Raw genomic sequence first — 139,816 nt, 5'->3', positions numbered from 1 at the left:
GATGGGACAACAGCAGCCTCTTTTATTCCTCTTGTGCAATTCCTTAATCCCAGGACAGAGCACCGCCGCTGATCTCAGGTGTTAGCTCTGCCCCGCTGGCACACCGGTGGGAGAGGAGGTGCTGGTCCCCCGCAGAATAAGCCCATCTAAGTCCTGCTCACACCTTTCACCGCCGCGTTCCCAGCTGGCTCTGCCGCCTGCTCACCCAGGGCAGAAAGCAGAGGGGCAAGCCCAGCAGCGGGGAGCCCGCAGCCAGCTCCCAGCCATCTCCATCAGCCCCCAGCCATCTCCCCACAGGGCTCCTCTCCCCGCATGCTCCTCTTAGGGCTTTTGCACTCACGATATCCAGCATCCCGAACGCAATCCGCAGCGCCTTATCCCAGCCAGGCAAGGCTGGAGCTACCGGCAAGCCCTGGCCATGCTCCCCACATCCAGCCCGGGAGCAGGAGAGGGGCTCATCACCCCAACTGTCCTACCTGTGTCATGCAATGCATTCAGGGGACTTCCTGGCTGTGTTTCTGCCTCCCCTTGCCCCTTCCTACAGGAATTGTGTGGATTGTCTCTCCCAGGTGGAAGGGACGGCCAGACCTCACCTGGGACACTTGGGAAAAATCGGGTTCCTGGTTTCCCTAAGGGCTCTCAGCAGATCAAGGCAGGAGGGCAAACAAAGAGCTGCTGTTCACTATCAGTGACCTTGAGGAAAGAGGTTTGGGTGTTTTGCTCTTGCCCTGACAAGGCGAGGGTGCGGAGGGCTCTCGGGAATGGGAAACCTGGAAAGAAGCAGCCCAGAAAGTCTTGGAAAGGCTCTAGGTGTAACGCTGGGAGCTTGGGACACGCACAGGCTCAAGCAAAGCAGGATGAGGGAGGACACTGCAACCAAACACAACCCAAACTGGAGATGTCCCTACCTAGATGTCCTGGCCCAGCGATCAGACCAGCCCGTCCCCTCTGCCTGGCTCCCCCCACAATGACAAACGCCCCAAGATGCCACCTCAAAGCAAACACACGGTAAAAATGCCCTCGGCCAGCCCAGACCCCAAGGTGTCCCCATCTCTGCCCGTCCTTCCAGAGGGCCAGAGCTGCCCCGAGGCCACCTCCAGCCCCCGTCCATGCTGTGCCCCGTCCTGGGCGGCCATCTGGAGGGACCACATCTGATTCACATCGTCTCGCAGCTGAAAATCACGTGTCAGGCGCTTCAAAGGACACGGCCTGATAGCCGAGGGGCTCCCCTTGAACTCGATGGCAAGCCGCCCCGCCGCAGGGTCCGGTGACGACCAGGGGCGGCTGTTTTATCTCCTGAATGTTTTTCCCTTTCCCATAAACAGAAGGAACGGATGGGAACACGTCTGAGACCGACGGGGAAATGACAGGGGGAGGGAGCAGGGTGTTAAATCTTCAAAAGCACCCAAGTGCCAGATCCTGGAAGAGATGCTGAGGGCAGGGAACGTCGCTGGTGGGGGAACAAGCTGAGCACCAGGGAGAGCACTCGGCGAGCACTTCTAACGTTTTTCTTTTACGCAGAGTTGCCAAAAAAAGAAAAAGATTTTTCAATGACCTAAAAGATGAGCGGACCGACCCTCCCAGCCCTGCAGCAGCAGCACGTGGGGCCGCGCTGCCCCGAGGGTGGACCTGCCCCGGGGCACAGCGTGGTGCACGGTGCAGAGTCCGGCCCCGACTGCTCCCCAGCACCCGCAGCCAAACCCCGCGCTATCTCAGCTGTCCACATGGCCTGGGAATAAGCACATCTGGAACCGACGCCTCCCAAATTGTCCTTCAAGCCCTCTGCAGCCAAGCCAATCCCAGCCCTTCAACGACGCCGTTAATTAATCCAGAGTACAAAAATAGCCCTGCAGGATTTCCTGCCTCCCCTTCCTCCCCTCCAACGGCACCACAAGGTAAGAGGAAGGAGGAGAAGCTCGGAAAGCAGAATTAAGGGAAGATGCTCCACAGAGCCCATGGTAGGTCCCTGAATTATCGCTCTCATTTCATTTGGGGTGACCCCCCGTCCTTCCCCTGCCCATGCACACCCAGAGCACAGCTCAGCCTTCCCGTCCCACGCCTGCAACACGCGGGCGTAAGCCCTCCAAGACACACCGGGCTTTGTTAAATTCACATCATTGAATTCCCGGGAAGCGCCCGGGCAATGAGGGTGCAGGCAGGGTGGCAGGGACCTCACCGCCTGCCCGGCTGCTCTGGAGCGGGTCCGGACACAGAGTGAGATGAAATCTGGTGTGTAATAACTCCACCTAGAGGGAAATGGGACGGATGGCCAAAACGAGCCACGGGCAACCGTGGCACGGCCGAGCACATTCCCAGTTGCTTGCCGGCTGGGACCGAGGAGGGATCGCTGCCTGGACACGGAGATGGCCCTGCTGCAGGTGGCCCCGGGACACCAGAGCGGGCACGGCTCGCTGTGGCAGTGTCACGATGCTCGGTGCCATGGCTGTATCAGCCACCGACAGCGCTCAGTGAGCCTGCAGCCTGCTCAGATCCGAAAGCCCAGCTGTCCCTTTCCACCCACAGGACCGATTGCCACTCACTGGTTTCACACACAAGATTCGTTGCCACCCCACGGGCGATTGTGCGAGTCCTTCACCCAGGGCGTTTCCCTCTGTTGTTATTTCCTTGCTGACACCTGGAGTTTCACTCCTGCCCAGCACTTCCCAGGGCACGGATATCTCTGTGGTCGGGCCACTCAAGTTCAAAACTGGTGGGGAAATCAGAGCAAACACACATCTTGTCACGGTCCCCCTCCTAGTGCTCTGATACACCCAGTGCTAAAATACACCCCAAATCTGAGCGTTTGTTCTCCGCACCCACATGCTCTGGCTTTCTTTCTCTTTTTTTCAATAGCAGATCCATCTGCAGTTTGGTCAGAGATAATAAGAGCTGGGAAGTGTCTCCTGTCTCATCCAGACCTTCTGCCCATCTCCAGCCAGGACCGACTCCACCAGAGCTGGGGGTGGGTTGGCCACAGCCTCCCCACCCTGTGCAATGGGATGGGGGTTCCTTCGGAGGGAAATCTGGGATTGCTCTCCCCGCTCCTGGCTGCATCTGGCTGAACCTCAGCACGAAGGGGTCAGGGATGGAGGACACGAATACACCCGTGCATGGATGGATGGATGGAAGGATGAAGTATGGATGGATGAAGCCACTGTCACAAGCTGCGGTACCTTTCCCCATCACTCACCGGCTGCCACCAGGTCTGGTTGGTGTCCGGCCAGCCCAGAGCCCAGAAGGACCTGGAGGACCATCATCCCGGGCAGGGGAGGTGGGAGCACTGCGCAGGAGCAGCCCCCCTCGCCGCAGCCCGTGCAGAGACCTTAGCAAACTATTGAAGTTTTCACGGCCTGGCTGATCCTCTCCAGGCGTGAGCAGGCAGCCAGCAGTCACCACCGTGCAATTCTGAGAACCCCCCCATGTTTTCTCCTCCCGCCCTTCCCAGGCCCCCACCTTTGCTGACCGGCGGCTCAGTCTCTTTCAGGCCGCGCTCGCTTCAGCCCCGCTGCCCTTCCCACGGGAGTTCTGCCCGCACCGTGCCCGCTCTGGGCATGGGAATCAGCCACCGTTTTCTTTTCTTCTCTGTAACCTTGGAAATCAGAGACCAAGGGAACATCAGCTTCAGCTTCTGTTTAACAACCGCCTCTTATCACTGCTCACACAGTGCAGCCCAGGCGGAAGATAAAGCATTTCCACCGTTATGGATAAACAGAGATCAAGTCTGCCAAGCGGCTTCCCTGGAAATATCGTCCTCTGCCTGCTCAGCTGCCCGGATTCGGGTTATGGCTTCTTCCCAAGCCCCACGTTCAGTTCGCTGGCGCAGTGCAGCGGCTTGCTCCCGGCTCAGCTGATTGTTAATCACTTACTTCCAAACTGCTGCACGCTTTGTCCCGGCAGCCGGCTGCCGAGGGACATGCCAAGGCTTTTCTGCTGGGGCCGCTGCCGAGCCTTCAGCCGGGGCGGCCATGAGCAGAGCTGCCGTGCCGGGACTCACGTACAACCGGGGTGCGAGAGCTCCCTCCTGTACGGCTCCTTCCAAAGCCCTTCCCGCTGCTCGTCTCGCCGGGGCGAAGATTTTGTCTTCAGGTTTCAGATGACCCGACGGTGCGGGCTGGACACTCACCCCTGCCCAAACCCCGGCTGCCCCATGGCTGCAGAGAGGCCAGTTTTGTTCCTTAAATGTATCCCGCAGCATCCATGGAAGGGGAGGACAAGAGATCAGGGCTGAGTTTCCTTTGAGGAAGCTTCGATCCTGAATTTAATCGAGCTCGTAGAAATACAACCTTTGGGAAATACAGGAAGGTCCTTCTTAACCAGCCCACTGATGGGACATGGGGTGAGACAATGTGTTTGCAGAGACAGTCGCTAGATAAATGCCATCTTGGTGCCACCAGCTTGTATTTGGTGGAAGGAAAAAAGGTAAAAGCTCTTATTTACTCACTAACCCATCAGAGAAAATGGCTTATCGAATCCACGGTGCACTCATTTTTTACAGGAAGGCTGGGGAGATCTGTCATCCAGGGTGCTCTGCCTGCGGCTGATGAGAAAATGTCCTTTTACCTGCAGGGACCGTAAATCTCTGGAGTTACCTGCAACGCGCGCACCCTCCTACCCGCTGCACGCGGGCTCAGGACACCCTGGGATCAGAAGTACATTTAGGCTGTGTTCCCCATTTCTCAGCTCGAGGCCGGATCCGTGCTTGATCTGATCCCAGCTCCAATTTTTTGGGATGAGCTGATGCTATTTTACTTCTCATAAAATAGCCACATCCAAAGGAGGGCGATGGCAATAAATAGGTTTCTTGCTGGAGCTGCTTTTGCATGGTTTTTAAGCCGACTTGGACTCTGAGCCAGGTTATTTGAGTATTAAAGAGGCGCGATGCTGTTAACCTCAGGTGGGGATTTTCTCCATTAAAAAAAAAGGGTTTCTGGGCCACGGGCAGGAGAGACAAGAAAACCTGAAGACACGAACACACACTTCTTCCAGCCTCCGCAGACAGCGGGCTGGGGCTGCCTCTGCAAGGGGCAGCCTCTTCTTCCCTCTGAAAGCGACGGCTGGGGCAGGGGGCTGCGACACACCTGCGGTTCCTAACACTTCCCCTTCCCCTGCAGTTAAATCACATTTGGCTTCTTGGCTAAAGATAGGATAATTATTTCCAGCGAGGTAGACACGTTCCAGATGCACTTCTCCTTTTCAGAACTGCACTAAGGCTATCATAAACCCCAAAGAAATACCGTTTCCCAGGTCCCAGGTGGCCACCTGGATGGCGGCAGAGCTTTGCCAGGCTTCCCCCATGACTTTATTTTCAAGCAGGTATTTAGTTTCTTGCTATTCGTGGGCAATATTTGGGGAGACACGGCAGCACCTTTCTTTCCTCTGGCAGACAAACGGGGATTAAGTGGGCGCTGGGTCCTCTGCCAAATCCAGGTGCCCGGAGCTGGTTTATGCAGCTCTTCTGCAGGCATTTGCTCAGGATTTATCGGTGGCTGGATATAGCCCGATCTACGAGAGGTTAAAAAGAATCAAAGAGACTGGTCCCTAGGTATACCGAGCTCCAAGCATCTTGTTTCCAAAACAGAATGTAAACAATTTTATTGTGGCAAGGATTTATTCGTTCTTACTGCCCTGTGTCATACGGCCAAAGGAAAGGAGAGCGCTTCTTCTCTCCTCATAAAGCAGGGTGTGTTTCAGACTCAGACATCTACATCAAACAAGTGCGTGGCTCCTTTCCCATCCTTCTGACTGTCCCGCCGTCACGAATTCGCAATTTCCCTGCCTTGTGACCGCCTTGTTCCAGCGCTGGCAAATACGGAGCAGCCAGAGGATATCACTTTGCTGGTTTTTTTTTTTTTCCCTCTGCAACAAAATACGCCGCAGTGGAACCGGCAGAGAGGAGATGAACGCATCCGTGACACAAGTGGAAATGTGTTATTTCAATTTTCCTCTTGCTCTCTAGCAATCAAATCCTGGCCTTGGAGGTACCGGGGAGATTTATCTGTTGGCTGCTGTGAATCCTCGCTGGCCCTAATCACTCGACCTTTAAAAAGCCACCGGGTGGGACTTGGAGATGTCCCAAGGAGATGTGAGAGCTCATCAGCGGCCACGTGCCTTTCGCCAAACTTTTGGTAAGAAGCGAAGCCTGTTTCATGCGTGGACTCTCAGGAGCCTTCGCAAAGTGGCTGAGCCCTGATCCAGTTTCCCCTTGCTGGGTACAACTAACCCAGTCCTTCCCTGCTGGCCACCTCTTCTTTAAAAGCCCCTAAAAGCACCACCACCTCTTTCCAACATGGTTAAAATTAGAGAAAAAGCTTAAAACCTACTGCACGGGGACGGGGGTGGCTGAAAACCAGCTGGCCCCATTCTGCCCTGCCTGTGCGGTTGGCTCAGGTTTTGCTGGAGGGTTTTGGAGGGGCTCTGGGAGGGTGTAAAGAGCAAATCTTTGTGAGAGGGTAATCCCCTCGCGACAGCGGCCCTTCTCCAAAACGTCTCTGGGTTCCTGAAATGGAAGAGGGTTTCGGAGACGCTGACAGCGGCACTGTTCAGTTTAAGCCCCTCCGTCGGGGCAGGTTTCTTTGCTCTCAGCTTGCAAACCCCGTCAAAGAGGGTCTGTTCCCACCTCCGCCCGCAGCCTGGCAAATTCACCTTCCCTTGGGAAGGTTTTTTCCATCCAGATCATCTCCCTGCTCTGGTTTAAACTCACGCTGCTACAGAAAGGTTTCTGTCCTCAAGCCAAGCTGAAGTCAGTACCTGTGGTGGTAAATAGGACAGGACTGATCTCCAGGACAAACAAAATTGGCCCTGCTGGGACAGGGCAAGAGGTTTAACCAAACCAAAGGATTTTTTTCCTCATTCTGCAATGTTACGCTGCAGCACAGTGGGAGCTCTGGAGGTCAGAAGCTGAGATTCACGCACGGAGGATAGCGCCGTTCAGCTATTCAGTACCACGGGCCAGATGTACGTTCTGGGTCAGGATGTCCCTACACGGCCGATTGCCTGAAACTGGGAGGAAGAATCTGGATAAGGCTTGTCCAAAACGCGCCGTATTCTCCAGAGCCTCACTGGGGAGAACTGGGCTGACCCCATGTGGTCACGGCCTTGTTATGGCATGATTTTGTTTTTAAGAAGTCATGACTTTTCATGGTTACTTAGATAAAATGCAAAATCTACCCCACATCTGTAAAATCTTTCCATCAAGAAAAAGGCACCGTGGAAGGAGTTAAGCTAAATCCTGGTCTGTCATTTTTCACACAGTGGAAACGTGTCCACGCTCCCAGTTTCCCCATTTAACCAGCCAAAGCAGTGCTTCCCTGCTTCTTTTCGTGCACGGAAGCGGGACATGGTGTTCATTTTTTAGCATGGATGGGATCTTCCCACTCCTCTTAATCCCTCAAAACAAAGGAAATAGAGAAGGGACAGGAGGGGAAAGCTCACACCCAGTTGGTGCCTTTTCCTCGCAATAAAAGGTTAATAGTTGCGGTGATTCACCCCCACAGCCCCCAGCCCTGGCTCTGCCGGACAAGCTTGAGGCGAACATCGCCCCCAGACTTTGGGTGTGCCTGAGCCCAGGGAGGTTGGTGTGTGTCATCTGGTCACTTAGTAAAAACTAAGTAATATGTTGATTGTTTCCACGGTAACAGTGAGTGATTCATTCTGAGGGTAAAGGGGGAAGAAACATGGAAAATGAAAATCATGTTTCAGAAGCACGTTGTGTAATTACCTCGTTCAGCAGGCCTCCTGCTCCATGCGTGCCTTGACCTCAGCTATTTATAAAACAGTCTCTCAAGATGATGTCTAAGTTGTTTGTTTTTTTTTTTTATTGAAAAGGAAGAAAAACCCTCACTCATGCCCCCTGCCAGCCTTGGAGGTTGAACACGACCCATCCCAGCACAGGACAGCCAGTCTTGTCCGAGGGGAGCGATGGAACCTCCAAAAACAATCCCCGAGATGAAAATTATCAAAGCAACCGACATTTTCATGACGGAAGCTGTTGCCACCTGCAATTCCTCACGAGAAAGAGGAACCTTTGTATAGCCCTTTCATCTGAGCCATCCCTCCACAGGTACCGGCGAGCCCCTCCTGAGCTGCGGCCAGCTCCAGATTAAAGACAGCAGCCCTCCAAAGCCACCAAGCAGCTTCCCGGGGGTAACTCCAGAGGCCAAACCCCAGTGAAAACACAGGGAAACATATGCAGAGCAGCCAGTAATTACACCCTGCAAGCTGCCTAGTGACCTGTTGCTTCTGAAAAGCGTCATACTGATCTTCACTGACCTCACGTGGTCTGGGCCTCAGTTTTAGCCTTCCCCCAGAAGAAAGTCCTGCAGTCAGTTAAAACAAATACCAAAATCTTTACGGGAAAGGCAGCCGGCTGAAAAAACACCCGCCAAGCTGTAAAGAGAAAGCAGGCACGGATGAGAGGAAGGTGTGATCCAGCAAAGACCCCCCGCACCGCGCTGTGAGGAGCGGGACCCCCACACCCCACTGAAGGAGAAATCACTCCCTGTGCTGAGGGACACTGCCCGCTCCCCCGCCACCCGCCTGGCTCCTGAGGGGGACGCTAGCTCAGGGAGGCGGAGGGATTTTCCTTCAGGCGCCAAAAGCCTGTCAGGGAACCACAAACGCCTCAGCCTTCGCGCCCCTGGGGCGGCAGGGCCTGAGGCCCGGCCGGCCTCGCTGCCCTCACCCTTCCTCCCGCCGAGCCCACCGGGGCCGCCGACCTGGTGGCCGGGGGGTGGCGGGGGGCTCTGCGGGAGGGACGAGGCCGGACAGGGGCAGCCGGGCCGCACGCAGCCAGCGACCCCTGAGGGGCGTCCGCCACCTTTCCCCAGCTCCGCGGTCTAGAGCGCTGACGTGCAGGAAGGGGAGGGCCTCTATCAGAGAGGGGGCGTGGTCACACCGCCCACCGCCCAATCCGCGCGCGGGGGCGGGGCTGTTCCCGAAGGTCGCGAGGCCGGCGCGGGGGCGGCCCGAAGTTCCGGGCGCGCGGAGCCGTGGTGGGACCGACGGGCGGCGATTGGCTGCGCGCTGGCGTGCGTGCGTGCCGGGCCCCGCCCCCCTGCCACGTCCGTTCAGCGCCTGCGGCGGAGCCGGTGCGGGCGGCAGTTGGCGCCGCGGCCTCGTGCGCGGGTGAGTGCGGGCGGGGCGGGCGCCGCCTGAGGGGGGCTGCGAGGGGCGCCCCCCGTTCCTCAGCGCCCCCCCTCAGGGGCTGTGTGAGGGGCGGGCCTGCGGGCACCCCTCCGAGGGGCTGGGTGTGAGGTGAGGGGACCCCCCCGAGGGGTGGGGGTGGGGGGTGACGGGACACACCCCCCCCCCCCCGAGGGGCTGGATGTGTGTGGGGTGAGGGGACATCCCCTCCCCCCCCACGAGGGGCTGGGTGTGGGGGTGAGGGGACCCCCCTCCCCCCGAGGGGCTGTGAGTGGGGTGAGGGGACCTCCTCGAGGGATTGTGTGTGGGGTACCGACCCCGAGGGGCTGCTTCAGCTGAGGGGAGCTGTGGGGACCCCCTGAGGGGCCGCGCGTGGGGGTTGTGTGGACCCCCCCCCAACCCCAGGGGGCTTCTTCAGGTGGGGACTCCGCTGAGGGGCCATGCGGGGCTGTCTCTTGCCCCTCGGGGCAGGGTTCTCGCCCCGAGCCCCGCAGCTGGGGAGCCGGCAGAGGTCTGGCCACGCACCCACCAGCCCCCCTTGAGCAGGCAGCTCATCTCGGGGGGACCCCAGGCATACTGTGCTTGCTCCCCGGAACGCAACGGAACAGAGGGAGGTGGGATGGGCGAGAGGGGCCGAACATGTCCCGTGGGCGCTGGCACGGCCCCGTCTTGCTCCCGACACGGATGGAGAGCCCGGGATGCTCCAGGGGAGACTTAAGGTGTGCTCTAGGGGCAGCACCTGGTCTCGGAGTAAGCTCAGTAGGCCTGGAGGGGAAACTGGCAACCCATCAAAACAGGCCAGAACTCTTCTTCCTTGCGATACATTGATCCTTTTTTCAATCGGCAAATGCATTTCTATTGAGTAAGTAGTATTCCCGACTCCAGAAAATGCGGTAAGCTTCAAACTTCTTCCTGCTCCAGCTGTGCTGGATGTAGTTTGAAAAATAACTCTTAGTTTATCACTGATTGCTTGAAGAGCATCAAAAATTTTATTTCCTTCATGTGCTTTTCTGCTGCTGTGTGTGCTTGATATTCAGTAACCCTGAGCTGAAATTAATTAGATTTATTTTATTCTGTACAAGATACTATTTGAATGTTGATATGAAGAGTCATGAATTCTAGGAAGGCTTTGTAATGGGACAGGGTAACAGCAACATGAGAATAATCGAGATCTAGGAACAGAGATGCCAAATATATTGCTGGGACCAGAGGAACTTCAGTTTTGCTTAGCAGTGACATAATTAATACGCTGGCGATGGGCTTGCAGTCCTCCGCACGGATCAGTGTGATCTGATCACCAAAGCTTGGGACTAGGACTCAGAAGACCGGGATTCTCACTTCTGACTCTCCCGTCTATGGAAATGTTTTTCTTTGCACTTCATTTTTCCCGCTGTTTCATTTTGAAAATTCATGTGGGATGAGAATTTGTATTGCTGTTTAATTGCTATAACAGCAATTTTTTTTTACTTTTATATGCAAGTTTGAGATGAGAATGGGGATTTAAAAGCCAGCGTATACCAGCAGGTGGCATAAAAAAAAGATTTTGTGGTGGGTTTGTTTTTTTCTTTTTAAAGAAGCTTTTTCAGTTGGGTTTCCAGAGCCACCTTCAGTTTTGAGGCTCGCATGCTGCAGTTACGCTGAGATGCTTCATAGCTAACATCCTCTATACTTTCTCTGGGCAGCATAACAGGGCTGTAAGATGTCTTATTTTGAAAAGTATTCATCCGAAATACATTTTTCTTTCTGATGTTTATTTGGCCTGTCCAACAGTGTGTGACTACCATATCTTTTATGGTGCAGCTAAGTTAATTTGAAGATGTATAAAGAACTTGGTCTCAGGAGAGATTCCCATGTTCTCAGATTCTCTGTTCATACCAGAAACCTGACCAGGTATTCCACAGGTGACAGAATAAGAATTATTTTCCTATATCTATATATTAGGAAAATATATCCCTTTGCTTCCTTTTATCTCTAATTCCAAATAACACACAATTCCCAAATCTCTCTTTAATCATTAACAGGTGTCTCACCGTCATCTTGGCAGTCTGCGTTTTACCTGTTAACGGACAATGAGGCGCTGCGCTTTACAGCTGAGATGGCATTAGATTTTGTAAATACACCGAGCAAACATGACTGCATGAGAAACGCAGTACAGGCTGTAAGCGTGCGTGCAGGCTGTTGTATCATCTGTGTTTTCATACGTGTGATGTAGTGCCTCTGGGCTGAGATACTGAATATTTATGTGATGGGACTGGTTGAAAAAAGTGTACTGTTCCTACTGCCAGTTTTAAATGGAACACTAATGCAAATGATCTCCTCTGTACTCGATAAACAGTATGTTAGGGAGGTTTCTTGAGTGCGATGTGCTTTTCTTTTCAGAGGGCTATAGAGGTTAAATATTCTACTCAATGTCTTACCTGTTTTAGTTTTTTTTTTTTCCGCAAGAGAAGAAACTTCCCAGATGAACACAAAAGTGCCACGTGTTGACTTTAGATAATGTGCGCGGTGTCAGTGTGCACGCTCTTTGTTTAACCCAGCGGCCTAGTCCGGTGAAGGTTGAGTAGCTTCAATTGGAGATAAAGTGAACAGCAGTTCTGGTTTCATTCACCTTTCTTTGTGTCCCTGAGGAACATCACATGGCATGATATAACCAGGGGGAAACAGCATATTTAGAGATTAAAACAAGAGCAACCCAAAATGTTCCTTTGTATGCATTCTGTTCCAGAAGACCTGTTGCAGCCATGATGCCTGTTGCAACTGTGATGCCTGACGACACACCGATGTTTGACCCAAATATTCTGCATGAGCTGGACTGGAGCGAGAACACGACGACGTTTTCTCCTGCTATTTCTCCTTTGGATCCAGGAGATGGCCTAGTTTTGAGACCACTTTGCACAGCTGATTTAAATCGAGGTAGAATCCTGCTTAATGATCATCACCAATGAAAGCTGGGTGCTGAACTAGATAATATGTATTTCTGCATGATCTCTCAATAGATTAGGATTGCTCGTTTTATCTGATTTGGGTTATTTTTATCAGTAAGGAATTTGAGCATTTGGCACCATGGATTGGTGCTGTGTTGGGTGACCCTCAAAATTGGTTTTACTGTTTCAATAACCTCAAAAACAGTCTTAAAATTCAAGTCAAATCTTCCAAATAATCCACAGCTTCCTATTCACCACAGCTTTAGAGAGGGGAGTACAGTTGTTCATATTGTTCCCTTGAATATAAAAGTAATGTGAACCAGCATATTATTCTTAGTGCATGGATACTTCTTCAATTCTGTAACTTGAATAAAAAGGTTGTTCTGAACATACAGCTTAATATCACGTAATTTCAGGCTTATATTTTTCTTTTTTGAATGTACGCATCTTTGGCACTCAAGCTGCAGTTTGCTGCTGATGCATTAGCTGATCCTTCAGCATTGCTCAAGGCGGGAGTTTGATTTTGAGATGACAGTCTAGTTCTGTAATATGCAGAGCGCAGGCTTTTACATACAACTGAATTGAATGGTGCCGTGGGGGTGTTAACTCTCAAAACAGCCGTGTCGGGTTGTTCTGTGTTATTAATTGTGCGTCTCTGTCCCTCACTGAGGGTTGTTTTTTGGTTTATTTTTCCCCCCTTCTTTTATAACAGGCTTTTTTAAGGTTCTGGGTCAGCTGACTGAAACTGGAGTTGCAAGCCCAGAGCAGTTTATCAGTGAGTACATCATTATTTCTTGGCATTTCCATAGAGGTTGCTGGGAACCAGAGGATACTGATGCTGACAGCAAAGCTGCTTGGGCGTGAGGCTCCCGACTGCCTGATGCCAGAGGGATTTATTAGCTCAGGTCCCCTGAGGCAGCCTTTGGCACTCAGCTTTGGATCCGGCTGCAGCTATCCCAAAGGGCTTCTTGGCTGGGACAGGCCTAAATTGTACACCTGCTTTTGAGACTGAGCTTTAGATACCTGGCAGGAGGGACTACTGGGTGATGGCTTGTTTCGGCTGAATTATTGCAGCACCGGTAGCGAGGCAGAGGCTTGCCTTTGATCATAGCTCAACAGCGTCCTGAGCTTGCTTCACGGGTTGAACTGAGATGTAAGAAGACTTAGAAGTACCGCCACCTTCATCGTAGTGCCCATCTGCAGAGACGCTGGGGAAGGAGGGTTCTCCTGGCAGCTAAGGAAGAGGCACTTGTTTAATTTCTGCTTTTTCCTGGTTCTGTCTCTGGGTTAGTCTGGCTCCAGGGCTTTCAGGTTCTGGGGTCTTGGGCGCATCTTCGTTGTGATCCTGAACCCTGCATTCAGAATCTGTTGCAAGTGTTAGACTTAACCACAGTTTAATCTGGAATTAACAGTGACTCTTCTGCTGTCTGTCTGCTCCCACAGAAACCTTTGAGCACATGAAGAGATCTGGAGATTACTACGTTACTGTCGTGGAAGACACAAATCTTGGACAGATTGTTGCTACGGCAACGCTGGTTATAGAACATAAGTTCACTCACTCCTGTGCAAAGGTATATTCTCTCGCTGCAGCTGTAAACTGAGGAAAAAGATCCCATCCCCAGACTCCGAGCATTTTATTTTTACGGTGTTACTGTGTGATGAAGTACCTTCTGCTGAGTCAGTGCAGAGGCACTTTAAAAGGCAGTTTACAAAGACACTTCAAAAATATCTCACAGCCTTGGGTGCTCAGCTAAATAATAAAAGGGAGCTTTGGCTTTTCTTAAGGAACAAGCAATTTGATGTCTGTCCCGTTCCCCCTCCCAGTGAGCTTTTGAACTAGTCAGGCTTGGTTCTGACGGAGCAGATGGCTGAGGATCTCGCTGCTGTGGAGTCCCAGCTAGACGTGTGAAAATGGGGAGCTAGAGGAACAAATCCCTCGGCGGGGAAAGGCTGTGGTGGGACCGCAGCTCCTGCTGGGTGCTGGAAGGGGCGTTACGAGCAATTCAACCACCGGAGGAGTTGTATCTGAATAGACAGCAGAAAATCCAAGCATGAAATGTAGTGCAGTAAGGAAACTAACGCAACGGTGTTCTGTTCGACTAACGCTTGCCTGTACTTTCACAGAGAGGAAGGATAGAAGATGTAGTAGTAAGCGGGGAGTGCAGAGGAAAGCAGCTTGGCAAACTGTAAGTATTTCACCACCTTTGCCGTTCAACAGCAGGCAGGGCAGCAAGCCCTCACCCAGTTGGTTTCTGTCCCCCCCCACCTTACCACGCTGACGGGCGCCAGCAAACGAACTGGCAAAGATCGCTCGCCAGCCCTCCGAGAGCAGGATTTTAACTCTGCAGGTTAGCTGCAGGGCAGCTTTGGGTTAGGAAATAAGTGCTTAGAACTAATTTTTACTACCATTCGGTCTCCCAGCCAGACACGTGAAAGGAGTTTAGCCGGAAGGTATCACTAGCTGGCAGAGTGCAAGCTGAGGTTCTTGTAACAGTAACATAAAATTGTCTGCAAGATGCTGGTGCTTTGTTCTTTTTTTTCTTGGGATAGCAACTATCCTGTGTAGTGAGGGAAAATACAGAGCACTGTAAAACTTCAGTATTGTAGGTCTGGTAACTTTAGCGAATTAAATGTTAATTGGTCCAGCATTCGGGGCTGTTTCATTTAACTGTTGGTTTTCTGTCTTTTTCAGATTAACGTCCACCCTGACATTGCTAAGTAAGAGACTGAACTGTTACAAAATTACGCTTGAGTGTCTGCCTAAAAATGTGGATTTCTATAAAAAGTTTGGCTATTCGGTATCTGAAGAAAACTACATGTTTCAACGGTTCTTTAATTAAGAACTTCTAGTCTTTTTTTTTTTTTTTTTTTTGTAAAGACTGTTGGTGGAGGAGCTTGTGCTACAAACATTCTCTTCGTGGAAAATTTATATAGTTTACTGCTGCAAATATAATGATTCCTATAAATAATGAACATCAAATGTGTAAATCCTGCAAAAAAAAATTACTGACGTTTTAGAAGGGTCCTTTGGGTTAGGAAATAAGCGCTTAGAACTAATTTTTACTACTGTTCAGTCTAAGTGAAGCTTTTTTGTTCTAGCTGAGTTACAAAGGACTCTCGTTAAAGGGATGGTTTTTAACCAAAGGTATATATTTTTATCTCAAATTTTTTCTTGCATTGTATTTTTCTAAAGGTTTGTGCTTCTTTTCTTGGTAGCCAAAGTACAGCTCGCAGGATTGTTCTCCTGTCTGTACTTCACGGAAGGATGACGTAGCTCGGGGAGGGATGAGGCTTCTCTCATGCGGAATTAGTGATACAGAATGGGCGTTTGTTCTGTTCTTTCCATGAAACCTCACTGAAGAGCTGTTGGTGTTAGCGTACCTGAAGTTTTATAAGCACTATTTTCCAAAACTGAATTTGTTACTATTGATGCGGGTAGGGGAGAATCCTTATGGGCTGGGCTACAGCTGATGTTCCGAGTCTAAAAATGGATGTGTACTTCTCACTGCAGGGGTCCTGCACTTTAGCTGATAACTTTGTTTTCAGGATAATTACTTGTTTTCTGACACAAAAATGTAACCCGATGGTTTGCAACAGGGCAAAGGCAAACGGGAATGTCTGACAGACAGAACACACCCCATCTTTAGCGGGGCTCCGGCTAGTACTCGATGGGAACGTGATTTGGGATTGGCAGTTGATGCCTGTATCTGTAAGGCGGCAGTAATGCAGCTTCACCGAGCGCGCCCGGCCGGCTCGCTGTGCTTGAGCTCCTGAGGGCCAGGTGGGCTGTGGGTTTGCTGGTAACGGCAGAGAAACCCCCGATCCTGGTCCCGAGGGATTGTTGCTGCTTTGGAGCATCCCTCTTGCTGTAAGAACGGATAAATGATTTTTAGCACTTTTGCCAGTGATGGCAAGCAAATAATGTACAAAGCCCTGGTTCCAACAGTAGTGTTTTGTGCGGAGAAAGTGACAAATCCTACATCTATGAATAGGGCATTATGATACAGAACAGCCAGTCTTGTTTGTGAACAGTTAGGCCTTACAAAATGTTCTTTCATTGTGGTGTGGAGAGCTACTTTAAGCTGTGGTGGGGGTTCTATTTAATGTTCCTGATGGTACTCCACTCAATATAGTGTTTCCTTGGTGATGTCCGTTTAATTTATTGATTATTTTTTAAAAAAATCTTTGTTTAAGCTGAATAAATGAAGACTGCCAAATGTATCTGGTCTGTTTTTCATATTGCTGTGTTGTGCCTAGCGGTAGGTATCCAGAGTAAGTGTGTACCTGTTGTCTTTAATAACAGTACCGCCTGCTGCCAATACGTTTGTTTTCCTAGGCTGAAAAGAACAGTTTTTGAGACTCCATGTTGATTTTAAGCATGTGTCTGATGCACATTTGCGTCTTTGCAAGCATGACTTCCATGAAGCGAGTCTTCAAAGGAAATTCTCAGCTTGTTCTGGCGCTGGAGCCTTTGCCTGCAGGCACAAACCCTGCGACCAGAGGTGTGCATCCAGACAACGCGATTGCTTACAGATGTGGACGCCATGCCAGGACCGCTGAGAAAGCAAGAGCAGGGCGCACAGAGCGAGACCTGCATGTCTCGGAGCCAGGATGAAGGTTCTAACCCACTTAGTTAGGCCTAGGCACCCCATTTTCTTAGGGGTGTTCTCCCCTGAGGGAGAACTGGGCTCCTCCCACGTGTGCTCTGCTGACAGAAGGTCTAAGTGGCATGAGCCCCAACTCTGAACTTTCTACTGAGTTGTATAAAATCAGCTACTGATTTATGCTGGGCCCAAATGACTGAGGTGGATTTTCTTGCCTGTCACAGTTTAAATTAGTGGAAATTCAGAATTAATTAAAAGTGGATTGTTTGAATTCTGTGGTATCTACACCATCTAAATAGCTTCAGGCCCTCATTAAGAGTTAATGAAAAGATTAGTGCAAGTGAGGAGCAGGTGATTGTGTACCCAGCTTAGATCATTGTAAAACAAACAAATTAGGTCAAAAGCTTGGTTTTGTGGCTGCATGACAATGCCTCTGCTGGGAGGAGTGCAGCTCATCAGCATCCCTTCAGCTTTGAAGTACCAGAGGTGACATTCCCAGCCTTGGCAGGCTACCACCCCTCTGGTCAACAGCTCCCTGGTTGAGAGGTACCGTCACCTGCTGCCGGTGAACAGCTAGGCTAGGCTGTTGGGAGCCCCTCTGAGGGACGACTGGGCTCGGTGTACTGTCTTTTACACAAGCAAAGGGTTGTGGGTGTGAGCTGCAGGGCAGAAACCACCCTGTTACCAGCAGAGGCCCTGGAAGCGTCAGCCAGCAAATGCACTGAACACCCTGCCCGCCCTGGTGAACGGGAACCTCTGTGCGAAGGGGGGGGACACTACCCAGGCTGGGGACTTACAAGGGCTACCGTGGTTTCAGGCACGGCCCAGCCAGCTGGAACACCTAGGACGCAGGTATATGTATTTTAAACTGTCACAGTTCACAGGAACATGCCACAAACAACAGCATTTAACAGCAACAGGTGCTATTAAAATACATTATGCATCTCCTAAACTGAAGAAGCCCTGTTAATTTATCTACAGTACAATTGGCTCAACAGGAAAGAGCAAGACCTCCCCCTCCCAGGGAACAAAGGAACCATGGATGTTGTTGGAAATCAGCATAACTTAACTACCAGCTTCTCCAGAGGTTCAGTGTCACCTCCTCCTCAGGATTTCATTTTTTGGGTAACAGCTCTCCCACCATGAGGAAGAGATCTCCAGCTCCTTCACTCTGCTTCCCCTAAACTGGCAAAGGGAACTTCAGCTCAACATAGAGCTGTGGATCCCCAGAGATCTGGATACTGCCGCTTTGTGTCTGAACCTGGGGAAGGGGGAAAGAAAAAAAAATTCAACCTCTGCTGATACTCAAAGGCCACAGTGAGGGACCCCTGCTGCCAGTTACCACCTGTGGTTTAACCCCAGTAATTGAAATACCTACTGGCAGTAAGCTCAATGAGACAGATGTCAAGAAGTTTTAAATAAAAGGCTTAATAATAGATATGAGGAAAACTAATCTCAGAATCCCTTAGGATCTGAGGCTGTTATCTGCAAGGCAGCAGACAGACAGAGCAGAATGACTGTAGAAGCAACAGTAGGGGGTAATGGCATGAAAAAAAATTAGGCTGGTGGAAAATCCTTAGTCATGAAGCTCGTTAGTTTGTGAAACAGTCTCCCCAGGGAAGCACCAGGACCCCAGCGAGATAACAGAACCAGACTACACACGAACACGCCTCTCTGGCAGGGGATAGTTGGATGAATCAAGAGTGTTCTTCCATCTGTGTTTCATCTCTACCCCTTCCTAAGGGACCCCAAGGGAGCTGAAATAGAAAGCAATTTTACAGACAAGTTCTGGTTCCCAACCTTGTTTCACCAGAAGCTCGTAGCTGGCAGCATTTGGTGAGCTATGCAAGAGACAGACGTCCACAAACCCCACTGCAGCCATGTGGTGGCCTCGTGGAGTAAGCGGTGAAACATCTGAGAAGGCATTTCCCAACAGCCCTAGAAGCATTCTTTTAAAGAGAGTCAGTTAACAGCACATAATAAACCCTACAACTGCAAAACCAGCACTGCACGCTTAGCCGGTCAGCTTAACACTGACAAGTTGTAGTTCTTAAGGAGATAACAGTAACACTTTCTTTTTTCAAGCTGAAAATTTCCTATCATCTAAAGCATCATACATTTCTTAAAGATTGTTTTCTGAAGGATTTGCACTGCTCCATCACCGAGGTAGGCGGCAGAGGACAGAGAGCAGTAAAGTGCTGCTGCACGCTGGTTCAGCTCCACTGAAGCTGTGAACCCTCCCCATGTGCAGCACTCCATCCCTTCACGTTCCTCAGGAGAAGAGGTTATTGGGCTACCAAGCCTCACCCAGCTGTCCTGGCTCAGCTGAAAGCCCTGACTTCCTGCAGGAGGATTTCCTCCTCAGGTGTCACCAACATCTGTTCTAGCAGCATGCTTTAACCCAGGCAGTAGTTTTCAAACTAACTGCTTGTAAGAGCCTTGACACAAGAGCTCAGACTTGCTCTGGAGGCACTGCCCCTCAGGGAGCCTTCCGAGGAGCTGCAAGAGAAGGCAGAGGATCAGTGACTAAAAGATCAGCAAGTCACAGGCGTGGTCAACTTGCCTTGAATACACAAAGTGAGGCAGGACTCCTACAAAGTAAACGGGCTCCTCCAAAGTAAACAAACCGCTGGACAATCCTCCAGCAAAAGGCAGCATCAGAAGAGATCCTCACAGTACAAAAGGGCTTCACTGTTTAGATTCATGCCTTCAAATTCGAAGATATCTGCCCTCAGAGAGTCCCCCTCAGTGTGGGTCGCTCATTCCGAGGCTGACACAGCCACATCAGGGTACGGGGAGATACCTGGGTGCTCAGAGCCCCAACTGTCTTTTACATCAATTCAACTCTCTTGAGCTCACCTATTCCCTGTTAAAATATAGTCTAATTACAAGCTCAGATTTCCCAAACACACAAGTTCTTCTAATAGCTTTGTAATTCGCTCAGTCACCACAGTGCTCTACAGGAGCCATCGTTTCATTCAACTCTTTTATGCAACAGGCCGACTGGCAAATAAAGCAGACGCAGAACTGAGACTGTACTTGCACAACCAGTGGTTATCACAGTGCTTCTGAGAAGGGAAAAGAGTTAAAACTTCACGAACCGCCTTGGCAATTCCCAATTTGAAAACTTTAAAGCTCTGGTAAGCCCGTGGCCTTAATTGACTCTAATGCATTAGAAGAGCTGAGGTGAATCCTTTAGGTCTTGATACTATTCTGGCCAGCGCTTTGGGCCTCAGTTTTCAAACACCAACCCAATTTTTACCTCTATTGTCTTACAAAGGGAACTACTCCTTCAATACCAGCTTGAAGATGCGCTATTCTAGTAGACAGATGGACCATACTTGTTCAACTTAAATCAACCTATAACTAATTTAACGAGCAGCTTTTTAATGCTAGCTAAAAGAATCATTCTTGATGTGTGTAAAATTGGTAGCTGTCCCCTATATTAATTCAGCACATGACTATTTTATTAAGTAATTAATCAGTACTCTGTTAAACTTGAATCTGCATAAAACAAGGTGAGATTTTTAGAACAGTATTTTGTCTTAAATTGGTCTCAGAGTGTCAGTCTCAAAATAATTCAGTATATAATGAGGTTTTAGAACAAGGTAAGGAGTTAAATACTGATTAGATCACCACTGTTGCTCAATTGCCAGTAGTAGGGCAGAGTGCGGTTCATAAAGCACATTTCTACAAGCATGACCATAATATATACTGAGAACAAGGTGAGTTTTAGCAAACTTTTTCTTTACTAAAGTCTCTTGTTATAAATTACACAAATAACTTTATAAACAAATCCCCCCAGCTTGCATTTTGTTTAAAGTAATAACTTTATATCATACAAATAAAGAAATTTCAAGTATGAAAAGTGCATTATTGCAATAATACCTCTTTGCAAGTCCAAAAATCTTGGTTTAGAATAAAACTGTAAAGTGTAAAAAAGGAGTAAAACAATCAGTGCCATCTATTCATTCAAGAAGTCCAACATCTTAAAAATGATGCTTAGTGTGTTGCAGAGGCAGATTTACATCTGAAAGCAACATGTAATTGAAAAGAAGCTATGTGTGTGTTCATCATTTTGCATTATTAATTCTTTTTCCCTAGCTTTCTTCACTTTTCTTGGCAGGAATTCACAATACAAACAGTGCTTGTCCTCAGATATCATCCGTTCTGTGCTGCTGCTACTTGCATGGTTCCAAGTTCTTCATCCTCTTCATGCATTCGCTTTAAACTTCCTGCAAAAGGCAAGAGGATACATCTGAAAAGATCAGCTCTAACAATACACAGCTGTGAGCAGGACTACAGGGCAGTTGTTACTGTCTTCTTGCAAGGACTCTACCCTTTGAAGACATTCAGCTTTTGGACAGCCAGTTGCTGACAGCACTCTTCTTCCCTTGCACTTCTTCACATGGAAGAGAAATTTCCTAGAATCCACCATTTTTTGCACTGCCTTTACAAGTCCCTCCAAACTCCATTTTCACTGACCTTTAGCAGGGCTTGCTACTGGCACACCTCTATATGATTAAAGTAACATTTTTACATGCCTTAATCCCCTGTTACCTGTTTAAAGGCACAGCAAAAGTTTTTTTCAGAGCAACGGCCTTAATTTTAGGGGCAGCAATTATGTCATGAACACTGGCTGCTTTCAACCTGTCACTCTTGATTCCTCCGGGGAACTCGGGGTTTTTGAAGGACCGGGAGAGGCAGGGCCCTTCTCCAGTACGGTATGGAAGTGCGGACAACACCACAGGAAAGTTTAACCATAAGAGAACAGAATATTTAAGCACTGCATACTGAAGTTTGAACGTGGCTTGCACACCAACTGCAGCCATCCCCTTGCCAAAAGTTTGAGATTCTGGAGGTTTACTTAGGGAGTGCAAAAGTCACCTCACAACACCAGGTAAGACAGGCAGCATCACACACAGCAGGAGAGGCTTCTGACCTGTAGTACAAGGTGGAACTGAGAGGGATCTCTCCAACTGCAGTGGTGACATCATCTGGATGGTTAATTTTGCTAGATAGATGGCTTCATATTCCTGAAAAAGTTTAATAATACATATTGCTATTAATTTGGCATAATGCTTTGTAAGGATGAGAAGGACTAATTCAGAGAGTTCATTAGGATGGACTGGAGATCATCTTATAGTAAGGCAGAGATTTTAGAGGAGGAGAATTCTTTGTTGCTTTGACGTGAACCACAAAAACTGTCAGGAAGATAGAGCAAAAGAAAACTTAAAGGATGACAAGAAATGGCTTTAAGGAAGAAAGTCAACCTTCATTAAAAAAATTCTCTGAGAACGTTCAGAGAACTCATTGTTGCTCCCAGAAGGCAATTCAGACAGTAGAAACAAACCAAACTTAGAATACAGTAGCTTCAGAGATTTGTTACAAGGACAAACCATACATGGCCTTGAAGTTGCATTCTAGTGACCTGCCACACTTTCAGTGCTACACAACAACTCCTCACCGGAGTTACTTTAAAAAAAAACAAACCAAAAAAAACCAAACTCCAAACTCAGGAGATATTCATCTCCTAATGAATCACCTTGCTGCCAGCCCCCTAAGTAATAGCAGAGACACTGCAAATCTGTTTCAACACACTGTCCTGATGTTTTTGCCCACTATTCACCCTATAGACTCCTGGAATATGATAAAGCAATTTCATGATACTGCTGTTTGTCATTTCAGACTCAGGAATTTCATCACCTATGAATGCAAGTGTGAAGAGTCATCACTAATGTGTGCCACAATACTCACTTTGCAGTTTACTTAGCCACCAATTAACCTGGAGCGTCTTAATCACTGCACAAACCATGATTTTTATTTCTCCTCCATTCCTGGATTTGCTTTGTCTAAAGCTTAAGTCTAATGAACGAGGGTACCCACCCATCTTCCTCCCAAACTCTACTGTAGCTTCTGACATTTACTTGAAGCATATTTTTACAGTAAATGTTAAGCTTAAGTAGAAATGGCTGTTTTGCAGGAAGATGATTCATCAAATGGCTTTTGAGTTATGACCAGAAAAAAACAAAAAGTCACCTGAAGTTGATGGACAAATCCAGCATTAGGATTAATACAGAATCTTCTTTCTTGAACATAAGTAAATGCGTCCCTTAAAAAGAGAAGGGGAGAGCAAATACTTCAGTGGAAAACAGACTGTGACAAAAGTCTCTGTGGTTTCAGGAGTCTTCCTTCCGATTATCAGTTCTTAGGAAATACACAGCCTCCAAGCGCTCCTCAGAACTGGTCTGTATAACTGAAATTGTTTGGGCAAAATAGGAAGCAGTAGTTGTAAAACACTATTTGCCCACCCCCACCTCCTCTCTTCAGCTTGCTGGCCTGTTTTCAACACACTACTTAGAACAGCCTCTGGGGGCCTCTCCTATAGATTGATGCCTTGCTGTACAACTATGCAGGCTGGTATCCTGTTTCCATTAGCAGCAGGTACCTACTTCTTCTTGAGGAAAGGAGGTAAACAAACCTGCAGTGAAGTGAAATGGAACAATCTGCCCCGTGTAAAGTCTTCACTCAATCTCAGTAGGTAACAACTGGCTTACAGGTCAGTACACAACTGTTTACGTTCCCTCCAAAATTATTATTCACTTACACCACTTGAATTAAAAAAATGAATACCTATAGACGTATCAGACTTATCTGTACCAAAGCACTCTCTCACTTCAGCCTTTTCAGACAAATGGTTAACTACATGACCACGCTCTGTTCTTACCTGTACTTCACCCCAAATGTTTCCATTATGTATGCGATAACTAAGGCAGCACTGAAAAGAAACAAACAAAAAAAATCAGTAAAATATATTTCCATTGTTTAAAAAAATTAATAAGCAGGATGGATAGTTTCCTACCTTCTAGAAATCCCTGCATTTCCATGGACAAGAACTTTTCCTGAGAAGGAGAGAAAAAACCAACCATACTTGTATAAACTGAAGAAAATTCTTTGAAATGTAGTTTTAACTTGTTATGGAGAACTACACAGTAGCAAGGTACATCCTAAGAATAATAGGTGTGTCTTGCTTCACTCTAGATTACTAACTACATTCTGTCCATTACTGCCCTGGGGTACAGAAGCATGGATTCCTGCTCCTCTGAGGATTTTGAGTAACAGAATCTGCATTCCAGGACCACAATGCAGATTTAAGGCCCTACGTTAGAGAGGGGACAAAAAAAACCCTCATGCACAGAACACAGTTGTGTTTAAAGTAAAAAAAAAAACCAAAAAAAAACCAAACCACACAGATATACAAAGAGGTTTGTTTTCCAGTCAGAGGCAAAAGGAAAGAACACTTTGCTCTAAACTTGTATAATATAGTTCAAGTCAAGCACAATAAACCCCGAAATTTAAGAAAACCTCATACTTAAGATCCTCTAATACATACCACTAAGTTAGTTTTAAAGTTTTAACAACAATGTATTAGTAAATGAAGGAAAAAAGTTGATAAGATTTTACCTCCACTTTGTAAACTTCCATCAATAAATTCTTTAGTCTAAAAAGAAAAAAAATTACAAGTCTCAAAGTTTCTGATTATTCTAGATGTTACTGCTATTTGCATTTAAATTTGGTAGAATTTTTGTATCAGTCTTTATATACCATGACAATAACGCACTCTGTTTATACAGACTTAGACATCACTTCAACTGGACATTTATATTTCTTTTGTACTTTTAACTATCCATAAAACTGTCAGCGAAAAACCAGTGTGAAGCCAGAAACAAAAACGCATAAAAATCCAGTATGTGCACCTTTTACAATCTCTATGTCACATGTTATGCCACTAAAATAAAAAGTAACTTCCAAACATCTTTGCTTAACAGTGGGGGGGTGAGGGGGAACAAACACACACACATCAACACCAATATGGTCTGGACCACACTACTGACACCTGTGTCTTCCTAGAAGTTCTCCAATGATCTTCTCAATTATAAAAGTACATCTAATCAATCTAAAAGGTGCGATGTGATGTAGTGAGGTCTGTGGAATACTGCCAGGTTGAAACAGATGATTAGATGAAAAGCAAAAGCTAAATAATTTATTGTGGGGAAAACTCAGACTAGACTCTTCAAAATATACCAACACAGAGCTACTAAGATGTCAGTAACTGCGAGATCTGCAAAGGATGTTGTTCGCTCAAATGGCATTATACTTCAGAAAAGCTGCAAGCCATCAACTGATTTGCCTTCTTGTTCTGCAAAAACATGACCACCTCTGCCATATACAGGGAAGCCAGAAGAGCTTTTTGGTGGGGGAAGGAACAAAATGTTTTTCCTCTGTTGCAAACTAACCTAAACTAAGGATACAAAACCATGGCTCAACACTCAGGGTTTATTCTATTGCCAAATGCCAGTTTGCAGCGGATACTGCTTAACTTAAAGTTACTTTTTAATTCCTCTACAGTAAACATGTTTCAAGATGCTGTAAAACTTAGTTACACCAACTAGTTTCTATTTTCTGTTGAATTTGTTTTAGTATTTGATACAGGAGATGTACATACTCTTGGGCTCAAAAAATAAGTTTCCTACAGGCCAAGGGTTTCCAAAATAACTAGCATCCTCCCATGACCTGTTTTCTTTTTGTTTTGAGACCAGTCTTTTTTCTTTTTTTTGAAACCATAATAAGATACATCTCTTACAACTCTGCCTCAGTTTCTATACTTGTAAAAAGGAGTTAATCACACTTACTAAAGTGGCAATAACAACTCACTTAAGAGTTCTCAGCCCTTCCAGGTGCCTCAGGCTGGGTATCCCAAATTTGAAACTTGGTGTCTGTTAGTTCAGAAAACTCTTACTGGGCAATTCCATTCCCAATCCATTCACATTAACACACAAATACTTACCATAGGGAAAAATCGTATTATATTCTCAACTGGATTATCTGCAATATCCAAGACTAAATACCTACAATGAAAACAGTTGCTATGAGTACACAATAACACTGAGTTGCCGCCACCTGTACACGCACAGCTGGTTCAACCCTGCTACAATACTCAGACCTGCAGAAGGAAGCCAGCACTACCCTCCCGGCTTTACTTTCTGGTCTGAGATCCAGAACATCCACAAACAAGCAACCTCTGGAGATGTCTTTACAAGGAAGTAAGTGAGGAACCTCCTCCAACATCCCCTGAAAAAAGTCACCTCTCGGAGTGGAAGAAATTCACAAGTGCTATGTTACAGGTGACTCAACTTTGTTTGAAAGCAGTGTACGCTCCCCATTGGTTTGTAAACATGGGCCAGTGTTCTTTTCTGGGGCTCTTTTTCAGAGGTAAACACATTCTGATTAAGTTACCTCAAATGTTCTATTAGCAGGACAAACTGTACTCAGAACTAACAACTTTAAAACTGAAGACAGTCACTGTAAACTAATGGATACTTCTCATTTGCAGTGCTGTCTATGTCTAGAGTTGAATGGATGAATAAACTTCATGGTTTGGATTTAAGAGTCTTCCTACACCTTAGCACGTTTTTCAAATACTTTTGACAATGTGAAAATATTTGGAAAGAATACTAACATAAAAAAAATCTCCTCAACACAGAATAAGATGTTTAAAAGTAAGATCTTTCATTGTTTGCAGTTCTGCATGTTATGATCATTTCTCACCTAAATAACTGTTGGAAGTTTGGTTTAATAAAGTTTGCTTCAATGTTTTGCCGTATGCATATTACATGGGTTATGCCATGTTTCTGAAGTATAGGTAGCTGTGGAAAAAGAAAAAAAACAGATTTTTTCTATTGCACAGTAATAAAAAGAAAAGCTGTACTTAAATACACAATAGGGCTATAACATGTCCTCAAAGAAAATCGGAGCTAGTTTTCTAATATTCAAAGCACACTGTGAAAAAGTTTGTCTTTCAAAAAGACAAAACACAACCATTAGGAGCTGCAAGAAAAAGCATTCCTAAAAATGATAAAAAGAACAGGCAGTAAAGGCGGCATTCAATGAGCTTGTTTGTCTCTGCCCACCTTTCACTTTGCCTGAAACTGCATGTCCCTACACGATGTAGTAATTTTCAGCTAGCATTGGATTCTTGCTGGAATCAGACCACTGAAAGTACGATCACTTAAAGCACAAGGTAAGCTTAGCAGTGCTTGACTTTATTGTAGATGCAATTTACCTTATTTTACTGCATATATGCAAGTTCCTAGTTCTGATTTGTATTGCAACACTTTAGCAAAGGAAATAGATTGCCTGATCAGTAATGTGCAAGTCTCAAATGTTTTACCTTTTTCTAAGAAAAGTTATATTCAAGCTTAACTATAAGACTCAATTTTAATACAAAAAGCTCACACATGAATGCTCGCTGCAACTAGTGTGCAAGTCACTTCAAACTTGCATTTTTCTGTGGTTTAGGTAAAGGAGTAGGTAAAGCTGACTAGCTGAATTGAGAGAGCATGCACAATTTCAAGCCACATGAAAATCAATCAGGGCTCTCTTTCATTTTTTTCCTCAAGCAACCCTTTAGCTCACAAGATTGTTAAGGAAAATGCAGCCTTGTAAGTGTCAACTGCCCCAGCATGTGCCAGTAGTAGTGGTAGTTCAGGTTCACTCTGGAAAGGGGAGGCATCGACACCGGCCCCAGTCAGATAATCCTGCAGGCTAAATGCACCAGCCCATAAATGCACCAGCCCATAAATGCACCAGCCCATAAATGCACCAGCCCATAAATGCACCAGCCCATAAATGCACCAGCCCATAAATGCACCAGCCCATAAATGCACCAGCCCATAAATGCACCATGTATTACTTCTACTCTGGCATCTTTCATGTTCCAGTTCAAGATTGCAACCAAATTTACACCTATGTAGAGAACACTTGAACATAGCGCCACAGTAACAAATCACCACAGCAAAGTTTCCTTATGAGACACTATTCTGAAAATCATACCTTGCTTTTCATAGCTGAAGAATATGGGCCTAAAAATAACCCAGGTAAAATTTCCTAGGGAGGCAGAAAAACAGACATTTAATACCAACTCAAAATTACTTGAAATAATACATTGCACGCAACTCAGACTACGGCCATGGAAACAAGTAATTTACATATCAGTGAGAGATGTGCTATCAAGTGTCATTTATAACAGGACAAGGGGAAAAAAAAAAAACGGTTTGGCAAAATAAAAGAAACATGATCTTTGTGCAGGAGATCTTGTTTTGGAACAGGAATCAAGTCCTTTATTTGGACTAAGTTCCAGTTTGATTACTACATCTTACCCAGCCCCAGATCAAATGAAGGGAACTCTAACTTTGTTTATAATCCTGTCTTGCAATTAATTCCAAATCGCTCTCACGGAAAAAGACACACACATGGTAAGTTTTCTAGCTTTCTCCTAGTAGTAGGAAAATATCAATTTTTAACCATTTATCTCCCCACCAATAAAGACATGGAGGTCTGTAGATCTTATCTTGTGCAAAGATTTGGCTGCCATTATGGTAGAAAAATTGTCCAGAGCTCCTACTTGAGACCACTTACTTCCAACCAAACTTCAGTTAAAAAGCAAGGCTCCAATACATTTTTAGCAACCATCTCCTAAAAACATTCATCAAAGCAAAAATATAGTATTTTGGGGATTCTGAAGAAAAGGATAATATTACCTTTTTTTTTTTTAGTTCTTGCACAACTAAGATCCAAGCACACCTGCACTCTAAGCTGGTAATCCTCGCACATATCTCCCATGGTGCTGCCTTCACTCCTGCAGACTGATTTTGATACCAGCTCTTTTGTAGGGCACTTTCTTTTTCTTACTGAACGCACCGTGTGTTTTGACTCAAACAGTAAATGAAAGTATGTCATACCTGCATCTCCCTCCTCATGGGATAGGTCCAATCCTTAAAATAAAACAAAAAATAATTATATAGGCACATAAAGGGAAAACCAAATTCAGACCGAGATCTTATGTAAAATAATCAGAATCATATTTTCTGCAGATTGTACAAGCTACCTGCTACGCAACAGGCACATTGCTTACGCTTACTGCTAACTCTCCACATGGATACCAGTAACACTCAAGTGCAAGGAACACTACTTTGAAAGCTAATGTGAAGAAACTTCAAGTACTCTACATCATCAGTGATGAAGCCTGCAGAACAGCCAGTGTGTTGTACATCCACACCTCAGCTTTCTGCTTAGAAGCTTCCCTCTAGAGTGGGGAGAAAAAAAAATAAAAAAGAAAAAAGCTTTAGAACATTCTGTACTAGCCACAGAAGCAAAAACATTTCTTTGACTGGTACATTCCTACAGCCACTTAAAAAAACAGTTAGAAGATAACAAGTATAGCAGGTAACTCCCTTAAAATCTACACTGCCTCACCTAATACATTCAAACTAACTTTATTTTGAATATTCAGGATTTAGCTTTAACAATTCTAGAAACTTATGTTCTCCGTGAACACAGCAAGGCATTCAAGTGAACTTCCACTTTTCTGCACCCTAGACAGTCACCCTGGGAAGAATCCTTGCACAGTAAACACATACACTTGCGTTCAGCCACAAGGACACAATACTCCTTGGCAGTTAATTTACAGCTAGCACTTCGTACCCTTCCACAGAATCTCAGACCCTCAAGTTTGTGAGGGTTCACCACTCGGGACGCACCCCTTCCCAGCTGGCTATTTCCTATCACCCAACTCAATCTATCAGAACTGCCCAGAGCAAACGCCAGGATCAACATTTTCATCCTTTGCTCCATTTCACAGAACTGCCAAAGCCGAACAGAAAAATGCTCAGGCAGACTCTATTCCTGTCTTTCCTTCTTTACAACTCCCACCGTCCTCTATTAACAGGCTCTTACTCATTCTTTGACCCTCACACACGAAGGAGTTGTATCTGAGATCACAGTTACCAGCTGGAGGAAAAAAAAAGGAAATAGTCAAACATATCAAATCAAATAGACTGCATACATTTATTTACATAACTTTGTTGTTTGCTCCACACACACCGGCAGCTAAGAAAAAACTTTGCCATATGTCGTTCTTGTTATGTTCCAATCTCCTCAAAACTATCAGCAAGTTAAACTCTAAATATTCCACCTCTGAAGTGAGGTCAGGATTACACCAAGAAAGATCCAGGCCCTTAAACTGCAGCACTGTCCACCTTAGCACCTGTAGTTGTACCGGTAGCATCAATTTCACATCAACCCCCTTTTAACAAAGACACACAAGAAAAATCCAGTGCTTCCCCCAGACACACAGTTGCATACTGAGGTTTTGCTAGCTCTTGGTAGTGGAATTAGAAAGGATTTTAGTATCAGTAAAGTTATTCTGGAAACCACTTGAACTGAATCTGGGACAGCATTTCTGAGAAAGCAAACAAACATTAAGCCACTCAAAACAATTCTTTGAATACTACCTAAAATGGTAGTACAAACAGGGAAATATAATGCACTGAAATGGTCTTCGCTAAAGATGCAGAGAGGAAGCTAAATTATTTCTGCATGTTCCAGCTGTAATAATAAAAGCTCCTGGTAGTAGAAAGTAGAAATCCTGTGACAAAAGGATGATATTTATAGAACTGTATCCTTTGAAAGTTGACCCAAGAGTGTTTTACCATAACCCTGTTGTCTCACTGCATATACAAAAGCATAATTCACTCATGAAAAAGCAAGAAAACCCCAGTTTTGTCCAAGTATAAAAACAATAGTAAGAGTAATAAAGTCTGAAAAGCTTAAGCTATACTCCAGGAGCACACAAGCGCTTAAGTGGGTTTATTACTCTATTTGTAGAATTTAAAAGTCTTAATCTGGAGCACAATGAAAACAAATTCATCACTGCGTTGGTCAAGGGGACTTAACAATACATTACAAATATTCCTTTCAAATGCCTTAGAAGCAGGAAATTGTGTTAGTCCCAACAGCTGTAAGCTGTGCAAAATAAGTAGGCAAGAATTTAGCAATATACAGTCCAAAGGAAACCAAAACCCAAAAGACAACAGATGCCACAGATGTTCTGAACAAGAAAAAAATGTCAGTATTGGCTCCAGACATTAGTCTTCAATGTTCTTCAAGAAGCCAAAAAGGTACAGTTTCCAATGAGATTTAGTCTGCAAAATAAATATCTGAAAGATAATGTATAAAGAAAACAATTAATCTGAGACAAGTACACAAGCTACTGAAAGAGTGATTCTGGGGATTTCCTGACAGCCCTTCAAGGCTTTTAAAACTAACAATGCAAGATTATTCAAACGTTATGCAAAATTATGTAAAAAAAAAAATCTATTAATGTAGACTGAACCCAAGCAGAGGTCTCATTTTAAGAAACTCATTCATCAACCGTGTTTTCCACACTGTCTGAAGCACCCAGCAGACAAATAACAACTGAAAGTTTCTCTTTTTGTCAGACCAAATACAAGAATTTTGCTAAGAAAACAACTGGTGATGCCACAGCTGGATAGAGTAACAACACTCCTTGCTGCTAAGTATTTGGTAGGTTCTACAGAGTAAGTGACAACTCACTGGAAGACATGATCTTCAGTACTCTCAAGACACAAAAGTAAAGAGAAGGAATGCAAAAAATAACCCCCACAACTCCAAAGTTTTCAAGAGGAGCCACTCACCTCTGACAGATCTTCCCAAACTAGACCGTGATTCACCGACAGACAAGTTTAAAAGATACCTCAGCTGTTTCGCCGAGGGTGTTCACAGCACCTATCTGCTGTATTTTGTATTCGCACAAATGAAATGCCAAGGGACTATCTAAAGCACTTCAACTACTGTCCCAGAATGGAGCAACTAGCAAGAGAAAAGGGAATAAAGCGTGTTTCAAAGCTCTCCCTTCCCCATCTACAGCCAATCTCTAGCCAAAATAAATTGAAGATATGAATGAATATCTTGTCTACATTACAAAGAGCTTCTTGGTAACCAATATCCAAACCGCATCAAGAGTTACTCTGCCAACAGTTATGGTATTTTGTCAATATTTTGCCATAGCTATACCTGTTCTTCTTTAGAAGAACAGTTTAATGGCAAAAAACCTAACACCTTACACTGACACATGCAAATGTACCTACATGTGGACTTTTTCCTGAAAGACTGACCTTGGCTAGGGCTTAATATAAAATTCATATCATAGATTTTTTAATTAGTTTAACAGCCCTGACATCGAGACTTGTCTATGCTCAAGATCTGCACAAAAACAAAGACTGTGGTTTTTAAACACAGCACCACAACGTACCTTATGCAACCTGCATATGCCTCACCAGAAGGAATGTAGTGAGATGGACAGACATCACTTAACTGGTCCCTAACCAACAGTTTAAGTCTGAAGACCCATCTAATTTTCACAGATAAGAGGTATATCCTAGTCGGTCTTTGCCGAAGCTCAGCTTTGGTTGAAAGGCAATCCGCAGTACTGCACTTTCATTATTATGGTTAAACTCCTACTGCCTTATAATTAGTAGAACCTGCAAACCACGGACTGCCCTAGATGAAGGAAGAAGCTCTCAAAGGTGCTGAAAAAAACACCAGTAAAATAAATCAAATCAGTAAAGAAAGAGAATCCAACATCAAGAAGTATCTTTTCTAGGTTTTAGCTGCTGCCCCTTACCTGCTCAGCGTTACTGGGCATCAGCCACCAGCTGCAATGACTGTCCCTGCTTTCAAGACCATTACTCAAGTCCTTTTGAAAAGCTGCATGCAACTCCCAGTAAAACCTTCCTGACCACTCCAGGTTTCTGACCCTTTTCCAACACTCAGACGGTTCTTTTGTTGTTGATTAATAGCATCACTTACCTCTCTGTACAGATTTCTCTTCCTGTCGCAATTCATCACAGCAAGAATTCTGCATGATTGATCGTTCCTGGTGTACCTCAAAAATCTAGGGCTGTCAGAATCCTCTTGCCTAAAGTTGTTTCCCTGTCTAGTGGAATATTCATATAAGCTATAACACTCAAAAGTCTCTCCTCCAAACCTGGTACAACATTCTTCCGCAAGTTGTGAAATCAAAGCTGAAGACAACTGTTACGGCAACGACAGCCACACATTCTGCTGACCTGCTTCAATTCCTTCACCTGCTCTGGCCAACTGATCTCTTGGCTATAACTTTGTACCACTCTGTACAGCAAATTAAAATTACAGCTGAACAGTGTTATATCAGAACAGTCAGAAGGCATGATTATATTAACTGCCAACACTACTATCACCCCCCCTTAGCAGGCTACAGCTTGGGTTGTGGATGGGTCCTGATCCCTTAATGATTACCTTGACACAAAAGCTTTATGCTTAATTCTGAGGCAGTTTTAAGTCTAATTTACACAATGAAATGAGATCACATCTTGGTTTTGAAAGTATTTTAGACAATACTTTGAAAAAAAAAAACCTCCCAGCTGATGTAGTCCAACAAAAGGACAGGAGGGGGGGATGTTATCATCAGAGACCTGCACAGAAATAAGCTAGTTACACCAATGGCCTCTGTAAAATAGAACAAACAACTGTCAAAAGAAATCATGAAATACTGAAGTAGTAATAGCACATACTCATTTGCCATCTTCTAACACGAAAACAGACAAATTAAATGAAGTACTGAAAATGTATTAAAGGAAAATATTTTAATACTATTGAAACCTGTCATGTCTATCACTGTGAAGCATGCTCCTTTAAGGGACTCAAAATTAGCTACAAACAAGAATGAAATGAAAGGCTGTGTCTTCAGTTTCAGTCATGCTCCATGTTCTTGGACAGTTATTCCAGTTAGAAGTATTTTTTAATACATATATGTATTTTTTTATGTGTATAGAATTATTTCAGTTGGAAGGGACCTACAACGATCATTTAGTCCAATTGCCTGACCACTTCAGGAGTAAATATTTTTTTTTTCTTTAGGTAGAAGTCCTAACGCAAGTGTATAAAATATAAAAAATTAAATCTAGTCTTTTTGTTCACTCAAGTGTGGGCATGCCACTAACAAGAACAGAGCTATGCGAACAAGGTTAAGGAAGGCTTTAACAGTACTGCTAACCCAAAGCAGCGGCTGGTTAAAGGATGAGGTTACATTCCCACCCTTGCACAACCGTTTAATCCTATGGTCACCACGCTCAGCAAACTATAATGGCCCAAAACTAACAGCTTTTTTAGCAAAGCTGGCTGTCTATCAAGCAAGCTCTCTGCTCCAGGTCACCACAGGTCAGACAAGCATCAGGACAAATCCGGTGACAACACCGGACGGTTGGCAGGACGGGTAAAGCCACTTTTTAGCAAAGCCAGCTATTAGATGGGCTTTGCTGTAATGGCAAGTCCCCCCTCGGTCACAGATCCCACTTCAGTCGGTCTCAACAACGGTAAACATGGGCTGGGCAGCAGTGTTTAACAGTGTTTTCTGTGTATTTGTAAAGAGTACTCGAACAATGGGAAGTCCTCATCATACAGACATTTTTGCTTTTGAAAATACAAAGGAATAAAAAAAGCAGGAAAGTGGAGAGAAAAAACAATAGCAGGTGGGAATGACAGAGCACACAGAGGAAGGAAGAAGTGTACAACAGGAAAATAAAGGTTTTTTTGGCAAAGAGAAACACAAGCCAGGGAAAAGGCTAAATCGTAGACTAAGGCAACTAAATGGAAAGTTGAAACATAATACTGGTAAGAAACAAATGTTTCTTATTTGTCCCATTCTGTAACACTGGTCCAAAGATACCCCTACTAGCTTGTTCAATACCAAGCAGCACACGGGGATCATCAGCGCTGGCTTTTATTAAAGCACAATAAAGGAGTAAAGGCAGAATTCTTCAGCTTATATGAAACACGCAGCCGAATGGCAGGACTGCCACACTTTTTGTATTATTTTCTTTTTAAATAGACTTGCACAGAAGCTGAGACTCATCTGAATTTTTTCTAGAAGTATTTTTCCTGCATTCACCCCACGGCAATTCTACCCACTACAATGAATCTTGATGATTCACTTTTTACGAAGAAACTGTAGAATGTGCACTAATGAACACGTTTTACCAGTAACTAGTAAAGGAAAAATTCTATTCAGATTGTTATTACAATTGTTTAGAATGGTGTAAGTATGTCCTTTTTCATGCCTTGTTTTTCTTTTTTTCCTCTTTTTTATTTTAACTACAGCCTATTGAGTTGGGCTATACTGAGACAGCCAAGGACCATACAGGTCCCTCTACAATCCTCATTTAGATAAAACCCCCATGCTCTAAGTCCCCAGTTGTACAAACTGCTCCAGTTGTGAGCCACCTTCACGTCTGCGTGGATGCCCACGCCCTTCAACAGGCTTCCCACGACTGGCAAGACTGCTCAACTTCAGCTGCCACAGTGCACTTCTTTTGATATATGCAAAGTAGTCGGGTAGTATCCCACAGAGTTAGGATCAAAATCTGTCACCTGATTTACATTTCCCAGCATGACATAGCATTCGTTTTAAATTTCTTTTGCTCTACTGTGTGGGCAGGTTAAATAAATATTGTAATACAGGCTTCCTACTTATTTTAAAGAGTCTGGAGAGGAGGGGGGGAATCATTTTATGTTTGTTAAGGGGGTTATTTGTGTTTCCTATCAAAAGAAAGAATAAAAAAACTTAAGAAATTTGTTCCACCTTTAGATGGACTGCACTACTGCGTAGTTTAAAAAGCAGTCAAAAATACATTAGCATTTCAGACTAAATATAGCTGTCAAGAAATGTAAATTTCTTCAAAAATCATGTGCTAAAGAGAGCTCAGTTTTTACAGGCATAATAAAAAGGCAATATGACTGCTTAGTCAATAAGCTGATAATTCTATTACAAGAACCATGGAGAGTCCTAAAAAAACTCTAAATACATCATGAATACTAGTTTACTCAGCCTGCTTGCAAGAAAATATGCTAATGTTTTAACAAAGAAGAGAACTGGTAGTTATTGCTGTGTTCTCATTACATATATCCTACTGCTTTTTTTTTTGTTGTTTAAAGTTTAATGGGAAAATAGTTTCCATTAAATTGCTTGAATTATTCCAGTCCTTATTTACCATCTTTCCAAAAGCGCCAAGATGTCTCAGTACTGATATGCCAGCATGCACTAACTGTTATTAACCTGACCCGCTTTTAATGGGTCTTTAGGCATACATGTTTATACTGGGGGAAAAAGAAACAGCGGCACTTTTCAAATTTAAGGAAGTTTGAGACCTCATCTTCAAAAATGTGCCAATTTTAGAAAAAGACATATAAATCTAAGCTTAGAAACGGTTTCCATGCCATGTACAATCACTATTACTCATAAGACTTTGACATATTCACTATCGCCAATCTGTAAAAGAACACGTACAGTTTACAGACATGCATGGCACATACCAGAAAAGCTTTGCAAGAATGGCAAGTTACACGTTGAATACCCAAAAATTAAAAGCAGAAAACACTCAGATGGCATAAGGACCTGTAAAAAGGAGTTCAGCTTTTAACTGCCATAGACTCACCAGTGAAAGATGGAAGCTGGTTTATCTCAGACTTCATTAGCCCATCTTGCAGGACTGGACAAGTCACCCATACGGCAGCCAGCACACGAGAGCGGACTAGAGGAAGCACCACGAGCCAGCACTGACACGCGCTTGTACCAAAGCGTGGCAGACGCTTGCGAATACCTGTCTGTGCTTGACCTATAACAAATGTGGTTTCACCACCTGAATGAACTTTTAAGTACACACAAACTGCAGGAAAAAAAGTGACATGTCACTAAGAGTACTCAGAAGAATAAAATTCTGGTCTGTCAGTTCCTGAGATGGTATCAGATTAGGAATGCAAAGAAGGCATAACTCTCTCCAGCAGGTAAATATCACCAGCATTTCTTAATGTGGCATTTCACAAGCTCCAAAAATTACCATTAGCCAAGGTCAGTAGTTTAAAAATCCAGCAACTTAATACTACGTATGGATTAGTGACATCGCAAACAATCTACAGGCCAGAAAAGTGACCTATTTATCTAGAGTACATTTCTGCAGTCTGCCTAAGTCAATCCAACTGCAGGCTGCCGTCACCCCCTCATCAGATAGCCTTGCCTGCTCCCTGATGTTTCCTTGTGCCAGCACTGGGGAGTGTGAAGTTCTGCAGTCAACCAGATCAGCTCACTGATTTGGCTTTTTTTTTAATTATTATTATTTAAGTTGTCACATGGTTACTAGTGTCAGCCAGGAGAAGGGAGCTGGGGGGCGGCAGTTAGATTGCTTTAAAATGACCACAAAGTTGCACTTACTCTTGAGCAGCCTACATCAGGAAGTAAACCAGGCATTCCCCAAGTTCTCTCCCCCACCCTCCAATATCTTGAAATCAAGTCTACCAAGACAGCATTAAACCATACATAGCCAACTTCCTGAAATAATATTAGAGAGTACTCCTCGTTAAAGAGCCTCCTCACAACAATACACAAGAGGTGATCTTCAGCTTTCCATGAATAACTACATTTTGTGGACAGAATGATTTTAGTTTCCTTCGTTTGCTTTTCCAATGCATCTTCTTAAGGATCGGGCTGAAGGCCTAAGGTTGAAGTCTCTTACGCTTTGCTTAACAGCTTAGGTCCACAAGAACATTCTCACACTGGCTTTAACTTTCCTGTTTCCCCCAAATACTTCAACTATAGTGTATTTAGATCAAGTCAGACACAAATGTAAGGTGTTGGAAAAAAAATTAACTTACAGTTTTTAAAAATAGTCCTTGAAATTCTCCACTATGGTCTTGCAGCATGTGAAGTTCTAACATTCTATGCACTATACTATTGAGAGATAGAGCATGAAAAAAGCAAAAAATAAAATCCACTCTGAAGGACACTGTATTATAATTTCAGTTTTTATCAGCTAAGAGTTGTTAGACTGGCAGTGATCTCTGTTTTTAAAACTGTTTTAACCACACACTCCTTTTTAGCCATTCTAGTTATAAACAGGTTCAAAAAGCCATCCAGGCTAATTTAGTTAACCATTTTCAGAAGTGACTGTAGATAATATGATTGGTTTCTCCAGAAAGAAAAGATATTTAAAAACAAACAAACAAACTGTAAACCTCACAAAGTGGTATATAATTTGTGTTCAGATACAAACCAATTACAACTTTCTGAAAACAACCAAGATCACTTCAGAACTATGGAGATGTTTACAAGTTAAGAGTAGTAACTTCCCTATTTCAGGTAACTTACCACAATAACAGCATTCAACAATAACTCCATTAAAACAGAAATAAAAGCTGATGTTTATGAAATATGCAACAATCTATAGACCTCTGAAGAGCTCAGACACTATCAACTTCCTGCATGAACACTGTGACATTTTGCATTAATCTGACACTTTCAAAGCGGGACGCTCGGGGCTGTTTGTCACACATGAAAACACACCACCAGTATCCAGAGTCAGAACTGAGAGGCTAAGCCAAGTTCAGAAACCAGACACCACACCGACCCGACTCCTCTGACACCACGCAGGGTGCAGTGTAGCCTTAGCAGATATTGCCACCTGTCTTAGTTTGTAGAGAAGTCTTGGCTCTTGAACACCGTAAGAATGCCTCCTCAGTAGACTCACCAAATTGTTGCGTGGGTATCTAAGAGTTAGTAGACACGAACTGTTTGGAAGGGGACACGCAAGTACTCGCTGCTAGCAGCTCGTTGCTTTTCTGCATGTACAAAAAGGGGCAAGCAGGCAGCCGGCAGCAGATGGAGGACAGGACTGGTGACCATACAAAGGGAGAGGGAACACGCAGAGCGGAAAGCACAAGGGCGGCTAACAGGCAGGCCGTGACACACTGAAGCACAGAAGAGGGGGCACCGGAGACAGCAAGCTGAGCGGGGGCCACCATCAGAGGGCAAAAGCCAAGGGAGCGGCGGTCAGGCGAGATGAACCTGGGGGGGCTTCCGTGACAGCAGGCAGGGCTCGCCAACAGCCCCGAAGGCCGGAGGCACCCGAAAAGGGAGGTGCAGGAGGGAAGGGGGGTCTGTGAGGGCATCGGAGACGGCAGGGAGCAGAGGACAACAGGCAGGACCGGAGGATGTGGTCGGTGGTCCCGGGGAGGGGTGGCACAGCGCCGGGCAGCGGGGCCTGCGGATGTCACCAGTACAGGGGGGAGAGGACGGACGCGCGGGGGCGGCCAGGGGGGCCTGGGCGCCGGGGAAGCGGGAGAAAGGAGACGGGAGACACCCCACGGAGGGGAGGCTGTCAGCCGGGACCCGCCGCGGGGGGACAGGGCCCCGCAGCCCGGGCCGGAGGCGGGGGGGGGAGACCGGGACCGGCCGCACCACGCGGGGCCGGGCGCGCACGAGGCCGGCGCGGCAGCTGCCCCCGCGGCGGGCGGCTCTCCCCAGGCGGGGCCGGAGCGGCGGGGCCGAGCGGCGGCCCCCGGTAGCTCCCTCCGCCGCTCACCTCAGAGTCCTCTTTGGCCTGCGGCAGCGCGGGGAAGGCCGGCTTGGCGAGCTCCATGGCCGGGCGCTCTCCGGGCGGGGCAGGACCGGGCAGGGCGGCTATTTGGGCAGCGGGCCCGCGGGCTCCGGCTCGGGAGCAGCGGCAGGAGGAGGCGGAGGAGGCGGCGGCGCGCTCAGCCGCTCGCGCCCGGCCGCCATGCTGCTGCTGCTGCTGCTGCTGCTGCCTCTTCCCTCCTCCTCCTCCTGCCGCCGCCGCCGCCGCTCCCCCTCCCTTCCGCCCGCCCCCGGGCTCCGCTCCAGCGGCGGCGCCGCCTCCGCCCCAACCGCCCCGCCCCCCAACGGCGGCCGCGCGCGGGGGCGGCACCGCCAACGGCCCGAGGGGCGGGGCCCGGCGCGCGGCGGCCGCGCTCCCGCCGCCGCGAGGCGTCAAGCGGCGCGCGTGGTCTCTCCTCACGGGCCGTCCCCAGGCTGCGCCGGGGAAGCGCCGTTAGCTCCCCGAATTCGTTAATTAACTCCTCGCAACCCCAATTAGAACTTCTCCAACAGGCCCTTTTCCCGCTACAGGTTCACGGCGATCAAGGTTCAGCTTCTCTGGTCAACGCGCAGGCCTGAAGCGCCTCACACCTCGGCCACCGCAGCGCCTTGGGCGCGCTCCCCGCCATGTGGCGGCCATTAACGCTTCCAAAGACGTTCTTCTCTTCGCCTTCCCCTTGCCCTGCCATTGCTTGTGGCCTCTTTCTCCTCACACGCAGATCAAACTTCTTTCGTTTTGGCAGGCAGGCACTTGTTTTATCCGCCATCAGAAAGACGCTGCCTGCCTCAAATTTTAGCTGACGCCACAAACGGGGTCATTTTCAAACGGGTCCTCTTTGTGCATGGGAGACGCCCTCTCACACACCAGTCTTGGGGCAGGAACCTATTTTTCCGCTTTTTGAGGTTCCCTGGTCCCATGCTCTGCTGGACTCTTAAGATACAGCCCCAATCTATTTAAACGTTTTGCTCATTTACTCATTTCCCCCTTGAGAAACCTTTGACAATCACGTTTCAGCAACCGTTCCTTCAGCGCTGCAATTTCCTTTCAGTGAAAGATGAAAAATGAAATGGCAAGGGAGAAAGCAACAGTAAAACTGCAGCTCCCACCTCCAGCTGGCGTCTGGAATAGCAACAGGGACCAGTGTCGGTAGCCTTAGCTTGCGGCCCAAACTCCAAAAATGAATTCTACCCACTCCCAGGGCTCCAGGAAACAGTTTGCAATCTGTTACCCTTCTCCAAGGTAATGCTAGAAGCTCAGCTCACTGTTTACATCACTGTAGTGCTCAGAAACTGACTTTTATTTAATTTTCTAATTGCTCCAAGCACACTGGCTGTAGCACCCAGGCCTACCAGCTCTGTGCAAGCTGCACTCAAAAGGGTTACAGTAAACGAAAACTGAGATTTGCATCTTTACACTCCTGACACAATCACAATAGGAAGTTTTCACACTAGCCAGAAAAAAGGTCCATAACAACTGTTAGCCATATAAACATGTGAATATTGTTGCCCATCGGGTTGTAATTGTTTTATACCTTACACTACCTGTTTTGTCTCATAGGGATAGGGAAAAAAATACAACGATGGCTATTAAAACTGCCAGGGAGATGCTGTTAAGCGGTGTGTTTCCTGGCAAATCTAGAGTTAATCTAATGTACTTGTCTGTCAGCTGAGCATGCCCAGAGTAATCCAGTTAGGACAATTAGAAGTAGCCAGAAGTACAGTCTAGTACAGCACTGTTCCAGTCCAACATTTAGGTAAGCTGTACAGTGCAGTCGGTCGAGCCGCACGCACGCCCCTCGGGGTGGAACTGATCACAAAACAAAAATAAGGCATGGTGACAGATGCCCTGAAGAACACCCACACCTTAGCCTCTACATTTTTGTGTTTCCGTGATTACTCACACAGCTGCAGCAGTCAACTCCCAGGGAGCACAAAGGCCTACGGCCAAATTGCAACCTCCTAAGGTGCACGGCCAAGCCCTATTCAGAGCTCCAGAAGTATCAGGTACGCCACTTCGCATGTCTAAAGCGGCAGAGGTCCAAAGCATATTGCACAGTTCCTGTCTACATAGGGCAACTGAAAGGGGAACCTGGAAAGGAAATCCATCTCCCCCACCACCCCAAAAGCTGTAATCAAAACTTTTATATATCAAACTGCTATCAAACTGCTATATCTCCACCTCCACTTTGATGCTTTTGTCTATAAATTGGCGTTCAGCACAGGAGTTATCCCAGCATAAGGGAAGACGGCAAACATTTTAAAAGACTTGTTTGCTTCCTGCATTCTGAGCAATAATTAAATGCTAGTTCAGCTAAATCCTCTCCCCGGACGTCAGCAGCAAAGGAGTAAATGCTACTTGTCCCTCCTCTGTCTGAGGGAAGGGTTGCCTCCGTTCGGTACGTAAGGCATAGGACTCCAATACAATCCCTACGCCAGAGAAAGCTTGCTCTTCAAATACTGAAGACACATAATACAACTCTTCAAGAGTTACAGAGAAGGTACACAGAGATAAGCAGATTTAAACAAGTTTTATTCATAAACTGTTTGGGGAAAGGAAGTTTACCGATATAAAAAAAGTCAAGAAACGAACTGACTTTCTTAAAGTCCGCTAACCCATTCAGGCACATTTATAAATTCACACCATAATTGCTAAGAGAACACATCTCCACACTTAACCTGGGCTGTAATGAATATTGTATTTCAGAATTGTACAGAAAACACACTTCTGTAGCCAACTTGCAACCAGTCTTATCAAATTGCTAGCTACACGTTACACAAACACCTTACAATAATAATCAAGAGGTACATTATTTCTCTCTTTTTATACATTAACCCAGTATGACATGTGCAGTCAATCACAAATTATATGGTTAATTTAAACAGGTTTGTAGTCAAGCTTGGACTCCAGCTTCTTAGAATCAGCCACTTTTCTAACAGCTTTCATGAAGTCTTCCTGAACTACAAAGTCATGATCGGCACGGATCGCAAACATACCTGTAAAGAATAATTTAACAGCAAGAATAAGTTGGTGCTTTTTGCAGCAACAGTACAGAGAAGACAGGACATGAAGATTCGCTCAAATTAAAGTGAAAACGGATCCAAGTTACACTGTCTGCATGTAGACTTTTACATACAGCTCTTGGATGTCAGGAAGGAGTAAACTTCAATGAGGTCACCTTTCTGAACTCGGTGATCTCTAAGAAGAAATGTGTAACTTGTTTTAAACTACAAGTGTGTAGTTACTGTGTTACTCAGCCTTCCCATGTAGGCAAAACCCTAAGCGAACAATGAATTTATAATGTGGAAAAAGCCTAAAATAGTATTAACTCTCCAGTCACCCAGGTACTGAGAGACTCGGATGCTCTGCAAAAAGGAGAAAAATGAGTTCCGTCGCTGTTTCTGGAATGTATCTAGTTCTTATGAGATAGTATGACATATGTCACGATACTCCGCCAACAAGTGATTAGAGGCCAGCTCCAGTTCAGAAATGGTATGGCTGGTGTTTTCCTCCCATCGGGCTGAACCTGAACTAGAGATCTTTTATACCACGCACGTCACAGGATAGTGCCCAAATCCACATAACACTGTGCGGATCCAGCTTGTGTTCGGCAGGGGTTATCAGCAGGCGCAATGTCACATGAACGCAGTGCTACTGCTCCTAAATGGCAGCAGATCTGCACATATCAGCTGGACTGTTTGTGCGCCTAGCTGGTTCATCCACAGACCCGGTAAGAGACTGGCCTGTAACGTTAGAGGGAGGATGTCAAGAATCAAGTTCTGCGTGACTGTATAGGTCATAAGGGAACTCGGAAGAAAGAAAAGAGATTTTGTTCAAGTTGTTCCATTGAAGCTTCAGGGCATATCACCATGTTGCTGCTTACGCTTAACAGTCTAGACACGCGTGACATGCTGTGAAATATGCAACTGTTTTGGCATTTTGCTGCTGTCCAGGTGCCAACATTTACGTTGAGTAAAAGCTATCTAGCCCTTAAGAAAGGAATACAAAAAGTAAGCACCAGTGAACATGCGCTGTGTTCCAGCAGAACATTTTTGACCTCCTGATTTTAATCCATTGACAGAAGTATTGGAGAAACAGCTCAAAAGTTTAGCATTAACCAAGACTTAGCACATCAAAATTAAGAGTTAAGAAAATACCTGCTTCAGTACAGACATTTCTCAAGTCTGCTCCATTAAAGCCATCTGAAAGCTTCACAATTGCTTCATAATCTATTCATAAAACATGAATGTCAATTAGAAATAAATTCACACTTCCCGTTATGGATGCCAACGAAATACATATCCAGCTAACAAAGAAACAGTTTACCTTGATTTCAGTGCAAATACATAGCTGTCCACTAGACTGATAAATTAAATTAACCGAAATAATCAGCTATATTACCCCTTTCATTAAAACAGAAATGTATTGCAGACAAAAGCTCATATTATATAATTAAATCCCAAAGTTACTAACTTGTGGTTACAAGCATCAACATGAAATGCAAGAAAAGCTACATCAAGGCAATGTTCTTATCATCATTTAAATGATGTAAAAAACCGGAAAACTTATCTCCAAGTGATCATAACTCAATCCCTTTCCGCTTATAACAACTGCTTCTACTGAAGGCATTTAATGTCTTGATATATTAATCCTGATATTTTATGCACATATATTTACTAAAAAAATGGCTATGGTTATAGTTTCTAGAATCAATTTCTAAAGCACTGTGTCTGTGGAGCCTCCAGCAAGTTCTGATTTTTGCAAGGCTGCTTATTAAAAAAAAATGATCAACTTTCTGCAAAACTTTTCACAACTGTTTACCTTCTGTATGAAATTCAAAACATTGGAACTGAAAGTTTTTATCTTAAGAATCTGAAAAACCCTAGAGATTAGAAATTCTTCAACTTTATTTTAATTCCATGTAGCACAATGTGCTATAAACAAGTCTCCCCATAACTGGAAAGTTAAAAAAATTAAGCAAAGGGACTAAGCAATGTCAAACACGGCAAGCTTTGGTAAGTTTAGAGTCTTCAGTAGACTCCAGTACTAGAGTAAGAGAATCTCATGCTGGAACCTGGAACAATTCAACCCCACCTTGCTGGTAAGTTCTGGACCTTCTTTCAGGATCTCAAAGCTGAGCATCACAGTCTTCCCACATCACGTTCAGAAATTTAGCTAGTACCCATCTGGCAGCCCACCTGGCTAAATGGGGTAAAGGAATGATCCTACCCTGCTTCCACTCCAGTGCCCAAAGGTACGATAAAAAGGACGAAGTACTTTACCTCAGGTTCATGATTTGCTTTGGAGCTTCTTCTCTATCTTAGACTATAGTCGCACGCATGTTTAAGCCAACACTGCTGCTAAGAAAGGCAATCCTCATCCCTCTCACCCTCCCCCAGCTCATTCCTCCTCCCGAGCCACCCCCTCTATTGAGCTGCAGCTGTTTAGGCAGCCAGATGGTGAACGAGATCAGTTCCACTGCCCAGATCATGCTGCCTGGCTGCATGAATAGCTCCTGTCAGCAAAGAGGCGGGAGCGGGTCGCACGGGGCTGGGAACAGGCAGGCAGGGTCTGTGGCGCCTTACTGAAATAAAAGGCAGCCACCATTGTTTTAAAGGCAAATCACAATTAGTTTCCTTGAGGAAAGCTCTGAAGTGTCACTGTGAAACTAAGACTCTGGTCAGCTTAGTAACACAGTCACTAAATAAACCTTCCCCATTTTATCTGACAGATACTTCTCCTTACGCTCTGGAGAGCTCTCTACACCACTAACCAAAGACAAGCTTTGTTTCAGACAAGGTTTTCATTATGCCATCTCTGAACTCCAGAGTAAGTTTCTCCATGACTTTTAAAGATTCTTGATTGTTTTCAGACTTCTGCAGTAACAATTTTTCTTTCTTTGGGGGGGGCAATGAAAATGCTGTTTACTTGCATTAAGCTATTCCTTTAGAAACAGGAAACTACCTGATGAGAATCATGTTAATTTTCCAGTTTACAACTGTGCTCCAAGGGTTTATATTCAGTTCTCCTTTGCAAAGAAGACTTAGCAACAATTCAATCAGGATGCATTAAAAAAAAAAAAAAGTAGAATTCCAAGAGAGGGGAAGTTGAGTGGCCAGTGTAAGGGAAGGAATTACAAGGGCAGAGTCATCCTAACAACTCACCCTCTTCACGTTTTTACAAACAGAAGTAGGAAGGATATCCAGGTAGCTTCCTACTTACCTATTTCACCATGTTTAGTGATAGGACCTGCATGAATCTTCAAAATGTCTAATCTGGCTTGTTCATTTGGTAGATCAATATCTAGAAAGAATTACAGCTTTAATAAAAGCAGAAAACCACAATTCGTATGGATAATATCCTCCTTCCAGCCACTCTGAAGTAGTAACTCACGGATTTTTCTATCCAGTCTGCCAGGCCGCAGAAGTGCAGGATCCAGCGTGTCTGGTCTGTTAGTAGCCATGATCATTTTAACTCTGTGCAGAGTATCGAATCCATCCATCTGATTCAATAACTAATAGAAAACAGAAGTTTGTTTTTAAACAAGGCAAAACCCTCCTAGCATGATCTATTGTACTTATTTTCTGCATAAGTATTTTCACCAAGATACAAAAGCGTTACAGATGAATCAGAAAAAAACCGCTGCAAGCCTTCTAATGGAAGGCCACAGCTCCCTGCATGTTCTATAAGCAATAAAGGAGAACTTAAGAGAGACACTGCAAATGCTTCGCCCAGAGAAAAAGATATTGAGCAAAGCAGAGCTCAAACGTGAAAGACTTGGCTAAAACAATAAGGCAATGAAAACGGTGCAAGTACTAAAGGAGCCAATGGTTGGCTGACACATTTTGATTGTATTGCACTAGGTCCAGGACATTCAAATTAGACTTGGAGAACAGCCTCTAGAATACTAATACACACATACGAAGACATTTCATTGTGAAGATTCAAAGTACTTGCTCTTTGATCACACTGATTTAATTCTTTATGCAAGTCAGACACATTCTTTTGAACCAGGCAAACTGTTTCCAAACATAGGCCAATGAAGTTTCCCATTAGCTTCAGAATTCTTAATTGTCACCAGTGGTTTTAAAATTCTCTTCACACAACCCAGTTTACCAGAGCAATTAGTACAGAAACAAAGAAATACAACTACTTCTCCTAGTTTTGAAAATCAAACTGTAATAGTTCTAAAATGTTAAAGAGTAAGTGTCTTTGGGACTAAAAGCGACAAGCTCCGCTTTCCCCTCTTTAAGGAGGAGGAAGCCCTCCAAACCTTCAAAGAAGATGCAGTAAGCAGCAGCAAAGTCAAGTCACAGTAAGAAGAGAAAATATCCCAAATAATTCTAGCAATTTTAAGGATTCTTTCATTTAGTCTCTAAGTTGAATACATAGCTGAGTTATCCAGATGTGCAGCTGTCTTTTGTAAAAGCAGCATCTAGTTCACTTTTAGCTTAAGATTATTAACTCAGAAAAAGTTCTAACACGCCGGATCACAGTGTAACAATTCACATCTGTATTATTATTTCATGTGGATTGTACAGTAGGTAGTCAGGTATTAGACACTCACCTCCATCAGAGTCCTCTGAATTTCTCTATCAGCTGAGGTGCCTTCAGAAAAACGACGACCACCTGCAGCATACCAAACTTGTAAGTTATAGTACTTTATTTTTGCCTCCATATAATACTAAGTCTGAAGGCAATTAGGTATCCCTTTTAAACTGCGGAGAAGTAGGGGTGGTATTTAAAGAGTTAAATGCACACATTTTAAAATGCTTTTTCCTGTAATAAAAAATATCTGAGCCAGATGTGAACAGGTATGGTTCTAAGCTAGCTGTAATAGCTCCAGGAGGAAGCTGAACCACTCTGAACAAACATGCACGCACACTCTCTTTTGAGAAAACAGACTGTAGCTTTATAGCTAATTTCAGGGTTAAAAGGAGACGCTAGCCATCCTCCAGGCCATTAGCCTTACCAATAGCATCTATCTCATCCATGAAAATGATACACGGCTGATGATCTCTGGCATAATTGAACATCTCTCTGATCAGTCGAGCACTTTCACCAATGTACTTGTCCACTATCGAACTCGACACCACCTTTTGAAAGACACACGAGTGAAGATGCTGGAGTGCAAACAGATTAAGCATGTGTGCACGTGCGTGCGTGCAAGAGTAAAGTTCCACTACCTTTAGGAAGTTGCAGTCAAGCTGGCTAGCAACAGCTCTGGCCAAAAGTGTTTTCCCTGTACCTGGAGAGACAAGAGATTGAAGCTGTTTAACTAGTAACCCAACATTGCATGCTAGCGATTTGGGAAAAAAAAAAAGAAGGGGAAGGAAGGAAGGAAGGGGGGAAAAAAGAAAGAACAAACAAGGCTATTGCCACAATTTGAGAGTGACAACTAAGCCTTCATTACCCTTTCATAAGACTCACCAGGGGGACCGTAGAGCAAGCAGCCTTTTGGAGGTATAATTCCCACACGCTGGAATAATTCTGGGTTTGTAAGCGGCAATTCTATTACCTGTGAAGAGACAGATAAACAGAGACTCTGTTTGAGTTTTAAAATAGATCAGCAATCCCAGGAAGCTAACGTTACACTTGCCAGTCTGTTTTCCAGATACCTGTATTATTATTTATCTGTCCAGCATATTTTGTAAGAGAAACAGGTAAGTAAGAAAACATCAGACTGATCTAACAGACTGATCCACAATCCTGCCCTTGTCGTTCAGAATTCAGCTCCACAATGGCTTGTTTCTCTTCACGCTCTTTGCTCAAACCATGTTTTGCCATTGTCGTAATATCACTACTCAGAGCGATTCTAGCAGTTTTTGTGCAAAATTCAAGTTTGGTTTGTTGGCTGTCAGTCCTAACTATGCCCTCCCACCTGACTTTATGGCAATCCCTTAGCCTAAAGGGTCTTGGATCCTTCAAACCCTCTTATTTAGGGGATTTTCTTTAGTTTAATCTCATTCCAAGCTTCTGTAGCGGTAGAGATAAGTTATAAGCCAGTTTGAAAATTGGGCTTTGGTGTTTAGAATAATCTTTCTCTACTACTGCAAAGCGTGTGCACAGCGCACAAACGATCTCTGTTACAGTCAGTTGGCTGACAGCCGCGCGAGCTCGTCTTCAAACACCCGCATTCCTGGGCAGGCTTGCACAGCCTGCAGCACTGATGCCCAAGCTAACAGGATTACTTCAGTATGAGTGCACCAGCACCCCGCAATCACACTGCTGTTTGCCACAAAGACAATTACAAAGCTGGAAAACATTTAAACAACATTTCAAAAGTTATGTTCTAGTACAGGAATATGTAGTCTAAGTTAATGAAACATGGAAATCACTCATCTGATAGGATCCTTTAACAGCCTGTCTCATGACAGTTTAGGACAAACATCAATAAGATATTTTTGCACTGAAAAACTTCACTCAGAACACATCCCACAATTCGATAAGTGTTTTTGAGATACTGGATACCTCTCGCAGCTCTCGGATTTGTTCCGACAACCCTCCAATCTCAGAATATGAAACATCCCCTGGATCTTCATGAGACATATTATAAACCAGTGGATCCACTTCCCTTGGCAAATATCTGGAAAAGAGAGTTAAGAGTAGACATTTTCATTGTGCAGACACATTTATAACATTATTGCAATAAACTTTACAGCAACTATGAAAATTATTTCTTCTCCTCCCATCTTGATAACGTTTGTTGAAAACACAGAATAAATCCCAAACCTAGCAAACTTTTTCAAGTTTTAAACCAAACAACTAAAAGCTTAAAAAACTGCTGAAAATGCTGAGTTGTAAATTAATTATTTTCTTAAAGAACAGCCAATTTCTTTTTAACCTTATATAAGACACATAAGCCTTCCCTCAAAGTAATTGTCCTTACTGAAGCACTGCTTTGCAGAAAACATTTACAAAACATTACAGAACTGATTACTCAAGCCTTTGTGTAATCTACTCAGATCACTATTTTTCCCCCTTTGCATGATGAGCAGAAGAGCAGCTGTAGAGCAGAAACCTACCTCATAATAGTGAGAGTGGTCATATCCAGAGCAACTCTTGTCCCCGGCTTCAGCTTACTTTTGTCAAGCTAGTCACAAAGAAGGTATTTCTATTAGAACCACACTCCAAAACAATGTCTGGTTTTAGCCAAGATGTTTACTGTAGCTTGCACTCTTCGCTCAATCACACACAAGAAGAAAACAAGGCTACTGAGCTACATGCCAAGCAGCTCATTTAGTCCACACTGTGTCCCCGTCACCACCATTTTTGGGAATGCTTAAACTAGGAAAAAGCTGGCCCACTGTTTCATGGGAACATGATCTTCGGGAGAAGCGATCCCGGAGCTGGCCTAGACCAATGAACCTGTTGGTTGTCACAACTGGACACCAGCAGAGCTAAACCAGACCACAGAGAGAATTTTTGTTAATGTTGAAATAGATCTTGAACAGCAAGTCGTTAACTTACCTCTACCACTTTTGAAAATAAATACTATTTTCTAGTCTGTAATTTTTTTTTTTTTTTTTTACTGCTGTCAATCTGACTGGATTAGTGAGAGATCTAATCCTCCCCTCTGCTCAACACAGGGCAGAACCAGCTGTCTCAGAACAAGTAAGCAATCCTCCTTTAAGGACACACGGAACAGCCTGCCCATTTGAGTCCGAACTTGCCACCCTTCTACTCAATGGCTTTCTCATTTCTAGACTGACAGAAAGGGTGAATAGACGTTCCTAACGTATTTTCTCCAAGCCTTCCATCATTCGCACATTTTCACATATCCAGTTATATCGCATCTTCAAAGTCAGCCACCCCAGTTGTTATTCTTTTGCTATCATTTACTTCAGATGCCCTACTCATCTGCCTCAGAAGCTTTTGTCTGCTTACTCCATTTTTATGAGATTTTTAAACATTAGCAGTCCTATTCCAGCACACCCTGTTAAATTCTGCTGGGATTAAAACAACTAACTTGCATTTCTCACCTTGTTTTTAGGAAACCTGGTCTAGGAGAGCAGTCTCACCTCTCACACAACACAACCTTCAACAACCATCACAGAGATTACCTAATTTCTTCTCTTTTTTTTTTTTTTTTTTGAAAAAAAAGGTACTCAGTCCACATTTGAAGAACATGAAACCTATTTATTCTGAGCTTTACCGATATGGCATCTGAACAACAGGGACTTCGACAACTGTTTGCAAGCACTGCCTGAAGCTTCCCGTCGCCCCCGCTGGGGGAATTTATAAGATCCCCCAAGGAATTTATAAGAGCCCTTGCCCACATGGGCTCTTCAGTCTCCAGTAGTGTTCAGGATCAAGCTGTCACTCCTCCCTTACTGGGGTCACTAAGACGACCTCTATCCAGCTGCCTAATCTTAAGAAACCTGTAAAAGCTTGAAATTCTATCAGATTCACCATTGCCCAATAGATTTAAGTTACTCTGCAGTGGGAAGAAATCAAAGAGAAACCACTTGACCTTGAATTCCTCAGGAAATGAACTTTAGATGGGGAAGTAATTTTGTTTCAATTTAAACAGTTTTGCTCCCCTTCCTCAGCAGCACAGCACAGCCACAAGGACTTTGATCAAAAACTAGTTCTTCTAGTCTGCAAAACACTCCACGGGAAATTATTTGCCTTGATATTTTGACATTTTGAAAACAATCACGGATATGTTTTTTTAGTCTCTGGTATCAAATCAAGGATCTTTTAAGATCAAAGAGTGTTTTTACTGAAGAATAAACTTGAAAGTACATGCTGGAATGCCAGGCTCATCCAAGCACACCCTATTCCTTAGGATTTATCTCTGTTTCAACACAGAACCTCAGGACTACCTCACATGCCCCTAAGTGGAATTAAGTATACTTATGTTCCAGAAAAATATTTTGTCCATTCTGGTGAAAGAAAATAGTGAGTTTGCACCATAACATCATGAAAGGGATGAAGCTTAAAATTATGTATTTAAAAAGCATTCCAATACTAACAATTCTTGCAGATTTTTATGCAAGCAATCGGTACGCTCGAGGAAAGTCAAGGATATCTGTATACATACTGCATGAAATAACACACTTACTGGTACCCACATTTCTCAAATAGTTTGTCTCCAAAAGGAGGAGAAAAGGTCCATCCTTACTGAAAAATATACAATCCATTGACAGAGTCAATACCATAGGAAAATATTTACTGCATAAGTTTTGTTCGCTGCTTACTGCTAAGTATTGTTAATTGCGGGTCTTCACCAGGAATTCCTCTGACAGCTAGAAACGCCCCCTCTGCCCCTCTTTTTAAATTCTTCAAAGTACAGCAGGCTCCCCGCTCTGCATTTGCTTGTTGCCTCTTGGTTCCAACAGCCACCACAACACCATTACGGATGAATCATCTGAATAGAGCTGATTAACTTTTGCATGTTGGAGTTCTATTACACTGCTCTTCAAGTTAACTTCCACGTATAAACCTTAAGCTAATCCAGAGAATTCTGGGTACTGCAAAACATTTGTATATTAGTCTTGCAAAAACATTTTCTTTCTTCGCATAGAATCAGTAAGAGTTCAAAATTCTGCAATGAGCACCTGTTTCTCTTCAGAAAGAGAAAAAAAAGCCACCTTTAACATCAACAGCATCACCTGTGCTCCTTTTACTGAAGAAATTTCTATTTTTCACAATTTCCGTAATATAAGAGAACGTGCTACAATTGTGATGTGTTAAAAGCTGAACTGCAGATACCTTTCTCTGCCATAAATGAATCAGTTCAAGATGCACTGAGAAGTCACAGCTGTTAAAAGATCTTAACCTTATTTGTGCATTAAAATAACTAAGTAAAATGCTGCTGCCTTCTCAGGATACATGATCCTTCCCTGGGGTCGCTATTCTCTGTTCAGAGATACCTTACAGTCTCACATTTCGTACATATTCTTCTTTCCTTCCATTTCTCAAAGTCAGGGGTAAGTGTAATAAAATCTAACTAGAGATTCACTTTTGCTCCCCCAAAGGCTCTGCAGTTGCAGAACACTTTCACTAAGTATTGTCATTCCTACTTAATAGGCAGCTTTGGTAAGGAATAGCTGATCTACGATAGCCGATCTATGGGTTTTAAATACTGTAAGTGGGTCACATTCAGTGCTCAATTAACCAACAAGCAGTTTTTAAACCATGCCTGCACTACATCCCTTGTACTTTTGTATAAAAATAAAAAGCAAAGAGCACCTCTAAGTGGTTCTTGCTGACTATAGCAGAAGCTGGATTATGCTGTGAGGAAGGTTCTGTATTGAAATGTCTAACTTATATAGAATTTAGTGTAGGTAAAAAAGCTGTTGTCTCGTAGACTAGAAATGACAGGGCTTTTTTTAAGATCACTAAGGACAAATAAAAATCCCTCAGAGCGTTTACAACAGGGGCCTTGCCTACCATAATTATTTATTGAAGAGTGGTGTAAAAACATTAGAAAAAATACATGAAGATATATAGTTATATAACATTAAATCTAAAGCTCAGCACTATGACAGTAATGGTCATATGCCGTGTTCACAACATCGCAAGGGAGACTTTACACAGTTGATTAATCTTCATAGAGTTCAAAATCAGGCAGAAAGACAGAGCTTCAACTCAATGAACAGAATAAAAGGTTCCAGGAATGTTTTGGACTGCTTTGTCTTTACTAGGAAGTTACACTACTACCAGCTACGAAGGGAGAGGACAAGTGGATACCAGTATAAAATAGCCATATACACCTTAAAGAAGAAAGTACTTAATCCCATTGAGAACCCAGTTTATCAAAAGCAATACTAATATTCAAGACCAAAGCAAACTTTTAATGAATGTTCACATAGATCAGCTACCTGACGACGACAGCCCACCACGTATCTTGGTCCATTTGTCGCCTTCACAATGACTGGAGAGAGAAGATCAAAGAAAAAAATCAAATTTACTTGATTCACTGCTCTGAATTATGCTTCTGAACTATGCAGTATATGATATTTTTCTGTTAATACTCAATCATTGATACTCTAATTCTTTACTCCTCCAAATCTTTAGCCAGATTTTATCTACAAAAGCTTATTTTCAAGATTTTAAAGAATGTAACAGTCCAGTGTACTTACATTTCTCTTCTGTTAGCTGTTTAAGAACCTCGCCAACAATCTGCAAAAGAATAAATGCAGTATTAGCCTACAGATAAATTACCATTGCAAAACAACATTTAACACGTTTCAGGACATGGAAGATGACTGTCACCTTTGAAATTCTTTCTCCTGCTTCATGCTGTTTGCTAGCACTTTTATTTCTTTAACACATCTCCGTCAACCAGGACAAACACAGAAAATCTCTCTACCCCATATGCTTGGTGTGTCTGCTCCTGATGGTAAGGCCCTTGTTTCTGTTAGCTGTACCATTCCCGCTTACTCTTTCTCGATACCAGAAATGGACTTAAGTGCTACCTCCAGGCAAGTCCGCTGTCAACCACCAGCACAGGCTGCTATGAGCTCGTTTCTCTTACGTACCTGCCCGACACTCTGCAAGGCCTTGAGATCATTTTCTGATTTTTCATATTGCTTGGTGAGCTCTTTCAGCTGTTCCCTTACTAGAAGAGGAAGGAAACACAGGATTTTGCTAACATTCAATCCAATAGTAACTCAGGACCAGGCCCTTTATAGCAGAAAAGCAGCAGATAGAGCTAGACTGTGGGAGATCTGCACACCCAGTAACTCATCCTCCTGCAAGCACAGCGGAACCCCTGCTCAGCAACTCCAAGGCCTGCACACCCTCTCTTATTAGTGAAAACACTCTGCAGAAGGCGTCTAAAAACCCAATCCAGTATTTAAAAAGCTCAAATTCAAAGGTATCAGTGCCTTTGCACGGCACTAACATTTGTACGGGGGGACATGCTACTGCCAGAACGATGTAACAGAGAAACAGGAAAATAAAGGGCTGACAGAAAAACCTTACGGGGGAAAAGGCTGAGGAAAGAGAACCGCCCGGCTCGACTTGGAGGCGGCAGGGCCTGACCCTCCCGCCCACCCCAACGCAAGGGGGGTCCCCAGGGCGCGGGGCTCTCCCCGGGGGAACGGGAAACAGCCACGGCGCTGGCAAGGGGAGCCGCGACGCAAGGCCCTGCCGCCGCGACCGGCAGCGCTCGGGCCCGGCCCCCGCCCGCCCGCCGGCGCTGCCCCGCGGGGCCCGGCCAGGCCCATGACGAAGCGCTGGCAGCGACGCGGCGGCCGCCGGGCTCCCTCAGGGCTCCCCGGGCGCTCAGCGGCGGCGATCCCCACGGCGGCGGCCCTCGGGACGGCGCTCACACTCCTTGAGGCGGCCGTCAATCTCCTTGTGCTCCAGCAGCTTCTTGCGGTAGTCCTGCAGCGCCTTGTCTCTCGGGTCCGCCATGATGAGCAGCCGCCGCTCATAGGGAATGCCGGGAAGGGCCATGGCCGCCGGGGGCAGGGCCGCGCGCCCGCCCCGCCCCCCGCGCGCGCCCGCGCCCTTTCGCGCGCCGCAGCGCCCCCTGCCGCCGCGGAGGGGCGGCGGGGGGGGCATGCGCTAGGCGACGCGCATGCGCGTCGCGACAGGCGGGAATATACAGCCGGCCCCTGGGCGTCGGGCGGGCGGCCCGCGCCCGTATTTATCTATAGGTGCGTATACGTGTGTGTACGTGCGGGCACCCGCGCAGCGCGGTATCTGGCACGAGTAACAGCCAGGCCGAGCCTCCTGGGGAGCCCCCCACGGCTCCGCTCCTCAGTCGTCGCGCCCGGTTCCTGTCAGAGGCGGCTGCCCCGGGTTTGGGCGGTGCGGGAGCTTTGGCGATGTCAAGGACAGGGACAGGTCGCGAGTTACGTACAGCCCAGCCAGGGGTTCCGCTGGCCGCTTGGCAAAGGCTCGTTTCCAGTGCTGCCAGGTACGAGTTTATGGATTAAGGAGCGACCTCGGCCTGTGGGCACAGGAGAACTCGGACGGGTCTCCCTCGCAGCCAGAGCCGGGACAAAAGGCCCGTGGGTCTGTGAGGAGACGGGGGATGAGCGGAGGCTGCGGCGGGCCGGGGGTGCTGCGGGCCCTCCCCCTGCCCCCGCTTTACACACCCTCGCCCTCCTGCTCGGAGGGAGGGTGCCCCGGTAGCGGCACCTCCCCCGGAGCAGGGCCAGCTGCCACCCCGTGCGGGCCGGGGAACGCCCAGGCTCTTACCGACGGTCGGGGCACCTTTGCGGACGTGGGCCCCGAGCACGGGCTGGTTTTCGCCCATCTACCGGCAGGGCCACCCCGTCCCGGCACGAATGAGTCACCGCGGCCGAGGTGTTGGGCAGCTTCCCCGGGCCACCTCCCCGCTGCCCGGTAAGGACCCGGACGCCCTTCCGCAGTGGGCAGCCCCGCGGGCCGGGCTGCGTGCGGCGCGGCGCGTAGCCGGCGGCGGCCGCGCCCCCGGCGAGGGGCGGTACGCGGAGCGGCTTCTTCAGCCGGCGGCGGCGGCGGTGCTGGGGCGGCGAGATGGCGGCGGGCAGCGGGCTGCTGCTGCAGGCGCTGGGACTCGCCGTTGTGCTACTGCCGGTGGTGCCCCGCGGGCCGCCCGGCGCGGCGGAGCGGCGCTGCTTCTGCCAGGTGGGCTCTGCCGGGGGGACGGGGCAGGGCGGGCGGCGGCGGCACTCTCTGCGTGGAGCTGGGGCTCCCACCGCGCGGGGGGTGCGGACCCTCCCGTGAGTACCGCTGGGTGCAGGTGCCTCAGTGCCTCGACTCCTCTCCGAGCATCGGAAAGCCTCCTGGGAGGTGCCTAGAGCAAAGGGACTCGGAGGGTGACTTCTGCCCGTTGAGCAGCCCCGTGCCCTCATCCTTGCCACCCTAACTGTATTCTCTCCCCGCCCCTAGCAGGAGAGTGTTTCAGTTAGGGGAGCAGTTCTTCCCTGACCACCCAGGTGCCTCTTGTCGGATGTTTCAGGGACGTGTGTTACTATACCATCTGGGAGCTGCCTCATCCCCTCTCCTGCAGGTCTGCCATGCTGTTCCTCCCGACTCCGCTGTCCAGGAGAGAGTGTGGCTGTAGCAGGCACTTGCTACCCTACCTTGCCATGTTCAGGGGTGAGCTGGGCTGCCCCACTTGTTAAAGCTCTTCCAGAGTTAATTCCCCTTGCTGATATGCCAGGTGTGTTACCGTCTGGCACTTGGTGCGCCTTCTGTTGATGTACAGCAATGAGAGAACCAGGTATAGTCAACCAAGAGATCAGACCAAGCGGCTGGATTTGGGGTAATGGTCGCTATGCAGCTTCCTTCTGGCTTAGCTTTGCACAAGCGCATTTGCAAGATCAAGGAATGAAGATGGTAGAATGTATTTAGTGCTTTATTTTTGTTGCCTTTTAAAAAATAAGGAAGCTATTGTAGAGCCTACTCTTGCTGTATTAAAAATCCAGTACTTAATTTGGAGTCAGAAATTGAGAGTGGAGAAAGAAAACAAATGCAATTGTGCATTTGGCTTTGCCTTCTGCTCTTGACAGTTTCATGTGGAAATGGTAAATACAAGCTATGCTGATAAAGAATTGAAACTCACGCATTTCAATTCTCTATAGGGTTTTTGCTTGTACGCTTCGTGTTTAACAGTGAAGTTTGTCTCCTAAGGATTGAAGTCTGAGTCGGGAGTGTGGTATGGGATAAGAAGCCCTAACCACTAAATTAACTGGCGTTCTGGCATAGTAATGGCTTGCAGGCTTTTTTGCCTGGGTAGGAGGAACTGGCACTATAGTTCATACGCTCTTGGTTTGTTGCAATGCGCTTCTTGTTTATGGAGTAGCGTATGCTTTGGTTTAGTTTTCAGTACAAGTGTTCCGGTTCAAGATTTTTCCAGACTTTATTGCCTTTGGGAAAGTGTGTTACGTAGGGCAGCATTTCTCAGTCTTACTAACCGCTTAACCTTTTAAAAACACACCCGAGGGCTGCCTCATCTTTTTGTAAAAAATAATCTGCTGATCATCTTGTGCAGAACTGGCCTGGTGGTTTTTATTTACCACCAAATGAAATATAGGGCAAGCCTTAAGTGGTGTGTTTTACCTTCTTTTGTTTATGTACTTGAAAGCCTGGGTATAGCTTTTGGTTTCCTCCTGTGAACCATCTCTTGCTGTCTCATGGGTTTGCTAGATTAAGAAACTTTGACGTAGGGTGAATGGAAGAGCTTTGACTTGTCCGTCAGCCCGTGTTGGGACAGTTGACAAGGGCTCCTTTTGAGAGCACTTGCTGTAGCGATATTTCAAACTCTGACTTAAGCTGACCATAATTTTGGAATGAGCATTGCGCTCCTGCCTGTACTACTAAGACCGATGCCTCACCTGCTTTTTTTCACTGTTATTTTAGCTCTTCATTTACTTAGAGAGGTTGCTAACCAGTCCTGAAACTTTTATTAGAAACATCCATCTGTTACTAAAAACACTTAAGTTTCACATACTGTTTCTGCTTTCCAATCTGTCTCATTAGTGCTGACTAACATTTCAATATCGGAGTTCCCTCAAACTTTACAGACAGCTCTTCCCCACCCAGATATTCCTGTTTGCATTAATGCTTTAGTCAGCCATGAATCAATTCTCCATATTCCTAGTAACTATTGCTCATTCGCTGTTTACAAACTGATGTAGCTGTATGAAGCTGATGTGCTGCAGGTGTTTGGCAGACTGGGATTTTGACTAGGTTTCCGGTCTGGCAGAGGGCTGGTTTCCTTCAGGGGTGTTTTTGTGGCCAGTACGCTGTCATTAGGGGTGAGTCCGGGCACTGAGAGTTACCTCGTTGTACCTGAACAGACTTCCAAGCCACTCTTGCATTCTTGTTGAATTGGTGTTCACTCAACAGCCTTCGGGGTAGGAATTCATATGTAGCGCAGTTGCCGATCTCTGTGGAGTGGCTCAGGAGGTAGCTTCCAAGTGCAGAGCAGCTGCAGATCCTTCTTTGCTAGCAGATGCTTTGAGGTGCCATCTGACAGCACTTCAGCCTCTGTGTTTTAACCCCATCCTGAGGCTTCCACATGAGGTTTGCTTCTGCATGAGCTCCAGGAGCCCCCGTCCTTGTTTTCTGGGCAAAAGATGGGGGGGAAAAAGCACCTGGGCCAGCATATGTGGCTTCCAGGGCAGATGCTGGGCATGACTGTCCTCACCTGCCTGCCAGCTACTCGCTCCAAGTACGCTGGCAGGGATGAAAGGGAGACCTAGCTGGACTGAGTGCCACAGGCAGCCAGAGCCATAAATCACTTGTGCAGGGTGACTGCAAGGAAGCTTCTGCTGGGGCAGCAGGGAAGGCATCAGCTTGCCATCAGCCTAGGACTGGTGTGGCTTGTCTAGAAGAGCAGGCAGCTGCCGGTGAAGTTGGTACAGGCTAAAAGCAACTCCTCAGCCACTGTGGTATTCCCTTCCCTGTGCCCTATTGTAGCTGCAAGTGGGAGATGCGAAAAAGAGTTTGCCTTCTTTCCTGCCCAGCTGTGCAGTAGATGGTGGTCTATGGGTCTGGGACGAAGCCCACAGCAAGAGAAGAAAGCCCTAAATCCACTGCCCAGGGGACATTTCCGTGACATTGGGTGAAGCAGGAAGAGGTGGAGAGAGACAGACCAGCAGTGCAGGGGAGAGCAGACTGACAGGAGCCTGGATGGATGTAAAGGAAGATGAAGCAAAGGCCAAACCCAAGGATTATGCAGAGTCCACGTGTGGTAGTGTTTCAACCTGTGTTATGTACACAAGGCAGGTACCTCGGTGTTAAGGGATTGGGAGCGACTATTGCAGAGGGCCAGCCGAACACCTTTCTCGGTGCTTACTCAGCAGCCGGAGCCGCTTGCGTGGCGTCTGTCCTGGCGGCTCCTTTGCATCTCTTCCCACTGGGCAAACCCAGCCCTGCCCGTCGGTCTCATGCCAGGCTCTCACACCCCTGCTGGGTGGAGCACAACCCATCGCTGCCGCTCAGCTCGGTGATTCACAGGTGCCAGCAAGCACATGGCACATGTTTGGGACTGGATCAATGTATGTTTCATCTTAAACAACTGTTCTAATTATTACAGGCTGAAGATGTAGATAAATATTTTGGGGAGGTGGGAGGAAAGTGTTTTAAGGCACCACCCATTGCAAGGCATGTTTGACACGTGCAGTAGCTCAACTGCTCTGACAGCAGGAATCGAAGTCCAAAACAAGTGAGTCTCTGGCTGCATACAGGGCTGAAAGAAACAGGTTCTGGGGTGGCAGGTGGTCGCGGAGCAAGAGGGAACTTCTGGGATGAAGACCATGCCCTGCCAAGTGGTCTGATCCTGCCCGCTTCCCTGTGTCTTAAAGCGGTTGGGCAGTAGCATCACTGGGGCTTGCATCTTGGTCTCTGAGGAGACTTGGCTGTCGGTGCTGTCTTCTGTACTCCTTTGGCTGTGAACTTTGGTAGGTTGGGCACGTACAGGTGGTGTCACCAGGCCTGGCTGAGCTTTTTTTCTCAGCAGCCTGGTGGCTTAGGAGGCAGAGCAGGAAGGTAAGCAGGCCAGTGATACCTTATTAGCCATGTGCAGGCTAGGGAAATTGCCCATTTCTGCACAGTCTGACTGAAATGCTTGGAGGAAGAAGGAGTTTTCCCTCTGACTTGAGCAGACCTCAGGTTTTCCCCAGCACTTCTCCTTTGCCCATCCTGCCCCCACAGGCATGTTCTTGGTGGCATTGTGGCTGATCTTGCCACCACTGCTTTTCTAAACCGAGCAGTGGATATTTGGAGATCTCCAAAGCATGATGCCCATCTACTCCTGAGTATTGTGGGAGCATCTGTAGTGCTTCACCCTGGATTATTTTCACGATGATGTTTTGCCAGGTTGGTTCTGGCTTGAATTGATTGCTAGACATAGCAAAGACAGGCCTGGCGCACATGGTATGTGCTGTTTCAGTTGGGGGCCGGCTGGGTGCTCTGATGTTACCTCTTACAGGGATGTCATTCCCTTGGAGTGACGTGTTTGTCTAGCATGGGTACAGAGAGCAGCTGAAGATTATCCACAAATCTTTGTAGGCCATTTTTAGACCCAATCTATAAGCTGCCTGCCTCAAAGGATGCCAAATTTCCAGGAAATAAAAAAATGTGGTTGGTTGGTTTTTTTGTTGTGGTTTGTTGTGTTGGTTTTTTGTTGTTTGTTTTTGTTTTTTTTTTTAATTTTGAAACAGCTTTATATTGGGTAACTGGATTAGCAAATTGCTGCTGTTTTTTACAGGGACAATTCAGGCTAGTGGAAAGCTTAATTGCTATGCTGTTAATCTTCATTACCATGCAAAATGCATGACAGAATACGGTACATGTGTGAGGATGAGGCGATGGGCTTCAGTGTGAACACAAGAAATAGAAGTGAGCCTCCAGATAAGGTGTCTTAACAAAACCTATTTGCTCAAGTGGAGTAGAGCATTCTGACATGCTCTAATAGGTTTCCCTTCGCTCCTCCTTAGATCAGTGTGGCTCAGTCCAGAATATCAAAGCCCTTTTGAAAAAAGCTGTTTCCAAAATACTGATTCCTGCTGTGGAGCAGTCCAGATCTAGAGCCTGGATTTCTTCCTCCTCTGTCCAGGGTGGGAGGAGGAAACTTGCACTTGCCTTTAAGGTGCTCTATGCTTAATCCAGGCTATTCTTCTCTCCGCTTCCCCATTTCGTATGACTGTGTGCTCTGAGGGCAAGTGCTTCATTTCTGCCTTCCTTCTTGGAAGGAGGGCAGGGAGCTTCATTTCCACAGTAGTAATTATAATTGTTTTATTTAAGTTGATGTGTAGGTCTTACTGAATTATCTGAGGGCTCTCCGGAAATGCGTCAAGGCAGGTGGCTCATGTCTCTCACGTGGCTCTTTCTTTTCTCTCTGTACATAATAATATATTTTGCTCTTATTGTGAAGGTTGGAGTAGCACCTTTGCTTTGGAATCAGGGAGGCTTTTTCTTGAGGCTTGCAGGGTTTTACTCTCTTTCCTGGTTCCGACTGCTGAGATGCCTGTGACTTTGGTCATCTGATGCCTTTCCTGCAAGAGGGGTGAAACCTGCTTCTGTTTGCTCTCCCACAGTGTTCAGCAACCTTTAGGCTGGGTAAGTGCTTTAGAAGTAAGAAAAGGGGGAGCCCCTTAAATACAATCCAGCGCCTTCTTAGGTCTTGTGCATCCCTCATCTGCCTGTTTGTTCCTGGCCTCCCCTGGGGAGCTTTCATGCCACCACTCAGCAGTGCGCTCTGTCACACTTCACAGGAGCTGCCCGTACTGATATTTCCAGGCTTATTCTGCTTGTCTCTGCTTCCAGCTTTCTCGTGCACAGAGAGAAGGCAGAGATTGGATGTTACCCCCTAGAACAATAGTGTGGGGTACGTTGTTTCCATGCTGTCTGCTACCAGGATTTTGTAGGCTTTCTGGGACAGAAGTGGCAAGAGGGTTTCTTATCACAAACTGTGGCAAACATCCCATTCTTTGCTTCATAAATCAACAATATCCATTTAAAACAACTGCCTTGATCTTAAAACCCTGAATTTATCTGACACTGGGGAATGGCAGCTTGCCATATGTTGTATTGTTACATCAACGTCCAGGAAAAATCCCTGGTGTGCTGTTGAGAGTGAATGAGTAGTTAATACTTGATTTTGGCCAGGGTGATTTCCCCAAGTACTCGTCAGGGGGTGTGGGGGAAGCAAAACTTCTTCCGAGTTGTGCAGCTTTGTCATCCAGACAGTGATCTACGTGTCAGAAAGCCATAGCTGAATTTGTGCTACTTTTTTTTTCTTTTTTTTTTTTCTTCAGGGCTTGCACACAGCTTGTTGAATTGTTCAGGATGATGCAAGAAGTATTGGCTTTCTACATCAGATTTAGAACAAATGTTTTCGTGCCAAAAGGCTCTCTGAGGCAAGGAGAGAGACTGTTGCAGTTGCTGTGGTTCTGATTAAATCAAACAAATGGCTACAGCGCAGTTGATTAACAAGGACTTTCTTTGAGTGCTGTAGTCCTCGGCACTATTGTTGCCCGACTGGTCCCTTATGCAAACGCCAGCTCTCACCTGTATGCCATCCTACAGGAGCGACATACTGAGGCTAGTCTCAAACGGGAACCTCAGCTGGCAGCATGTATGGCTCACAGCTGTTACAGCAGCCGATATCCAGTGTCCTGCTGGATTTGGCCCTGACAGAAACATCTGTGATCTGCATAACTGTGTTTGATGTGTGGACAAGGGCTGTGTGGTTTTTGTGTATGCGTGTGACACAGTCTAGTTGAATGTGTCTGTCATACCTGCTTTTTAGAGATGGAAGCGTCCATCTGATGCCTGTTACTCAGACATTAGCGAATTCTAATATATCAACGTGTGTTAGAGGAAAAGTGTTCCCAAATAAAACTGCCTGTCCCCAAGCAACAAGTACAGGACACATCCTAAAGGATGCATCAAAAGAAGTTCTCTGCCAATTCAGTACAGTCTGGTTTAACGTTGTTTAATTCTGGTTAAACTTAACTAGTTGACTCGCTGGTAAAAGGAAAGAAAATTGTGAATTGTTTTATTGTCTGCAGTGTTAAAAAGTACTGGCTAAGTTGTTCATATTTGGTTGTTTGGGGTTTTTTTTATCCAACAGGTTACTGGTCATTTAGATGACTGCACCTGTGATGTAGAAACCATTGATGCCTTCAACAACTACAAGCTTTTTCCTAGACTGAATGAACTTCTAGAAAGTGACTATTTTAGATACTACAAGGTAATTTTCTCATACAAGAATTGTATTTATTTTGTGTGCTGCCTTTTTTTTTTGAGTCTCCCTTGAAGTTATTGCTGATCTTTTTAAAATCAGATACTTACATTTTAATCCTGATCTTTTAAGAACGCAGTCAATAAGTGGGACTCTTCTGTTATCAGGAGAATCTTAATGTGGTACAACATACTTATAAGATACACAATTTTAAAGATATTTTCTGATGCATTTTTTCCTCTTAAGAACTGAAGCAGTAGACCAACGAAATTACTTCTTTCATTGAGCTGTGGCTCAAAAATGTTGATGACCGGAGATCCACATTGTGTAATAAGAGAATTGGTAGTGTCTCCCCTGACATGGAAAGCCTGGTTTAGTTACCAAACATTCAGGCGAATTGATGGCTGTCACTGCCAGACCATCCTCATTAGACAGATTATTCTCCCATTCAGTGAGATTGCATGTACGTGACTAAACGTGGGGTTTGTTTGAGTATTTTACCTGCTGCATACAGATACTGAACAGTGACGGTTGCCTGATTGTTTCTGCAGACAAAACAAGTATTTACTCTTCTGTAAGAACAGTTTAAAAAGTTCCCAACTTCACTGCACTGCAAATTAGAATAGGCCCATATGTAAATCACTGGGGTAGAGCTCCTTCTCCCTGCTCCCCCTCTCTACCAAACCCACAAAATCTTGTTAAATGTTAATTTAACAATGGTTAATGGTTAACAAACCATTTAACATAATTTAACATAAACCAATGTTAATTGCTTTGGAAGAATGATACTTGATACCAACTCACACAAAAGAAAGAGTAGGACTTGTTAAAGAAGTTAATGTCCTTTCCCATTCCAGTGTTGGGATTTGTAATAGAAATACAAAGATTGGTCTGCATGAAGCATGAATGGAAATATCGGTGTGTGAAAGCACCAGAAGAAACAGCCAAACAAGGATTAAAAGAATAACCTGTACTGATAACAAGGACGTGAGCGATAGCAATCAATCTGATTAACACCAAGGAATTATTTGTTCCCATTGAGCCCAGAAGGCTTGCACACCAACAAGTCCAGAACACAGATGACTTGACAGCAGAAGACCTGCGCTCTGGCCACAGGAGGATGGTAGCAAAGCTCCAGCACATCCTCTTCCTGCTCCTCTAGCAGGGAGGCAGGCTGTAGTCCTAAGATGCCCAAAATAAGGAAACAAAATCAACGGGGAGCAAACTTCCCCCAAGATTCATGGAGAATGAAGTGAGCAATATTCCAAAACCAAAGATTGCCCCATAGTAACTGTTGGCTCCTAAAGGGTACAAACCACCTGGCCAAAACCTAGTTTGTCATTGCCCAACAGGAGCCTCAGGATGTGATTAGGAATCAGTGGCCCATCTGTCCTGTCTTCTGTGTTACCACAAACAGTCCTGGCCAGGCTGCACGGGCAGACGCATCTCGTATGAGAGACAAGAGAATGTGTGTGATCAACTTTGTTTAAGATAAATAACACCGTCTGTTTTCACTGTCACTGCACTCAACCTTGCACTAAGTTTTGTTATCTGAAGTCTTGCACTAAGGCGCTGAAGATGTGTGTTGGTAAATTGTGGTGTGGAAGGTTGGCTTAGTTGCTCGGAGGAAATGTGTAATAGGATAATATGTTATTTGTAGGTAAACCTAAAGAAACCTTGTCCTTTTTGGAATGACAACAGTCACTGTGGAATAAGAGACTGTGCCGTAAAGCCCTGCCCATCTGTAAGTAGCAAATTCATTCTTTTACCTCTTTTCTATGTTTGGCTTTTGCAGATCAGGAGGAAGAAGCAGGCAAATTCCTTACTCTTCTCATTATTGTAGCTATAGCAAAACTGTGGCTCTGATGGAGCTTTCTTAGGTGCAGTAATACTGGTATCCATGAGAAAGGCCAAAATGGTAAATTCTGAAAGTTTAAAGAAAGGCTAGGCTTTTAATAGCTGACCCTCCATGAATGGCCAAAAATTTGTCCTGGTCCCTCTCTTATTTTTGGTATTAGTGAGACGGTTTTTGGGCAAATCCACTGTTGTTAAAAGAAGTGCCTCTTGTGTTAACTGCCAGGATATTCACCCTGTTGGCCCATGAGCTACACTGTGATTTGCAGTTTTGGCTGACGAATTTGATGAGGCCCTTTCCAGCCCTCTCTCTTTACGTGAAATGGTTCTTTCCGAGTCCTGTTTCTCGGTTCAAAAGCAAGCACTCTTGTCCCTGTATCCTGGACAAAAGGGTTTTGTTCATTGAGCTAAAAGAAAACATCTTGACTGCAGGTGTCTGTCTTGAAAAGAAGGGGCCGAGAAAGCGAGTGAATCGGAACTTGGTTGCTGGGTAGATGGAGTGGTGAAAATGCCACCCAGCCTGGCTTTGTGGGTTGGCAGCCAGCAACAGACCGTCTTACGCTCTCATTCCTAGGTCTCTAGAGCAGTCAGCGTGTATGCTAATGGTGCGCAGGGGTACGCCACGCTGATGGTGCGATGAGTGCTCTCAATGAAAGAGGCCTCCTGACGCTACTTACATGCATTTTTCCAACTCGCTGCTTTATTTTCATGTATGATTTAAAGTATGCTGCACCTGGTAACTCTGTGGTAACCTGATGTAGTGTAGATGTGGGCTGGAAAAAAAAAAAAAGCTGCTACAACACCTCAAAAGAATCTGGTACAGGTGCGTGTGTGTGGGCATCAGTCGTTACATAAATTCTCATATGTATGTTAAATTCATTTGCCTTCTCAGCAACTACCCTATCCCTCAAACAAGTGTCCTTTGCTTTCCTGGTCTTCAAAAAGCACCTATTATGGACCCAAAATGGAATGATGATTTTTTTTTTTCCCCTCAAAAATAACCCTACATTTTGTTTAAATACTTTTTTCCTTAAAAAGGATGTTTTTGGTAATGATGATGACCAATGTGACAGAGTAATGTTATAATTACATTAGTATTAGCTAGAAGTTGTTTTTATTTTAAGAACTGTGTCACTGCTGTTTTTAATTATTTTGATTTGGGTCCATTTCATTCTGAAAGCAACAAAAATAACTCTTACTCATTGCTTAATTTTTCTCTTCCTGTGCTGTTTGCCATCATAGTATTTGCTCCCGCAGTGTAGAAGTGGTTTTACTGCCTTCCTACTGATGGAGGAAGTGGAATTTGAGGAGAATTTAGGGCCTGACTGTCTTGATGTAATGCCCGGGCCGTGTGGGGCTGGCAATGTTATGTGATGGAGTGGTAAAAGGGGAGTTTTTGAATGACGTGTATCAGGGGCTGGGAGTTGCAATATCTGAGGAGGCGCCTGGGCTCCTCCCGGGAGCGCTGGCATCACCGGGAGACAGGATGCCAGACATCAGCTGACCAGAGGCAACTCCAGCTCCTCTGAAGTTTATGTTGGCTTCCCCAACCTCACGCTTGGGTAAGCAAAACATAACCTGACATAGCACCCGTTGGAAGGCCGCTGACCTTTTGAGAAGCGGAGTCTTGCGAAAAATGAAAATAAACCACCAAGAATATTGCTTAACCTTAGTCTGTGGAGGAGCCAGAAATTGGATGTGTTGTAAGCGAAGCTGAGTGCTTTGATTACCTTCTAACTTCTAGAAACTGTGGTAACCTTCCTAATCTTTCTCAAAGATTAGGCTGAAAGGCCTCATCAGCCCCACATGTAGCACATGCTCAATTTTGTCTTTCAGGATGAAGTCCCCGATGGAATCAGATCTGGAAGTTACAAGGTAGGTGTGCCTGTGTGCACAAAATGATGCAGCTTATAGGACCAGTTTTGTGTCACTGCAGCTGATAAAAGCTGCCTTAATCAGATGGGCAGTATTTGTTGGGATGTGCTTCGTGGCTAAATTTTTACCCTCTTGGGTAAAAGCATCCCAAAAAGTGTTTGGGATGCTATAGAGCCTTTGAGGTGGCTGTCCTGAAGTCAGGTATTCCCCTCCACTGACGTAGAGCAGTTTAGGAGACTTCTCCAAGAGCAGGTATTGTCAGGCACAAAATGCTCCTACAGCAGTGCCAGAGGCTGCTGTGAGTCCCTGCAACAGTCATCACAATTGCATAAGCCTCTGAATATCTGCAGACATCCTGTGGAAATACAGGGTGGGATGAATCATAAAAGTGTTTCTGATACTTAAACTGCTTAGTGCATTAAGGGCAGAATTATAACAGCAGAAAAACTGCTTTTTAATCCTCCTCTCTCCCCACCCCTTTGTTTTTCAACCCAGTATTCGGAAGAAGCCAATAACCTTGCTGAAGAATGTGAAGAAGCCAAGAGACTTGGAGCTGTTGATGGCTCTTTGAGGTTTGACTTCTTTTTCCACAATCCTTACTTGTCTTGAAGGGAACTTAGTATCAGTGCTCTTTCTGATAGTCTTTTTCCACTTACTTTGCAGCAAGGAGACCCAGCAGGCAGTGCTCCAGTGGACACGGCACGATGACTCTTCAGACAGCTTCTGCGAAGCTGATGGTATAGGGACCTGTTTGATCTGACAAGTCTTGTAGTGGGATTTTAAGCACCTCTGCAGAACTTTCAGGCCAACGTGTAATATTTCAGCAAGCCTGGAGCATATATAGCATTTCTTCTCTTTTCCACCCGCCCTGCCCTCAGTATTTTGAAAATAATATGATGCAAAGCTTCATTGCTGGTCAGGGTCTTGCCGTGTTTAGCAGGTTAGCAGCTTGGATGGAGCATGCTCAGAGTTTGCTTTGCCATCAGCGGCCTTGCGCTCCGATAGCTCTGAAGGCCAGAGAGCTTTACCCTGCTGCAATGGGTTGATGCGTAGAAAATATTATGCACCTGCCTCTGTGGAGAGGGATGAGCTGGTCTCTCTGCTGGCAAGACTGTTCAGTATGCGAAGGGGTGGCTGGATCAGCCTTGGAAGATGTAATTTTCCTTCAGAAGTTTTTGTCACTGACCCAGCACTCTGCTTTGCAGACATCTATTCTCCTGACACGGAGTACGTGGATTTACTCCTGAATCCTGAACGCTATACTGGCTACAAAGGACCGGATGCCTGGAAAATTTGGAACAGTATTTACGAAGAAAACTGCTTCAAGTAGGTGGTTTGGGAGACAGGTTTCACAAGCCTGCAGGCGCTTGTTTTTGCAGAGGGGCTGCATGTGCTTTAACTGCTCCATTAATCCCCATCCTCCTGTCTTTGCTGCAATGCTTGTGCAGTGTGGGCTGTCAGAGGAGGGGACAAGCCGTGTGGCTGCCCCGTGAGCCCCCTTCGGCTGTTCTTTGGACCACAGCTTGCCCTGGTGCAGGCTCCTGATGCAAGCCCTGCAGTGTGGCGAGACAGCCGCCTGGCAGGGGCTGCACACCTCTTGTGTGATGCGGTGCTGGGCACGCAGTCCTGTCCTCCCTGGCCGCTGCAGGGAGCTCTCTGCCCAGTCTGTGTGCCGATTTGAGCTCTGCTGTGGGTACCCCTGGGGCTGATGCACGGTACTGGTGGGCATTGGTCTGTAGTCTTGCCTGCTCTGATCTCTAGTAATTTCTTCCCCATTCGTACTGGTGTATCGTCTTGCACCACGGCCGTGGGATAACGTCCACTAGCACCTCTGTGGACACTTGAGTTTTCCTAGCTGTTCTTTCTAAAGAAAGAAAGGGGGGGAAAAAAAGAGAAAGCCACATTTTGCTCTACCCCTTTCCAGTCTGAGCAAAGCTAAAGCACAGAAGGAGGTCTAAGAACTCCTTAGGCTATTTGACTGCAGATAAGTAACTACCTCTGCTGTGCTGTGTTTCTGCACAGCAAGGAGACAGTCACTTATTTACATATCTTATTTAAATTATTATTTTTTCTTCCTCTTAGGCCTCAGAATGTAAAAAGACCTTTGGCATCTGGTAGAGGTGAGTCATTTATTTATCTCACTAAGTGGTTTAGTAGTGTACTGATCCTAGCTCCAGGAACAGTAAATGCTCTCTGAGCTACTTCTACTGAATAAGAAATATGTTGTAGCTCTTGATGAAGTGTAGAATTTTATGGCTAATGCAAGGGCACCTGGAAGTGTGGCTTTCTAGCATCCATCATGGAGAAAGGAAGTCCGATCCTCCACTCCTGGAAGAAGTATGAGCTTTGGAGGGACTGGGAGCAGGACCGAACCTCGAGCTCTTCCTGGGTCTCTGGTTTCTGTACTCAGCAATGCTAAACCATCTGTGACGGACTGAAATGAGAACCTGGCCAGGATCCTCTGTGGAAACCATCCAGCAGGAGACACACTGCCCTAGGGGCTAAGACTAGACAGTGTAAATGAAAGTAGGGAAGGGTTTTGGAAGCATAAGAGCTTCTTGCCCAAGGCTGCTAAGAGACCCCATGTCTCCTGATGCCCCATCCTGCCCAGACATCTAGAACGTCATCAACCTCACTCTTTGTGTTTGACCTGAACACCACTCCAGCAGTACCCTTTGGGGTGATCTCTTGATTTTCCCTAAACTGTAGGTGCTTTCCCACCTCCCTTGACCCTTGTGCAAAGGAGCAGCACTGGTGAAGGAAATGTACAATCTCCTTTAAAATACCAGTGCTTCCCTTGACCACCTCTGTTATTTAGGGCAAGATCTGAATGAAATAACACAGGTACGTTGAGGGGAGAGGGAAGGACTACTGTCTTGCAGACGAGGAAGCAGGAGGACATGAAAATAGAGGGTCTGACCTGATATCTGCGAGAGTTGTTGCAAGCAACTAATAAATTGCAGGAAACAGGGATGGGCTCCTTGAGTATCCTGTTGGAGGTCACACAGGAGATCCCTGGCAGAGGTAGACACCTGCGTCCCTTATTTTCCAGTCTCTCCTTCAGCTATGTGGTGGGTTTACTTCCTTTGCAGATATTGATCCCTCCTGCGTTGGTCAGGTTATTCAGTAGCATTGCTCATCTGGTGTGTTCACTGCCGCAGTTTGAGATGTCGTCTTCTGTGTTCAGAACACTTCTAAACCTCGCTAGAGAGGCTCGCTCTCTTGTCAGAGCAGAGTAACAGAGCAATCTTAATGCTTGTGCTTTGGAGTTTAATTTTGGTCATGTGTAATTTTTATCTCCTCTTTTCTCTCCCTCCACCACTCATGCTTTTTTCCATCAGGAGATGATGGAGGTGAGTAGCACTCTGTTTGTTTTTACTGATAACAGAAACAAATGTGGCTTCTTTATCACGCTGTCACAAGCTCTACCATTACATAATGCACCTGGTTAGCAAAATCATTATTCAGGCAAAATCAGAAGTTGTCTTGAAATTCTGCTGTGTTCAGGACCCTGTGGAGAGATTCCTCTGAGCTCCCGGTCCCTAAGGCCAGCCCATCCTTGCACAGAGGCCTTAAAAAGCACCAGCAGTTTTTTCAGAGTACAAGTCGCATTTGAAGGTAGTCACTGAAGTGAAGTGTCGTAAGCTTCAGGAACAGGACTTGCGTTGTGGTTTTTTTTCAGTGCTTGTTATTGCTGAGAAAGCAGCACTCAGGCTGGAGCTGTGACAAGACTCGTAGTCCCAACAGCCTCTGACAGCTGGTAGGAGCTGGGTGCCCAACTCCCTTAGGCCCTGCAGGGCTCACATCTGGGAAGGGCTGTGCCCTGGAGCTGTTTGTCCTCTGCAGCACTGGGCCTGCGTATATGGCATGTCTTTTTTTCCATATTATCTCCAAATCCATGTTTATGTTCTCCAGATTACTTTCAAGCATGTAGTAGCAGGTAGTGTGAAACACTTGACTTGTGTGATTGTACACACTGGGTTGCACTGTGTGGGTTTTTTTTGGTTGGTTTGTTTGTTGTGTTGTTTGGTTGGTTTTTTAATAAAAATACCCCTCTCCCTGTCCTGGCCAGAAGAGAAAAGCAATCTGTGATCCGTGTTTCCCCCTGCGCTGTGCTGTTCTGCAGCACTTCTGCTCCCCCCAGCCCTTGCTGAGATGGGTGGGAAAGACCACGTGCTATGTTTAGCTGGTGCCACACTGTGTTATAGAAGCATCAGTCAGAAGGGTGGGGAGGAAAACTATTTTCATGCTTTTCTAATGCTCCTTTCCCTGCTTCTGCAAACTGGAGTGGGCAGAGGTCCTCTGGGGGCTGGCCTCAGAGGTGGTTTCAGGGCATCAGGCTTGGGCAGTACCCTCCCCTCTGCTGTTGCCCTCCCGTGCCGCCGAGGGGAGGGTACAGCCCTGTCTCATTCATGTATCATCCTGTTGTGCTCTGAAAGGTGTGGCCAAAGCAGTAGCCTAAACCACGATATAGTGCATTAAAGCCCTCCTGCTGCTGTAAGGCATCTCAAACTGATGTGCTTGTTTTCCTTTTGTTTCCAGGGCATACGTTTTACAAGTGGCTGAAAGGTAATCCTTTTTCTAAACTTGGTTGCTCTTCCTGGGATGAACGCAAAATAGCCAGGGAGTGGGTGGGAGTTACTGGCCACGCTCAGGGGGGATTAGATTTCTGTCTGACAGCCAGGAGAGGAAAATTTGATGTATGCTTTCAGTATCTTAAAGTGCTCATTTCTTTTCAGATGTCTGTGTAGAGAAACGAGCTTTCTACAGACTCATTTCTGGTCTCCATGCAAGCATCAACATCCATTTGAGCGCCAGGTACCTTTTACAAGGTAAATGCTACTTTCTGCTTTAGCTCTCCTGCATCAGTCCTAAATCGACACTTCTGTGTCTCAGCTAAATGCTAGCTGGAGCCTGTTCCAGCAGGGTTCAGGCCTACTTCTCTTCCCTCCCTCAGCACACAGGTTGTGTAACAGAATCAGGAATGCAGTTACCACATGCCTTCAGGTCTGAAAATGGCTGGACTGTGCTCTGCACCAAGTCTTCCAGCACGTATTGCTTCTATTCTTCCTCCAGGGTTATTTTGGAGTGGGTTTCTAACTGCATATCGAGGCTGTCCCTCGTCTTTATCACGGTCAGTTTAGCAATAATCTCACCTAGACTGTGAAATGCTTGGCTGGGCTTTCCCAAGAGCCTTGATCCGTTTCCATATGCCATTTCCATTTCCTTTGCGTGCCTTTGTCCATAAGCAGCTATCTGAAGAATCTAAATTGAAAATCTAGGGTGATGTGAAAACATGATTTGTGTGTGTCTCGTGTGTCCAAGGGCTGTGGCATGCTGCTCATGCAGGTTCTGACTGACTTCCTGAAGGATTTAGTCATGGTAGTTTAGAGTGGTACCTATGGACCAAGCCTGCCACCTTTATTCTGCTAAAGCGTACAAAAATCAAGTACAGATTTAGAGATAGCTGTTGGAATTTGGATAAGTAATTTAGATTTAATTAAGTAATTATATTTAAGTCTCTACAGCCCACGTAGGCCTCACCTTGATGTGAGTTAAGTTACGTTAGAGTTGGGAGATAGAATAACAAGAGAAACATCAAAGGCAAGAGATGAGTTGGGACTGCAGAGAGGATTAGCAAAGTAAGGGTGGCTACAGACAGCCAAGTAAGTGTCTGTCTGGCTTGTGTAGAAAGGGATGGCTTCTGCTGGTCAAAGGCTACAGGAGATGGTCTCTGCTCTGAGAGGAGGTTCCTTGGCTCAGCGTGGGTCCATGCAGGGATTCCCATCTGCAGGTGCCGCGATCACCTTGTAGAGAGCCTTCCTCACTCAGAGTTGGGGAGTCCTTTCCTGCTGGGCTGGTTATCTATTGGTGATTTAGAAGATAAAGCTTCTCCCGTTTTTTTCATTTTTATACATCAGCTTGATACGACTGTATTATCTTCCACGACATCATATAATCTTACGTACACGATGAGATGAGCAAACAGAAGCATTCTTTGAACGCTGTGGGTTTGATAATGGAAAATAGAGGCCAGTCTCCCCCGATCCTTGGCTGCTTTTGTTCTCTTGCATTTCCACAATAGAAGGAATTCTCCTAAGATGTCCCCGTTCATTAGGGACCCTCCCAACCTCTGGCCCCCACGCTGCTTCCCAGTGCAACGTGATCAGGAGGCCTGCGCTGTCTGCCTCTGCAGACACTCAGACCGAAGGAGAGACCTCTTCTGAGTTCTGCAGTAAGTCGGCAGCTTTTGTGGGCAGGAGTGAAGGAACAAAGGGACCTCCAGTCCTCTTCACTTGCAGACAAATGTTGAGCTATCACCAGCTTACATAGAGCTGCTCTCAGAAACAATCAGCTCAGCTGACAAGAAATTCCTCAACTGATTTAACTCTGTTTAAAATGGGCAGCCTCTGTTTTTAGCTTCTGCTTGTAAGCCTGGGTCATGTTTTAAACCAACTGACCCAGCTCTGCAGGAGTTCTGCACTTGTTGGGGTTTGAGTTTGGTTAAAAGCATCCCTCTCTTGACTCTTGAACAATTTGCTGTTAGTGAAAGGGCTGTGACTATTGTGAAGCTTGGATCTCCCTGGTTAGAGTTACATTTCACCATTTAGCCTGGGACGGCAGGACGAGATGAACCACAATTATACCCATCCACCTCATGTCATTGTTTTTGGTTTTTTTTGCTCTCTCAGATACGTGGTCAGAGAAGAAATGGGGCCCCAATGTTACAGAGTTCCAGCAGCGATTTGATGAAGTCATCACCAGAGGGGAAGGTCCCAGAAGGCTCAAGAACCTGTATTTTCTCTACCTGATAGAGCTGCGGGCCCTATCCAAAGTGCTGCCGTTCTTTGAGCGCCCAGGTTTCCAGCTGTACACGGGGAATAAAAGTCAAGATGTGGAAATGAAAAACCTGTTGCTGGAAATTCTCCGTCTGGCCAAGTAATTACATTCGGTACCTGGGGAGAATGGCTCTTTCAACTCTGGCATCTCTGAGCGTGCTTAACCTTTCACTTAAAGCGCCTAGAAAGGCAGGTTCTGGGTTCGTTCTTGTAGGGGGATAGTGTGATTTGTGCAGTAGGATAATATTGCTGGGAGTACGTTGGTATCTGTATTCAAATTGCAAAACAGGGTAATTAAGCCCACAGTTTAATAGTCTAGGCTGCCTTTTTGATTTAGCAGAACTGAATTTAATAACCGCCTATGTGTCAGCCCTGAAATTGGCTACCTGTTTGACTCATCTGTGGAATACCACTCTTGGCTTCGTGTTTTTGACTAGAAAAAAAAATCCTAAACATGTTGGTAACAGAGATTTGGGCTGTTGGACAGAGCTTGGAGTAAGAGGAATGGAAGATACCGGAACCAGATGGAAATGCGTGTCTCCTAATGCAATCGATGTTTGAAATTTATCTTGTCACACTCTCGTGCCTTCAGTGCTTAATCTGTTAGAAAACAGATTACAATTGCTTAGAAACCGTAGAGCAATTGCTGAAAACGTCTCCAAGGTGAGATGCAAGCTAAAATTGAAAGCCTCCAAGAAATTTAAGAAACAAGCAGCTTGACTTAAAATATATGTAGAGACGTCCAATGTCTAACACCTATCGGTTTCATTTGCGCACCTAACCAGATACTTCTGTGGATCTGGACTTCAGCTGTACAAACCGTAGCTGTGGAGAGCTAAAACTCTTTTCATTCTGTTTCAGGTCTTTCCCACTGCATTTCGATGAAAACTCATTCTTTGCAGGGAATAAAAAGGAAGCTGCTAAACTAAAGGTAATTGGCCAGCCCTTCCCTTTGGGGCACTTGCTACCTAAAGGGTATTTTCAGGTGTATGTCTGGGATAATAGTAGATGTAAAAGGGTCTCCCAGTACGTGCAAGGTACCGGATCAGGTATTTCCAATTCCTTTTGCTTTCTGAATGGTTTTGGATACTTGTGGGTAACTACAGACCGTAGGGTGTGCCTTAAGGAGAGTGGTGAATTGCTGCCTCCCACTTCAGGAGGCATTTCCCTAACTCAGTCCCACTGAATTTAGCCTGAAATCCAGAATTAATACATTATTGGATTTGGATTAATACATGGAAGAAGTCCTAATTAGTGTGTAACCACGATCAACTTGAATGTCTTTTCCCCTAGGAGGAATTCAGGCTACACTTTAAGAATATTTCTAAGATAATGGACTGTGTTGGCTGCTTCAAATGTCGCCTGTGGGGGAAGTTGCAGGTAAGATTTGTCAGCAGCTGGGGACGTGTCTGGAAGCACCTCGTCTGACGGGAGCGCAGATGCCGTTTGTAGATACCGGTCAGCTCCTAGATACAGATCGGGGCTGCTTGAGTTGTTACCGCGTCCCGTCAGCAGGAAGCAGTGTGCTGATTCCAGCTTGCTGGGCCTGGCAGCAGCTGCCTGTTGCCTTTGCAGGTGAAAACTGGGTTAACCTGCTACAGCTGCTCCCCGGGAGAGGGGAGGGGGTGCAGAGGCTCTGGCAAGCGAGGCAGGGGGTGCTATAAAACTGGGGGTTCAGTGAGATCTGCAGGGAATTTTACATGGGGTCAAACCTAGACAGAAAGCCTCTGTTGGGTAGCTCTGCTGTCACAGTAATGCTAAATAAATAAAGCATCCTGTTTTGCTCCCTCCTCTGAGCTGTGGTAACTGAAATCCAGGTCTTGCTCTGTTAAGATGATGTCAACAGGAATCCTTGCAAAGATGAAGGAGGGAAGTAAAGTTAAACTTGTGAGTCAGGCCCTGTATGTCTCCCTGCTATTAAATGACCTTGTTTGTCACGCACAGACGCAGGGCTTGGGGACAGTGCTGAAGATCCTCTTTTCTGAAAACCTGATAGAAAAGATACCTGAAAGTGGCCCTTCCTATGGATTCCAGCTGACAAGACAAGAAATCGTTGCCTTATTTAATGCTTTTGGAAGGTTAGTTTAAGACTTTTTCCTCTACTTTTACACAAGCTGCTGTGTTGCATCCCTTTTAACTTAAACAGTCAGTTCTCATCAGCAATATTGGTGTTAACTCCTCCTCTGATCATACTGTCTCATAAAGAAGCTCTCAAATATTAAGATGATGTTAATATGGAGTGCAACAGTTGGAACAATTTAAAACAGCTTCTTTATACTCTACACTTCTGTAAGAAATTCAAGGAAGCATTTGTATTAAGATACAAAGAATTTGGTGATTTTTAAGAAACTGCATGACTGTCCTCGGAGCACATTGTCCCCAGACAAGGGTTGCTGTTCTTGCTCTACATTTAGAGCTCTCCTTCAAGCTTCTCACTTCCACCAATTTGTTCCCAAATCTGTTTGTAATGGTTGCATTTAGCAGGAATCCATCAGTCCAGCCCTTGTGGAGCGCTGGATGAGGAGTTTTTGGCAGTGAAGGAGGGTAACGTGGCCTTTAGGAGAGAGAGGCGATTGCAAGACACTCCGGTTATACATTACCGCCTAGTGGTGTTGACAGACCTGGAGTTTCTGGCAAACAGGTTTTTCAGTGGATTCTTCAGGCGACGTTGCTGCCGATGCTGGGGCTTGAGGGTCCTGCTGAGTCTCACTTCAAACCTACTGCAGTGTGAATGGCCAGCAATGGGGAGACCCTAATGTACATCAGTCAAATTTGGAAAACCCGAGAATACTCTTCCCCAGGGATGTGGTGGTGCTCCCCTCCTGAGCAGAGTTCCCCTTAGGCCAGAGGAGCTGGGCTTCCTTCTGCCTTTCTAGAGCCGTGTCGACGCAGCCTTTGGAAGCAGCATGCAGGAGACTTACGGACCCTCTGAACATCTGTTTGCACAGGAAGGTTGCAGGCAAAGAGCCTTTTTCTTTCTTCCCCTTCCACCTCTGCTGCCCAGCTAAAACTTTACCCTGGAAGTCCTCTGCTGTGTGAAAAGACTGGGGCCAGGCAGTGCTTTCTCAGACTCCAACTTCATGTCCCACCTACCTGGATTAGGAGTGCCTTTTAAAATAGACCTCCATCTTTTGCTTGTTGTTGACAAGTGATTTGGGTTATTCAAAACCTCCTTAAAACAGAAGCTTGTCCTGGCTGGGAAGGGCAGACCTCTCCTTCACGGGAGAGGCGCTCACGGCCGTATCCTCAGAGTCTGATCTGGCATCTTCGCTGATGCTCCAGGGGCAAAATGCATTCAGCAAAAAAATAAGGTAGGCAATTAAAAAAAACAACCACCACCTTCAGAAGAAACAAGCTTATATTGCAAGGAGACTCTGTGACCTGCCTGCACAGCTGGTAATATTATGGGCTGTTTCTTAACCTCTAGTTAATGGGTTTGCCTGATCACTGCTGAGCTCTCTGTAACATCCTGTTCCACTGTGTTTTTCAGTGTTTGCTTTAAAAAGAGTCTGCAAAATTAGTGAAGGGCCCGACTGTAACCAGAACCTAATTTAGCTGAAATTCTAAATTCTCTCTTCCTAAGAGCTGCTTGAAGCTTTACTTGATAGCAGTCCCTTTCTCTTGAATTTTAAATAAGGCGTGATGCATATGTTACTCTAATGTTTCCCTTTTGCTTTCCTTGCACACAGGATTTCAACAAGCGTTAGAGAACTGGAAAACTTCAGGAACATCTTACGAAATATGCGGTGAATTCATTGGAGAAAGAGAGACTCAAAGTCTTACTGCTCGGCTGTTCTGGGTTCTCTAAAAAAGGACAAATGCCATCATTCCATCACACTCCCGACCACTACATGGTGAAGACCACTTGCTGGACCTTCTGTTCCCAGCTGATTGTCTGTAACCTGCTGATGCAAATATTATGTACAAGGAGAGAAAAAAAAAGCTACTTTTTTTTTGTATAAAAGTGGGGACTATATGTAAAGTTTATTTTATATATTGGAAGATCATTCTGAATAACTTCTTTAAATGTTGTTGTACTGTTTTGATGGATTAGACCCATCTCTTTGCCTTCAGAAGCTGGAGGTAGGACAAGAACTGTGACACTGAATAAATTTGGGGAAAATTCCTTGTCTGCTCCTTGATTCCAACCAGCCCCTCACTTACGGTGTCTCTATGCTAACTTCCTGCTGCATAAAGATCGCAAGGGATTGTAGGAGCCCCCTGTGCTTCGGAGCTGCTGCTGTACAAAGGTGCCTTCCTCCTCCTGGTGAAACTTTCTCGTGGCAGCGGGCTGTTCCTGATGGTCTCTGCTGCGCTAGCCCTGCTGCGCTGGCTGCGTGCTGTAGGCTTCAGTGATTGCTTCCTCGTTGAAGGCAAGGGGAGATGAACCAAGAAGCAGCACGCTGGAGGAACCCTGCTACTCGCTGTTTGGCCAGCCTTGTGCCTCCATCATGCTAAAACCTTAGAGGAGCAACAGTGCTGGTTCCCTGCTGCCTGGTGAGGAGTAGAAGTGTGCTCTAAAAGGTGGCTCTGGGTTTTGGTCTCTTGTGAGAAGGAGAGGGTGGGTAACGATGAGGCTAAGGCAAACACAGGGCAAGCACAGCCCTCTTCTACCTGCTGTCAGGAACCAGAGGTGTGGCAGAAAACAGGGCTTTGTTATGAGCCCTGCAATGCTGCTCTGCTTGCAGCCAGCGCCTGAGGGCACACCCCCCTCCTCGTTTAGGGCAAGGGGAGCCAGCAGTCAGCTGTACCCCTGCACCCCACCTGACTGGCTGTGGGGCAGCAGCTGCTGCCAGGACCCGACTTACAGCCTCTCTCCCGCAGCCCGTGCTGGGACCCGCTGGCCTTCTGCCCCTCCCAGCCTGTTAAAGCGGGTTTGCCCTCTTTTGGGATCTGCTCGTCTCACACTGGTAGCCGGGCAGGGCTAAAAAGGGAAAGGACGTACTCGCCGCGGGGCTGCTGCTCCTCAGAGGCGGCGCAGAGCTGCTCAGTGGCTGAAGCCAAGTTGAATTTTACCGCTCCAAGGACAAGCAGCTGGGGAAGTAGGACAGAGAGCTGCTGTGGCAGAGCAGAGGTCAGCCGCAGCCACCCATCTATCTCGGCAAAGCGAGGGGCGAGACACCCCAGTCCTGCTGCCAGCCGGGTCCCGCAGGGATAGCGCCAGCCGTGATTACACCATCCGCCTTCGCAACAGGGGCAAAGGACAGGCTCACGCGTGGTCAGCGCTGCCAGAGAACAGACACCCCCAGCACGGCCCCGTGCAGCAAGGGGGTGCAGTGGCCCCAGCAGCCATGCTGCTGTTAACCCCGAGCCCCTAAAACATGCTGTGGGGGCAGGTGCTGCTGCACAGGAAGATGCAGCATGTGCTCCAGCTAAGCTGCTGCTGTTTGCAGCGAGCTCAAGGCCACACAGATAAACGTGTGCAAGGAAATAAGGGAAGCGGCAAGTTACTGAGCTGAGGTTTTCAGCTCCTCCGCAGCTCCGTGCCGCAGAGGAGGCTGGAGGGATCGCAGGTCCCGAGAAGGGGACAAAGCACAGCCCACGCCCTGAATCGTCTCCCGACCTGCCCTGGGAGCTGTGTGTGTGGAAGCACAAGACAGCGAGGTGCAGAGGATGTGGTTCAAGCATGTTGTGCCTCACGAGCTGGGGACAAGGGGAAGCACTACATCCCTCTGAGCCATAGCCAGCCCCAAAAAACATCAGAGGATAAGGCACGCTGTGAGGGCAGGGGGAAAGAAAGCTGCTCCGCTCTCCCCAGCCCCAGAAAACCACAGCTGCAAAGGGGAACTGCAGAACCCCTTGCAAAAACCACCTCTGGGTGCTCTGCAGATTGAGGGGATGCTGCAGTCACACTGGAGCGAGCTACACAGGTCTCAGCCCTCACAGCCCGTCAAGAAGCAGCTTTACTGAGTTTCCGGCCATGGCTCGGCCACGCAGTCAGATACCGGCGTCCTGTGCTGGCACAGCCAACCCAGCCCCCGGCCAGGACAAGGGGGACTGCGGCACCACAGCTGGAGCTGGCTGGGCCGGGTCACACCAAGAGCAAAACGCAGCCAGGCCGCCAGCAACCTAGCACAGAAACTCTTTTTTTTTTTTTTATTTCAACATAGTAGTGCTTGGTTACAGTTTAGTGAAGAACAAATAGGTACATTCATTGGCCACAGCTTCCTGTTGCAGCCAGCTGCTGCCTGACTGCAAAGCCAAAACACTGTTAAACCATACCAAAAAAAGAAAGTTTAATGAAAGGCAACTATGCATTAAAAAAGTCATTGTACTTCTCAGCTATAAATTACTTCAGTAAAACACGGGACTGGCCCCAGCAGGAGCGGTCAGAGTTTTGAAATTAACGGCCATCCGTACAAATGAATAAAACCAAAACACTTTGCCAGTCACTCACGAGTACATTAGCAACGAGACTCACTGCCCCGACCTGCCATCCTAATGCCAGGAAGATCGTATTGTTGTTGTGTGCTTCAGTGCAATATGAACAATGAGCCTGTAGCCCTTTAATTTTTTATTTTTTTAATTTTTTTTTTTGCACTACGCTCCTTTCCCTCCAAAGAAAAACTTAAAGTGCTCCTAGTGCTTTGGAATTTAAGCAAGAACAGGGGCCACTAGCGTCACTTACTGTCTTTGGTGACTTATGGGAGAAGAAAGAAGGGCAATGCACCGAGTCCAGGTCCTTCATTAGCTTTGCCATAAGTCAAGCAGCGATTGAGATGGAGCAACCTGTTTCTGCACCCCAGCCGAGACAAGCAGACCAGTCCCTTACACCACAAAAGGTGGCGCAGCCAGGAGAGCCGCGGCAGTCAGGGTGGAGCTCTCTGGTTCAAGTACTAGAGCAAGAGGGATGTGCTGAAAGTTGTCATCTCGGACCCTTCTCCAAAAAGAAGCAGGGGTTGCTCCTTTTTTTGGGCCAGCAAGAGTGAAGCAGGTTAGCAGGGAGAGGCCCGCAAGCCAGCACAGGAGACTACACAGAGGGACAGGGTGTTCTCAGTGTGACAAGTGACACCTAGCTCAGTACAAGCAAGGTGGGTGATCGGGTGACCAGGCCATACTAGTGAGCACACAGCAAGTGAGGAGAGGCTGGGGCTGCCCCAGCGCTTGGGGTTTCTCTCACACAGTGGTGGGACACTGTGGCTGCCTCGAGGTCTCTCCAGCACCAGACCCCAGCCCAGTGTCCCACACCCAAAGCGAGGCAGCACTGTACCACTCCACGCACAGGTAAGTCCTTCCCCCCAGCTGGGTCCATCAGTGTCAGACTTGGGTTTGAACAGCAGGAGCAGCTCTAGGTAGGTTAAAAGCAGTTCCAGTTCAGGTTGTCACTAGAGGTCCCTCCCTGGACCAGTGCCTCCATCTAAGACTGTGTCCAAAGCTGCTTTGCTCATCCCCACATAGGGCTTAGGAACAAGCCAGGAATAACATCAAGCCTCATCTCCAAGAGCCCAATGGAGCTACAGGTCAAACTTGCCTATTTTGGTTAAAGAAACCTCCCAGACTGACCCAGCACACTCAAACCCCATGTACACCAGTAAGCTCTGCTGACACAGCTACTGTGGCTGTAGCTGGGAGGACTCCAGGCCCACAGTCCTGCCCCATGGCAGGGGAGAGTAAGGGAGCCCAGGGACCAGATCCCTGCAGCATCTGCCACTTCCCTCTGCAACAAGCAGGCATTGCCTCCACAAGCAGACAAACACCTCCTGCACCTCAGTGGGGACCCCACCAGTTCATATTCACTTCGGGTTAAAACTCTTGGTTATCTGCTAAATGCAATTTAATACTGAGGGCGAAAAGGGGAGCCCCACCATAGGTGAAGAGGAGCGGGGAGCAGGACTGCTCTCACCACCCACCAGTTAAAGCAGCCCTAGTTTTACATGCGCTTTGGGCCACACGTGTTCCTGCACGCACACTCTTGCTGAGCCAGCTCCAGCTCTAAGCTTTCCCTGAAGGCAGCGGCCTATAAAGTCTTGCCCCCTCACTTGACAGCAGCTACCATCCAAGACAGCCCTCTTCCTTTGCCATAAGCTAGTGGGTTGGTTACAGCGTAGCGATCTTAATGCCAGTAGGAGCACTTGATCTCACCCTCACAGGCCTCTGCTAGGATATGCTTTGAGCTCAGCTTTGAGCCCACAGTCCTAGGTAGGACAGTTCAGCAATCAGGTGAAACAAGGACCAGCAGTCAGAGCAAGACCACACTCAGCCCAGAGGCATCAGCCCTGCTGGGTGTGAATATGGCACAGTATGCTTAAACATTCACCGCAGGAGGCCCTGCCCGTAATGCGCTCAGTTGACAGAGCTTCACACTCCCAAGTGAGTCAGGATGCAGAGTACTTCACGGAACACGTCTTTGCAGGAAGACAGTGCCTCTCCCAGCTATGGATGTGCAATTAAAAGAGTAACTAGAACAGTCTCAGACCAAGCACAGTCTGAGCAAGATTCGTTCCTTCCAAGTGTGCAGATAAAAGTGCAAATATGCATTTGATGTTTCTTTTCTAGTGAGGAAGCTCTGGTGCATTTAGCTGCCAACATCTTGAAGACCAGACCGAGAAAAAGCTTCCAGAGAGTTCAGCTTCACTTTGCTACATGGTACCTTAAAGTCACAGTTCTCTTGCTTACTGCCTGCAGCCACAGGCTCAGTCCTGCTTACAGCTGCAGCAGGTAGTGGAATGTTTGTGTCGATGAGTTAGATGCTTCAGGGAAGAAGGAAAGAGAAAACCAGGTTACAATCCTATACATGAATGCCACTTCTGGGAAGAAAGGGACCTTGCAGCCTCTTCAGTTCTGTGGTGCAGGGTATGAGCTATGGTGATTATTCATCTCCGAGCCGCCCGCGGCAAAGAGCAAGGGGGCACTGTCTGTAGCGGTTCCGCCGAGATGGGGACCCACCGCGTAGCTGTCATTCCCAGCCAGGGACCCATAGCAGCCAGAGCACTGAGGGGTGGCCAAGCTGGGAGGAGAGACAGAAAAACCAAACACGGACTCTTAGAGATGAATAATTTGGCTGTGGCTAGTCTCCACTGCTAGGAGCAACTTCTGCTCCCAGCACTGACCAGGGCATCCAAGTCTGCAGAAGCAGGTTATGACATGCAGGCACGGTATCTCCAAGGAACCTGGCTTTGAGGAAACAGGTACAAGGAGAAGAGCACCAGGACCTACAAAATTGGTCAGCAGAGCCAGAACCTCTGAACCCCTCCCTACACCCCTGGGCAGGTGGAGTTCAGACCCCTGAGCAGCAAGCGAAGGACAGGGCTGTTGGGTTTCCCCTTACAGTTTTGCTGGGGATACCTGACCATTCTCCCCCACACCAGGTGTTCCTGCAGAGCTTTGTCCCAGTTAGCTCCCAGAGACCATGTCCTTCCCAGGACTTCACCACCTCTCATTTTCCCATGGAGAAACTCCTCTGGAGGTCATTTAAGAGCCCTCTGCCCCCACAGCTGAGGAATGATCCCAGCAAGATCAGCCCTCCTGGATGAGGCCTCTGGTCTGTAGCCACTGCATATTTCTACCTGTGAGCACCCAATGCGACATCCACCTCTCAGAGCTGGTCGCTCCTGTTTATAAAAATAGCTCCTTTGAGCTGCAGAAGGGAACAAAAACAAGCTCAGGCAGAAGGCTCCTTGCCCCATCCACCTTGCCCAAGCTGCCTCTCATACCAGATTTTCTTCCTAAGAGCAGAACCCGAGAGCTCTGTTGCTTCCACACAGGGCAGTAGGATGGCAGCCGTGCTTTCACTTGCCCAACAATGCTTACCCTCCTTCTCTGGCCCCAAGCCGTGACAAGTCATCATCGCTGTCGTAGCGCCTCGGATTGTCAAAGAAGTAGGCTCTGGAGCTGTAACTGTGACTATTGACCATCCCCGCTGGAGTCTGTTAAAGAGAAAGGAGTCAGGCCAGAAGTGAGCTAGCTGAGTGTCTTCCCAAAGGCCTGCCCTCCCACCCCAGGCACTTCGGAGCTCCTCCCTGCACAGGGGTACTCAAGCGACAGCAGCTTGCTCAGGCCTACCAAGTTCTGACTCAGTCTCTGAGCCCGGAAGAACAGCACCACGAAAGTCGTTGGCACCAGCTCCCAGAGGAAGAGGACCACTCCAAACACCACATATTCTTCACTGCTCACTTCCACATGCACCTGTGGACAGAAGTTAGAGGTCTCTGTATAATCCTCTCCATCAGGAGAGCTACACAGCTCCCAAAGCTGGACACAGCACACAGCTTAGAACTAGGAATGCAGAGAAACCCTTGCAAAGGCAGGAGTCCCTAAACCAGAATAGACCCCTACCTGACTGCTGCTACTGTTTTTAGTGAGATAGTTCTCTGCAGTGTGCTACCAGGGTACTGTTAGCTCCCTCCCCACACCAATGACTGTCCCTTGCACACAGCCACACCTGATTAAGCGTTGCTTTTCTGCTCTAGTTGACCTGTTCCTCCTCTCCCCCAAAAGAAGAGTTGGCAGGCTAAAATTGAAGAGCACAACAGGGAACCTCTCCTGAAGAAGTAGCCAGATAGAGGAAGATTCAGAGAGCAAGCAGGGCTTCTGAAGGCAGAAAGCCAGCTCATCTGGGGATTCAGCTAAACAGACACCCATACACAGCCCCCTTTTCACCTACACATGCCCTCACAGGATGGTAGAGTAACTGCCTTTCACTTTACTAGCTCTGGATTAGGGGTCACAGACACTTACCTTGTCTGAAAGGTTGTCCCAGCCATAGTTAAAAGGACCAGGAACATTGTCTGGAGATATGGCCACAGCTACCAGGTTATAGCAAGCCCTTGAGGAATACAGAAGAGCGACTACAGATCCCACAAGAATAGCCTGGCAGACAGATGTTCCCTAGAACAGGAAACAAAAACAGTTTTAATACAGGCCTTCCTACAGAGCTGCGATTTCCCACCCCCCCCCCCCGCTTGAATGCATGAGAAACTGTGCAGGCAAGAATGACCTAGAACATTTGTACGTTGTTGCTAAAATACTCAGAGCTGGTTAAGAACTTCCTTGTGTGATGAGTTCACTGCAGTAACAGAGCTATACAGCCAGTGTCACCAGGGAGCAGGGAAGACTCGAGGCACAGGAGTATCGTTCTCAAGATCTTATCAGTCAGCTTCAAACTGGTGGTCCAGAGAGATGCTATCCCACCCACTGCCTTACTGTGGTAGCCTCCAGAAGGCCAATCGACAACCATTACGAAAATCATCTTGCTGCTTCTACACTCTGATCAGATGCTACAGCAGAGACATCCACCTGGCTCATTCACTCTACAGCAGTTTGGCACCCCGACATTGAACACAATGTTTGTCTAGGAAAGAAGCCCAAGTATTTGGGGTGGGCAATTCTGAGAACAGGCAGAAAGACCCAGCACCTGAACCCCAGCACTGCTGTGGGACAAACCAGGCTTTGCTGAGCAGCAAGCTAAAGGCTGGCTAGATGTTGCAGGACCTCTGCCTCCTGCTAGCTGTCCCTGTGCTGGTGAAGACCAGCTTTCCCCACAATGGTTCAGATGCAGTGCTGTCAGAGGGATAGCTGCATGAGGTACCTGAAGGTCACAGTACCTACCTTTGTTTGAAGATCTGCAAGCGTCTCCATTTCTTTGCTAAATACACCCATGAAGCCTTTTAATAGCGACTGGTAGCTACCAGTCACTGCACAGCAGAAGCCAGTAAGTGGGCAGACAGACACATCCCAGCAGCTGACTTGCCTTTGTTTTTAGAGAGACAATCAGCTCAGGAAGCACATCTCATTGACCTGCTCCACATGCAAGCTATGGGTGTGCTAGCTCTATAGCACTTGCTCAAGACCATGTCTTGGAAGAGTGCTGCTAACGGACAAGTCCCCATGACACCACCGAAGCACAACAATGCAGCCTGCTCTAGCGCTGTTAGCTGAGCCCTTGGTATTCGGGATAGCAGCGTAAGAGGCAGAAAGGCTAGTGAAGCAAGTCACCAGCTGACAAGGACCACAGTGTAGGATCTGGCAGCAGCTCAGTAGCACAGCCTCCTTCTCAAGTGTCAAATGGCTCGAACCTTCCTACCTTCAGTGGAGGCAGCAGCCTCACTGGGCCCCTCCAGCCTTGCTGTATTGTTTTGAGTCAGCAGGTTCACAGCTGGAGTTCAGGAGGCAGGACAGCCTTTTCAGGCATTTGTGTAACACTTCTGCTCATCCCCACCCTATTTTTGCAGCTCCTCTGCAACACAAAGTCCGGGGATGCCTCCAAGGCAGGGAAGGGAGACAGCATTTGAATGCAAGAGGCCTTTACCAGACAGTGAGGTTGAGTATTCAACCTGAGAGCAGGCTTCTCTAGAGCGTGTTGTAGAAGAGCACGGCCCCACAGGCAGCCTCAGGCATGTAACTAGAGGAAGTTACTGCATTCATAAACTACTCCTGGGTGAACTTGATAAGTTAATTAGTGTCCAGAGCCAGTCAGAGCTGGATACCTGGGCCATGCAAGCAGGGATGCGAGGTAGTTCTCAGCTTAGTCATGGCTCCTCTGTCTCACTTCAGATCTCCTGCCTGCAATCTGCAGGCTCTGTGGACAGCTGTCACGAGAGCCAGCTAGGCAGCCACTCCCAGCTGCCTATGGCCCACACACCCTGGATTCCGGGCAACCACCGATGCTCTCTGCTGCTTAAGAGGCCCAGACTTCTCCTACAGAAAGCCTCAGCTTCAACCTTGACAGCACAGCTCTGGTTGCCCTCTCAGCTTTCACTCAGCTGTCCTCTCTAAGAGAAGGGGCAGTGGACTGCAGCCACTTGAGTGGTCATGCAGATGGCCTGCTAAGGAACAAGGAGATGCCTCCAGCCACTGCAAGGCAGTTGTCTGGATCCAGAATGTCTTGGTACCAGTGTCTGCTGCAAGGCAGCTTGTCACCCTCTTCATTCTCTTCCTGAGGGGGGACAGAGCCATCCAACAGCCTCCAGGAGCTCTACTCTCCGGGCAGCCTCTCACCGGAGCCAGGCATGGCAGTGCTTTAAGACCATATAGATTCAGCTGATTGAGGGGACATTAGAAATAAGGTCTCTTGCAGGAGGCCAGAGCCCCACTTTCTGACACCTGGAAAGAGGCAATTCAGAGCATATGGGGTGAGGAGCTTTACTACTGGGAAAAGACAGTAGCTCAAAAGTACTACAACCAGGCAGCTGGCTTCCCTGAGCCTGACTACACTCAGGTGCTCAGGTTTTTCCTATAGATGTTTTCAGGCTCATCAAGAGACTGCTGTCTGCCCTTCTCAACAGGCCAGTCACCCTGGAATCACTGCCTTTGATAGGAGCAATATGGCTTCCCAGAGGAAGAGGAGGCAGCTCAAGTGCACACTTAATTGCAGCCTACTGCCACACAAAGATGAGACTGCTGGTGGCTTACCCACTTTCCTACCTGCTTGAGAAGAGCTGTGTATGTTCAGACCTTCACCTGTCCTTCTGCCTTGGGGCAGGACCTACAGCAACTTCTCCTCCCCTTCCAAGAAGCTGATCTCATCCAGGACAGGCGAGCACTGCCTCTGGCTCAAGCAAGCAGGCAGCTAAAGCTGGACTGCTGGGGGGATCACCTTTGCAGAGAATTCTTATCTGCCAGAGATAACAATATGCTACAGACTTTATGTCCTTAGTGACAATATACTGCAGAAACTGCATCTGCTAGTCTTAGAGAACCCTCTCTTCCAATGAAACCCTAAATTATACTTCTAAACCTGAAAAACATAAGGAGCTCATAAGTCTCCTGTCGTGCCAGCAAAGCTGCTGACAATATATTCCCCTAAAACACGCAGGGCGCTTCATTCCTACAGCAGGAGCATGCACTTTCTGGAGGGAGGAGTCCGAGAGCTGCCACCTCCACACTGGAAGGAGTATTTGAGCAAGAGTAGCTCAGGTGCCACCAGGCCAGCATTGCTCTGAGTAAGCACACACAGATCCAGTTGAGAAGCCAGCTGATGATTGTGCAGTTCTAGTGTAGTTGACAAGACATATACCTACCTTAGACTCGAGGTAGACATTTGCTGAAGACATCTTTCCCAGTTTGCACATGCAGCAAGCCAGCGAGATAGCACAGAGGATGAAGAGGCTGTCGTTGACTAGGGCGCGGGCAAGGACTGTCCACCTCAGCTGGTTCTCCGGGACTTCACCATGGATTAACATTGCACAAGTTAAGTTCACAACTAAGAAGAAGAGGCTGGTAAATATGGACCCCAGATACAACAGGACCCTGGAGAGATGGTGGGGGAAAAATGGAGTTCAAGTCAGACAATTCTGGGGTCATTCTCCACCAACCCTCCTGTCTCATCAGGCAAGAGAACCTCCCAGCATGCCCAGTGCTTTGCTGGCTATGAAGATCAGACATTCCAGCAAGTTTCAGTGGTTGTACTGACAGCCCAAGTCTGCAGAGTATTTGTTTGAGCTGCTCTCATAATGCAAGAGCAGTGTAAGTAGTCATGAGTTACAAGACTCATCTTCTGACAGGTTCTTATCTTGCAGATTTTAAGTGTTGTTCTAGCTCTGCATTAACTTCAGTCAATAAACTATGAGTCATCACAACCACTGCAACTTCTTTATTGAAAGCCACTGGAGCTAGCATTTTCCATTGTGGGTTTCCCTGGAAATGGCTAGGAAGCACCTGGGCTGCACACAGGTCCCCCCTATTGCTCAAGCCTTATGCTACAGATCTTCTCTGGGGGTAGAACAGCTCAGAATGACCTCAAGAGTTCATCTAGTTTGCTAGCAGCACCGGTACTAGGATGCTGATGACATGTATGGAGGCATGCAGCACATGCTTTAGCTCCTTGGTACCCTGAAGTTCCCAGTCCTGCTCCAAGGCACAACACTGGGCACTGATCCCTTGTCAGAGCCCAGCTAGGTACAGCATTAGCTCTATTCAGTCTCTGGGGTCTGAAGTTCTCATTCCCAGCACTGCAGCATGAGTTCACCTTAAGCCAGCTTTGAAGGTATCGTTAGAAAAGTATCACTTACTTGTACTTGTTGAATTCAGCTGCACATTTCACTTTGAATATGACCTGGGGGAAAGATTTGCACAGCATTACTTAACATGACCTACAGTTCTCCTTTAAGCTTAGTAAAAATATATACAACAGGGAAGCCAGCGTCCACTTGGACATCCTGAAGGACTCTAGATTATCTGTTAGCACCAAGTCTTGCACTGGACCCACTTGCAAGAAAGACGGGTATTCTTTTTCCTGCAAGAGCCAAGCCCAAATGTAGGTGTCCAATAGGCATAGAATCATTTAGGTTGCAAAAGACATTTAAGATCATCAAGTCCAACTGTAAACCTAACATTGCCAAGTCCACCACTAAACCATGTCCCTATAAACATACTAAATATTTCATATGTGACAAGGACTTTAATAACACCACACCTAAGGACTTGAAGAAAAGCAGGGAGTTTAGCAGTCAGTAGTCACTAAGAACATTCAAAAATACATCTACCAGACCAGTGTTCTGTGCTGCATATTTTAGGACCTCAATCATACTTGATTTCCCTGTTAGAGAAGGCTGCTTCAGCTGCTGTGCTTCAGCAAGACAAATAGCTGATCTAAAATAGCCCTCTGGTATTGGATTATGGACCTGCAGGCTGTAACAAGCATTTGGAGCTCACAGCTCCTCCACCCTCAAAATGTTTGTAGGCCTGAAAAGTAACTCTGAGATGGTAGGAAGTCTTCCAGAGGTGGAAGGCCCAGCCTGCCAAGTTGCATGGCACACTTGACAGACAAGTATATTAGATGACAGTCAGTTATTTGCAGACTATTTCACTCTTCAAAGCAACACACACTCTGTCCAAGAGTGGATCTGGGTTCTGTTAATCTCCTCACCACACAAGGGATTAGGAGACTCAAGCTGAAAGTTGCACAAGAAGAACCAGTGCTTCAAAGCAAAGGCTCACAGGCCTCTCCTCAGACTGCAGGGTACTGAAGCCGTGCCTACACCCTCAGCCATTTGGGTTGGGAAGGCTGAAGAAGAACCATCAGCTCATACTCAGGCAGCCCTACAGCACTCTTTCCAATATGGCAGACAAGCTTTCATGTCCCTTTGGGCTGGAGAGTGGCTCCTGCTGAAGCATACAGGGGCAGAACTTCTAGCCTAAGGAAGTACGGACAGTTTAGGAAGGTCCAAGTCACAGCTCAGATGTGAGCACAGCGGTCCTGCTGCAAGGGGACATGTAACTGGTGCTCACACATGGTCAGGACAAGCAGCAGGAAAGCAGCACGCTGGCAGAGCTACATGGAGCTCGCTTGTCACACAGATTCAGCACAGCCATGGCAGGAACTGCGTTTTGTCCTGTGAGAAATGCAGATCCTGGTACAGACCCCACCAGGAAGGATCCCAGAGTTGAAGGTCACATTCAGTCTCAGACAAAGCTCGTCTCTGACTAGAGACTTTGAAGGAACTTGGCAAGAGGTAGAGAGCCATCTAGCCAGACCCAGCAGACATGTACTTGTGGGGTGAGCACAAGACCACTGTGGGATCACTGCACAGGTGTGGAGGTTTAGTTTCACTGCTTCTGCAAGTAGTCCTCCCCATCAGCTTCCAGACTGTGGCTGCAGTGAAGGATCACTCATCTCTTACAAGGCACTCTTAGTCAGCTTTTTCCCCCCCCGATGGGATTTCTTGGCTCCTGCCTTCCAGTCAGCACTGAGGTAGAGATGGCGCTCTGAAGCTTCAGGAATCAGGCTCCTGCCAACAGGATTTCCAGAGACATTTCAGGATTTGAGGGTTGTCTGATCCACTGTAGTAGTTTCAAACATTTGAAAGCCCTCCTACAGGGCATCGGACAGCTTCAACAACCCTGTTCCGAGGGTCAGTTTCACTATCTGACTCCTCTCCCCCAGTCTGAGGGAGGACGAACTCAAGAAGCGCTTAGTGGGGAACAAGACACAGTACTTCAGCAGAGGGAGGTATCCAGCCCCCCTGGCAGAGGGGCACAGTACTACAAGCAGCATCTGAAGCCCTCTACCATGTTGTCCTGGCCTATTCCAGCCCAGAGAAGTGCAGAAGTGTGGCATAACCCACTCTGAGCCCCAAAGCTCATCTGAGTTACAGGAAACCTGGGCCTTGGAAGGACCATGTGGTGACTTCAAAACAGGACAGAGGAGGATTCAGGGATTTTTTTAGTTTGCCTGTAGGCTACTTTCAAGCACTTTGGGAGTGTCAAAACAGACATCAAGGACATCCTCTTGGTTCAGCACCCATTCGCACAGCATGAAAATCCATTTGAGGTATTTGTACTTCTGCTCTGACTCCCAGAAAAGCAATCCATAACCATAGCCTCTGAACAGCAGAGCAAACAGAGTCCCTGGCTTGTATTCCAGCTGATCAGCCCCTCAGCTGAACAGGGAAATGCCACTAGCTAACAAAAAGATCCTGGCTTCCACAGCTGCAGTAGCCCTGTGCAAGACAGTCTTGCAAGACTCTCCCCTACACCCTCGAGCCCTGAGGACTAAGCCACACAAAGCTATCTCAAGGTTGAGTGCAATGGCAACCTGAGACTCACACTTGGACTGCTGCCACCAAAAGCAGAGGGAGACCATTGCACCAGCCTTACACTTTTATTAGCCCCCAGCTATTTAGTCCTATAACTTCAGGAGAAGAACAGGCATCACTCAGTTTACAGTGGTTTTAGTTATTAAGACATGATAACTCATCTGAAGGTTGCTTTTTCTTCATAGGGGCTGGGTCAGTAGGTGACACCAGTAGTCTTCACATTGCACCTTTGGGTTCTTATCCTTGAGACAATCTTGCAAGGCGTTCAGCACCGGACTAGCTCTGCCGATTTCAAAGCCCAAGGACAGCTGATGTAGAGCTTCTGCTGTGAAGAAGCCCGTGCAGAGCACTCAGTAGGGGAATACAGACCCCTGCCCTCAAACAGGTGCATTATGCCAAGTTGCTAGTAGCAACCCTTGCAAACTGAACAGTTCCTTCAGTTCCTAGCTGAGAGGCCAGCCCCAGAAGTCATGCAGTTGCCTGCTGAAAACAAGGAACCGAGGTCTCAGCTAGCCCAGAGTAGCAGGACTGAGAACATTTACTCCTAAGCAAGCCTTTTCTAACAGTTAGGCAATACTCAGTTGCCTTTCTGGAGCCACAAGTCCTTTGAGCATTTCACATCAGTCACAGACTTGGGAGGAAGGCGAGGCCAAGAAGAGCTACAGACCTCAAAGTCCCCTGTGATGCTGGAGGCTTTTGTTTTTGTGATGAGAGTGGATATATTTCACGAAAGTGAATACCTTGCTCACATCACTGAGCCCAGAAAGTGAACTTACTAAGAGCATGTTCTCAGAGCATTGTTTAAGAAACCCACTCATCCTTAGAAGGTGTACTGGAGGTGTCACCTCCAAAAGAGGATGACAAGTGACAGACACTACATTCCATAGATGGCTCTAAGGACCACTTTCGGTACCTGTACAAGACAGGACCTTAGCTCTCTCGTTGAGCCTCAGATAGCACTTCAGCTTGGTTTTGGTACAGCCATTCACAACAGATCTGACAGATCCAGGAGAGCCAGAAACTTGTCATTGTCTGTCTGATGGAATCGAAGTCTCTTTTGCTCCATAAAGAAATCATGAGTTTGGGCTCTGCAGATACAAGACATAAGCATTTCCTGCCTTGACATGAACACAGCCCTCACTCGGTTGCAAGAGCATCCACAGACGATTAGATTCCTTCTCTCACCACAGTCATTTAGCAGCGAGCATCAGAGCAGAGCACAGACTATTCTGGGACTACACCCCATAACAAGTGTTCAAGCCCCCACCCACCCCTCAGAGGAAAAGTTGGAACTATCTGTGAGGAGGATCTCTCACCATCCCCACTAATACTGAGATCATCCTATGCCATCATGAACACAGGGTGCAACTTCCATGTACCCTGATTTCCTAGAATAGCTGGTTGCTGGCATGGCCACCTGTTCATTCAGGAACCATGGGGCCCATGGGAATCATCAGCTATGGGATGGAGCAGTTTTGAGTTTAAGTGACCCCTTACCAGCTGTCCCTCTGAGGCAGAGGGCACATGCTAGACAAGGAAGATGGAAGAGTGCAAGAATGGATGGAGGCTTTTTCCAGTTTTCCATCTGAGAAGGCAGGAAAATACCGGACAGCAAGGACAAACAGCTCCCAGGCTGGATGCTCCTTCCATGCATGTCTGCTCCAGTGCAATTAGAGCAGCAAGGGATGAAAAAGGCTGATGTCATCTGAGCAGATGGAGCACTTAAAGAAACACAGACAGGTTAAGGGATATGGCCACACCAGTCTGGCAGAGCAGCCCGTCGGAGCCTCACCACTCCAGCAGAAGGCCTTACTCATTGTGGCACACAGCTGCTGACTCCTAAGTGAGGCAAGGATGCCAAGTGCTCAAGAAGGTCTTTGAAAGGGTCAAGATGGAGGTTCTTGTGGCTACACTTCCATGTACTGTGTTCCTGACTGACCTGAGGGAAAGCACAAATTGGCAGACTCTTGGGAAAGGTAGCATTACTCAAGCAGAGGTCTAGCTGGCAGCAGAGAAGCACCCTGGGTTGGATATCTGAGCCATTGTTCTGCCTGTCTGAGGCAAGATCGGGAGTGGATCTGAGGAATTCTGACCTGATGTACTGTGAACTTCAGATTTTCTGGAAAGGAACTCCTTCTGTTACAAGCTGAAACAGAAAGGAAGAAACGCTCCCAAGCAAAAGGTATTACACCTTTGGATGTTCCAGGTGGAACTAAGGCAGTGACAAAAAGAAACTGTCACCACCAAATAAGCATCCACATGCATTTTGTCAGGCCTCCATGTCCCCTCAGGAATCTCAGGGGCCAAGAGGGGACAGGAGAAGGATAGCCTCTCCTCACAGAAAGGAGCAACACTATGCAGTTTCATGACTTTGAATTTCAGCCCCAGAACAGCCTGGAGTGCAAAATAATGCTAGCTCTCCATGGGTATTTGTTGTTTCCTGGAGCTCTTCCCCCACCCAGCACCATTTCATCCTCAGCTTACACATAGCCTGAGGAGCTCCGTAAATCAAGCAAGATTAGCTCAAATAACATAGCACAGGCCACATTTTCTTCCATGCTTAGACAGATGCCATTTCTCCAGCATCTCTACAAAGGAGGCACTGTGTACAAAGACAATTAGTCAGGCCTTCAGCACAGAAGCAGCCTATGCTTTTATCTGAAGACATCTCAGACCAGGATGCCACCCCTGGAGTAGCAGAAGGCCAATGCCCTTCTACAGGTTGCTACTAACTGGCCCTTAAGTACCAGGTACGGATGGGCCCTCCACAGCAGCTTCTGCTTGAAGTCACACTAGTAAACACACCAGTCATCTCTAGATCTTGAGCCACTTCAGCTAAACTGCTGTGGTTCCACCATAGCTTCTCTCCTTCCTCCAGGTAGTGACAATTCTTGTTTAATGACACCCTAAGCCCCCTTGACACAACTCCTCCTGTGCTTTAAGAGAAGCACTGAACACAGCCAAGCCAGGCGCATCTCAGTTAGCTACCAGCACATGGCACCCTTCTGTCAAGAGAAGGGTGGGCTAGTTTTATCAGCCTGTTCCCCAAGCAGAGCAAGCCAAATATGACTACTCAGCATCATTTCTTTTGTTAAAATGGAAGCCAGAAAAGCAAAGGCTTTCAGTCCATCTAGCTGCACCCTTTCTCCAAACCTCTGGAGCTGCAGGCTTCACTACCTACCACCACTGTGAGATCACCCACAAATACCACAAAGCGCTGGACACCCATGCTGCTTGCGACAGCCAAGGGTCAGACCCTCTCTGTAACTAAGCATGCATACCCATTTTAATAAGTCATTTTATCCTTCCCCACTCTAGATTCTGAGCTCTTATTTCCTCAGACAGGATTTCCCTTGGCTCTAGGTCTTCAAGGAGAAAGAAATACAGTATATTCAGCCAGAGTCCACTGAAAAACAGATATTGTGGGAGGAAGGGAAGCCTGAGAACCAATTTGAATTTACTTTGCCGTTCTTTAAAGGAGCCTTTTAACAAGCCTGCAAAGAGGCAAATCTCCTGTCAAGTCCAGTGACCTAGAGGAAAACAGAAATCTGGCCACTTTGTGGTACCAGAACATGGGAACCCTTCCTCAGCTTGCCTTTCAAGGAACACACAAACACCTACTAGTTGGAGCAATTGGTAGGTCAGGCTCCCTTTAACAGACAAGATGGATTATGCACACTATGCACCATTTGTTATTTTGCTGCCACTCGATCAGCAGCATATCTAACACCAACGGCTTTTGCAGCGGGCAGTTTACCCCAGCTTCCAGGTGTTTGTGTCAGAGGGGGAAGAACCAAAACAGCTGAACAACCCAATTGCTCCAAGTCTCACATTATCATGTGAATGTTGATGTCCTCGGGAAAATGAAATCATAACTCCCATCGGTCACACATCGGAACGATGGAGCGATTTCGCTGTGTGTTAGCGATTCCTTTGTGAGGCTGGCGAACAGCTGAGAGCTGCAGAGCAAAGAATCTGAACAACAACAACAAAGCTGGAAGGAAAGTACTGCCTATTTATGAAACAAGTCACCAAACTGGAAGGCAGGCAAGCAAAGGGCTGCTCACAAGAAACTGGAGCAGAAACAAAATATTCAGAGGAGGAAGGGGAGGGGAGAGCCAAGGCTTTAAAAGATAAAGACAAGTGAAAGGACTAGAGAAAGAAGGATAAAAATCACAAAACAAGTGATGTGAAACCTAGAAAAGGAGGAATACAGCTCAGCAACAATAACAAGCAGCTCTGCACTGTCCCAGAAGCGATCATTGTGCTAGGAAGGGGCCCACCTCTCCAGCCCCAGGCTGTTGTCAGGGAGGCAGAGGGATCTCAGGGTTTTTGTCTGACAACAAGCTGCAGAACAACAAGCCCAGTTCACAGCGGAGCGGAGAGATGGAGAGAAGGAGGGAGCGCAGCAACAATAGCAGAAGAGGCTCTAGCTGGTGACGTAATGGTTGGCATCAATCCAGGCCAGAGCAGCCCCTGCTGCTGCCACTTTCTGGTCCCCTTTAGAGAAGGGGAATCAATTAAAAAAAAAAAAGATGCAAAACAGTCCCCCCAGGGGACCCCCGTGGCACTGCCACCCCTCGTAGGGTTGCAAAGGGGAAAGCCCCACCTGAGAACAGGGCACATCTCTGCACACCCACACCCCCTCCCCCTCCAAACCCCAGATTCAGGGCATGTCCATGCCTGCTCCCCCCCGTGCCACCCTACAGAGTCTGCATTCAAGGCACACCCCTGCACCCCACTACCCTGACGCTAGGATCCAGGGCACACTTTTTGTTCACCCCCCCCATCCCACCCCACCCTGGATTCAGTACATAATCCCTGTGCCTCCCCCCAAGCCTGGATTGAGGGCACACTCCTGCATCTCCCCAACCTGCCCCAAAGCCTACATTGAGGGCAGACCTCGCAGCACCCTCTCCCACCGAGCCTGGTCAGGTCACACCTCCACACACACCCCCCTCCATCCCACCCCAAAGCCTGGCACACTTCTGTGCACCTCCAAGTTTGGTGGGGGGTGGCTGAAGAGCAGCCTTTAGCCCCAGCGTCCTGCAGGGTGGGGGTCTGGTGTGCCCCCGCCTCCCCTAAAGAAAAAACTTACCTCAGCGAAATAGAGGTTGAGGAGGCAGAGGCTGGAGAAGAGCAGGCAGCCGGGCAGGCAGTAGAGGAGCCAGTGGGCGAAGGGCTGCTGGAGGCGGAGGGCCTGCAGGGAGTTCTGCAGGTAGAAGGAGAAGAGGGTGGTCCTGAGGGCTGCCCAGAGCAGGCAGAGGAAGAGGCAGAGCGTGTGGTAGCTCAACCGCCGCTCCCGGTAGTAGAGGAGCAGCCAGAGCTGCAGGTAGGCGAAGAGGAAGAGGGCGGCGTAGAGCGCCGTGTGGAGCACGGTCAGCCCCAGCTCCACAGCGTAGGGCACGGCGGCCCCCTCAGCCAGGGCCGCCCCCTCAGCGAGGGCCGCCGCCGCTGCCGTCGTCGCGCTCATGGGGCAGCGGGAGGCAACGGCCCGCCAACGGTCGCCGCGCGCGCCCGCCCCGCCCCTCCCCTCAGCCCCGGCTGGACACCCCCATGCAACAAAGGGGAGCCCCCCTCCTCCTCCTCCCGCACGCCCGCCCTCCTGGCTGCGCCGCGCGCCCGCCCGCCGCCAAACAACTCTCTGCCGGGGACAATCAGCTGAGCCCGATTATTTGAGGCGCTCGCTCCTGACAGCGCGCGCTCCCCATTGGCTCTCTGCCGGCCCGCCCCCACCGCGCCCATCCGCCCCGCCGAGTGGTCGCCGCCGCCTGTCACTCACGGCCGCCCCCGCCGGTCTCCTCTTGCTTCTTGGGTTGCCGCCGCCGCCCGCCTCCTCGCTTTCCCTCCCCGCCTACCTCGAGCGGCGGGCGGAGGCGCCGCCTCCCGCGCCCTGCCGGGGCGGGAGCAGGCGGCCGTGGGGGCGGCCGCGGGGTGCGCGGGGCGGCGGGGTGGCTCCAGGGGCGGCCCCGGGGGGCAACCGGGAGCAGCTCGGGGGGTCCCCGCAGCAACAGAGGCAGAGAGCCTCCGCCTTGTGGGGCCGGCTCTAGCAGCGCTGTACCTGCGGGGTACAGCGGGGGGGGGGGTCGGGGGGTCCTGGAGGAAGCAGGGAGCTTTCCTAGAGGGGTCCCTGGAGTTTCGGGGGGATCCAGGCACCCCCAGCAGCCTGCGTGAGTGTGCAGGAGGAAGCCCCACTGCGGAAGGTGCAGGCTGGGTCTGCGGTGTTGTGGGGATGTCTAAGTGTAGCTCAGAGAAGGTCTGTTCCATATGGGCAGCAGTCCTATGGCTGTAGGGGAAGCTCAGAGATCGCAGCAGTTGAGAGACCCCCCCGGTACCGAGAGATCTCGGCTCTGGTCTCAGAGATCCCATTGCTGGAAGGGCCAGACTGGCACAGACCCTATTTTTGGCATCCCAGATTTCTCCAGCCAGGCCGCCGACACAGGGGACTGCCGGGGCCAAGGGGAGACCTCCACGCGTGATGCTCCATACGTGGAGGGAGGAGGACATCAGCCTGAATGCTCAGGACACCCAGGTAGGTGACATCCCTAAGCCATCTTGGAGGCAGCTCAGCAATGTCCATCATCACGGTGCCAGCTGCTTTCCAGGGGCTTTGGGGGACTGGGCCCCAGGGACAGACTAAATGGGGGCAGCGGGGCAGCAGCGGTGGGTGACGCTGCGGGCTGTCTGCTGTGCGCGGGCAGGGAAGCGCTCCTCTCCCGGGGTGGGTAGAGGGAAAGGCTGTAGCGTGTCCCTCCTGCAGCCTTGGCTAGCAAGCCAGGCCCAGCTGGGCTACTGGGTACTGGGAAGTGGGACCTGGAAGTGAAAATGAAAGTGAAACTCTCCGGGAAGTGGCAGGAGATGGGGCAGCGTGGGAGCATCACTGCAAAAAAAACAGCTTGGCAAAGCACACTGGGCAACAGACTGGGATGCGCTTTGATGTGGATGTGTTTCCCACCTCTGCTGCTGATCCTTGAGAAGGATCCCTGCGCTGCAAGATGCTGCTCCCGCAGCTGACCGCAGCCGCCCCTGTAGGCACCCTCATCCCCTGACTGCAGGTCTGTATCTTGCATTTGCACTGAAAATCAGGCACGTCTGGTGCAGGGGGTCAGAGGCTGGGGGAAAGGTGGCAGCGCAGAGTGGAGCTCCGTTATCATCCGACGTGGTGTGCCAGATGTGTCTCCGGTCTCGTGAGCTGCCCCGGCGTGGATTTGCGCCATGGGCTGATTACACAGCAATCTGCAACATCCTTAAAATGCTGCTGGTTGAAAAGTGTGCTTGCCTGTGCACAAAAAGCCTGTCAGCACTCTGGCTTGAAACAGCATTTGTGGATAAATGTAGGATAAATACCTCTGCAACGAGGCTCTGATATCTGACTGGAAGCAGTGCACGAGTCTGCTGTGGGTCCCGGCATCGCAGCCTGGCTGGGAGGCTTGTCGGGGCATCCAGCGTGGGTGGAAACATCTTCCCGCAGCTGTAGGGTCACGGCCACAGCAGCACATGATGGGGGGACATGGCTTTAGGGGCCTCACAGTTGCAGGTTGCAACCCCTGCCTCTTCCGCAGGCTGCTGGGGAGAAGGGACGGGTGGGAAGGGCCAGCAGGTATTTCAGACTGATGATTGCAGGCCCATCCCGAAGTGATAGAGAACAATCTCAATGCTGTCCCAGCTGGGGAACTGCAGCTTCTTCACCTTATTCAAGTCAGCTGGGTCAAAGAACTTGCCTTTGGAAAGTTTGAAAGGAGCTTGGTTGAGCTCTGTTCCAGCAAAACTGGGTAGTGATAATTAACCTGACTTGTCTGCTGCTTAGGAAAAGGCTGGTGCTGGCCACTTTTTCAAAGGTGAGCAGGGAAGGGGAGCATGTAATGAAAAATATGCAAAATAATGCAATATTTGGTAAGGAAGTGAGGTTATTGCTGGGCAGCCATAGGATTCCATAAAACTACACATAACCTCACCTGGGAGAAAAAGAAGACTTAAATATTGCTTGACATCAGCAATATTTCAGCAGTTGTCAGCAGTAGATGTCAACAGTTGTCAGGCGTGTGACTTGGAGTTATGTGGTCTTCTGATGAATTAAAAACCAGCAGGACAAACCTACCCCCCCCAGGCAGTGAAGTGGCCACAGGGACAGTTTCACGTAGTGGGTTGTCACTGGAGCGTCAGCGTCATCCAGATACGCTTCAGTGGGATCCCAGGGATGCTTTCTTTGGCCCTGAAGAGCCAATTTATCATCTCTTCAGGAGGAAAGAAATTTACAGACAATACAGCTGTTGGGACAGCTTCCATCTTGGGGCAAGCTGGCTGCAAGCAAGTTGGATGCATTTAGGAAGGGCTTGCTGGTCGGGCAGTGACGTGTGGCTGGAGGATGGATCCACAGAGCAAAAGGCTGGAACAGAGAGCTTTTCAGGGAGTTTTTCTGGATCCCCTAAAGGAAACCGTGTGTGCACGGTCCAAAGTGCAAGAAGAGCTGTCGGCGTTATGCTCTCCCTTGCATTTTTCAGCAGGAGCAGCAGCAGGCTTATTTGGGCTGGGGCAGGGAGAGTGCTTCGGCCTGTTTAGCTTGCTGTAGCTAAGGGGTTGAGTCAGCCCTGTGTGGATTTGGGGGCTGTTATGTGTTCCCTCTGCCAGCAAATTGGGGAGGGCAGCACACTGGTTAACTGCTGCCAGAAGGGCATGAAAGGTAGGCAAGCGTGGCTGCCAAAAAAAACCATACCAACTGGGTGGGGGGTGAATGACCTGCTGCATCAAAAGGCCTGATCTGTGTTGATCATCACAGGAGAGGCTGAAGTGACTCCATTTAGCAGCATCCTGAATGCTCCTGGTTTAGGAGCATCTACCTAAGGAGTTAAAACTGAGGGCTCTGCAGGCTGGAAAATGCCGATATAATGAGATAAAACGAAGGGGGAGCAGCAGTGTAACATGTTTGGACCAGACATAAAGTGTAGGGTTTTTGTAAGAAGGTAACTGATCACCAGGAGGAAAATACCCTACTGAGGGATGTGGGAGTTTTTACATCACTGGCATTTAAGTCCAGGTTGATGGTGTTTCTCCTGGGTTCAGGGAGCCCATGGATGATGGAGATGGTACCCGGCTGGCTGTGCAGTCCAGGACAGTGGTTCTCCCTTGCCTTGTGTATCTTAAAAGCCACCCCACATCACCCTCCGTTGAATTAAATATGCGGCAGCTTCCTCGGTGGTAAATATTGGCAGCCGGGGGCTCTGTGAGGCGAGGTGTCAGGGAAAGCAGATGGGATCACAGAGGTGATGCGGGGATCCCAGCCCGGAGTTACCATTGCAGGATTCCCAAGCAAAACTGGTGTGGCACAAGCAATTTATGCCAACGCAAGAGTTTCTGGGGTGTCTCTGGTGTATTTGGTTTCATTTTAGGTCATCTATAGTGGCCTTAACCACTTTGCCTGGCTCTGTCTTGGAGGTATGACAGTGAAAACATGATCCAGGTCTTGCATACGGTCTATGCTGTGCTAGGCTGCCCCATGGCCCGTGGGCATAAGGGTTTCCCAGCAGTGGCACAGAGCTGGTTCACACATCCCTGGTATTTTCACACATCTCTGGTATTCCTGCAAGTGGCTGTGGTGCAGGGTTCTGGCTGTTTCCAGCCCTATGGTGTTAATTTTCCATTGATGGAAAAGAGGTGAAATGACCTAAAAGCTGAATATTTGAGTCTGGATTGATGGGGCACAGAGGGAAGCTGCTGGGCAGGACAGAGTAATGAGGAGGTGAGAAGACATGAGTAAGGAAGGGATGAGCACACATTTTTGTGTGAAGGGCGAGAAAGGCATGGCGAGGAGCGGGGTTGAGGGTGGTGGGACAGAGTGAGGGGTCGTGGCGGGGCAGACAGGGCTGGCTTCGGGAGAGGTGCAAGGAGAAGAGCAACAGTCACACAGGCACGTGGAGAGGGCAGAAGGTGGATGCTAGAAAAACTACAAGAGGAGACATGAAGACAGATCGAGGCTGGGTAGAGGCTGGAGTTGTGTTTTAAACTGCTGGCACACTCCTCCAGGTATAATGCCGTGAAGTCTTTGGGTCATTGGAGGCTGCTCCTCTTGCCTCCTTGACAGTAAGCTCTCCCATTTGACCTGGGCTGGTTCCCACATGCCAGGATTGAGTTTATTTTTCCATCCCACTGTAGCCAAGTTTGTAATTTAATAAACATCACCCCTCCCGCCCCGATCTCCGTCCCCTCTGTAAGCCAGAGGAACAGATGGGAGGGCAAAGGACCAGAAATGCCTGGCACTTCCCAAAGCTGGAAAGGAGAGAACTGGAGACTTTCAGATGAAAAGAAAAAAATTCATGTCTTTCTCAGCTCTGTCTTTGTTCCTTTGTGCCGTTCAGGCCTGATCCAAACACCGCACCCACACGAGAGGGAGCCTGTGAAGGTTGAGCATGCCTGGCTTTCACTAACTCCCCGCTTTTGGAGCAAGGCAGAGGGACTTTGCCTGCTTGTTTTTGAGCATTTGAGTTTGGGTTCGTCACAGAGCAACGATAGTAAGCTGACAGCATCTGACAGGGTGCTGGCGGGAATGACAGTCCATGGACACAGGGGCATTTGTTAATGAAAACAGCTGCAGCTCACGATGCAAAGCAAACAGCTTCTACATGGCTTCAATACCAGCTTTGTCTCATCGTTGACCAGGGACCAGCCATGCTCTTGCACACTCAGTAGCAAAAGCCGATACCTGGAGAGCAGGCTGCGAAGGAACCTGGTGTTAAACAGGGGAATGAAGTGAGAAGAAGGTATTTTCTCATCCTGTAGTGGTTGTCCACATGAAGCTCTCCTGAGCCCCTTAACCTGAGGAAGAAGAGTTAAACAGCTGTGGCAGGGCAGCCTGGGCAGGGCTGCTGGTGAACCCCGGCAGCAGACTTGCACGCTTGGTCTTTGCCCCGTTCTCTGAAGCATCTCACAGATTTCCATGGCTCCTTTCCTAACCAGCTCCACGTGGAGACCCAGCGTGAAAGGGAGACTGCCGGGACTGCCCTGCAGCCTGGCACGGGTCATGGTTTTGCTCCCATGCCACCAATGTCAGAATAACATGAAGCTGGACCGAGCAAGGCGTGAAAAGCCCGAGGAGTGTGCACAAACCCCTGTCCCATTTGGTGTAGCTGAAACCTCGAACGACGGAGAAATGGGGCAGGCGCTAGAGGAGGGCTCTTGAACCTTCACATCATTTGGCATGGTCTGAAGTGGGCAATATGGCCCGTCCCTTCGTGAACACCTCTTTTAGTGGCACGTATAAGGCTAGTGGCATCCTCAAAGCTTTTTAACAAGAATTGAGACAGTTCGGGTGGGTTTTTTTTGTGTGATACAGTCACTGTTTTCTGCCTGCATGTGTAATTCCTGTTTGACTCAAAAGAAAAAAAAAAAGGGAAGAAAAACAGCCCTAAACTGAAAGCATGGAGGGTCCATGCACTTGCAGATACTGCTCAAGGAAAGGGAATATCTTTTGCTATCATCTTTACAGTTGTCTGAATCACCTGCTATTCTAGTGACTAATTCATGACATCCTCGAGATGTTTGTGTCACATCTGGAAATTACACTCATGCTGCGCCTACCTAAACAGAAGACACTCATATGTATGTTTGTGTATATATGTATATGTTTTTGATTTTTTTTCCCAGCTGTGACTCTCCTGTGCCAGTAGCTGATAACAGCCATGTCAGCCCAAAAGGACAGATGGGTTTTTTCCTTCTCTTTCCTGCTTTTCTGTGCTTCCTCCATCCCGACGCAGGGAAGTGCGAGGCTGCTGCAGGAGCTGAGCCCCCAGGAGTATTTCAGTAGCTTGCAAGCCGGCAGAGCATCCCTGGCTTATTTCAGCCATAATGGTATGTTTTTAACAGTATGCATTTACATCAGCCTGGATTTTCAGCAAAGGCTCATGTGAGGGTGTGTGTGAAAGTGGAACAATGAAGAGGCAATTCTTGAGCTTTTTAAACCCAAAGGGATTTTGAAGAGCTGGTCGACCTCAGCTGGCAAATCTGTGTTTGCACAGCCCTGCGGGCTCCTGACACGCAGGGACATCTTGGGGTGGGATCTTTCCTGGCTGGTGTCCCCAGGCACACTTCTTCAAGCCTCTTCATTAATTTTCTGGATTATTTTCTGGACGTACCATGGAATAGAAACCCAGCCTGGTGAGGAGTTGTCTCCTCAAAGGGGCTGGGTTTCTCTTCTATGGTATCTCTCTGGGAAAGGGGGGTCCCTTGCATACAGGGGAACTAAGGGCTGTCAAGAATTACAGGGAGATCCTTGGCCTTGCCTTTCTTATTCTGCTCCTTCATGACCCCCAGGTATGGTTTCCTAAAGACATCGGCGTGGGCTGAGACACCAACACAGCTCCCACGTCAGCACAGGAAGATGGGCAGTCTGTGGGCATTTGTGTTGTTGCCCATAGTTAGTTTTGTTTCAGTAAATACCTTACTTTTTGAGTAAGAGCAAGACCATATTGCGTCAAGCACTGTCTCAGTGCGTGGCAGGAGGATGCTTTTGTCTGTGAGGACTAGCAGCCCAGCCCAGTAGCACCCATCTGACAAAACCAGTCCCAGTCCCTCTGCCTTCCCCAGCCAGCTCCCAGCACCTCCACCGGCAGCACGCCACGGCTCCCTGTTTGCCCTGCTCAGGTCTGCTCAGATGTCCCGGGGATGTTTGCACGGGGACCTTAGCATGCTGTTGCCATGCCAGAGCACAGACAGTGCTTGCCCTGAAGGCACTCTCATCTGCCGCATCCGTAAGGGGAAGGGATGGAAACCAGGGGTTTTTTTATGTTTCAGTTTCTCCTGGTGCCCAGCCCTTCTTGGAGCAGATTGAGAACTCGGCCGAGGCCCTCCAGGACTATGGCATTTCGGTGGTGAAGGTAAATGGGGACGAGGAGTGGGAGAGGTTGTTTCTGCAGATTATTTCTGCAGGGCTTCCTGCAGGGTGGACAGAGCTTCTCTCCACCCACCTTGGGGACTGACAGCAGTGGGATCCCGCAAGAAAGCAGGTTTTGGCAAACCAGGGCATCCCATTTTATCCCTTGCCCTGGCTTTACATCTACTGCTTGTGGGTTGTGTTACACCTTCTGCCTGTGGGACATGGGCAAGTTCCTGTGTCCCAGAGAGGCTCAGCGTCGTGCCTGTGTCTCCAAACACAGAGAGCGAAGCAGAGGACTGGCAGCCCTGAGCTGCTCCTGGCCTCCCAGTTCAGTCTCAGCAGATGAACCTGTGCTCTTTGATTTGCATTCATGGATTGAAGGAACATTCAGCTACTCACATTTTCCCAGCAGATTAGTCTTTTTCATGGGCAACCCCACGTACCAGGCTTAGGGGGCTGATCTAATCTGGCCTCCCAGCAGCTGCAGGGGGTGCGTGGAGTTGCCTGGTCGTTGCTGTGCATCCATGGGCATGGCACAAGGAAGAGTACGATCCCCGGTGTGCTGCGCAGGAGGGCACCAGCCCGCTCGTCTCACTCAGGAGGTGGGACTTGCCCGACTCCTTCCACGGCTCCCTCCTGCCAGCTCAAACTGCGAAGAATGATGGATGGGGTCGGTTCACTTCTTTTCAATTCAGTGCAATCAATATTTCATATAAAGGGGTTTTTAGCTGAAACTTTATGCAGATTTAGATGAGGGAATTACAGATTCAGGCAAGTGTAATTAGATTATAAGAAGTGCTTATATATATGTGTGTATGCATTTAATTTCCTCCAGATACAGGCTGAGTTTAATAAGCAAGCATCGATCTGTCACTTTGAATATGCCGGGCAGATCATAAGATCCCTTGATCACGTCTGACCCAATTCAAGGCAAGCTGAGCTGGAGAACTGAAGTACAAACTCCAATTCCCAGCTCTGGACTCCATTTTATTGTATTTTCTCTCCCAGCAGGTTTGGAAAGGCTGTATTTACACCCTTGAATGGAAGAAAGCTATAGTGCTGTATGTTTGTAGTCATTTGTGGAGCTGAATGTCTAATTACGTGCTTTCAATGTCTAGGTTAATTGTCCCAAAGAGGATGTCTCAAGATACTGTGGAAAAGAGAATGCATTAAGGAAAGCCTACCTGTTCAGGTAAGGGGGATTTTCTGGGCACCACACTGTGATTGTTTTCCAGTGCAAACGTTTGGAGGAAACGCTGTCAGCAGTCAGAAAGATGTCTGCATAGGAAGAGAGGAGCCATGAGGACAACAGTGACATACAGAGTTTGGCGAGAATTACCCCCAGAAGTCCAATACACGTAAAGTAGATGCTTTGTCCTCAGTGTGAAACCTCCCATCCTGCCCCACATTCCTTTGAGCAGCAGGGCTGTGCTGCTACCTGAAACCATGAGAGAAATCCTCCATCAGTGTTCTTCTCTCCTTGTGGCCTCCCACCACCAGGTCTTTACATTCAATCGACTAGATTTGGATCTAGTCCTAGAATGAAACACACTTTGGTGCTCTTCCTGTTGGTGTGGTTAGCTCATCTGCCCTGGATGAGAAGGTTTAGCTCTTGGTCTCTCCATGGGTTGTCAGCTGGAAGCTTCTCCATGTATCAGCTCAGTTCTCATTGACTGTTGTCCAAGACCCACAGAAACATTTCCTCTGGTGGTGAGGGTTTATAGGGTGATGCTTGGTATGTAAAGACCTTCTGTCAGTCTGTGCTAGGCTTCTCATCCACAGTCCCCAGAAGCTGAATGAAATGGCAGTGACAGAGGTGACTTCACTAAAAGAACATTGCCTGGACACCTGGTCCTATGAAATCCCCAAATTCAATCCTGACATTTTCTTTCCAGCCATACCTGCCAGCAGATATCTGAGTGAAAATTAATTTAGTACATGTAGCTAATCTTTCATAGTTTCTTTGGTGATACTCTTTCTTCCCTCCCCAGGGGTAACATGTTGATCAGAGAGTTCCCCACCGATGCCTTGTTTGATGTGAACTCCATTGTTGCTAATGTTTTGTTGTAAGTACAGACCAGATTCATCTCCGTGAAATCATTTACTTTCCATTTTCACTTGTTGATATAAAGTTTTGCATAAATACAAACCCCACATATTCCAGAGGCTGATCTCAGCCAAGCAGAAGGCTGCTTCTCCTTCGGTATGGTTTGACCCTGTTAAATCTATGTCCTTGAGATGACTCACCAACACACATCTGGGCAGTTGTGTTTGGCTGTGAATCTTCAATCTGTCAGCCAGAAGCTGGAATTTTACCTTGTTTTTCCCATCACAGTTATGTGGGTGCAGATTTACTCTTGAAAGAAAGCAGTTGCTAATGACTTTTCTGACTCCTCAGTGCCCTGCTCTTTAATGAAGTTAAATACGTTGAAACACTGGCAGATCTTCAGAACATTGAAAATGCGTTGAAAGGGAGGTCGAACATGGTCTTTGCCTACGTACCAGCTACTGGGACAGCAGGTATTAACACTCAATTTTTCATCTTTGCTCTCCTCCCAGAGCCTTTTTTACTACGGTGCAAGGGAACTGGGTTTCTGACCCAAAATCCTGCAAATGGAGGATCAAGGAAACCCGAGAGGGCCACCTAATCACAAGTTCTCCACCTCTGTCTGTCTTGCTGTGTTTCCAAAGGGATCAGCTGCACCAGAAAAGTTTTGCTGGGAGCACACAAACTTTCAGAGATGGACTTGAGAGGGAGAGCAAGCCAGCGGTTACTGTCTTAATAAATAAATAAACCCATTGGCAGTATGGTTATGCAGTAGAATGGGTTCACTTACACCACCTGTGTGTTTACTGGGATCAGCAACTGGGTTCAGCTCCAGTTGCTCAGTTACCTTCATAGTTCTTCTTTAGACAGCTGTGACTTTTTACTGAGAGTTTCTGAAAGCCTGAGCCTTGATGTTTACAACTGGGAAAGATGGGAGATCTGGAGGGAGCTGAGATGAGTTGGTCTTGCCTTTCTCTTTCCAGAGCACAGAGCTGTGATGGAGGCAGCTTTTGTCTATGGGACCATCCACCAGTTTGTTCTGACAACGGAGGCAACGCTGTTGAAAGACACCGGGTATGGCCAAACACGCACACACACCACGGAGAGCTGCTCCCCTGCACTTTTTGCTCTCCCCTTGGTTTCTCAGATTCCCAGGTCAAGTCTGGGATGGTATTAGGACGTTACGTCAGGGACAGTCAGATCTGTTTCGCTTTTCCAAAACCAGCTACTGCTTGTGTTCCTGTACTTGGACTAGCCATGCCATTTGTGATTGTTCATTGAATGGGATTTTATAGGAGAAGAGCCCACTGTCTCCTTTCCATAGCTGACTGATCAAACCTCAGCCGTGGGTTTTCAGGGGGGCTGATATAGCTGATGTTACAGCCTTGTGCTTTTCTGAGCAAGTCTGGCCAGCTGAGAAGGGTAAGAACTGCTATAGTGGGTCAGAGCAAAGCCCACCCAGCTCCGTGCCTTATTTCTGCAGTGGCCATAGGTGCTTACCAAGGGGTTGAAGGAATGGATGTGTGTTGCCTGCAGCCTCCCATCTTCTGGCAGTCAGAGGTTTCAGGACTCTCAGAGATGGGAGCTGAACCTGTATCATGGTGTTAACAGCCACCAGAATTTTTTAAATGCATTTTTACTTTTCATCTCCGCAACTTCTGGCAGGAGAGAGTTCTGCAGTTCAGCTGCATGAGACACTGCTCTCTGGAGTGTTGCATTTGGGACTTCCCACCCGATGGCTTCATTGAAGCTGGCCAGCTCAGGCAATCTCCTTCCCACGCAGGAGGATCTGCGTTAGAAGGGCAGATCCTTCAACGCGATTTGCTGCTGATGTGACCTACTGCAGTCAGGAAACCGAGAGGGAGGAAGGTGGGAATATCACACAGCATGTTGCATCTTCAGCAAAGCGTTTGTACAACGATTTGCCTGCTTTCACAGGTGACACCAGGGCAGGAAGCAAAGCTGTCCTTCCCCGAGGTGTCATCCCGTCCTTGCAGGATCATCATCAGGAATAGCATTTTGTGGCTGCCACTAGATGGCACGGTTGTCATTTGGACAGAAATTGGCTTCATTCTGCTTTAAGCAGAGAGGACACCAGCAGGCCATCTCCTTAGCTGATGAAATGGTGGTAGCTTCACCAACATGAATAGTTTTCAGCCAACCGGGATGGCAGGCTTTGAGGTCTTAATACTACACTCTGCTCTTCCACAGAGAGATTTTAAAACTCTTTACAAATAAGGTGATCCCTATTTTAGAGGTGGGGAATGGGTGCGTAAGAAAAGAAATGTGACCTTCCAAAGCTGACGTACAGGCTAACACCAGTGATGGTGTCAGAGCAGGAACCACTAACCAGGGAACCATCCAGGGAACTCGATCTCACTGCTTCCTTTGGTGCTGCCAAAACCAATGCTGTTCGAAAGGTGGAATATTCCTTATACAGTCTGTAAGATGTCATCAGTGAGGTAAAAGACATGAGGAAAGCTGTACTTCAGCTGTACTTCCTCCTCCGGCCAGGGTCTCCACTGCAGTGGCATGGCTGGTCCCACTGAGAAAAGCTTCATTTGTGTCCTTCTTGAGCCAAATATTCTGGGATTGAGGTCATTTACACCCGGTGAGCCAGGGTTTTTATTAGATGTTCAGCACAATTCTGAAAAGCGCCTGGACACAATTGTGCCTGTCAGTATTAGGGCTCTTGAAGAGGTTCCACAAGCCTGCCAACCCTGAACTTAAGGATCATCTGCCTGTAAAATGTGTCAGCAAACATGGTCATTCTGTCAGGGCGTTTTAAAACCCGGCGGTGGATGCCTAGCTCAGCATGGTTTTTGTTTTCTCTCTCACAGAAATGATAAGTCTGATGTGTCATCTGCTCGGCTGTTCTTCTGCCACTGCCAGCGGGCCACGGACTTGGGGCAGCCCTGCAGGAGGACAGCCATGGGGCAGACTCTGACGATGCTCAACATCCACAGGCACCTCAAGCTCATGGGGGCTCCTCTGGTGGTATGACTGGGGAAGAGGAGCCACTTGGGCTGCGCAGCGTGAGGGCAGCTGGGGTGGATGTGAGGATGAGGGAGGTGTGAGTGGAGGGCAAGGCTGAGCATGAGAATCTGCCCTTTCCCCAGAAGTTAACGACAAAGCTCCCAGGTTGGGTCCAAGCAAGGAACAGGCATGGGGCTGGACAGGAGCGACACTCCATTGCGCTGCTCAGCTTGCTTAGACCTTTCCAGGGAGCCCTGGCACCAGTGTATTCTCCTCTAGTTGTCTGTAAACACTGTGAGTGGGAACGGGGTGGAGGTGCCCCTTGGACTTCACTGGGACATATAGAATAGAATAGAATAGAACAGAACAGAATATTTCAGTTGGAAGGGACCTACAACGATCATCTAGCCCAACTGCCTGACCACTTCAGGGCTGAACAAAAGTTAAAGCAAATTGTTAAGGGCATTGTCCAAATGCCTCTTAAACACTGACAGGCTTGGGGCATCGACCACCTCTCTAGGAAGCCTGTTCCAGAGTTTGACCACCCTCTTAGTAAAGAAATGCTTCCTAATGTCCAGTCTAAACCTCCCCTGGTGCAGCTTTGAACCATTCCCACGCATCCTATCCCTGAATACCAGGGAGAAGAGATCAGCACCTCCCTCTCGCCGTCCTCTCCTCAGGAAGCTGTAGAGCCATGAGGTCACCCCTCAGCCTCCTTTTCTCCAAACTAGACAAACCCAAAGTCCTTAGCCACTCCTCTAGGCTCCCCACAGGAGGCTCAGCACCCTGGGGAGTTCGATATCAGTCATTCATGCCTTGGTGAGCGCAAGGGGCAGGAGGCTCCCTCCTATCTCCCCTTCCCATCGGGCAGTGAACTTCAGCAAGCCTCCAGTTCCCACTGGTGACATCTCTGCCCAGCCGAAAGGACAGGTAGATGAGCTGAAAGTGCCTCCTTCAGCCAGCCTCCTGGGTTAGGCGCGTGGAGGGAAGACACTTCGTTAAGCAGCTCCGTGCTGTCATGAAGCAGCATGTCCAAGGCAGGAAGGGAGAGGATGCCAGCTCTTGCATGTTGCGGCCGGGGTTTTCAAACTACTCTGGGGAATGGATGCCAGATAAATAAAAATTAATGGAGATTTGACATCTGGCGTTGCTAAGTCACAAAGAACATGCTTAATAAAGCCCAGGTTTTTAACAGGGAGGGTCATGACAGGTTGGAACAGTTTAACCGGGGTTGTATGGGTTCAGCTTCGATGGATGTTTTAGAATCGGGGTTGGAGGCTTTTTCTTGAGGGTATCCTTATTTCTGTGGCTGGGGAACACATGGGGGCTTGGGCTGTGCGGGAGAAGAGCTGAGGTACCTTCAACAGTGTGAAGATGTGCTGCAGTATAACCACGTCTCTTCTCCAGACAGAGGTTGCTGAGGACCCAGAGAAGGTTTCCACCGTTCACTTACAGCTTGGGCTACCACTTGTGTTCATCTTTAGCCAGAAAGAGACTTACGAGGCTGACAGGAGGACAGCAGAGTTTGTGGCCTGGCAGCTCTTGGGGAAAGCAGGAGTTGCCCTTTTGTCCAGGTATTTGCTCTCAGGTGTTTTGGGGTTCTCCTTGCTTTTTGTGGTGTTTCGGAGCTCGGTTACCCCACCATCAGGATGATAGTCAGTGGGCTTACTGAGATTTGTGTGAGAGGCAGTAAAACTAGGTTATATCCTGCGAGAGGATGTCACATTTAAGGACTTCTCCAGAATCAGATTAGGCTGGTGTCAGACTGGCTGAAAGAGTAGAAATGTTTGAGTCTCTTGCTGACTTAGACGTGGAAAAACAGTCAGACTCAGAGAGATTTTGGAGAAGAAACTTAGCACAGATGGAAGGCTTGTATTTTGTCCTCAAATTAAGGGCAGAAGGAGATCCAGTAAAGGAGGTGGACTGTGGGCGCTGGGTGCTGGGATGTGGCAGGGATCTCTGCTCAGTAAGTGGTGCCTCCTCAGTTAACGAGGGCTCTCTGAGTTAGACCTTGTTCCCCAGGAGGACAGGAGACACGCTTGTGGCTGGCTATAGGGCAGCTGTGCTGTGGAGATCTGTTGGCTTCCTCTGCGGTTGACTACTGGTTGCTTATCTCTGCTCCATGGGCTCAGGAGTAGCCTGCGTACAGCAGACTGGCTTGTGTTTGCAAATGCTTCCATGATGTCTTGCCAAAGAAGGTGTAGCCCTGTAGGCATGGTTGCACGGCCTTTGGGGATGTCTGCTGGCAGCCGTGAAGATGGGAGGAGGTAGAGGAAGGATGGGTGTGGGCTCTCTTCTTCCAGCTTTCTGTCACCATGGTACCTCCCTGTGTGGAGGCACTTCTTCGCTGTATTTACTCATGAACTGAAGTCCACCAGCAGATCAGCTGCACTGGGATGTGGCTACCAGTGCGTGGGCAAAGACCCGAATCACAGAAAGGGAATCCAAGCCCCGTGCAAAATAGGCATTTTATGCTGCATACGTGGTGTCAGTCCCACCAGAAGGTCACTTGGAGCCTATTTCTCCACCACGGATGCTGATTCTGGGTTCCTGCAAGTTCTCTGGGGCACTGAAGCACAACTCCATGAGGACGTGGTACTGCTGAGAGAGGTGGGCTTGCCAGCCAGGCAGGCTGAATGGAGGGGGTGACCTTGCACATCACACCATTTAATGTTCACTTTGTGTTTTGGAAGGGACCTCGTAGACTTGAATGTTCTGCTCCGGTCAAACGTCGCTCTCAAGACACCAGAGGAGGTTAGATGCTGGATTTCTTTATTGTCCTATTCCTTATTTTCCTATCTAGGCACGGTGCTCTTGAGAGGTGTTGGGGTGTTTCTCGCCTCCGTTGTTATCTGGCAGCCTTCCCAAGCAGCTCAAGGGGAAGTGTCTTTCCCTAGATGCATGCCTGTATTTGGAACTGAGTTTGGTACTGCAGAGCAATTGTGCCTGCTTACAGGAGACAAAAGAAAGTGTTTATTTTGGGTTCAAAACGTAGGGTGACATCTCCGTTACACCTTAAGTTCAACGCAAGGTTGTGAACTACCTAAGGTAGTAGTCCAAGTGCAAATTCCTCAGAGATGTGGATTTCTAAAGGCCCTTGGCGCCTTAGGAAAGGCGTTCAAAAGATGGGAGAGGAAATGAGTGTGAAACTAAGAGCAAACTAAGAGCAAACAACCAAAGGTCTGTGCTGAACTGATGTAACCAAATGCCTCTGGCAGTGATCTGGGAAAAGGGCCGGGTGTAAGTTAAATGAGGTTGATGAAGATGAGCTAAGCTCTGGAGGGACCTGACCCAGCTTGTGAGGCAAGATGGAATTCAGCGCCGACAAATGCCAGGGAGCACACTTTGCCCCAGATTACCTGAACTGTCGCACTTGTGATTGCAAAGATACAGGATCAGACCTGAAACTGAGTGTCCCCTGAGGGCTTCCTCTGCCCTGGTGAGAGATGTGCATGTTGTGTTTCTCCTCTTAGAGCCAATGGGAGGTGCCAGCAGTTCGTCGTTTCTCTCAGTTCATTATAAAATTCATTTTCTCTGAAGTGCCTTTCGCTGAGACAGTGCCAGAACTGGTTTTAAGCCGACAAGGTCTCATTTCTGAGAAATACATTTTGCTCTTTTCTTTCCCTGGGTTGGCAGCCCATGTACGCTCGGGAGCACTCTTCTTTGTTGAGCTCCATGAAACAAAGGATTTTTTGGGCCAGTTTCCCGGGCTGTGATGGGCTGCTCTGACCCAGCGTCACCCCTCTGGAGCGGGGACAGCCAAGTGGACCCATTCTTCTTCACTGTTTGGCCACAGGGCTTTTTCTCGCAGTGGTGGATCTATGTTAAGATGCTGGGAGGTAGAGCGAGTGTTCACTTTCAGCACAGGATCCCACATACCCACAATTTCTTCCTGGCAAGGAAAAATCGGTCTGGAGTGAGAAAAACTCAAGTGCAGGTGAAATTGGGTCAAAGAAACACACCCCAGAAGCTCCCCTGTTTGGCAGCTTTAGGAATCTGTTGACATACCCCAAAAGTAAGGAGTGGGGTGATGGTGCCCCATCAGCCTTGAGTTTGGTTTTTGGACAAAATAGGCAGAGGGTGATGTTTCACTCCCACTGATTTATTCTGTTTTCTTTAGGGAGTGCCAATCAAATATCTGGTCTTGGAAGACACTGATGAAGTTATAACCCTGGTGGAAGATAAGAACAAAGTCGAACAAATCCAGGAGGATGAGGAGGAGGATGAGGAAGACGAGGATGAAAAAGAGAATAACAATCAAGGTGTGCAACTAAACAGTGAAAAGCTGATTGTCATCAGATAGGACATGCAGTCAGCATCTGCTAGAGACAGCAAGCATATGTTAGAGCATTAGAGAACACTTTAGCAAATCCAAGGCAAACCATCACAGTCACATCACCGTGATACAAAGTGGCTCTTTTATTCTCTGCAGATCACTGGAGTTTTGTGACAGACAGGCATAATGTTTAGGGGAAACCCCAGGGAAGAAAATCAGCAGCTGTTAGAGGAACAGTTGCAGAGGTGGTATATGAGGGAGAGGGGTGTTTCTACTTGAATGCATCCACCTTCAGAGACGTGAGAGTTTAAAGTGCACCCAACGCTGTCTCCTCTTCAAGCATCAGACAAAGTGCCTCAGAATTATCAGTCCCTTTGGAAAGGTTTGAGACATGTTTTTCTAAGAGCTGTTGCAGACTTGCCTTCCCCAGGGAGAAAACACTGGCCCTTGCAATGCTTCCTTGAAAACGCATTTGTTTTCCATACAAAATTGATTTTGTTTTCCAAAAAAAGTGGTGCAGGATTCTAGAGGAGCCAACATACTTCAAGAATAGTGTTCAAATCAGAGGGCACAACTTCTGTGAGACGGCATAAGTGCATTTCAGTGAGTTTGGGTGTATGTCTGTGCCTGTGCCTCCACTCCCCCATACGAGGCAGTTAGTTACCCCCTGCTGACAGTCACCGTGTCTCTGCTGAGAGGTGCTGGCTTACAAAAACGTGCTGATGGGGTGGCACAGAGGGCTGCAGTTCCCTCTGCCCTGTGTGCCTACCTGTGTTCACGCACGGCTCTGGGTCCCTTGCAGACATTCAGGATGATCAGGTGGTGGAAGCAGTTTCCAGGGATAAGAAGCGAGAGCTGCCCCTGGAACAGATCCTTGTCCTGACAGAGGAGACCTTCCACTCTGCCCTCCTGGAGACTGCCCGGACAGTGGTGCTGTTTTATGCCAGCTGTGAGTATGAAATGTGGCCTGGCTGTCCCTTCTCTAAGCTTGTGCTGCTTACCGTGCTTTCTGTAATACGGTGATCCTGTAGACAAGTTTAAACAATAATTAAGTGCCGCGTTCTGCCTCATGGGCCTCCACCCACCCTTAGCAATCAGATTAAATCAGTTCTCATTGACTGATACTATGTGAAGACAGTATCTCTCAGTATAGAAGATATCAATGTTCGTAGGTTTTTAACCTTCATTTTACAGGGAATGTAGGACAAGAGGAGAAATTGTGGTAGCATGGGCTCTTGGGGTAGCCTAGACAACCCAGTTGCTGGCTGCTGCACAGAAGCATAAAGTCCAATTTTCCGTATTTCTTTCAAGTCTTTCAGAGCTTGAAGCACCTTAGGACGCAGAGAATCGTAACGTGACATTGTCAGAGAGCAAGGTGGGGCTGGTCTGTCACCTGTATGTCCCTCAGGGCTGTGTCTGTCCTGTGTTTCAGGGGAGGCAGTGTCCCTGGCAGTGCTGCGGTCTTACACCGAGGTGGCCGATCACCTGAAAGGTAAGGTGCCACAGTCTGAGTGCTTTACAGCTGGCAGTAGGAACCAGAAGCCTGGGAAGATGTTGATGGTACCTCACTCCCTCATCCAGAATATACTCATTTTTTCCCCTCAAATTCTTAAGGAAGGCATACCCACACCAGATTGTTTAGGAAGAGTCCTTTGTTTCTTATTTAGGGATCTTTGTGGTCCATTTGTGCCTCTATAAAGTCATGGGGCTGGGAATGCAGCCTTCTGCAGTCGCCTTATATTGTTGGTCTAAATTGCTGCCCAAACTGCCTTGCAGCTGAGATGGCGATGGTGGTGGGCACAGTGACTGCGTGATGAATGATGGTGATGGTGGTGATGATGGTGATGTTGGTGGGCACAGTGGCTGCGTGATGAATGATGGTGATGGTGGTGATGATGGTGATGTTGGTGGGCACAGTGGCTGCGTGATGAATGATGGTGATGGTGGTGATGATGGTGATGTTGGTGGGTACAGTGGCTGCGTGATGAATGATGGTGATGGTGGGCACAGTGGCTGCGTGATGAATGATGGTGATGGTGGTGATGATGATGATGGTGATGGTGGTGGGCACAGTGACTGCGTGATGAATGACGGTGATGGTGGTGATGATGATGATGGTGATGGTGGGCACAGTGACTGCGTGATGAATGATGGCGATGGTGGTGATGATGATGATGGTGATGTTGGTGGGCACAGTGACTGCGTGATGAATGACGGTGATGGTGGTGATGATGATGATGGTGATGTTGGTGGGCACAGTGACTGCGTGATGAATGATGGTGGTGGTGGTGATGATGGTGATGTTGGTAGGCACAGTGGCTGCGTGATGAATGATGGTGATGGTGATGATGATGGTGATGTTGATGGGCACAGTGACTGCGTGATGACTGCCCAAGAGCATGGGGAGGGCCAGGGCAGAGCACCAGCAGCAGTGGGTGACACAGGGTGGGCTTTGGAGCGAGGAGGGGCAAAGAGCAGGCACTGTAGCCTGCATCATGGAAACAGGCTCCTGTTTGTGCCCCTCCATGCTAGATCCTGCACAGACCAAGGAGATGCACTCATGCTGTGCAGCAAATCAATGTGCTGGGTGGCACGTCAGATCTCCTGTCCTTGGAGGTACTTGATCTGGAAAGGAGCAGTAATTGGCCCTGGTTTTGGTGGAAAGCGTGACAGACAGGTGTGGGCAGGCCCAGATCCACCTGGGCAGGATGGTGTCAGAGGAAGAATTTACAATGGTGGTGCCTTTAGGGCCTGGAGACTGCCTTAATTACATGGGAAGTCTCGCAGGCGGCCACAGAACTCCATAAATAACACGTGACAGTGAAGAATCAGCAACACTTAAAGACAGCACACATCGGGTAGGCTGGTAGTAAAGGCAGGAGGGAGTGATCCTTCAAGAGGGTCTGAGCAGTTCCTGAGCGGTGTGAGCCCCAGTTCAGCTTCGTTCCGGTCTTCAGCCCCATCCCTCTCTACAGTTAGTGGAGAGAGGAGGGTTCTTCTGCCCATCCATCATTCTTACGTGGGCTGAATCTCTTCCAGAGATGCCTCTTTCTCCCCCTGGTTGCAGGGGACACTCAGGTGGCTTCATCCCAACTCATTGCAGCACAGTGGGGAAGTTGCGTGGATCTGGGCGAGAGCTGTTCTGGCACCCCTGGATGTGGCTGGTGCCTTCTCTTGGTTTTTCTTCTTCATCAAGGCTCATTTCTCCTAGTGATGGCACTTCCCTGGGACTGGGCACCGTGTCCTGCAGAGTGCAAGCAGGATTCAGGCTGAGCTTTCAGCAGTGGAGGCATGTATAGAGTCTGCAGAGGACCCAGCGAGCTTTCTGGGAAGCAGATGCGATGGGAGTTGCTTGCAAGAAACTCTCCTGGGAACGCTGTGGACAGTGCTGTGGTTTGGATGAAAACAGTTCTGCGTTCATAGTTTGCATGAAGGGAAAGTCACCAGTAGCTTTGATCTGGACTGAAATCCCGGGAATAAACAGGAAAGCTCAGGGAGGGTTGTTGTTGTTAGAGATGTTATGGCTGTTGAGGTTTTGGGGTTTCTTTTAGACTCCCCAGCACTCAGACCAGCTAGAGGAGCAACCTGGGAGAGTCAGTGGATGAAACCCTGCTTCTTCCTGAGCCAGTGGCCAAACCTTGGCTGATTCTGTGCGGCCAGGCTTTGTGTTTTTTGAATCATTTGATAACAATCTCGGTACATGGAAGCAGCCACAGGCAGATTCTCAACAGAGATTATGAACTGATTGGGGTCAGGGCCTTTCCTCTGTGATCAGTGAGATCCCACCAAAGACTCCCAGGCCAGACGTGACCTGTGGAATGACTCCAGTCTGCTTGCCCTGCTGCAGCCTCGGAGAGGACGGAGAACGGCTGCATTAGTGGATCTGGAGATCTTTGTCTCTGCTGCTGAGGGAGCCTCAGTCACAGGCGAGTTACCAGGGGAGGTGGAAGACCTAAAAGGATGGGGGTCCCTGGGCTCTCAGTTATGGCCAGGATGAGGGAAGATACAGCAAGGGTGCAAGGGACAGAAGTCTGTATCAGGAAGAAGGTCTTGAGCTATGCAGGACTGAGAATAAAACATGGGGTATGGCTTTGGGGTGCTGGTATTCCTGTCTGCTCTCTGGGGTAGAGCTTTCTTCCTAAGGGCTGAGGAGACAAGACCAGCTGTCTGAGGCATGAATCGCCCGCTCTAGAGCCACATTTTGAGTTGCAGAGCCAGGTCCCACTTTTGATGCCAATTCTTTGTGCAAAACGGCACTGAGAATAGGCCGTATGAGATAAGGCGCAAGGGAATGAAGGAGGTTGGAGACCAGAATGACCCTGTGAATCATCCAGTAACAAATGTTCAGCAGATCATCACAAAATTAAGTTTATAACCCCCCAAGTGTTTTCCCTTTGTTGAGAGATACAATCTAGCAAGAGATAAAGAGAAGCATCTCTGTCTTGCTGAACTGAGCACATTTTCTGCTCTTGCAGCAAGAGCGTGCCATTCTCATTGCCTCTGGGGCCAGCTGCTGCCGCTCTTGTTTTCTTTTGCAAGATGTGAATTTATGGAAGCAGCACCCCTGGGACAGGAGAAGAGGATGTGAAGGTGAGACGGTGCTGAGCATTTCTTAGGTGTATCATTGGCCTTTTTTGCAAAGAAGAGAGGAAACCAATATCTAAGAAGAGCAATATACTGTGATGAAAAACAGTTCTGCTTCCTTCTTCTGTGCTTGTGGAGCCTTCTTGACCAATGACTTCCAAAGACAGGGATCTGAAGCTGTAGTTCAAAGGCATGAAAATCACCTGCATGATTTAGCAATATATATTCATGGAACCTAAATCTGAAGTAAGGATTTAGGAGTCCACTGTGTGATGCTGTCCGGCTAGTCATTTCCCATTCCGTATTGGATTCCTCTTCTTGAGGTGCAGCACTTCATACATAACTTACTTCTCTTTCATGTTGTAGCCTTTGGACCAACTCTTCAAATGAGCTGTTTCTAATGCCAGTCCTGCCCTCCAAAGGATTAGAAGTTTAAGGGTTTCTTGATTTTTCTTGTTCCCTATAGCATTGATGATTTGTCTTGTCCTGGTTTTATAAGACTCCTAGGACAGAGGTTCTCACTGTTGCTGATTTTAGTAGCACCTAAAATCACAGAACGGTAGGATCTTGTGTTTCTCTTTCGCCTTTCTTCCCATCCAGCAGCTCAACAGTGACCACAGGGCTGAACAGTCTTGTTGCTGAGTTACTCAACTCCTGAAACTGCTGATCGTTCAGTAATTAATAATATGGTGTGGATTGGGATGGGAGAGTGATCATCCTGTACAAGGTGTTCTTCAGGCCAGATGGGGCTCCTTTGGAGCACTTTTGGTACGTAATCCCCCAAGGTAGTATCCAAATACTAAAACTTGTATTTGCGGGACCTTAGAGCAGCCTTGCAATTCAATTTTAACAAGACATCAAAGCCTTATTTTCAAGTCATTATTTCTCAGAGTTGGGCAAGACACCAGATTATGTGGTAACAGATGATGAGAACCAGCTATACTGGATCAGAGGTGTGAAATAAATCCAGGGGCAGGCTTTTAATTTGAGATGTTATTTCAGAGCCTGGAGAATGACACAAACCATTTCTGCTCTCGTGGAGTGTTTTGACAACTCCTGACTGTCTGAGTGGAATTGCAGACCCTTAGTTCTGAGCTGCCGCTTGCTTTTTCTGTACATGAGTTTGACACAAGGCAGAACAGCAGCAGACTCCCCACGTGAGCTGCAAAGCAGAACCTGAAATGAGGGTTGCAGAAAATGGTCCAGTGGGATGCCAAGGACATAGGGATAGGGGATAGGAACATGTGCTAAGGTCACCTCTGCCTTCACCCTGGTCTGTGGAGATGCCTTGCCCATCCCTGGCAGGCACGTTTCTAACCTGTGATTAAAACCCTTCCACAACTCCTCTGCCAAAAAGACTCAGCTGTGCTTGGTTCTCAGTAGCTTGTTTTAATATTTGGTCAAACCTCCCTGCCTGGGAATGGGTTGTTGCTTGTCTTTGCCTAGCTGGCAACAGAGAGTGATCTCACTGTCGCCTCCAGAGCAGCCTTTACATATTGTTAGATTTTATTGTTTCTTTCTTCCAGACAATTTCCAATCGAAAGAAACACAGTTCTCTGAGTTTTTCCTCAGGAGGCATGTCTTCCAAACTTCTCCAGATTCTCTCTCATCTGCTTAAGCCTTTCCAAAGGCTTGTTTCCCAGCCTGACTTGCTGGACTCTGCAGAGTTCTCACAGGGACAGAAGAGCATAATTTTCCTCCCATGTCTTGCAGACGATGTTGAGAGTTCATCCCAGAATAAACTTTGCCCTTTTCTGCAGCACTGATGATATCTGTGTGTCCTGCTTCTCATTACAGAATGCTGCTGCTGTTACACTTTGTCCTTCATGTTGCTTTCTGCCCCTCTGGGCTTGGGCTCCTTTGCAGATTGGATGTGTGTGTTTTATTCCATCAGCCAGGCCTTTAATGAAAATAGTGATCAGAATCAAACCCAGGACAGACAGAGAAGAAAGCTTGGCTCTTTTGATCTGCCGTACTCTTGAGAAATCCTCATCACCTGCTCTGACCCTGGTTTCTGAAGGACACTGCGATGGTCTGCCTCCATGTGTGTACTTGTCTCTAGGTTTCATCCCATCTTTCCCATGTAACTCTTGAATCCTGTTCAAACAAATTTAGGGAAGGCATGAAGATTTCTGAGATATGGCATTCCTGCAGTGGGCATGGACGACGTATGGCCTGAGGACTGTACACAGCCCTGCTGTCCTTGGTCAAGCCTGCAAGTAGGTAGGAGGCAGGTTAGGCGAGGCTGGCAGCCAAGGATGATGGTGAAGCCAGTGATGGTTCACCTGCCAGCTGGTTAGCACAGGCTTAGCTGTGGACCAGCAGCAGCATGTGCTGGTCTTTGCCCAACCTGCAGACTGATAAGGACATGCTGGAGCTGCAGGCACTGTGTCTTGGACTCATGGAGAACATGCAGGGAACCAACCTTCATTTGTTTCACTGCTTATGAATCCCTTGAGTTTATGCTTTGGTGAGACCCGTAAAAAGCTGTTTTAGTACCAGGAACCAAAGTTGGACTGACTGCTCTAATTCCCAAGTGCTCTTCCTTTCCCTCTTCCCTACCTGTGAGACCTCAGGCTCTTCCTTAAGGTCCTAAAGGTACCTGCTAGTGGCTTGGAGATGAGCAGCTTGCATAGATAGGATAGGGTGGATGCCATCAGGCTGCCAGCCTCTATTACACCTATCCTGTTCATGTGACCTTTAACTGCTCCATGTGTATTGGGCTCCATGCTTTAGGTAGAACAGACACTTTTCAATACTGGGCACCTTAATAAATGAAAAAGCCTTGAATGCATCAGCCTCTTCCATGCCAAGCTTTATCCTCCCTTTTTCTTGTAAGTGAGGGCCCACATTGTTTCTTTGTCTTGGCCTTATTCCTAAGGTATTTCCAGTACCTTTCCTTATGGCCTTTTATGCTCCTGGACAGTTGCCTCAGCGTTTCGTGGTGTTCTTTTGAGTAACCAGGCAGATGTGCATGTCTCTGGGAATTTCCTTCTGAGAAGTACAACCTACCGCTTCCCTGAGTTTATTCTCTCCGTGGTCTGTTGTTTGGATCAATCCGCACCTGCTGGGGTATTTAATGCATTCGCAGGCTGGAAATAGTTACTATTATGCTCAAGAGTGTAAGGCATATCCATGAATGATTTCAAGAGGGAGATAGCCTGTACTCAAACGGATTGTATATTCAGGGCTGGATTTTTACATCCTGCCCACACAAAACAGCATTTGACTCCAGGAATGGTCCAGGAACTTCTCAGCAGTAGCCCACCTGGGCTCGCTCCATGTGCATGCAGTGTGTTAGGATCCAGCCCTCTAGGATGCACGCCAAAGCAAATAGGAGTTCTGGCAGCATTAATACAAATATATGCGATAAAATCCAAAGAAGCTCACAAAAAGCTCTCTTTTTCAACAATTTCTCTTTTTTTTTTTTTTTTTTTTTGCATATTATTTATACGTATTTGTTTTCCACTCTAGGAACTCAGGGGGTTTTGCTCTCTCGGGTAAACTGCTGGGACTGGCCTGGCCTTTGCACAAAGGAGAATGTCACTCAGTTTCCTACCATCAAGATTTATGAGAAGGGAGAACGATCAGTGATGTACAATGGCATGTGGGGAACCGAAGAACTGACCAGCTTCATCATGCTGTAAGTGTCTGTTAATGAGTCCCCACACAGTAAGATTGGTACATCTGCTAGATGATGTTCTGGGTACTTCACAGCCTGTGTAATGGAAATCCTTTCTGGAAAAATAATGTCAGATCTGATTGTAGACCTGGTTTGGAAATTAGCTTAATATTTTTTTGTGCTTTTCAATGTCAGAGAAAATCTGTTCTTGGACAGTGCATCCATCTGTTGTCACTGTCCCTCTCTCTTTGCTGGAATTCCTTCTCTTTTATTTTAATGGGGATCCCAAGAATCTTAGAACAACCAGTTTGGCTCGGGGCTGTTCTCTCTTCTCTATAACCAGCTCCAGTGCCTTTCTGTGACTGGGCGTTGTCCTTCCTTCCCAGGCGACGTGATTTTTGTCTCTAATGAGGCATAACTGTTGTCATGTTGGGCTGGGGCATTGTTGGATTGAGGTTGCCCTTTTGTCTCTTCATCCCAAAAGTGACGAAGAAGGCAGCCCATGTTGTTTCTCTTCCTTTCCGTAGGAGCCGAGTTTCCTGCCCTCTGAAGCTGGCCACAATTGATGAAGCAGAAGGATATTTAAGAGGAGAGTTTCCATCTGAGTTGTCATCCTATCACCACACTTTGCTTCTAGGAGTATTTAGCACAGCCACGAGTGAAGGTTAGTGTGGTATTTGTGGGTTAAGTGCTCAGGTTAAGCATTCATTCTTGATGGGAGAGGAATGATTCTAGGTGCTTGGAAGTTCCTCCGTGTTTCATTTTCTCTAAGCGTGTTTGCTCACATCACAACCTGCCTGCCGCCACCCTTTTTATTTTTGCAAGAAGAAGATAGCAGGTGATTCCAGATGTGGGACCTAAGGTTCATATCCTGGCTCACAGGGCATTCAGCTGCCAGGCATGTTTACTACACCCAGCGTGGTAGCATCTGACAACCCCGACAGAGATTGAGACATGGTGCTTGGCGCAGTACAAAATAACAGTGCCCTGAGTGACCTGTCTCTGCAAAGAAATTTTTGCAGATGTCCAGTCTGAACTTACCAAGCCACGATTTATGCCTGTTGTCCCTGTTGTATCTTCTGCCCCTTACCATAAGGAGTTTGGCTCTGTCCTCTTTATGAGTCGCCTTCAAAGTAGTTGTAGGCTGCCATTAAATCCCCTCTTAGCCTCTGACTGAACAAGCCCAGATCCATCAGCCTCTTCAACACATCACAACATACTCTTTCTTAAAGAAAGCCCTTTCCACTATTGGATTGATAGTTGTCTTGCTGACTCCTCCTTCTGCAAATGTGGTAGTCCCAGTCCTTGCAACCAACACACAATCCAAAACCTTTTTCTTTAAAAAAAAGCAAAGCAGCAATAAGGTAAAATACAAATTTCTTACATGAAAAGGAATGAAATCCACTTGTGGACTTTGAAATAGGCGGGCACAGCGCCCAGAGTGGTGGACGTCAGCTAGAAATGCTAAGCAAAGTTGCTGGAAGGAGTGTTCTGAACTGGTTTGAATTTGTCTCTGTAGTCTCAGTCAGTATAGTCCTGGCCAGTGGCTGAAACTTGGAGCAGTCAGGCTCTCCCTCCCCTGCCCGCTGCCTGGGGTGCTGTTAGTCACTCAGATGCTGCTCCAGTATCATTCGTTGCATGCCATAGCTGTGGTCCAGGATCCATTGGGTTTCCACAGCCTTTCTGAAAGATGGGAAAATTGACCCGAGAGCTACAGTGATTTTTCATGTGACAATCATAGACGTTAACAAGGGAGAGGGAATGAAGTCAGTCTGGAAAGGGAACATCGTGTCATGCTTCAGTCAAATCCTCAGTGGAGAGCTAGGACCTTCCAACCCCAAGGTCTCTCAGTCACCAACTACCCCTGGGAATTACTGCATTAAAAAAAAAATAAGAATTTTCTGATCTGCCTTAGGATCAAAATTTCAGACTGTTTTTCATTTTGAAGCTCCGTTGTGCCTGTAAACTTTGGTTAAATGCAAACCAAGCTACTTTCTCACATGAGGAGGTCCAGAGGGAATCCACTGTGCTCAGAGGTAAGAACAAAATAAAATGTCTAGAACCAACTAGAAATCACTTGGGCTGTATTCACCGAGCCAGCTGACAGCCTTCTTCTGGAGGGTCTAAGTCTGTTAAATATAGCAGAAAATCTTATTGATCTCAAAAAACCTTTACCCCATTTCTGCCTGGTTTTCATCAGCTGAGCTCCAAAATCTCCCCTCTATTCCACATATTCCACTCTCCACTGTAGTGGAGCCTGGATTAGCCTGATGATAGGACCTTGGGCGACATGGGGTGGTGAGAGGGGTTCAGGGAAGGAACCTGCCTGGATCCAGCTGGACATGTGAGCTCCGACTCTTTCCTATATAGAAGTTAATTTCCTTCCGTGCAAACAAGAGTCTTGGAGGTTTCCAGACGGCTCTGTGCGGAGCCCGCAAGATTGCCTCTTTCCTCGGGGCACACTCAGTCTGCAATCCGGAACGGCATCCGCAGTCTGGGGTAACTCAGCTGCAGATGCCAAGGGAGATGAAATACATGATGCCTTCGCTGCCCGTAGCCTGAGGGGTGTTTGAGCGTCATGCAGAAAGACCTGAGGGAGCAGAAAACTGGAGCCAGCTGTTCTGGCACCAAACCCAAGCCAGAGTCAGGGAAACCACATTGCTGCTCTTATCAGCCTGCAGACTTATCTGGAATTTCCAATGATTTTCTCACGGCAATTCCTGCTCTAACCTGAACCAGCAATGCACCGTGTCATTGCCATTTCTAGTTAACTGAAATAGAGCAATGAAATGCCAGTTAAATAAAGCCCTGGATTTTTTCCAACATTTAGCGTCAGAACTATGTTAAGAAGCCCTTCAGTGGGTCTGAGCTAAAAGAGGCTTTGTCCGTAAAATCATAATTAAAATTTATTACAAAGAAATGAATGATATTACTAGGACAATGAACAAGCATTTTCCTGGAAACTTGGAGAATTTATAGGAGAGAAATTTGTTTGCTATGCAGAAACTGGAAGCAAGACTGTATCCTACACTGTGCAGCAAATGTTTGAAAATATACCTGTGTTCTGCAAAGCTCTGGTAACATCGTAGGGCTTGCCAGCATCAGTGTAAACCAAGTGAAGAAGGCATGCAAAGATGCTACAGGTGCTGCTGGAGAGCATGGTTTCATGAGATGCCTTCTGCCAGAGGGATAAGGGGTTGTGCTCAGATCCTGCCTCCGGAAACTCTGCAGGAGCTGTAGATTCTTCGTCATCTGGCAGTTTTATTCCCTCTTGTTCGCAAATCCTGCAGTGAATCTGGGTTTGGGAATTCACAGCAGCTGTCGTGGAAGGCAGCTGGGATTCCAGCTTGAGGCATGTGCTGCAGTGCATGATCAAACATTGTGGGGAATTAAAACCATGCTTTCGAGGGGGACTAATTTTCTAGGAAATATTTAAATAGCTTCTTTGGAACTGCTTCATGTCGGTAGTGGAGCTGTGTGAATTTGGGTGTTTCTTGCACAGAGCTAAGAGACCATCACTGTGAGCTGTTGAGAAGTGAAGGCTGGTGCATGGCTCTGGGTCTGGCACAGTCCCCAAAATACAGAAAAATTTGGAAGTGTGATAGGGAGGGAAGATCTCATCAGGAATGACCCTGATGAAAGGAATAAGCCTGGACTCTGCTGAAGGTTGTCCTGATTTAGGAGAGAATTCCTGCAGCCAGGGATGCTGCAGGGCGGCACTGCAACACGGGTGTATGTCTCAAGCAAGGGCTTAAAGTTAAATGCCTGTAGAATTGCTCTCCTGAGGAAGTTTGGATGTGAGCCTGCTCTTTCTGCGTTGGGCTGTGTCCTTTAGTGCCCTATGGTACAGGGCGGGCTGATGGTCTGCCCCATGGCCTTTTCTCCAGTAGCTGGGACACAGACAATTTCACAAGGGGTTTGTTGGTGAAGTTCTCAGAGATTCTTATCAGCTGGTCCTATGGGTTCCTTTTCTTTCGACACTGATCAAGTGACCAAAGACCAAAGAGCTGGAAACCAACATCACACCCATCCAACGGCGGTTTCTCTATATCACAAGATGAACCAGCCAAGCTGTGTCACCAGCTTTGTTGTACGTGTGTTGTTTCCTACAATGTCTGGACCCTCAATGAGCACTCCTTTAAGGATCCAAGCTTCCATTTGGAAAGGAAAATAGTGTAAAGAGAAGTTTGTGGTCCCTGTGGTTCCAGGGAAACACAATGGAAAATATGGCTTTGAGCGTAGCTGGAAAACAGGAGGCAAAGAACCAAAAAGTGACCAGTTGTGAGCCAGCCTCAGTCTATTGAGGTCTGAGTCACCGGTCCCAAGAGCTTGGGCTGGCCAGTTGTGATATGACGGTGAACATTATGAGGAACACTAAATAGTATCTGAATGAGATCTTATTTAAGTTATAAAGCAATATATATCATGGCTGTATCTGAGATGTAACCTTAACTCTTGGGAAAACCTGACTTCTGAAAGAGCCTGATTTCTCAGTCTCCTTAAGTCGGAAGAGCCTTTTTTGTTGCTTTCAATTGCTCAATAGAAAGGGGGAGGGGTGGTGGTGCTGAAATCCGCCCCATTTTCACCCTACCTTTGGCAGCAGCAGTTTTGATCTCTGATCTATAACTGTATTTTACAAGCTCACACACTATGGCTTGCATGTTCTCACAAAGCTTGCCTCTCCCATGGATCCAGCTACCTAAAACTGAGGATGTTTTATAAGGGCATAAACCAGCTCTGGGGAGAGCTTCATTTCGAGGCTCTGCTCTCAGTCTCTCAGCATGGATAGATTCAGCTGTGATGGATGAAGAGAGCCTCAACCCAGTGCTTTCCTCCCCATCCTCTACCTGACCTGGCCATCTCCATAAGGCGAGCGATGGACCCCAGCAGCCGCTGCACGTGGGTTTATGCTGAGCTGCGACGGCAGAGGTGCTGCCCTCTCTTTGCAGCTGCACAAAGCGGTGGAGCACGCTGTTTCTGCAAGGCGTTTAGCTTTTTGATCCTCCCTATCCTAGCTGGATGCCTGTAACAGACCCTGCTCTGAGGAACTGGATAAAACCAAAAGACACTTGGAGAGGTTGGTTTATCTGCTGGGCACTTGGCACTGCTCCAGTTAAGTCATCAATCAGTCATTTCCAAAAGGTCACTGGGATTTATAAGACTTCTATTTAGACTTATATTTGGTCTTCTGTTTCTAAGAACACTTATGGACTAAGTCCTTAAAGACATTTCATTTTCCACCAGTGCCTCTGTCGTGCAGATCCTGGAAACTCAGTGCTGGTGGCTGAAGAGCAAATACTGTTCTCATAATAGGAACTTTCCTTCTGATCCTTTTGGCCGCTGCCAACTCCTCCTCCCATAGCCTGCGGCCATGAGACGCATCCATTTCTCATGAGCCTCTAATCGTAGTTTTGTTCCCCACGGACAATTTGCTGTGGGAGGGTGTTATGTACACAGACAGCGATTTGGTTTCCAGGAGGAAGCTGACACTTCTCTTTCTATTGTTTATTTTTGTATCTTTGTCTTTTTTACAGCCAGCGAAGCTTTTGAAGAGGCAGGAAACATCTTAAGTGGCCATGTAACGATGGGGATGTATTTTGAAGATGATGGCTTGACTTTGTAAGTTGTTTCTCTTTTTCTTTGGTGAGAATTCAAACTGATCTGCATTTAGTGAAAGCCAATGCCTACAGCAAGCGTCACTGGCCATGCTGAGTGTTTAGCAGCAGCCCCAAACAGCTACGAGTGACTTAGTCCTGTAGGGAGATTGGTCAGGACTCAGCCAGAGAGAGATATAGCCCTGGTTCTGCCACTGATTTACAACCTGTCCATGGTCAACTCATTTAGCCCTGCTGTAATGAACGGTCATCTTCTTTCCTGCTGTTCAAGTTCACTCTAGGTATTTTCAGTCCTCCAGCTGTGCGAGCCCCCCATGCATCTGTTGGGTTCCTCATACAAACAGGACCAAATTTATATGGGGAAAAATCAGGCTGGAGAAATGATACCCTCTAGCTTGGATCAGTATGTGAGGAAGAAAAAACAGTTTTGCCCTTCCCTTTCCATCAGAAAGAAGTGACAAATTGTTATTGGTCTTCCTCTTTCTGCATCCCTTCACCTCGTCTCCTCTTCCCTGCCCTGATGCTGGGAAAGTGCCTGTGAGGTCGGGATGGGGAGGGGGAGCGTAAGGGGGTTGCTGCAAAGCCAGGGGTGTAAATGTGAGTCTTGCTCTGATGGTTGCCCCCAGTTGCCAAGAGCAGCCAAAAGAGAGGCTGCTTGTGACTACTTGCAGGCTTTCTTGGCTAGTGGTGGATGGGCATTGTGTCTGGGTGCTGGAGAATGGTTTGAAAGCCCTGAAATAAATGCTGTCTTTCCGTGGAGCTGCTTTGGTGTGGAGCAGCATGGTGAAAGGCGTTAAACCCCTTTGGTCTCATCCACTTGCATCTGGCTGTGAGACATTTGCAACTGCCAAGGATGTGGAAGAACCTACCTCTATCTTTTCACCAGTTAATCTTACTGTGGATCTTTTTTTTCTTGAAAGATGTGCCCACCCATTTCCCTCCCCTTGGCCAGAGCAAGACATTACCACCATTTCCAGACAGAGCTTTGGGGTGGGTGCACCCTCTTTCTGGAGGAAAATTGCTGGAAAAATATGGCAACCTTCCTCCTGCAAATATGGTAAAGGCAAAGTCAAGGCTTTCTTGGTCAGTTCCTGATTGAATAAGGTCATCAACTGCAGCCCTAGCTTAAGCCAAATCGGAGCTAATGGGATCTGAGCGTGTGTCAGTCCATGCTCTTAACTGTGTCATTAAGACTCGCTCCAGCAAGGGGCAAAGTGCTTTGGATTAGACTGCGAGAGATGCTTCAGTGCCTATAAATGCAGCTAGATCCAGGGGCAATCTTCAGCCTGTCCTGGCATCTCATTTCCATCAGGAATTAGCTATCAAGGCAGAGTTAAAAATCCCAGAAAGTTCTTGGCCTGTTTTCCAGGTGTGGGTTTAACAGCCAGTATTGCAACAGTGAATTATTTCATTAGTTTCTTACAGATGTGATGCAACTCTAGCATGTCTGATGAGACATGGACATTTTTGTGGTATGCACGGAGAATAAAAATGCAAATATCTTGGTAGAACATCTCTATTAACCAAACTGTCCTCAAAGCACTAGCTGTGGTCAGGTCTTAGAGGCGAGGCAGTGCTAGCCTTGTTCAGTGCTGGGGTGGGAGACCACTGGGCGATGGCAGGTACAGAAGTCACAACCAGCAGTATCAGGGTGAAAAACCTGACCCCCCCAAACTAAAAGACTTTTCTCCCCTAAGGATCTCAGCCCAGCTGATAGAAGGAAAAAAAAAAAACAAAGGAGGGCAGGGTGATCTTACAAAACAAGGTAACAGTAGAAAAAGCCTGTGTTCTCTCAGCAATGACACATACGAGAATACACCTCTGTCCTCCTGCTTCAGCCGCCGTCTGCTGCGTGCTCCTGTTCAGTTGGAATAGTTAATACAGTTTGTATAGATATTCATTCTGCCAAGTTTGGATTTTGGCTGTGATTTGTGGGTGAAGCTACTGTAGATGGTCATCTTCTCAACTGTAAGTAGAAAGTAAACACTTACAGGAATTCCTTATGCAAGAGCCAGGCTCACTTCCCTTCTTAAGAAAAGAAAAGCTATTCTGCTAAACGCTCGAGGAGGAAATGTTTGTGGCTCCCAGGTCATGGAAAGCTGAGTCCCCTCTTCCCAGAGAAAAAGGTATACAAAATACACAAAGAATGTTGTTAGCAAAACTGTTTGCTCAGCAAGCACCTGCTCGGTTGGTAACTGATGAAAAAAGAAAAAGCATTAAGGAAGAAATGCTTTGAATGAAGTCATTATTTATTTCTCAAATACTTAGATGTCATAGATTCCTGCCAAGTATTTGTTTGCAGATGGTTTTGATTTAAATGCAAGCCTCATATTACCCATCGAATGCCCCTGCTATATAAATAGAAAGCTGTCGTAAGCAGCAATACAACCACTTGGTACCAGTAAGATGAGAAGTGATTTCAGGGTAGACTAGATGGGGAATTTGTTGGTTTTCTGGCAGTATATAAGAAACTTCCTTATCAAAGGCTGCTGAAGAAGTTGATGTATTTAGACATAGGGAGCAAGACTCCTTACCTCCTCTGAGACATGATGAAGCCGGAGAGTCTCTTTAAAACCTGTGGAAATTTGAGAAGTTCAAAATCCCTGAATTTAAACATTTTCTAGGGTTTTACCATTCTTAATCAATGAAAAACAACAGAAAGGAAAGTTAAGGATCTTCCTAATAGCTCAGAGGATTCCCAGCCATGACCAGAGGTGTGAGACTCAACTTCTTTGAGTAGCAGAGCTTGGGAGCCCAGCAGAAAGGGGAAATCTTAGCTCGGGGCTGGATTTACAAAGATACATTAAAAAAGCTGACATGGCTCAGATAGATAAATCCAAGAACAGTTTAGCAATGGATTCACAACATTTGAAGGCCTCAGGAAAGCCTATGGTCATTCATTACTGCTGCTCTTTATCCAGACATCGGTGCAGATCTGGGGCGCCCCTTAGAAATTTGCAGTGGGTGTATTATTTCCAGACGGGTAAGTGCTGTGATGGAGGAAGTGAAAGGCCTACGTATGAGTTGAACATCGTGGAAATGTGTTATCTGCAGTTTCCCCCGCTTGCTTTGTCATTGATGACCTAAAACACCAAACACTGAGATTTTTAAAGCAAATTTGAACAAATCTCCATCCCATTCAGAACTGCTAACGTAAGTGTCCAAACTGAACTTGCCTGAGCAAATCATGGAGGGAAATGCAATAGGTTGTAACATGACTTTTCTATGAGCTGCCTTTCATTAAAAATAAGTAGTTTGTTCTGCAGTAAGCTGAGTCTGTGTTGCATCTTTCTCATAGGGGAAAAAAAACCCATGGACCAGATTACTTTTGAAAAGGGAATCAAAGGCTTTCCACCTCCTGACCTCCACAACCCAAAACGTCCTTATACCTCACTCACTTTCCCAGCAATTCTGGTGTCACAGCCTTTGAAAAATTGCCAGCAGCCTTTGAAAAATAAACTACAGACACCCCCAAAAAAACTGTTGAGGCAGCTGACTTCCTCCGTCGCGCCCTTCCTCTGGGCACTGACATCTGGAGCCTTCAGGACTGAAGTTCCTCAAACTTCCAGAACTTTGCTCTCCCATCTTGGTGTACCCCCTGCCCTTTCATTGCTCAGACTTCTCCTATTTTTGTTCTTTCCACCTTCTCAGCTTTTCTTTAAATACCCTTGAACCCTCTTACCAGAAGAACCTTGGGGAACAAAGGCTGAACTGGCTTCCCCACCAAGAATATACGCGTGCAGTCTCTGTGCGTTGCTCTAACGCGGGGCTGGACTTTAGCAAAATTGCCTGTGTTCACCAAGCCAAGAATCAGATCTCCTGGAGCTTATTTTGTGTAGGTTGGTGTCCCTCAGATGGAGTCTAAGACCTTCTGTTCCCTATGGCTTGGGAGGCAGAGTAAAGCGTTGGGTGGGTATTTGCACCACCTAACCTTAGGTGTGAAAATGAAAGAGAAGTGCCAGCAAACAGTTTAGATGGTAGTGGTTTGGATTTTCCCTATTATTTAGCTGCTGATGTCTTTTTGCAGAAGAAAGTGCTGTTTGCGTGTGTCTCTGTATTTAGCATCTGGTGCGAGCTGGGCAAGTGCTTGTTTCAGAAGGGGACGAGGGAATGCGTCAGCCTCATCTCTCCCCATCAAATCAGGACTGGGCAGGGGCTGGAGAGGGGGCGATGGGGAACACGTCCCTTTCCTCCTGCAGGTGCCTGTGCCTCTAAGAGCAGCTTTTCCCTCCCCTACATCCCTGTCCCTACTTTTCACCATGGGGCTGCCAGCTCTGCGTGTCGCAGATTTGGTGCGTGCCAAATCCCCCCGCCACTTCTTGTTACCATCCCTCTTTTTCAGGTCCCGTAGATACGCGGTGTCTCCCCCAGCCCTCCTCCTCGCCAGGAGCAGAGGTCAGAGCGTGGAAGGCATCGCTTTGTCCAAACAAAGCGCGCAGGACGTGGTGCGGATGATCAGATACAAATTGCTGGACGTTTTTGTAAGTAAAAAAAAAAAAAAACAAGTGTCCTTTTTCCATTGCGGTTACTTGCAGAATCACTGATTATAGCGTGGAGCTGAGCAAAATAAATATGTTTGCTCATTATTTTTATCATGCTGAGTTACGTTTGTTTTTAAATTTTATGGCTTGGATCAGACAGTCTGGACAAAAATCTGCTGTTTGCTGTGTGGTCTCATGGGAGGAGACCCTGGAAATCGATTGACCGGCTTGTGCTCATAGTCACAGACCCGCTGCTGTGGCGGCTTGGTCTCTCGCAGGGTCTGCTCCCTGCCTCTTGCACGTGCCTTTCAGAGACTGGTATAGCCATAACACGTGAGCTGGCCTTGCTTCTGCCTCCTCTGCTCACACCCTTCATCTCGGAGTGCACAGCGGCTCGTACAGACTCGGCATGCGATGGGCAGGGTTGGGTGTAGACATCTCCAACGTGCACCAAGATCCCAGCACCCACGCTTGTTTTCAAGCTGCTTGCGTTCAACATGGACCCTCCAGCCTTGCTTAGCCCCTGAACCCCTCGCCTAAGGACAGAAAGTCTAATTTTGTCCTGCTCTCTCCTCCCCATAAACCCCAACTTCTTGTTTTGATGTCTTGCAGCCAGAAATCACCGTGCAAAATCTGCCCCGCTACTTGCAACTCAGAAAGCCCTTCCTCATCTTGTTCAGCGATGGTGATATCGGTCAAATGGAAAGCAAGGAAATGCTGAAGCTGGCAAAAGGAAGACCCCAGCCAGCATTTGTGGCTTGCTGGTTGAACTTGTAAGTGTGTAAAAACCTCTTTTCTTCTTTCCGTTAGCTCACTCTTAGCATTTCAGGGCAAGAAAAAACTGAGCCTGCAATTACTGAAACCGCTATCTAGCTGGTAATGTGATTATTCGGTCTGAAGTTGTCATGCGTTGGGAGGTCAAATCATTTAGCAATGATTCAGTATGTGTTCTGGGCAGCTGCAAAATTGCATGACCAAGTAAAATTAGTAAATGTTTAATTGATTGCAGAAATAATTTTCAGTAGAGTAAAATGTTCTCAAAGATATTGCATAGTAGCTTGACTCTGGCTCTGGTGTTATTTGTATTTTTGTCACACATACGAGAAAAAAATTTGCCTCCTGGAGTGTCTTATGGTGATTTTTCCATCAACAATTAGAGGGAAGCACAGCAGGACAATTACTGGTTGTTGACTGGCAGAAAGAAAGTTTTCAGAAAAAGGGACAGCCAGAAGAAGCCCCATAAGGCAAACTTAAAAAATATTCAAGAAACAAAATGAATCCAGGAGCTAAGAAATAGAAAGTTGTAGGACAGGGGATTTTTTTTAATCTTCCCCTCCCTAGTTGTGTTTTCAATTTTTAGCCTCTGTTTGTTTTGCCCAAGCCCAGAGACACCTCACTGTCTTAATCATAACGTGCTTTGAAGTCTGGGAAGCGTCTCTCAGCGTGGGCTGAAGTTTAGCTAACGGGGAATGCACATGTTTTCAAAGAGAAGACGATTTGTTTGCCAGTAATGCACAAGAAACGAGATCCCCTGGAACTTCCCCACCTACACATCTGCCTTTGCTCTCCCTTCCTGAGAAGGAAAAAGCTGTCTTTTGTCAGAACAAAAGGCATTGCCACAAAAGAGGGCAGAATATGGCCATTGGCTCAGAAAGAGTAGCATAATCCTAGAAAGAGGACCTCACTCCCATGGCGAGAGCCAGCTCAGACCTCGAGGATCACTCTCAGCCTGAAAATAGTGCCGGAAGGACTCAACATCTCCACGGGTTTGCTGTCCCTCCATCTCGATGTTTGGCGCTCTGTGTCACTTGGGGAAGTTGCTCTTCCAGCTCCTGGGCTGTGGGGAACCACCCCAGGGGCTGGACCGCCGGAGCACAGCCCTCTGCCCCAGCTCTCCGTCCCCTGCGGATTTGCTGCAGCCGTGGGGCGGTGGCAGCAGCTGGGCCGGAGCAAACTGGTAGCTCTCCCTGCAAACAGGGGCTAACCACAGGCGGCTGCAGGATCTGTCCCGCTCCTCTCACCTGTTCTTAAAAACTTAGGGTGAAGAACATTTCGCACCCTCCTACAGAGTTTGCCCCAGCTCCTCCTGCTTGAGGAGTTCGTTACACATCTAATCTGCTGTCCGCTCCCTCTCCCTCGGACCCTAATGGCTTGCCTAAGGCATTGAGCTTATAAATAATGCGATGAGCTTCTACAGCTGTCCCATAGGCAAAACTCTGTGCTTTGCTGGATGTGGCCCAAGGGCTTTGGTGCTTGCTTGGCTGTCGGTCCTGTTATGCTGCCAAACCGCTGGTGAGCAAGTTGAATCTCTTCTTCCCAACAGGAAGAAGACTCCAGTGGGGCGCGGGATCTTGAAGGTGTATTTTGCCACCATGCCTTCGCTGCCTGTTCTCATCTGGGTGAACCTTCATGCCGGAGGTCAGGTATTCAAGTTCCCGTCAGAGCAGTCCATCACTGAAATGAACATCTTGTCTTGGCTGGAGAAGCTAAAAGCAGGACTGGAGATTCCCAGCAGTAAGTGGACACACGTTTGTAACGTTCCTAAGCACGCACTGTTAGCTCCGGTCTGTTTATGAGAAGATGCTACACACAATAAATTGTCTGCCCTGGAATTTAATGATGGAAAAACTAGCTATGCTAGTTTGACCTGGAGAAGTACAAATAGTCCGGCCAGAAGAGGATACCCGCACTCACAAGTTTGCTTCGGAACTGTTTAATGTTCAGAGCCAAGCATGAATAGTTCCCCAAACCTGGCTGTGCTCTCCGGTTCCTGCGAACAGACCTTCTGAAACACAGCTTGCTAATAAAAAGTCTCCTGACTCCCAGTTGTCAGCATAAGAATTAGCTGCTCTTTAGGCGCCTTCCAGCATTTCTTTGAATGGGAGAGGATAAGGAAGCTGGTGCTTTGCTGTGGTCTTTGGGACATAAAGAGTTGGCTTCTACCGTGAAGCTTTTCACTGCGTCTCTCCTGCCTCGATCAGCCCACTGAAGCTTTGGAGGAAGGCAGCGCAGATGTGCCTTCCTCATGTGTTGTGCGTAGCCATAGGTGCTATAGGGATCTTGGGAATTGCCGGCTGCCAGCCTGCTCCAGGCTCCGGAAAGGCGATGGGGTTGATGCCACTTGATCCTTGTGAATTTTAAAATGAGCCTTTCAAAGCAAGCGTTTCCAAAAGCTGGCACCAACCTGCTGGGGGAGGATGTGTAGGCTCTCACTGGAGCTGAAGACACCATTTCTGACCCAGTAATCGCTGCGAGAACCCCGTGAGCCAGCCGTCCTCCCACACCTCTTTCCATCGCCACTGCTAAAGGCACCTGGCTGTCATTTGGGTCTCTAGATAGGGACCTTAGTTTTCAGGGGTGAGCTGATGGCTGAGCAGCTCACTGCACCGCCTCCTTCCTCAAGCTTTTAAGTGCTACAAACCATGTGATCAGTTTTAAAAGCATAAATTAAAGAGTATCCTCACGTAATGGGACCGCTTCCTCCCCGTATAGACAGCAGTCTCCCCTCACTCCTAATGGCGTGTCAGTAACGCGCAGTCATTAACGCAGTTATCTGAGACCTGAGTGAAACATCCACCCACTGGTGGACAGACACCCAGTGTGACCTTTGCAGTGGGGGTGTCTGAGGACCGAGGGACCCCCATAGCCTTTGGGGAGCGGAGCCTTGGCCAGCTCCAGTAAATATTAATGCACACTTGGCTGGTTTAATTTGGCTGGCGTTAGTAGTTTTGGAGGAAAGAGGGTGATCTTTAAGAAACGGTCTTTAATTTTGCTTTCACTAGAAGAGCAAAAAAAGCCATCATTCCTTTGAGAGGGGAATGTCCGTGGAGTGGGGCTGCATAACTCTTATTAACACGGGACTGTGTTCGCTTCTCAGGTACCTTGTCTGACGAAGACTGGAAACCGCCTCTCCCTGCTTACGACTTCCTCCAGATGATGGAGACGGCCGTGCCCGAGCTCCCCCTCCACACCTCCCACCGCCCCGGGGACACGCCGGAGCAGCACCTGCCCGAAAGCCCGGGAGGGGACACTGCTGTCCGGGAGGAGCCGTCCCAGGAGACCAAGGCAGAGAAAGTCGGGTCCCCTGGGAGGGACCTGCGGGGGACAGCCCCGAGGCTGGCGGCAAGGGAGAAGCAGGGCAAGAGACATAGCGAGCTCTGAGAGCTGGGCATCCCTCTGCCCCGGGCAGTGAAAGATGTGGGACGGTACCCAGAAAACCTTATCACTTTCCCAGCCCTCCGTGAGCCTTTACGCCAAGGAGAGGAGTGCTTTCAGCTGTAAATTAATGATGAAGGGATAAAACAGCCCCTAAGTCTCAGTGTGACTTCCCTGCTGCAGTGTGCTGGCCGTTCTGTGATTTCTGATGCCAGATACGTGTCTGTACACCCCACACCTTGGCCCTCCCGGCTGCGGTTGGGATTGCATTTCACAGCAAGCAGCGAGAGCAGGTCTGCAGGGAGGTTGCTGCGAGGGAGCTCAGCCCGCCCCATAGCTGGGGGAGAGATGGGGTGAGCTCACCGCGCGCTGGAGGCTCGCCCGCGCGACAAACTACGCTGGAAAAGTCGAATCAGTGCAGCCCTGCTTTATAGTTTCTGTATGTCTCATCTAGATGCTTTGGTTGCACCCGAGCAGGAAGGGGTGAGTGATTCCAGGATAAAAAGCACATTTCTCTCTCCCCGGTTGCAGTAGCAGCTCTGCTGATGTGTGTCGGCAAGCCCTGCTCTCAAAAAGCGATTACATCTGCACTGTAACCATGTGGAGCTGGGAGGGGAAGCGTACCGCCCACTCCACAACTGGCACCCGCTTGTGTTCACACCTGACTTGTGAACCAAATTCATGAGCATGTTCATCCTCGGGGGTAAGAGGAGTATCTGGTTAAAGCAGTTTTATTACGAAGACCAGAGCTCAGGTCATCGCAACGGCCGTGAATAGCCGGGGCAAAAATCTGCCAGCAAATCCCAAGGGCAGGCAGGTTGGAAGATGGCTTTGCTCAATGTTGGCATTTTCTTGGTTACAAGCCCGGGGGTTTATTTGCAGCCTCGATTTTTCTTTGCTTTTGGTGACAGCAGCGAGGTTGGTGCCTCCTGAGCTGAGGACGGTGCGGGGAGTGAGGTCTGCAGAAAGATCAGCGCTTCGGAAACGAGGCGGGGGAGATGAAGGACAAGGCTGGCGGTGCTGGGGACAGGCTACCCCGATGTGGGATGAACCTGCTTCACATTCGTATCTAGAAGGGGAGACGCAGGGCCTGGGAAAGTGGCTTTCCAGCCTCTGCTCATCTCTTAGGGACAGCAAAAGGTCTGTCGTTCCTTGCTGGAGGACCTGAGCCTGCAGAACAGCATGGGATGTGGGCTGGGGATGTGTTTGGAGGAAAGCTTTGTCTAATCCCACTCATGCCATGACGATCTTCCCACCCCCTTCAATAAACATCTGCTCCTTTCCACAGCACTGCTGAGATGTGCTGGGAGGGTCGGATCCTCCTCACGGCTCTGAAGTTACTGGGCAGGGGAAAAATTGATGGTAAGGAACTGCTGAGAGCATTGTAAAGTCTGTATTTCTGGTCCTGCAAGCAGCCCTCGTGGTTGGGAGTATTTTGAAATGCCCAGAAATAGACCATTAGTCCTGGGCTCTCCTTGAAGCCCTTAATTGAAACAGACCATTTTTGGACTTAATGACAGGCTTAGAGCCAAAATGTGTGTATTTAAAGTAATAAACTGTAGCGTGCAGATCGGAGCCTGCCATGCAGCTGAGTATTCCCAAGGGAAGGGGTAGGTCAGGGCGCGAACAGATCCTCCGTGAGTTCCCGTCATTCCTCTGCTGTATAAGGTCGTTACACTGCTGGGCTCTACGAGCTGTACGTCGGTCGTTTCCCATCCTGTCCCTAATGACGCCACTGCTGCTGGTAACTGCGTCACTCTCCCGCTTGGTGCAGGTGAAGTGCGATATTTGGGCTTGTCATTGATGTCTTAAATAAATTCTATATCTCGAGTACGGTCAATCTGCATCTGTCTTGAGCGCAGCGTGGGGGCTGGTGTCCTGGGCTGGGGTGGATGCATCCCTACGGGCACGTTCCCCCAGCTTGCCGAGCCCCGCAGCAGAAGGATCCCTTCCTTCAGCAGGGTTTCTGCAAGACGAGGAGCGTTCCCACATCCCCGCTCTTCTTGGCCACGCGTCCTTTTTCAATCGCAGCCCGTCTCTTGCGCAGCATCGGGGCAGGAGCTTGTCACTAGGGGTCAGTGCCACATCTCGATTATGGCTGCAAAAATTGCTGTGTCTCCGATGGCTGCTTGATCGATGCTGGAGCATTGCCACCAAAGCGACGGGGGGTCGGGAACTGCTCTCCGGTGGGGTCCTGTGGGGATGCTGGTGGCTGAGGGACTGTTTGCTCCCAGGGGCGGCGGTTGTAGCAAGCCTGGAGGGCTGGGGAGCTCCGGGCTTCAGCCCCCACATCAACAGCGGGATCCATCAGCCCGAGCCTCCCGGCTGGGGTTGGGGGTGCCAGGAGCCCTGAGCCCAGCCCAGGCAGCGGGTCCCCCTGCGGTCACTTGGGGAAGGGACACGCTGGTCCATGTCCCACCGCTGCTAGCATCAGACTGGGTCAGCAGCTGTGTTTGCTGGAGCTGCTGACTGTGAGCACGGGTGCGGGTCAGGGTCCTGGACCACATCAGGGTGTACGGGCCTGGCTTTGAGTTTGTTGTTTGTTTGGGTTTTTTTTTAAATACAAAATGTCTTTTTCATTGTGTAGCACAAGCATGTACTTAAGGAAATCTATGGAGGTATATATGTGCCAGGATATGTACATATAGGGAGAAAATGTTAGGGATATTGGGGACAGTTTGATTGTGGTTTGCATCCCACAGCGTGCTCGTTCGCTGGAGGAAACGCTCCTGCTTGGTTTTAAGAGCTATGGCTCTGGGGACAGACCGGTGCGGAGAGAAATATTCAGTGGGTGCTTATGGCCTTGAGCGAGGAGCGAGTCGGAGGAAGGAAAGCTCTGGACCTGGGGGGCAGCTGTGAGGGACGGAGCGCATCCCGCCCGGCTTGAGGAGCGGGATGCCATCCTGCATGCACCGCTCCGCAAAGAAGTGGAAGGCAGCCAGCGATCGCTGGGGGACCGCGTGCGTATCTACCACTTCTCTGTGTCTTGGCACGTACCGATGCTGAAATGAGGCAAGTTCACAATGAACGCTGATGCTCTCAGCTCCTTTTTCAACCATTTAACACCAGAAGACATGTCTTTTTGGATAAACCGTCTTATCTCCCTAGATGACACTAGTGAGGTGCATGCTGAGCTGAAGAACTGATAGATTTCCTGACCGATATCGTATTGACTATGGCTTCAGACCAAACTCTTCTTTTGATGGTACTTTATTTCAGCGATACACCAAAGGTGGACATTTGCACGTACGTCGTGCACTTTGGGAGCCTTTCAGGGGGTATTCAAGTGTCTGTGGTCGATCAGAAGATAATATGATGATGCACAAAAAAAAAAAAAAAGGATTATGTGCTTGTCCTGCAGAGCAAAACAATTTAAATTATTGTCTGAAACAATAGGAAATTCTCCGTGCGCTGTGGTCTGACTGGTCTTTCGCCATCCTCGATGAGCCCTGCAGAGCCATCACCATCAGTTAGGAGGGAGGAAGGCTTGCAGCAGCAGTGGGAGGGAACATTAAGGCTGCACGTTGTAATTTCCATGTTTAAAGAGCTTTTAGAGGAAGGGTTACAGGGGTGCCTGCTGCGTGGCCGGGCCAAGGGCTGGTGGATTGAACAGCATGAAAGCCTCGGGGACCTGGCTACGGGATGGAGGTTTCCATGCCATCTGCAGCTGACTCAGGTGCCGGCACGCTCCTACCGGCTCCCACTGATGTCTCTGCTGGGTGCTCTCCAAACCATGGGACATTGGGAAGCAATCACGGCGTTTCTCCCAGCTTTTCAGCCCTTTGAGCAAAACGAGGGTGGTGAAGACAAGTCGTTGTGGTGGAAGGGGAATTTTCCAAATTGGCTGTTCTCAGCCCATCCTGGACCACTGATGGCCACAGTTCTTCCCGGTAAGCCTCGCTCCGTGGCCGGGCTCTCATCTGGCTCTGCCATAGGGATACAGCTGCAGGATGGCGGAAGAGAAGGCTGTAGCAGGGAGGAGGCAGGAGAGGACATTGCCCCCAGGAGGGAGATGTTGCAAGGCAGGAGCGGGGGCACGGGAAGGACACATCTGCCTGTGCGCAGGCAGCTGCCGTGCCAGCGATTCCTGGCAGCGCTGCCAGGATGTGAAGCAGGACGTAGACCTGGTGGGCTGGCTTGCGTCTCTTGGGCTCCTCGGTGCCTGGTGCTGCCTGGGGACAGTGGGGGTCTGGCAGGGCTGACGGTGGGGACCGGTCGCTCCATCCCATCTTGATGGTTCAGCCTGGCAGAGATGCCACCGGGCAGGTTCCTCTCCAGCACGGCTTGGCCATGATCCCTGCCATGGGGCACCCTCTCCTGCCGCAGGGCCCTGCCAGCAGTGACGGAGCCACGGCCAGGGCTGTTTGCCCGGAGGATTTCCAGCTTTCTCAAATTGCCGTGGGCAGGTGGATGGCCAGACCTCAGCCCACCCTTGGGGTCATCCAGCTTTACAAGGGTGATGTAAACCACCCTGGGGCTGTGATCCCCGTGCCCTTGGCGTTG

At 47.7% G+C, this 139,816-nt stretch overlaps 6 protein-coding genes across 8 annotated transcripts; 3 read left to right on the top strand and 3 right to left on the bottom strand.

The window, feature by feature from the left end:
• The first annotated feature begins 9,067 nt into the window (after window positions 1-9,067).
• Window positions 9,068-16,286, top strand: GNPNAT1 (glucosamine-phosphate N-acetyltransferase 1). Its single transcript, XM_075150747.1, has 6 exons — window positions 9,068-9,123; window positions 11,867-12,054; window positions 12,778-12,840; window positions 13,509-13,636; window positions 14,190-14,251; window positions 14,758-16,286. The coding sequence occupies exons 2-6, from the start codon at window positions 11,883-11,885 to the stop codon at window positions 14,903-14,905; spliced, it is 573 nt and encodes a 190-aa protein (XP_075006848.1). The 5' UTR covers window positions 9,068-9,123; window positions 11,867-11,882; the 3' UTR covers window positions 14,906-16,286.
• A 4,109-nt stretch (window positions 16,287-20,395) lies between these two features.
• STYX (serine/threonine/tyrosine interacting protein) lies at window positions 20,396-39,273 on the bottom strand. Of its 2 annotated transcripts, none has more exons than XM_075150745.1 (11): window positions 38,980-39,273; window positions 28,471-28,503; window positions 27,563-27,616; window positions 26,279-26,376; window positions 25,518-25,578; window positions 24,134-24,170; window positions 23,532-23,571; window positions 23,397-23,447; window positions 22,709-22,781; window positions 21,612-21,705; window positions 20,396-20,904 (listed from the first exon to the last, which is right to left on the bottom strand). In XM_075150745.1, the coding sequence occupies exons 1-11, from the start codon at window positions 39,034-39,036 to the stop codon at window positions 20,831-20,833; spliced, it is 672 nt and encodes a 223-aa protein (XP_075006846.1). In that variant the 5' UTR covers window positions 39,037-39,273; the 3' UTR covers window positions 20,396-20,830. The 2 variants fall into 2 exon arrangements, with proteins under 2 accessions (XP_075006846.1, XP_075006847.1); XM_075150746.1 differs by lacking the exon at window positions 38,980-39,273 and adding an exon at window positions 32,399-33,198.
• Window positions 39,274-41,520: 2,247 nt separating this feature from the next.
• On the bottom strand, window positions 41,521-54,452 carry PSMC6 (proteasome 26S subunit, ATPase 6). Its single transcript, XM_075150760.1, has 14 exons — window positions 54,294-54,452; window positions 53,499-53,578; window positions 53,100-53,139; window positions 52,839-52,891; window positions 49,035-49,102; window positions 48,481-48,595; window positions 47,440-47,527; window positions 47,196-47,257; window positions 46,982-47,105; window positions 46,577-46,638; window positions 45,403-45,523; window positions 45,232-45,312; window positions 43,167-43,238; window positions 41,521-42,005 (listed from the first exon to the last, which is right to left on the bottom strand). The coding sequence occupies exons 1-14, from the start codon at window positions 54,418-54,420 to the stop codon at window positions 41,887-41,889; spliced, it is 1,212 nt and encodes a 403-aa protein (XP_075006861.1). The 5' UTR covers window positions 54,421-54,452; the 3' UTR covers window positions 41,521-41,886.
• Window positions 54,453-55,451: 999 nt separating this feature from the next.
• Window positions 55,452-77,341, top strand: ERO1A (endoplasmic reticulum oxidoreductase 1 alpha). 2 transcript variants are annotated; one of them, XM_075150758.1, is made up of 16 exons: window positions 55,452-55,581; window positions 62,540-62,659; window positions 64,311-64,394; window positions 66,341-66,379; window positions 66,875-66,951; window positions 67,043-67,116; window positions 67,585-67,705; window positions 68,462-68,499; window positions 69,721-69,732; window positions 70,922-70,948; window positions 71,119-71,211; window positions 73,072-73,318; window positions 74,080-74,149; window positions 74,512-74,598; window positions 75,163-75,296; window positions 76,908-77,341. In XM_075150758.1, exons 1-16 carry the CDS (start codon window positions 55,471-55,473, stop codon window positions 76,966-76,968), a joined length of 1,395 nt encoding a protein of 464 aa, XP_075006859.1. In that variant the 5' UTR covers window positions 55,452-55,470; the 3' UTR covers window positions 76,969-77,341. The 2 variants fall into 2 exon arrangements, with proteins under 2 accessions (XP_075006859.1, XP_075006860.1); XM_075150759.1 differs by lacking the exons at window positions 66,341-66,379; window positions 69,721-69,732.
• Window positions 77,342-79,437: 2,096 nt separating this feature from the next.
• On the bottom strand, window positions 79,438-96,217 carry GPR137C (G protein-coupled receptor 137C). The gene is made up of 7 exons (XM_075150744.1): window positions 95,791-96,217; window positions 88,167-88,210; window positions 87,177-87,405; window positions 83,896-84,045; window positions 83,221-83,343; window positions 82,969-83,084; window positions 79,438-82,165 (listed from the first exon to the last, which is right to left on the bottom strand). Exons 1-7 carry the CDS (start codon window positions 96,163-96,165, stop codon window positions 81,994-81,996), a joined length of 1,209 nt encoding a protein of 402 aa, XP_075006845.1. The 5' UTR covers window positions 96,166-96,217; the 3' UTR covers window positions 79,438-81,993.
• Window positions 96,218-96,827: 610 nt separating this feature from the next.
• TXNDC16 (thioredoxin domain containing 16) lies at window positions 96,828-137,153 on the top strand. The gene is made up of 19 exons (XM_075150743.1): window positions 96,828-97,224; window positions 103,476-103,558; window positions 104,676-104,749; window positions 105,549-105,623; window positions 105,956-106,077; window positions 106,588-106,678; window positions 108,445-108,601; window positions 109,988-110,154; window positions 111,274-111,334; window positions 112,701-112,842; window positions 113,659-113,805; window positions 114,289-114,348; window positions 120,915-121,083; window positions 121,590-121,726; window positions 126,597-126,681; window positions 131,020-131,158; window positions 131,771-131,931; window positions 133,482-133,672; window positions 135,036-137,153. The coding sequence occupies exons 1-19, from the start codon at window positions 96,960-96,962 to the stop codon at window positions 135,317-135,319; spliced, it is 2,610 nt and encodes an 869-aa protein (XP_075006844.1). The 5' UTR covers window positions 96,828-96,959; the 3' UTR covers window positions 135,320-137,153.
• Window positions 137,154-139,816: the final 2,663 nt, after the last annotated feature.

This window comes from Calonectris borealis, chromosome 5 (assembly GCF_964195595.1).
Source record: "Calonectris borealis chromosome 5, bCalBor7.hap1.2, whole genome shotgun sequence".
Taxonomy (NCBI): Eukaryota; Metazoa; Chordata; class Aves; order Procellariiformes; family Procellariidae; genus Calonectris; species Calonectris borealis.
Note: the sequence above shows the minus strand (reverse complement) of the source record. Positions and strands in the feature narration are given on the sequence as shown.

Coding starts and splice junctions, on each gene's coding strand:
- GNPNAT1 (XM_075150747.1), top strand. CDS start 11,883: ATGATGCCTGTTGCAACTGTGATGCCTGACGACACACCGATGTTTGAC. Junction 13,637..14,189: donor TCACTCACTCCTGTGCAAAG/GTATATTCTCTC, acceptor GTACTTTCACAG/AGAGGAAGGATAGAAGATGT. Junction 14,252..14,757: donor GGAAAGCAGCTTGGCAAACT/GTAAGTATTTCA, acceptor TGTCTTTTTCAG/ATTAACGTCCACCCTGACAT.
- STYX (XM_075150745.1), bottom strand. CDS start 39,036: ATGGAGCTCGCCAAGCCGGCCTTCCCCGCGCTGCCGCAGGCCAAAGAG. Junction 22,782..23,396: donor ACATTTGGGGTGAAGTACAG/GTAAGAACAGAG, acceptor TCTCTTTTTAAG/GGACGCATTTACTTATGTTC. Junction 20,905..21,611: donor AGTTCCACCTTGTACTACAG/GTCAGAAGCCTC, acceptor TGCCTTTTGCAG/GAAGTTTAAAGCGAATGCAT.
- PSMC6 (XM_075150760.1), bottom strand. CDS start 54,420: ATGGCCCTTCCCGGCATTCCCTATGAGCGGCGGCTGCTCATCATGGCG. Junction 52,892..53,099: donor ACAGCTAACAGAAGAGAAAT/GTAAGTACACTG, acceptor TTCTCTCTCCAG/TCATTGTGAAGGCGACAAAT. Junction 47,258..47,439: donor CTTGCTCTACGGTCCCCCTG/GTGAGTCTTATG, acceptor TTGTCTCTCCAG/GTACAGGGAAAACACTTTTG.
- ERO1A (XM_075150758.1), top strand. CDS start 55,471: ATGGCGGCGGGCAGCGGGCTGCTGCTGCAGGCGCTGGGACTCGCCGTT. Junction 66,952..67,042: donor GCTGTTGATGGCTCTTTGAG/GTTTGACTTCTT, acceptor CTTACTTTGCAG/CAAGGAGACCCAGCAGGCAG. Junction 67,117..67,584: donor CAGCTTCTGCGAAGCTGATG/GTATAGGGACCT, acceptor TCTGCTTTGCAG/ACATCTATTCTCCTGACACG.
- GPR137C (XM_075150744.1), bottom strand. CDS start 96,165: ATGAGCGCGACGACGGCAGCGGCGGCGGCCCTCGCTGAGGGGGCGGCC. Junction 88,211..95,790: donor TCAACCTCTATTTCGCTGAG/GTAAGTTTTTTC, acceptor TCTTTCCCCCAG/GTCATATTCAAAGTGAAATG. Junction 82,166..82,968: donor CTTGGGGCCAGAGAAGGAGG/GTAAGCATTGTT, acceptor CTCTCCTCCCAG/CTTGGCCACCCCTCAGTGCT.
- TXNDC16 (XM_075150743.1), top strand. CDS start 96,960: ATGGGCAGCAGTCCTATGGCTGTAGGGGAAGCTCAGAGATCGCAGCAG. Junction 114,349..120,914: donor GGTGGCCGATCACCTGAAAG/GTAAGGTGCCAC, acceptor TTTCCACTCTAG/GAACTCAGGGGGTTTTGCTC. Junction 133,673..135,035: donor AGGACTGGAGATTCCCAGCA/GTAAGTGGACAC, acceptor TTCGCTTCTCAG/GTACCTTGTCTGACGAAGAC.